The following is a 144,179-nucleotide window of genomic DNA, read 5'->3' on the forward strand; positions in this document are numbered from 1 at the left end:
AGGACAAAGCTGTGTCATTGCGGAGGGATGCAAACGAGCCGCTGATTACAGAGCACAATTAAGAGACATCGCGCCGGTCCCCGCAGGCTGGTGCGTCTCAACCTTCCGTGCTCCAAAGGTCAGACGGAGCGAGCACAGTGGGAAGCTGGATCCCTGTCACCGGGAAGCTCATTGCAAGCGGGGTCTCGTCTTTTGGGGAAGGCACGCAGAAACATTGAGATTTAATTGCAAGCGGCAAACCAGAATGCCAACGAGATGACAGCAAGCTGGTCCTCTGCAAGCACATGAGCTTCAGTCACTAGCTCAAGCCAGAAAAAAAAAATAAAAAAAAAATCAACATTATGAGCTTGGGAAGTGATAAACTCCTGTGCAAGGATATAAGGATGTTCCTTAGCTGAAAGTGTGACTTGCATATATTCGTTGTCTTTGAGAGTCAGTGTGATGTGGCTTTCACTTACACCACATATATAGCACTTTTCTGCTGAGTTTTACAACACTGGAGTTTGGAGAAGCAAAGCTCCACATGAATTTTCACATCTCTGCAATTTAGGCATGTCCTTCCATATTTTGGATTCCCATCTGAAACAGAGGCTTACAAGATTACAGCCCTCTGTGAGCAAACCCAAAGGGAATAACAGCAAGCACAGTGTGAACACACAGCCCAAGTCCTTTCCCATCCCTGCTCCGAGCTGGTACCACAGGGATAAAGGCAGGCTGATGCTACAGACCTCATGGGCTAAGGTTTGTCTCTGTAAATAAAACTGCTGCTATTTTTTCTTTGAACAACCTTTAGCAGCTTGATCCTGCCTCTGGGAATGATATTTCCTTTACGGGAACACAGTTGAAGGATAATTCACACAGATTCACTAAGAGCCAAGGAAAGCTTCCAGAGAGAGCAGACCCTGAGCCTGCCCCGGGAGGTGAGTGCCACTCGCTTTGATCTGCAAACCCTCACAATTTTGCTCCATTTCTGCAAACTTCAAAAATTCAAAGTTTCTGTGAACTCCAAATGCCAGGATGCAACCTTGCTAAATTTGTTGTATGTGGACTATTCAAGGAATAAACTTGTAAATAAAGTTTGTCTTTTTCCCTATGTCTTCAAGGGATTTGATGGAGTGTCTGCTGATATTTGGGGCAGCTGTTGCCAGAGGCTTACAACTGCAGAGTAACCCCCAAACCCAATGAGAAGTTCTGGGTTTGCACAGTCTGATCACAGAGAGGCAGACTGACACTCTTAAAAAATATTTCTGCTCAGACTCTCCCTTCTGTCTCAGAGGAATTAAGTATTTTCCAATGAGGCTGAATTTCCCTTTTTGTGATGCCTTCACTAGAGAGGCACCATTCTCCCAGGCTCCAGAGACAAAAGATTAAAAAAATCTTTCATGTCTAATTTCAGTTTAACTTCTGTTATGACTCCCTGTCTCTGGCTCTATACCAGGATTTCCTCTGCCTTCTGAAGCAAGAGTAAACTCAAGTATTAAACAAAAACTTCTATTTAAAAAGAAAACAATTGAACTTTTCATATATAAATCTACACATTTGTTCTATAAATTTAAACTTGATTTATCTCTAACAGCTCTATCAAAAAAAACCCATGCTGAATAAAACTGAGGACTTTTCCCATTTTGCTGACAACAAATTCAAAACAAGAGACAACTGTGCACAGACAATGTGTGAGTCACAGCAGATGAAGAGTTAATATAGAAAAGCTGATTTCCTGATCATTTTCTGTGCCTGAGTTCTCATGTTTCAATATCTGTATTGTGCTATGATTTCAGAGAGATCACAAAGCCCTTGCAGACACCAGTCCCTGTGTCACAGGCAGGCTGAGACACCCCGTGCCCCCAACAGCACAGAGAGCGTTACAAAGTCAGCCCTCAGATCTAACAGGGAGAGGAGAGGACACAAAACAAAAAGGGAGACAATTCAGACAGAAAAGATAAGCTGAGGACACAGCACAGCCTTGATCTGTAGCTGATCTCATGCCCTCAGCACTGCTGGAAGCTCTGGCTGGAGCACAGCAGACTCACATAGCCCAGTCCCAGTTTCATTTACTCAGGAATGAAAGGCACTGCTGGCAGAGGCTGCACACACAGCCAAGAGCTCAGGAGCAGGTTAAAGCCAGCTGAGGTACCTCAGGTGGCAGACACAGCCCCTTACACACGCTCAGATCTGGAGGCTGAGCTGCTTCCAGCCATGGCAAGAGCTCTCCATGCCTTGCCAGGGATTTGGGCACAAAAGCAGCAGAGCAGGGAGGGAAGGATCTGCTGAAGTGGCCAGTGAGATCTGCAGCCACCATCAGACACTGCAGCTGCAGTGCTGCTAAGTCTGTGAAAGGAGGTATGAAATCTTACCCAGTTAGCTCATTCTGAAAGCTGCAAATATCACTGTTTGTGCATGAATCATCACAATATACTCCTGCTATATTTTTTTCTGTTTTTAAATAATCTTTCATGTACCTAGGATCAGAAATACAGAGAGAGAAGTTTAAAATACTGGAGCAGAAGACTGGAGAAACTTGTCCTCTTTGTTCTTGCCAGAACAATGTTCCAAATTCCCCAGGAAACACACTGCCTTATAAAGTGTAAGCTCTATTTTCAAATGAGCTTAAAGCCCCACCAGGGCTCACCAGGCACACATATGCTCCCAGACACAGAGCCACAGAACACCAGCAGAAACTCCTCAAAGATTTCCAGCATCATTTTTCCTCATGGCATTTTATGCAAAGCCCACAGCCCATTTCTGTGTGGAACCCCATTCTCACCCTCATCCACAACATGGCAATGCTGGCTTAAAATCCAGCAGAATCCACAGGACAACAGCCCAACCTGTTCTCCTGCAGGGCACAAGCCTGGTGCTGTTCCATAAATCACCTTTTTGGTTTAGGGAACAACAATCCAGAGCCAAGGCCCCAGCAGAAAGGGCATTTCAGGTGCTGAAGATGGGGATATGACATTAAAAAAGGAGTAACTTTTGGCTGTATAATTATAAACTGCATCATTATGCATGTGCACCACCAAAGGAGAGGACAAACTGAGGTCACCCAGGGAACTTTGATGCTGGCATTTCTTCACCTCCAAGTGTCTGACTTTGCAGCTTTAATAATATTCTTGTCATGAAGGGGTTTTGTTTAATTTATATATAGATTATGGGTTGCTGTCTACTGGCAGACACCCACAGTATTGGCTGGATGCAGTTTAAACAGCAAACCTTCCCTCTGCTGGAAACACCTGTTTTAGCCAGAAGAGCATTTCATTGCAGGTGTTACACTCTGAATGAAATAGGAAGTTATTTTGATTCTGTGATCTGCCCAGGGATGACAGCATCCTTTAATGTACCCATCAAAAGTTACTAAACTTTGGATTGAACATGGAATGGGGAATGGCGCATATGACCTTTATTTTAAATTACCCTCACAGACTTTTAATGGGTTTCCCAAAAGTTATTGTTATTAACATGAATATTACAGGAATAAAATCAGCCCCTTACAGTCAGTTATCACAGTGCTTAAACAAAACTGATATCTGCATACAGCCTGCTGAGGTATCAAGAACTCTGTTGTTCCTAAAGGAAGACTTAGATGGAGACAAATCCATTGCCTGGTTGAGATAAGGGTAAAGATATCACCAGATGTAATCAATGTTTTTAACCAGGACAGAATTTGAGAGCGTGTCCTGTGGTTAAACAGGCAGAAGCTGATCTCCTGCATGTGCCATGCCTGGCTGGAGTGTGCTGGGTGCTGGCTGTGAGGTGCAGGACACGCTGTGAACCTGCAGCTGTGACCCTGAGCTCCTGCAGCCACACACCAGGACTGGTGTCACATTTACAGCTGAGGCTCGCCAGCAACACAAGGGAACAAATTCCTAAGCCACCGTGGACTGTGGTTTTTTGAAGATGTCCTCTGTTAATTTTAATTTCTAAATCAGGTGTGAATAAACTGTTTGGTCATCCAGAAAGAAGAACAAAATCTCAGTCACATCCAACTCTGTTAGTTTGCTGTTCACCTTTCTTTGGTGCTTCCCCCCACTCAGATCACTGTTCCAGTGGGTCTCACATCTGCTGTGCATATTTAATTTTTCAGTCACTACCAGAAAAACTGCAGTAGTGGGTCTGGGAAAGGTGCAATGCACACAGCAGGGATCAGCAGTTCCCTAAGGATGTCCCCTTGCAGAATGTCCAGTCCTGGTCCAAGCAAGTTCCACACAAGTGTTTGTGCTTTGGCCTTTTCTGGGGAGAAAGGGGTGAGTTTTGATGGTGTGCAGAATTTTTTTGTAACAGCCTCCCACTTCTCATGGTCCCTGTGAAGAGTTATCAGAGCCCTGAGTGCCCTCTGAGGGGCCACTACTCCTCTTTACTCCAATTAATGTGCTAAATGCCACCTCGTGAGCTACGGTACCAATTACAGAAATCAATGTAGAACTAAGTTACTAAGCATGTGAAATTGGCTACAAATAGCAAAGGCATTCTTCCAGGGAAGATTCACATTTTTTTCTATCATGCCATAGTTTTCAGCCATTATTGTCATTTCTTAAGTATAATTATATATAGTTGGTACTAAACTGAGTTTACAACCTGTTGTAACTCCATGCTGTCATCTATTTTTCTGCCCCAGCAAACCTAACTGCCAATAACAGGAAAAATCCACCCCATTTACAAAGAGAAAATCATTATACTTGATTCTACACAAATAGCAACTCAAATACCATAAATTTTAATGCTGGGCATTGCAAAAGGCACTTAGCTCTGTACTACGCTGCCTCTGCTGATTCAGGATATGCAATAACTGCGCAGTACAAGTCACTAAAGACTCCAAAAGCTACTGGAAATGGAGCATGTCTGGACCTGTGGAGCACCATGCCAATACTGTGTTATCCAGCTTTTCACCTGGCAGCTGGCCAAACCCAATGAAACTAATTAGCATGAGATGTTTTTTTACAAATGGAAAGGCTGCAGTTAGAGACAGTCCAAGTGCTGAGCTCTGTGCAAATGGCACTGCCAGTTATTTTTCTGGTGGAGAAAAGGGCAATTTGCTCACTCCAACAGAGGAAGCCACAGTTGTTCTCTGGATCTGCTGCTCCTGGGAGACGGCAGCAGAGAGGACCTATCACTGCTATGATAAAGATGATTCCCTTGCTGTGCTGTATTGAAATACTTGCAGATCCCATTCCATTATATACAAATTTTAGTTGCTTTCTGCTGATCACATTTTTTTCACACATCCTTCAATCTGCCACTGCTACAGAGTTTCATCCAGTCAGGTCCAACATGCAGACACAATTTCCTGTTACAGAGAATCCCACAGACTCCTTCAAGCCACACCAACGTGGAAGCTTTCTGAAAATCATCTACTCCCTGCCAGAGCTTTCGGATTTCACACCAGAGAAGATCCTATGGCTCACGGTCTCGCTGCCACTTGTTTTTGGCATGTGGCAGGAGGTCACTAGCCTGACACAGAGCTCCTGGCACAGAGCAGAAGCACAAAAAAAGCTGCTAAAGCAGTTCTGGTGCCCCCAGCTGTCACACCCAGAACTGGCTGCCACCAGTACCACAGCACATCCCAGTCTCACATCTAGGATTCTGTTGGCACTGAAAAAGTACTGTTGATATTTACCCTGATCCTCTGAAAAATTAGTGGGAAATGAAAAACCAACAAACAAGAATCTTTGCTCAAGATGGCAAAACCAGGAAGATTATTTGATCAGGAGAATAAATCTGTCTCCTTCATAGGCAGTGATATTTGGGATGGTACTGAGCAGTGATTTTCAGTTCCAGAAATTTTCTTTCTGGTCTGTGCCTGAATCCAGCCACGTGTTCCTGAACCTCCTCGCTTTGAGCTGGGCCACAGCTCCCCACACATATCCATAGCCTGTGGCTTTTGGGCAGAACACATTTGCTGCTGCTGGAAGGTTTGGTGCACCGAGTCTATCAAGTTCTTTATATTATTGGAGAATATTTACTGGCAGGTGCCAGTGCAAGGCAGTTTCCCACTCCTTTTCCTTCAGCTGCTGCTCCCATCCTAATGGATCCTTCCCAGAGCCCTCCTGGGAATCCATCAGACCGATCCTCTCCTGCCAAGACCAGCCCAGGAAACAGTGGCTGATAAAAGGCAAGAGGCATCACACCAAGTTAATGGCTCATTAATGGCAATGTTTAGCACAAGACAGACACCAAAGGTCCTTCTCGAATGAGGGGATCTGTGTCTGACAATGACTGCAGGAAGAGCAAAAATAGCACAGTGTAAGGAAGGACACACAGCAAGGCTCCCAGGGATGCTTCTGCCCAAGAAGGAATCTTTCCCTGGGAGTCTACACAAGCCATTCTTTGTCTCATCTGCTGCTCCATTTCCTCTGCTCTGTGCAGGTCACAAGAAGTCAGCTGAGAATGTGCAGGTACAATGGAGCACCACTTTCAATCCCCAGCCTCCAAAGCATGGCAGGCACCACGCTGCCATGGACACCTTCAGAGCAGGGCACTCGGACCAGGATCTGCCACTTCTGGGAAGTTTGAAGGGCATTCCCTCCCTTCCTCCCAAAGAAGGCTGCCTGAGCAGATGACTGCACCATTTTGGAGCACTTTTCCCACTGCTGCGGGCACCTCTGCAGGCTGTGAGCTCTCAGTCCAGAACTTCCACCAAAGTCAAACGCATTTTGAAACACAGTGACTCTGCAGCCTTGGCCGAGGATTTCAGCTGCATTCCCCAAGCGTTATGCTCACCGTGCTAAAAAGCACCTGCAAAGCAGTTCTTTCTGATATTTACTTTGTAAAATTAAAGAACAGGGAGGGAAAAAAAATAGAAATCAGTATCTTTCTGCTACTCCCTAGTTTGCATAAGCAGTCAATGGTAAATGTCAAATGCCAGCAGTGCATTAGTAAAGGATCACACTGAAAAATTCTGTCTTCAAGGCCAGAGCCCAAGCCCCAAAACTGCTCTACAGTTTCACACACAACATTCTACATCAGGAGCATGTACACTAATGCCTAATTTAGCCATCACAACTCCAGGAGTGTGGGAGTCAGAGAGACTCCAACAGCACATATGTAGAGGGTTCTCTCTAAGCTGAATTTTAGGAAGTGCTCCCCTGCTTCAGACAGCTCTGCCCAGGTTCAAAGGAAGGAACATGGAATATTGTGAGATCCGAGCTCATTAGAGGAGCAGGTGGGGATGTCTGCAGCTGAATAAGCAGGTTGCTTTGGGAATAACATGAAACAGATGTCCTGTCTTTGCACTCCTTGAACGTTTTCTGCAAATAAATTGCAAGTTCAGGGTTTAAGGCTGAGTCTGTCATTTATCTCTTTAGCAACTCCTCTTCTGTTTTCTTCTGCCTGTTTTCTTTCAGGGTAGAAAATCTCTTCTGTAATAAGAAGACTTTAGAAGCTAGAGAGCAAAATCTGCTTTTTGATTGAGCAGGGAAAATGAAGGACTCCCTGCTAGATGAGTTTACTAATAATTTCAAGCAGAGAATACTGGGAGATGCTCTGCACATAGTCCAGGACAGACACATGTAAACAACATCAAAGCTCACTGAAGAAAAACTATCAACTAGGTTTTATTAAGGGCTTTTTTCCTTCAAGATATTTCCCCAAAAATATTTATTGCTCAGGCTGGGGAGGAAGCTGGGTTTTTACATATATTAAGTATAGGCTGCAAACTGTTATTGCAGCAGAGCAGTGCATTTACTCATATCAAATGTCTGAAAGAGATGAGGGACACTGGTTCTGACCCCATATCCAGGTCCTGGGAAACAGTCAGTCTGGGCTAGAACCATATTTTCCAAGAAATTACCTAAATTTCTTTAAGCACACGTTAAAGAGGCTTGATTCCCCTTCATTCAGGCCCATTTTGCTTTGAAAGAGCAAAGCACACAGCATTTCACACACAGCAGTGTCCTGGGCTGGCTGTTTGGAGACACCCCCAGCCTCAACCAGAACACAGCTATTGATCATCACTAAGTCCGGATCCCTTCCCACCTGGAAGGTCTCACTGAGATCCATTCAGGTTTGGAACCAGCCCCATTGGTCAAGACCCATATTTAACATATTTAAAAAACATTACACAGATAATGTGCAAGGGACTGAAACAGGCAACAAACCTCTAACTCTTACTGGCACAAAAAATGGGACGTACAGGTCCACTGCCTTACCCCACAGCAATGTGTCTCTTCTGCCTGTGCTGCTGGGATAACCTTTCCTGCGTGCAGTGCTCTTAATCAGGTGCCTAACTCAAAACTGCGCAAAAGAAACTTCCAAAAACCTGCACAGAGGATTAGCTCAAGTCTCAAGCAAAGAGGCAATAATTCACCCACTCCATCAGTACTACCAGAAGCTAATGTAAAATAAATTCCATGGGAGTTTCCAAAAATGTCAGATGACAATAATACCTTAGTGAGGCAGAGCATATTTTATGCATCCTGTTCATTAGCTGAAAAGCCTGTCTGCATGACTGTTTTTTCTCATTTGAATTAATCACACTGTATATTAAGAAGAGACCCGCTGAGCTCTTTAATACATAAAGTATTTAAAAGATGTTATTAAAAAAGTTATTTTGGAATATTGCAATTAAACATCTATGTGTACACTTGCATTTATTGCTTCTCTTCCTGTCGAGAAAGAGAGACACGAGCATTTCCACAGCCAGAGCTTTGGAGCCATGACAGGGATGTTTACAGGGAAGTAACAGTATTGCAGTATTATCCTTGTGAAAGCTACACATCTTCCAACACAGGTTTGGCACAAGTAGATTTGTCAAAATATTTCATACTAAGTTCATAGAGTACCTCAACTTTGTTCTACACCCCAGTTCCAAACCCAGGAACCCAGAAAATCCAAGCTCAGCCTAGTCCATCAGCAGTGCCAACAACCTCCAACTGATGCTGTGCATGGAAGCCCCTCTATGTGCAGCATCTCAGTCTGAAGCCTTAAGTAATTTAAAAAGCCCTTTGCAAGGCAACAAACCCATCTGTCCACCAATGTACATCCCCTTATGTGCATTGCTGTACCTAAAAGGAACTTCAACTTTTTGCTTTGGCCTTTACAGGCAGACAATTTTTCTAGCTTGAGAGTCTCTTCCAACTGATACAGTAAGTGCAGCCACTGCCAGTTTATCCCCATTTACCCTGGCATCAGGCAGCTCTTCTCCCTTCCTGATGCTCACCCTTAAACTACTTATAGGCAACAGCCTAAAGCATCCAGCCAGCCCCTAAAGTGAGGCTTGGGCACTGATTTTTGTGTACAAGACCAGCATAATTTCTGCATGTGGGGCTATCACCCTGCTACCACGATTAAAAACAGGAGAATAGCAAAGTATGAATTCCCCAGCCCTAACAAATCTCATGAAATTTGTGAATCACAGCAGCAAACAGGTCTCACTCAGACCCCTGTGGACAGTGTTGGTAAAGGTTGACACAAGGGCAGCAGTTCCAAGAGCTCAATGGATCAAGTGGCATCCCCAGCAGAACTTTTCTTCATTCACTATCAGAGCATTTTTAGAGTCACCACATAACCCTGCCCACCCTTCCCCACAGGGATAAGGGTATCAAGTCATTCGTCAGCAGAATATTGTCACATTTTACAATATCGCCCTAAAGTACACCAGCTCTCAACAGGACAGTGCTGGAGGTTATTGATTTTGAACCACTGACACAGCAGACAGCATCCCCCCAGCAGGAGAGATGCCCAAGGTCAACTGCCTTCTTAAAATACACATTTGGCTACAGGAGTTTCATTAAGTTCAATAAACCATCAGGTATTGACTGGCAGCACTATTTATAAATAATCAGCCTGTGCAGTGCTGACCCCTTTTTTATTTAATGAAATTTGCTTCCTCTTGTCAGTGTCAGGTATTTTGAGTCGGCAAAACATTGTGACCTCTCCTACGCTAAAAATGAAACTGTGTATGAAGACTGTCATAAAAGCCCAACACCAGCTCCCGGAAATAGCATGTATCTATTTAGGTAACATAAACAAGATGTCAAGTCTTTAGGAGCGTGAGCTGTTGAAGCAAGCACCAAACCCTCCCTAGACATTTGCACGCCACAGACAGGGAGTGAGGGAGTTCTTTCATTCAGCCTTCATTAAATAAATAACGTATTATGCATGAGCAAAATTCCTGTTATTGCAGCAGTAACAACAACTCATCCTGAATGAAGACATCCAGGAATTAAAGAGCTTGCTCTTTCTGCATTTCCTAAGGGGAGAGAATTCCCTAAAGGCAGGATTTCTTGTAGAGGAGCTGTGATGTCCCACAGCACTGCAGGCCCAGCCAGGCTGGGACTCAGCAAAGCCTCTCTTCTCCGAGCTCCAGTGCAGGACCTGTGTGTGCTCGAGTCCCCACACTCCCTTGGTTCAGCATTGCTTCCTCCTCCTTAGCCCAGAACTGGCAGGAGCTTTACCCACCACAGGCTGGCAAAATCTCATTTTGAGTTAATGGTCCTTTATTTCCCAATGGAATTTCCTTACTCCTATTCTTTGTACCACAGTGGCAGAAGTAGGGATCCCTTTTCCCCTTCCCGAGGTAGTTTGTTCACCTGGCCTTTAAATTCTCCTGCACCATCCACAAGGCAGGTAGGGGTGGGGAATCACACGAAAAAAACCCAGGAAACGTAAGCTCATCCCTTCAGGCCATTCTATATTTAGCAGTCCCCTGGTGTGCTGCTATGTTTCCAATTGCTGTTGTCAGAACAGATGCAGGAGAGGGAGCTGCTGTTTTACAGAACATCCCCTCCTACCCAGGTGTGAAGTGCGGGACGTCACCCGACCCGGAGCAGGCTCTGCCAGGGTCAAACACAGCACCCAGACTCTCCCTTCCCCAAGTCCCAGCCTTGCTGTATTCTCACTGGAAGCCGCCTGGGATTGTTTCACACCCATCCCGCTCTCACAGCAAGGGGCGCACTCCTGGTGTGTGTGTGTGTGTACACGCCGATAGCCACTACACTGCATGGGGACACTGATCTGCCAGCGAGCAGCGTTCCGTGACACCGCACTGTAACGTACAGGGGGGATGGAGAGATAAGGAGTTATTACAAGGCAGGATAAAAGCCCTTCAGTTGATCTGTATCGATTTGATTTTTGCCATACATCATCCCATCCCGCTGCTGGGCAGGGGGGGGCACGGCTCAGCCGAGCCTGCAGAGTCCGGCGTGTACCCGTGGAGCGGAGGGAAAGCCGCCGGCATCCTTGAGTGGTTACAAATTACAGACCTCTCACCAGGGGACCGGGCTGGAGCCAGGATCCAGTTTTTAAAGTGCCAAAGCCAAGTACAGCTAAATTACACTCTCAGCTGCTTTGCCAAACAGCTGCTGTGGCAGACACAGACTCCAGCAGGGCCGTGCCCGGAGCCACCGCGCACATCCACGCACAGCGCCCCAGGCACGGAGGGGCCCGGCTGATCCCGACTGCTCCCTGGCTGATCCCGACTGCTCCCTGGCTGCCTCACTTGGCCCAGCTTCAGCCCTGCCCACACGCAGCAGCCGAAATCCCCTTGGGGGACAAGAGCTGCACCGCGGGAGTGCTGAGGGAGAGCTCCCGCACACTCAGCAGCCACAGCGCCGCCTTTGGAGCTCCCTTTCTTTCCAATCTGGCTGACCCAGGAGCAACTGTGAGAGACCGAACAGCTCCCACCCCTCCCTGCTGGCCGGAAAGCAGCAGATTATTGGAAAGCAGGAATTCTTCTCAACCTTGTTAGCATTTACCAAGCGTCATTTCAACCCTAACATTATAGGTGTTTAATAGGGCCATACTGAAAGTCTTTGAACCTTGCAATCAATACGGCTGAGCCGCTGCACAAAATTTACCATTGATCTGTGTTTCCCTACATTAAACACGTTGGTTTTACAAGCTTTGAAGATAGGCTCGCTTAAAATTGTTTAACAACCTGTGGCTGCATCATCAGCTCTAAATGGCCACGCAGCACAGGCTGCAGGCTAAGCCACTGGTCAGCGATTTCTTGCCCTATTTGGCACACGTTGTTGGTCACTTGGAGACCACACAATCCTCAGGTGGACTAAGCCATACAGATTTGCAGCGGTAATAACGTGCACACCCAGCAAATTTATCATTAAATCCGCTTTCTGGCTTCTCTTCCTTGATTCACTGAGTTTAGAGTGAAACACAAAACCTTGATTCCTGCTACACCAGGATGGCTGAGAGAATCTATCAAGCCCTTCGTCCACAGGCAATGCTCTGCATGGCATAAATTATGAGGGTTGATGGCAAACCATCACTCTGCTACCACTACTAACACACAGTGTTACTTATCTTCTAGACAAGTGTAATATTTTAGTGAAAATGGGTTTATGTACTAGTATTTCCTCATTTCTATGGCCTTGCCTCACCAGCCTCTACATTTTCACTTCCACAGTCAACAGCTAGTAATGGAGAAAAATATTGTACATTCATTACAGAGGAAAACAAAAAACAATTCCACATCCATTATACCCTTATGCTCTGGTTAAAGGTTACATTTTCCTCTTCATTCCAGTCACCTGCAATTTATTAAGCCCTTCGCCAGGGTAAAATTCACGGCAATTATTGGAGTAGGTAAAAATCTATTTGCACAAACAGCTGATATATAGCACAAACCACCAGATAAAAACCAGCATTCTTGAAAATTAAAACACACACACACATATATATATATATCTTTAAAGCATATCAGTAGGGAGGAACTTTGTCACCTACCATGTGCAGACAGCCTGGGGCCTCCTTGCTCCTCCTGCCATCCGGGAGCTGCTCCTGGAAGCGCTGCTCAGGTCCTTTGGAAATGGCTGCTCGTGGTTGCTGTGCCAGTCCTGCACCGCACCCGCTGCACTGCTCCCCTTCAGAGGGGAGCTCCTGTTTGGCACTGGGAGGTTCTGAGTCAGGCCACATTTACAGCCCAAAATAAAGTTGCTCCCCCATTCACCAGGCAAATTACTGGACATGGCAAAAACAGAAAACATTTTTGCACTGGTGCTCCACACGACAGACCAAAATCTCCTGGATGCCACTACAGAGGTGTTACACTTGAGCAATTACTCATTCCCTGCCAACAAATGGGAAACCTCTTTTGGTTGCCAGGAGGGAGACACACACACACACACAAACATTGAGGTTTGGAGGTCTGCACTGCCCAGAATGATCAAAACCACCTCTGCAGCACATCCCAGGGAAGTTCACAGCACCCACAACAGTGAAGGCACTCAGAGAATTCTCCTTTGTGTGTTATTTCTCTCCCTCATCCATGGCTTTGCTTTGGGCCATGCCGACAGCAGAGGCTGGGAAGTGGAATGCTGGACTTGGAGAGAAAGTATCACACGAGGCAATGTTTATTGTCACTGTCTGCAGGAGAAATGCCGTTTCTCTGACACACTGACATTCCTACACAAAACAAACACTCCTACGGGATAAAAGGAGTGGGGAGCTGCTCCAGCCACAGCCCAGCATGACTCCACAAGGCCCAGCAGCCTCTGCCAACTTGCCTGGCACAGCCACAAAACCAACTCCAGACCCAAGGCAGGAAAGGAGAAGAACTGAAATCAGCTCTCAGCCACAAAGTTTTACTCCTCTGAGCATCGACAAAACCCAGATGGTCTTTTCTTTGAGTGAAGACCATTTTGCACCTGGAAAACTCCAGTTGGGAAGAGAAACCAGAAGGCAAAGGGAATCTGCTCACGCAAGCACTTTGCTTTGCAAGCAGAGCTGTACCCCTCTAATCAGCAGCAAATGTTCCTGTGCACAGCAGGAATATGTACAAACCAAACCTGTCTCTCGAAGAGATAAAGGCATTCCTTCATGTCAATAAATGTTTCACACGGATGTAAACAAAAAACCCCAAACAGACACCTGTTGGAAGGTTTAAAATTGAGGGAAAATGTGTTTTTAAGAATGGTGTTAACGAGGCTGTTTGGGATCTACCCAATCTTTCTTTTCTGAAATTATTTGAGGGACTAGGGCTGAAGTCAGCAGCAGATTGGAGAGACCTTCCCTCAGGAGCAGAGCTCAAACAGCAGGACTTTTCTGTGCAGTGTTCCCAAGCAAAGACCACCAAGCATTCCCAGTGCCTTCCAGTAGTACCACAGCAAATAAAACCACTTACCAATATAAACACTAAGCTAAGTGTTTAACAAACAAAACAAAATAAGCCTGCTTTTCAGGCCCAGGCTCCACAAACCCAGAGTAAACCCCATACACAGTTTCCCCTCTCTACCAACTTGCAAGGCAAAATTGATTTTTAAACCTTTTTAATTTGCGACAATTTCCATGTAATTTATCCACTCCTCAGGAAATCACAACAGACACACCAAAACAAGAATAGAAAATGCATCATTTTGAGGATATTTTCCAGTAATTTATACCCATGAAATCCCAGTTAACAGGATAGGGTCTGTAAAGCAGCAATACAAGCATGAAAGGATTTGGGCCTTTTTTTAAGTGAATGTCTGGTAAATCAGCATTAGTTTTCTGGTAGGTTGGAATATTGTACAGATCACACAAGTAATTGAAAACAGAATAAAAACTTGGGTTTGTGTGCAGTTATAGTTCAGCACTGCAGTCATTTTTGCTGCCCTTTGGACATCTTTATGTATCTGAAAAGAATGAAAACTCACAGGACACATCTGAGAGTTACTTTGGTTACACAGCTCTCTTCTAATACTATCCCTTAATTTATATAATTTCAGCTCCTCTTGTTCAGGCCACTGGAATGCTGAGGCTAGTAAGACATGAAATAGCAACTAGAAATGTGGTTAATAGGCAGTTTAGCCCAAAACCTTTTTGGGAGCATATTTAATTACTCCTAGGGAAGAAGAAGAAAATAGTCTGCCTAATATTGCCTCCCCAGCCAAGCAAATAGCACAGGGTAATTAGACTAAACATCTTTCCCTCTTGCAATTGTTCTGATTTATGGACTGTTTGTATATTTTCTATGATGATAGAAAACTAAAATGCAGCAAATATGACTTAGAACCCATTTTTTATAACATGCATTCAGAAAGTTTTCCTCAGAGTGTGACATGAACAGCTCCCGAGTTACCCACAGGCACAGGTGGAGGCACAAATTATTTATGTAGATTCCATCCAGCCCAAGAAAAATTCTCTCCCTCTATGACACAAAGGACTAGAAATCTCCAAATTCCTTTTTTTTTTTTTCTTTTTCCCCCCTCCAGACTCTCCCAGATCAGTATTTTCTGTATTTACAGCAAGTACCTGTGCTGGGGATGAAGCCCGGTCCTGGCGGCGCTGTGAGGGGAGAGCGGAGCCATGAGGGAAGATGGCGGAGATGGGGCTGTGAGGGAAAAATGGAACTGAGGAGACAGAGAGAGAGTTGTGAGGGGAGAGTGGAGCCATGAGGGAAGATGGCGGAGATGGGGCTGTGAGGGAAAAATGGAACTGAGGAGACAGAGAGAGAGTTGTGAGGGGAGAATGGGGCCGTGAGGGAAGATGGTGGAGATGGGGCTGTGAGGGAACAATGGAACTGAGAAGACAGAGAGAGGAGTTGTGAGGGGAGAGTGGGGCCATGAGGGAAGATGGTGGAGATGGAGCTGTGAAGGCAGAGAAGGGAGTTGCGAGGGGAGAATAGGGCCATGGGGGAAAAGCTGGAGCTGTGAGGAGAGAGAGAGGATTTATGAAGGGAGAGGGGAGATGGCAGAGACAGGGCCATGAGGGGAGAGAGTTGTGAGGGGAGAACGGGGCCGTGAGGGAAAAAAGGGAGCTGTGAGGAGAGAGAATTTATGAGGGGAGAGAGGGGAGTTGTGAGGGGAGATGGCAGAGACAGGAGTGTGAGGGGAGAATGGGGCCGTGAGGGAAAACGGCAGAGATGGGGCTGTGAGGGAAAAACGGAGCTGTGAGGAGAAAGAGAAGAGTTGTGAGGGGAAATGGGAGCAAGAGGGGAGTTGAGGAGAGAATGAGGCCGTGAGGGGAAAATGGGCTGTGAGGAGACAAGGGGGAGTTATGAGGGGAGCTGTGAGGGGAGAGACAGGGGAGTTGTGAGGGGGAGATGGTGGAGATGAGGCTGTGAGGGGAGAGAGGGGAGTTGTGAGGGGAGATGGCAGAGATGGGGCTGTGAGGGGAGAGAGGGGAGTTGTGAGGGGAGATGGCGGAGATGGGGCTGTGAGGGGAGAGAGGGGAGTTGTGAGGAGAATTGTGAGGGAAGATGGTGCCATGAGGGGGGAACGAGGAGTTGTGAGGGGGAGATGGTGGAGATGAGGCTGTGAGGGGAGAGAGGGGAGTTGTGAGGGGAGATGGCAGAGATGGGGCTGTGAGGGGAGCTGTGAGGGAAGATGGGGCCGTGAGGGGGAAAGAGGAGTTGTGAGGGGAGAGAGAGAAGAGCCGTGAGGGGAGATGAGGCTCCGAGGGGCTCTGAGGAAGCACGAAGGGCTCCGAGGGGCTCTGAGGAAGCACGAAGGGCTCCGAGGGGCTCTGAGGAAGCACGAAGGGCTCCGAGGGGCTCTGAGGAAGCACGAAGGGCTCCGAGGGGCTCTGAGGAAGCACGAAGGGCTCCGAGGGGCTCTGAGGAAGCACGAAGGGCTCCGAGGGGCTCTGAGGAAGCACGAAGGGCTCCGAGGGGCTCTGAGGAAGCACGAAGGGCTCCGAGGGGCTCTGAGGAAGCACGAAGGGCTCCGAGGAGCCGTGAGGGGGGTGCTGCTCCCGCCATCCCGGCTGCATCATGTGAAAAACGCCCCTGTAACAACCAGCCCCAGGGAGCTGAGGGGACAGAAACACCCCAACAACCCCTGCCCCGATCCCTGCAAGTGGATCCTGGGACAAGGCAGCACCAAAGCCCTCGGTGCCTTCCTCAATCAGGCGAGGACATTTCCAACTGAGACCTCAGCAGCAATTCATTAATCGAGATCAAGATAAAACCTTATCAGCGCTAGTCTGGGCACTAATCACTGGCTGCCTCTTCTCTCCATTGTTCCTTTTCCCTGCTAAGGTAGGGATGTTAGCAGGGAAAAGTCAAGCCCGCTGTCACATGGAGCTATCCTCTGAGAAAAAAGAAGGCAGCTTCAAAAGAGCCGAGGGAAGCAGCTGGGAAAGCCTCAAGTTGTCTATTTTTCATTTATTTGTATTTTTTTAACCAACCGCTCCTTTTTACACCTGAAAATGTCTCCAAAGTGCCTTTAGAGCAGCACGTTTATTGCTCTCTGCTGGCACATACCTGCCTTCCCATCCAGCTCAGTTTTCCATCAGCGCTCACATAAACATTTTCCTGGACACAGTGAAGTTATTACTTAACATAAGCACATATGGATTATGGATGCTCTGTATGGATATTCCTGCAGTTTCCATTCTGTCAGGGTTCTCCCCTATCTCTTTGGCTTTGTTTGTCCATGGTTACAAACATGGATAAGTTGCTCCAAGACAATCCACCCGTACTGGAACAGGTTTTAGTTTAGGAAATTAAAATCTCCAGTCCATGTTTAGCAGCATAAAGTGAGAGTACCCAAGTAGCACATCCAACCCCCAAAATACTCAGTGCAAAACTCTGAGATCTCTAGTGAGAAGCCAAAGAGATGCTGCAAAACAGCCACAACAGGCTTAAAAATAAAAACCAAAAGGAAGTGTGAAAATCATGCCAAAAAGCCAAGGGAAAAAACCCCACACTGTTTTAACATCAGAACATACAAGAATGCTCACAAGGAAGGTTTTAAAATTATTTTCATCATTTGTTGTGATTGAAGAAAAGGCCTTATTCATGACATCACTCATCTTGCACCTAATTGCATGCACATGTTGGGGCTCCAGCCTGAAGCAATGGGTTAATTCTCCAATTATTTCACAGGATTAGAACTACTTTTTTTCCCCCCCAGGAAATGTAGTGTTATTGTGAAGCCCATCAAGACATGCTATTTCATAATTAACACTAAATAAAAAGTGAATTCTCTCCTTTGTCTAAATAGTTTGCTTTGGCTCAGCTAGGAGCAGCAATTAGCAGGACAGCCTCCCTGAACACATTTGATCTGCTACAGGGTTTCCTGCTGCGGATCAGAGGAACAAACCTGATTTCACACAATCCATGGGGTTTATATTGGCTGGATGTGCTGTAATTAAAACGATCTTATCTTTTTTTTTTTTTCCCCCCAAGGGCTTTGTTTATCTGCTTGTGCTTTCTCACAGAGAGGCATGCACGTACCTAATTTAGCAGTGCTGTTGATTTACACTTCTGCTCTTTACCAGCTCCCTTTGTAGCACTCACCGTTTGTAGTTTGGTGCAGAAACTGGGACCTGTTGTCACTGGTGTTATAGGTCTGTTTTATTAGCAGGAGCAGAGGAACAGTTCCCATGGAAACATTTCCATGTTTCATGGTGTGCTTTTCCTGGGATTCTCAAGGTTGGGTACGGTGGGCTCTGGGCCTTCCTAAATGGGAGCATGCAGCAGCTTGGACTTTCCCTTCAGCAGGGGGAGGAAAATACTGTATTTTTAGATTGTGTATTTCCTCTTGTATTAAGTCTAATGCCAGTGAAAACAGAGCACCTCAATAGCCCCACACCATTGATTGATGCTCAGGCCAACTCCCACTGCTCTGCCAACAAACCGGATCCTATTTGGAAATGCCACCTCCAAACCCAGGAGAACATTTTCCTTTCACTCTGACCTTTACACTTCAGCATTTAATAGAGCTCAGCACACTGGCCAGAGCCAGGATGGCCCTTCATCACCCCAGGGACTTCCCAAGCTTCCTGAAAAAATGCCCCAAACACACCATCAAACCCCTCCTGCTCCACAGTGGAGGTGTTCAAGGTTGGGAGCACCATTGCTCTCAGGCCAGCCCCTGGCATTTACCAAGAGTGATGATAAAAACAAAAATGAAATCACCTGTGAAAGAATTAAAACACCTTTCTCTCTCAGTGTTTGCCACACACAGGTGAGCTCATTGCAAATAGATTGTCCCACCTAAACACAGCACGAGATTCACCTGCAGCAGCCTGGCAGGCCAGGTCCCCATCCCCCTTGCCTTTGTCCTCTTCCTTTCCAGAAGCTGGCAATGAGCTGCCAGCATTATTTTTTAATTTTACTTTTTTTTATCTGCAGACTTAAATATTTTTTAAAATCTGCTTCAATTTATACACAGTAATGGGGGGAAAAAAATCCAAAGAAACTTTAAACTTCAGGGCCACAGCCAGTGCTTTGAAGAGATCACTATAACAAGTTCTTATTCAAGAGGAGAGTACTTAGCATGTTCTAACAAACACATTAAATAATTCAGTATTTAGTAGTTCTTTTTGAAGCAGGTGTTTAGGAAGCTGTTTCAGACAGAAGCATGTGATGCAGTCCCTGGGGTCCTCCCCACAAGCTGGAGAGCCACTAATTCTTGGACTAGACTGGAGCTCCCCAGAGCCTGATTCCAGAAAAGCCCTCGTATCAATATATCACAGGACACTGTGGTTTCACTTATTTCTCATCATCCCCATCAATATTTCTCATTTTTTTTATTACTCACACAGAACTGTCTGATCTTTCATAGTAAAGAAAGATTCAAGTAAGTTTTGGGTCTCTGGTCTGTGTTATCTTAAGCTTTTAAAACACTCATATTTTTATTTCTGTAAGAGTATTCAAAAGTTCATTTTCCTTCACACTACCACCTCTGTATTCCTTGATCCTCACCAATCCCACGTAGTCTTGCTAAGCCTTCCCCTCCTCTGACCTGCCACACATTGAAAATCTCAACCATGCCATGCTATTTCTGGGATTAAGAAAACAAACAGGAGGAGTCTGGAGCCACCAAGCAGGAGGGGAAGGAGCTTTTTCTTTAAGAAAAGAGTAATTCCAAGCAAAATTATTTGCTCATTCCTCCTTTGGCAGTTCCCCTTCACTCCTGGTATTGCACACATCAGTCCTGAGCTGCCAGCTATGGCAAACACCACCTCACAATCCACTCCTGGGCCCAATTGCACGTGCTAGAAAGCACCATGACCACAAAGCAGCCTAGAAAATCCCTGTTTGCTGCTTGATTAATTAATGCAGAGCCTCTGTTTACTCCTTCCAGGCAGAGCTGCTATCGAGTCAGCTGTTCTTACCTTGGGCATCTTGGATGACCAGAGTTGCAGTTTGGTGCTGCTTTGGGGACACTCATGGCTGATTCACCTGAGCCTGGAAAACACAAGTGTGGAGATGGAGATTTTGGTATTCCATACCCAGCAGCTGCACTTGCTGGCCCATTCTGCTCAAAATGAAAGACAGTCTCATCAAGATTTTTTTCCACTTAAAAGTGGAAGGGGGAAAAAAAGGCTCCGGCATTTTCTTCTGCATCAAAGTGGTGAGATCAGTATAAAGAATTCAAACCACCCTGGGACTTATTTCAAAAACACTTGGGGAATTAAACAAACCAGTGCTGGTACTTGTTGGGGAGGCAACACAGAGAGCCTGGGGGGAATTTGGTGTTTGAGAGGTTTGGGTAGCACAAAGGAGTGCAGGGCCAGGCACTGTCCCCAGGCCACAGAAGCTGTTTGGGCTGGCTCTGATCAAAACATTAAAAAGGGCACTCTGGCTTCATGCCACGTTCATAAACATGTCCATCAACTGCAGCCTTTGGGGAACAGGCTCTACTGAAACCACTCACTTGCTGAAAACAAAGTGCCATTCTTTACCTTCTAACCCTTCAGCAAAGCAGCTTTTCTGCAGTACAGAAGGTAAAATCCACTCCATACATCCACTACACAAGTGCTATTTAAAATTCACTCGCACAGTGAATTTATAGCTCATTCAGATCCTGGGAAAGGCTCCGTAACAACACGTGCAAATCTCCAACCAAAGCAGAACTCTGCTAAAAGCAACTGCACAAAGAGTCCACAAGGCTTGGCACAGTCACATTCCGCTGAAAAACAGCTTAACCACAGGGGCAGGGAGCACGACAGAGGAGCTGAAGGTCCCCAAGCACTACAGAAATTTTTATTCATTAGCACAGAGGCATTTCAGCAGGCTACAGACCCTCACAAGAGCACTGACCCCCTTCTCCACACTGCCTGCTTTCTCCTCTTAGGAAGGTGCATTTTAAAGAGTTCCCATGGGATTTATTAGCTTAAAGATATTGATTGTACTAAGTATCTCTTCTCTCCAGAAAATTTAGTGGAAGTTCTGTGCTCTGCAGCAAGAGGCAGCCCCGTCCCCCAGCCCACACAAGGCCATGCTGGGGCAGGGATGTGGTGGCACGCACGGCCACCAACACACTGTAGGACACTGCCAGCCTCCCTCAGCCCCACCAGCACCCCTTACCTGAACAAGAAGATTCCAGGAGCTCCACGTTCTCCTGTCCTCACCTCAAGACTGCTCTGTGAGGAGGGCAGGAAGAAAGAACCAGCACAGAACACGGCACAGCTGAGGAATAAACGATTTGCACCTGGTCACAACCCCCTGCACGTTACCCACAGCTATTCCTCGTTTAGAAGAAAACAGAGAAGCGACTTCACATCGCTGGGAGTTTTTAAAGACACCTGGCAAGGAAATGAAGAAAAATGCACAGCGTGCAGCTAATTTCTCAGGCAAGCAGGAAACATTTCCAAGGGCTCGTGCCTGTAAGCCCAAGCAGCTCAGAGCTTCAGTCAGTAAAGGAGAGCAAACAAGGGTGGGATTCTATAATTTATTACCGTTGCTAAGATGAACACAATACTTGATACCCCATCGTATGCAGAACTGTAAAAAAATAGCTTTAATACAGTATCAAAATTTACACAAGTGTAGTGTCAAAAGACCAGTGTCCCTCGCTTGGCCCCTGCACATCCAGAGTGCAGGCACAAGTACAGGTGTTACAGCTGTTCATACATACAGAGAGATAGGAATACAACAATTGAAATTGAACTCTGCAAACAATATAGGGCAGAAAACAACATGGGAAGAGAACAGAGAGCTGTCTGGGCTGGGGGTACAGCAGAAGCCACGCAGGAGGGCAATGGTTCAGAACAGAAGGCTGGATTCTGCATTTCCAACTCAAGGAGAAGCAGTGAATGGGAGTTTTGCTCAGGAAATCAACGCTGGATCAGAGGCCTTACATTGAATGGTACCAAGTGAAAATAACAACAGAAACCAACAGAATTACTGCTGCAAATTAACACACTTTTTCTGGAGACAGATAGCAGATTTACATCATACTCCTATATAACAAAAGATTGTACAGCAACCGAGCTACATTTCACTGCAAATAGCCCACGGATACAGTCCAAGCTCAGAAAAACAGAGGTTCTGACTTTGGCTCAAATCTTAGTAACCAAGAACAAACCAGAAACCCAGGAATTGTTGCATTCCTATTTTTTTTTTTAATTAATTTTTATTAATCTTTTTGATACTCAGCTATGGTAAAAAGTTAAGCAACAGCATTCAGTCACAAGCCTGTTGCACATTCATACATGAAACTATCATTGCTTTAAGATATACACAAAATATCTATCGTTGTAATTCAATACACACAACTAGGATCATACACAGAGATAAAAATAAACTAAGCACATCTAGGGCGCCGGCTGGTCAAATCTCAGGCAATCTGAACAAGAGCTTTCTGCCTCATAATAATGAAAGACATGCTCTGAGGATAATAAAACCTTTTTCTTTGAAAGAACACTACAGTGTGGCAAGAAAAGCTTTTTTATAATGCAGTGCAATCCTTTAGATCCTTGTAGGCTCTTGTTAAACAAGCCAGCGTGTCTCTAAATTAAACAGTAGAAATTAGCATCGTGACAATTGGAAAATACTTTCCAAAATAAATTCTGATAGAAATCCTGACTTGAGACCTGTAATAGTGATGCCTAAGTATTTTGTTTATTAAAGGGCCGTTCATGAAACACCTTACACCTCTTCAGAAGATGTGCACCAAAGCGAATCGAAAAGAAAGCTATCTTGACTTTCATTTAGAAAGAAATTGTGGATCACTACAAGTACTGTAGTTATGCTACACTACCGGCTGGTTAGGACTTTATGGTCTTTTAGCACCTCCAAAGGCAGGTATTCTACCAAAGCAAAGAAATCACCTGGAAATCGCCTAAGCACCATTAACAGATCCTTTACAGACTGAAGTGGGAGTTACTAAGAAGCGACTTTCTCAAACCTGCGGAGACCAAAGGCACAGTTTATCAGTGTCTCTCCAGTCTGCTGAAAAACCTCTCTTCAATCCAATGGAAAACTCGTTCAGACCTATCAGAGATTCACTGTAACTAACCAAAATAAAACTTATTTCGCCTAACGCCTGCAGAATCCCAAATATCTTTTGGTTAGGATGGCAATACCTCAGTGCTTCTAAGGGTGGAGTGTTGCAGTGAGGGTGCAGCGCTTCATTAGCCGGGATATTGGAACAGCAGGACTGGGGGACACTGCCACACGGCCACACCCCTGTGCAGAACGTCCCTCCTTTCCAGCAGTCTCTTGCAGTGCAGACCCCCCGTCCTCAGCTGGGAATTGCAGCGGACACAGGCGGTTCTTCCCCTCTCCTGGGCAGTTCAGTCCGTGCTCTTCAGAGAGAGGACGTGCTCAGGGCCTCTTACATAGGTCCTTTGTACTGATTTCCTGACAAGTGCTGTCTAATTCCAGGGCACGACCCTGCAGCATCTCCAAGTTTCCTCCACACAACCTAGAGGGAGGGATGGAAAGAGAGCTCATTATCCCCAGTTCGGGAGCAGCCGCGTTCCCATGGACATGCACCTGGAATGGCACGGCTCGGCACACACACCATGCAGCACAGCCAGGACACAGGCCAGGGACACACAACAGGAGCAGAGACTGTCTCTCGAGGGACACAACATTCCCTCTGAACACAGAAAGCACATGCTGCCAGCTACAAATGATTAGAAACAGGGACACATGAACTGGCACGTACAGCACTGGGGTATTTTATGCTTCACACACAGGACTCAGGGTGTTTGCAGACCTCAACAGAAACTCTGCCCAACTATTTCCCCAACCACACCTCTTGCAGAATGTGATTCAGAAGCACCAAGATCCATCCAAAGGTGTCTGAAACGTCTCCAGTTTAAAAACCACAGAGCAGTTCTCTATTTCAAAGGATTTACTTGTTCTCTTCAAATCAAGCAAGGCGTTATTTACTCCACTAGTTCCTGCTTGAGGTCAGAGGAATTGTGCCTGCACTCACTGTGCTACACTCTGCTTAACACCCATGCTCCAGTACTGGAATTAAAAAGCAGAGAAGTGACACCCCCAACATTCAGGGAAGTCTTTGATAATGATTTATAGAAAGGTTGATGTATGAGCACAAGAACAGTAGCTTGTGTCATGTCCTCAGGCCTCTCAGGGACCATTATAGACAAGAATGGTGATTCCTATCAATTGTATCACAATTTCAGATTTTTCCTTTTTGTAACTGCTACTAAATCACCCACTAATCTCTAGGCCACCAGCAATATGACTGTCAAGAAAGGTAAAAGCTGTTTTCCATTGTCATCATTGATTATTTGTATTTTACCAGTGCCTAAAGTCCAGCAGTGAATAGACTCTGCATTACCTGGCACTGAAAGACAAAGGAGCTGGATCCTGGGAAGCTGACATCCTGAAAAGGTAGTTCCAATAGCTGATGAGCACAGGCAGAACAAACTCAAGGTCTTACTGTGATTCTGTGCAAGAGATGGGAAAATAACCCCCTTTCTGTGAGCCTTTTCTGTAGAAAACCTGAGTGCAAGCATGAAAACCAGAAATACTTTGGACTGGAAGCACCATGGCTACAGTGTTAAAGCCCAGGGCTGAACAAAGTCAAGTCTTTAAAGGGAACTGTCTTGAATTCCAATGGGTGGGCATGACCCAAACCCTGCAAACATGACCAAAATCTTGCAGCCAGAAATCCCAAGTCACTGTCATAAAAAATGTGTGTGCTTTAGGCATGTTTGCTGTGCAGTGAAACACTGCAGAGGTGAGAGCATGAAAAATGGGGGTTCACAGTCACCTCTCAAATTGGGTGTCTGTGGCACATCCAGGCTGGATCTGACTATTCTTTCCAGCCTCTGGTTCCTGGTTTTCCTAACTTAATGCTAGCAAAGAGGAAGATCTCCTGGACAGCTTTTGTGAGAAAGCACATTGCACCTATCCATGACTTTCAACAATTTTTTCTTGTCAATAGATATTAAGACAATATTTACCATGCAGCTAATGCTGACACAGTAATAAACTAGGAGGTGACTCTTCCCACAGTCCTTTATTTCCAGCTGAATGAGTGACCCCTGATTGCTGGGAAGGGACAAACCCATACAAGAGAGCCCATGTCCTAAGCACAAGTGACAAGTTGGGGTCAAAATGTCACTCAAAATCATTCCAAATTCCAGCAGAAACCTCAGCTAAAGGACAGCTGTGAGGATCACAAGATTCCTTTTTAGCTTACATCCAATGCAGCAGAGCTCCAGGATTCAGAAATGTCCCTGGAAGCCAAGTGAGAGCCATTACATCTGCTGGCAGCATTCTGAGCTTGTGGGACCCCATGAGCAGAAGGAAATACTCATGGAAATCTCAGCTCCCTGAGCCCTCCTGCCCAGCTACACCCCTAATCCCAACTGGTGTACCCCACTTTCCCTCAGCCTCCCTTCCCAAGAGAATTGCAAACAAAATTTCCCAGTAACCTGAGTAAAATCCTGAATAACAGCCCTCCAGCCATTCCTGTGCTTTGGAATTACCCCCCTGCTCACTGATACACCAAGAACTACCCCTCAACCTGCTGCCACATGTGGCTACATCCTCAAAAGGCACCACAAGCTGATAAATACAAAGCAAAACCATTCCCAAATACATTGGTGATGAGGAGGCACCAATTCCATATGCACATCCTGAGGAGAGAATTCCCACCTCCTTTCTCTTAATAAAATACCAGCACCATCATATCCCACCACAAAATTCCTACAGCATGAATTACACATCCATATTTGCATTTTGCCATATTTTGGTAGCAGATTGCATTTTGGTACCAGTCAACACCATGCATCAAAATTCTGGAGCTCAAAGCGGAACTTGTCATCGTTCCACTGTTTTCACAGGCAAAATGATGCCATAGCAAATGTTTCCTGTGAAACACCCACAGTGCATCAGGCTGCAGCTAAACACTGAGTTTCAGCCTGGCAAAGACTGCAAGGAGAATGCAAAAGAAATATTATAATTAGTTTATCACAAATACACTGTGCTTTTAACGTGGACTGGGTGGGTGTAAGAGAAAACAAAACCAGAAAGGAAATAAGCAACTATTTAAAAAGTATAATAATATATCAAGAGTCAAATCAGGCACGGATTATGAAAGTCAGAGGAACAGGGAGCATTTCAATGCCAGCAGCAGAGCTTTGAATGGCTGGGGAACAAAGGGACAAGGTGGGATACAAGTGTCTATTTGAGATTTACACAAATGAAGTGATTATGTCAAGTTGAGCATTTTAGGAGTGGCATTACTCACATCACAAGAATTTTTATGGATTACAATTAAATATATATGACTTACAAACTGGGGTTTTATTAATAAGCTGCATAAGAATATCACAGGCAGGAAAATACAAAAGGGCCATTGTTCAGGTGGGGAAACTGAGGCTGCCAGGTTTCATCACACTTGCCAAGTTTTATTCTTATGAAGGATAAATTCAGGTCAGCTGAGTCACACAGTACTTTATTCCAGATATATTATACACATAGATTTTTCTGATCAATACTAACCCACATGTTAACACTACAGTGCTCCTAATGAAACAGTAATTGCATTACAGAAACAGTAATTGACTTAATTTCCATATAAAATCTTCAAGGGCGTACTGTCAGCATTTAAACAAAGATTACTCTGCATCTTCAGGTGTTTCCAGGCTCGCTATAGAATATGAAGTTAAACACCTGAAACTTACCCTGCACATTTTTCCAGCTGTCTCAGTGCAAAGTCAATCTGGTGGAGCACCACCAGCAGTTTGGTTGGGTACAAGTGGCCCAGGCATGAGGACACACACGTGGCAAATTCTTCTTCCAACCATCCTGTCTGGCAGAGCAGGTCATGGCAGAGCCTTGGCCAACCAGCTGCAAGGCAAAGCTCTGCTCTTGTTCCCCGTTTCTACACCAGAAGGAGATTCTATACCATTTTAAAAATGTTTTTTCATTTTTTTCAAGGCCAGGAAAACAACAGCACTATTTTAATAACTCCCTCCTCTGTTTTCTAATGGAAATGTCCCTTCAAAACACATTTCTGCTCTTTGGGTTTCTTGCTGTGCACGAGTGGGTTGCACTAACAATGAGGTTTTATAACGGAGACTATTTCTTTGTTGCAGGAATTCCAAGTTGCCAAATTTGTACAGAAAAGCACACTCCTGGTGCTGGCTTGTTCTTCCTCCCGTACCTGATTCTGCAGAGTGATGATGCAAGGGGCAGCTGAGCATTCCCCAGAAAGGTGGGACCAAACCCACCCTGGGAAACAGCAGGGTCTGCTCCCTGACTGGGGATGTCTGTGAGCTGCCAGCTCACTCTCCATTTGGATACAACACTTCATTCATATCAATTGCTGCAGTACCTTCTTGTGAACTTACAGCTCAGCTTTCACATCATATTGAACTAAACTCTGTGTATTTCTTATCAATCCATTTCAGCAAGCAAAGCATCAGCTGTTGCTCCAATATTTCACTTACACAGACCAGCTGTTATTATAGGTTGTCAAAAGCACCTTGTTAAATGCTCTCTTCAGGGAAGAGCCTTTGCCAAGGGGGATTTTAAGAGAATTACAAACTGCTTTTTTCCATAATGACACATGATCTCTTCACAGAATTACCCAGCATAGCTTCATTTTCTAGGCAGCAGCAGGTGAAATACATGGAGGGTGCAGAGAGGGCCTGGAGAGCTCTGAAGCACGCTCAGGGCTGGAGGCCACCGCAGAGGGGACCTGGCAGTGAGGGCATGGGGAGAGGGGCTGGGGCCCTCTGGGCTGCCTCTCCCCTCTGGATGCCTGAAAACAGGCGAGGTGGCTGCAGGGAAGAGCTGCTGTGCCCAGGTTGTGTTACAGGAAGGGATCTGATTGCTGTAATTTGTGCTCTCTTCTCTTGCATAAACCCATTTCCTCAGGCTGCACCGAGGAGAAGCCAATGTCACCCAGCCTGAGGGACATAATCACCCTGTGCAGGAACTCGGATGTCCAGGCAAGTCAACAGCACTGCTGAGCTCAAAACCAGAGCAAATGTCTACACAAGTCCCTTCCAGAAGGAAGGCAAAGCTCCCCCTCCAAGTAATGTCCCTGCAACCCCTGTATAGGTGGGGAAAAGCACCCCATTAACCTAAAGCAGGTTAGAAATGAGTGCAGCACAGGAGAGAAGAGGGGCCCAAAGCCCCAGACAGCCAGGACTGAGCCAGCCCTGGCAGAGAGGAATGCACAGTCCTCCCTCTGCTCAGCTCTCCCTCGGTTCTGTTCCCCTCCAGAGGAACACAGACACCACTGGTGCTGCAGTGGGACACTGAACTCGGCCACTTGTTGTCACACATCACCCCATAAACCTTGGATCTTGTCACACTTTCTAAGTTTCTTTAATTGCAACAGTTTCACTGCTGACAGAAGGGAGAACTTGAAACTTTACCCCTCTGATTACTTGTGTCAACAGCTGGGTATCAATGCCACACAGGCCTTTGCGGTCCAGCCCCGACTTCAGGGTGAAACACTTCTGATCCCAAGGGAGTTTCAACATTGACCTTGGGATTGTGGTCTTTGCTATTTTTAACACCAATATTCTGTGTGCCTTGGCTTTATCTCCGCACTAAAATCTTTCTCTCTGCACAGGTTACAGGAATCCCTTGTATTCCACTGGAGCACAAACATGCATACTCAATGAAAGACTTCCTTATCCAGCAAAACACCACTCCCAGCTTCAAAGAAAAACTCCAAATGTAACGTGGAGAGCAGCTCCAGCTGGAATCCACACGGCTGTGAGGGCTGGAGCCTGCCCAGGAAACACACAGTCCACAGATGCAATGAGTGACACACGAAAACAACCGCACTGGTGACGGTAACATCCCGGCGGTGCCCACGGGGATGTTGCCAGGACAATACACACGTGTTGAGGGACAGACAGGACGTTTTGCATGGACTGTACCAGAGGAGCAGCGTTACCTTCAGAGCATTTACCACTGAGTCAGACTGCTGAGAGGCTGAGCCATGTCCACTGACGTTGGCTGGCTCGTTTGCAGAGCAGTGACTCCCCTCCGCCCCTCCTGGCATCCTAATGGCATCCTTCGCAAAAAATTAAACACTATTTAATACACAAAAGCCTTGGTCACTGATTAAAACAGATGTCAGTTATTTATTGCTCTTTTGCAAAAGGCTGAGAAGCGCTGAAGGCGTGTGTGACTCCAAAGCCCCCCTTAAGAGTGTCTCCCTGGAAAAATCAGGACACAGGAACAAAATTTCTTACGTGTGTACATTGCCCTGCAGAAGCACTACAAAGTTTAGAGAGATAATTTCAACCTCAGAGGAAGGTTTTCACAAGGTCTAATTTTATCTCCGTAATTCTGGAGATCACTCCATCGACAGAATTCCCGTTTTTGCATGTTGCTGTGAGGTTTGCAGCACGAACTGCAGCTGACCAGGGCTGCCAGCTCATTCCTTCCCTGCCTCCAGCTCTTCCAGGCAAGGGCACGGCCCCCTTGACCTGAGAGATGTCAACTTGTCCCCAGCAGTGACAACCTCGGGGGCTTTGTCCTCCCAGTGGACACCTGGAAGGGCTCTTCAGGACACTGCCAAAAAAAATGCAAGCTACCTAAACTCTTCCAGCCCAGTCACCTCAAACTTTGCAGGATGTAAAGAATCTCCTGGAGTGAGGTAACCTGAGCAAGCAGGAGGCTCTGGAGGAGTGCTAAAAATACCCCTGCTGCATCTGTGGGCAGCAATGTGAGCGCTGCAGCTGCAGGGACCTCTCCAGCCCCGCTCCCGAGCTGCTCCCGACCTGCCCTGCTCTTCCCTTTCATTCCTCATGCAGAACTTTGTGTAAAAAAAAATTAAAATATTGAGAAAAATAAAGAAGCAAAACATTTCAAAGACCGAGGGATGGAAATTTCCTCCCTTAGAGAGTAACAAACACCATAGGAAACATTAAGAAATAATGTAGCCGTAATTCCTGCTGGAATGTGTGGGAAATGCATTTCTGAAGGAAAAATAATGACAGTGGAAAGAGCCTCTGATGAGGATCGGTGCCCCACGTGCAGTCATTTGCCCTGCTGAGCAAGCACACAGCACAGTGCAGAGTTTCTGGGGGTGTCTCTAATCTAAACAATAGGAAAGATGAAGGTGGGTGTGGGAGAAAAAAGGGCACAGAGCAAAGACACGAGGCTGAACTTTGCAGATCAAGCCTGCCTGAAAATTCATTGGAAAGTAACCCAGTCCAAGCAAGTTCCTAATGCTCTTGGGATATGCTAAGGCTGCTGTGAGCAGTGCCAAGGGGCAGAGAGAACCCTCCCAGCCACCCAACACATCAGCTCGATCCCCACAGTCACCTGCACAACTGGACCTCACATATTAAAAAAACCAAAACCTTAAAAAAATGAAATATGTTTAAAAAAACCCCAAACAAACCCACAACAAAACACCCCAGAATGAAACCCATGGAAAAGGTACTTTTAAAGATACATTTACTGAATGTGAAACCTCATTTCATACACGACCTTGTCCTCCTGCCGAGCACAGGATCCATGGAATCCATTCGAGTGGGTGCTAATGGATCTCGGGGCTGTGCAGGGCAATCCTCCCCAGCAATGACCACTTTGCTGTGAGGGGTTTTAGGACTTATTTTGCTTTGGGAAGGATTTATGGATCTGTTAGTGACTGGCCAGACTTAATGCTGTACTCTGAGAAAGGAAATGAAAGTTGAAGGAAAAGGGGTAATAAAGCAGATTGTAACAAGTCTGGGTTAGGATAAATTCAGTCTGTCAGTTTTGGAAGTTTTATCAGTAGAAGTATTCTGTTTCTTTACTAACTCCAGGGGCAGCAAAGATTTTAGTCAGTTTTGAATAGAAAATAGAAATATTGCCATTAAAATGCTGAGAAAATGAGTAAGGACTACTGAAGACAATAAAATCCATTCCTCCTGCAAGTGATGCTGCTCTCAGAGTTCAAGCCCTCCTCCAGGCAGTTGTGCTCCTCTTCCCTGCCATATGTAGCAGATTTTTGTCTCCTTTCATGAGAACGAGAAACTTGTGAACACACTGCTGCAAGCAGCCAGCACATGTTGGTAGGAGACTGAAAATTAGTATTTCCCCTGTGGACATCCTTCTCCTTCCTCCCTCTGCCCTTGATAAGAGACTTTTTCAGCTTTTCTCAAAAAAAGTAAGACAGATTTTACAGCCCTGAAGGCCCTTCCCCAGCTCAGGGATTTCTCATGTCGGGTGAGGCCACTCCACTGAGGGAGTAAAGCTTCTGCCTCCGTCAGAGGAAGCTGATTCCAGGGGATGATGGGGATGCCCAGCCCGAGCATGGGCCCTGTGAGCTGGAGACACTCCAGCACTGCTGTTAGGAGCTCCTGAGGCAGTGAAGCAAAGCAGGAGGAAAAGGCACTTGGCCAAAGCGGGGGTGTCTGAACACACGGGGCGTTGAATTGAGAGCCTCTGGCAGAGCTGCTGCTTCTTCCCATGGAGAGCATGGACCTGCTTCAACTTCCACCAAAATCTGGCCTTGGTGTCCTTGCACTGAGCCCCTGACACTGCCCAGCCCAGAGTACAACTGGGTCCTGAGCAGGACCTTGAGAATGGGAAGAGAAATCTGCTCTTTCCTCCTCTTCCCCAGCTCCACACATGCATCCAACCACTGGAAGCCGTGCTCCGTGTGACTGATCCTTTCATTTCTTATCCACTAACAAACTGTGTTAGTGGATCCAAATGGGACAGGAGGGATGAAATCATAGCTCTGTAGTGCTGCAATCTCTATAAACTTTAAACATCTGGAGTAATCCGCTGCATAATACCAGCACCTGAGAAATAATTCACTTTTTTTGATCATCCCCACACAACCAGCCTTCCCTAGTGGCCCTGGCCAGCCCTTGTGCCCGAGTACAGCAGTGGGCACTGAATCTAAAGGGATCTAACTCTTCTGCGTCTGAAGGGATCTCTGTGCAGGTCATCCTGCTGCAGGGAGCAGGTAAAACCCACTCTATATCCTGTGCATGGCTTCACACAAAGATAAGAATCTCTGAATGCACAGATCCATTTGCTGTTAGAAGTAAATCTCCAAAATATCTGATGCCAAAACGTGACTCTAGTGAATAAAAAGAACAGGAAATCTGACTCAGCCCTGTAATATCACCTAACAAAAAGCCCATATGAATGGAAATTTTGCATTTCACTCAGACTAACTGCAAAATGTTACTACTCAGGCCATTTTCCCACAGTGCCAGAGGCAAACCCTGCACTGTACCCCGGTCAGGGTCAGAATAAAGATCCCTGTGTAGAGCAGGGTATTCTGTGATGGAGAGAATTAATCATGAATTTTCTACTGAAGTCAGTACAAAGCTTAATTTTTTCAGTCTGTATTGTTACTAAGGACAATCATGAATGGAAGCCACTGCAGTGTCCAGCTCAGTCCGTGGGAGTCCACGGCCCCTCCAGAGGAGCCTGGCACGCAGGGAGAGCCAGGAAGGGAAAAGCATCCCATGGCTGCCCCAAGGACACTCACAGTCACCTCATCCAAACTCCCAAGAGAGCAGGATTTTCCTGCCTGCTGGGCACTGCTCTGTTCATCCACCATCCAAGCTCTACCTCATTCTGCAGCAGCCTCTTATCCCAGAGGCAGTGATTTACTGGGGAGCAGATCCTTCCTGCTGGGTAGCTGCCATGCCACTTCAATCACTACCTGATTTTCAAAGCTTTTTTCCCTGATTTCCCCAGCCTTCAATTTCCCTGTACAGCTCAAAGCAAACACAGTCTGTGTTTGTCAGCTTGTTTCAAACAGGCAGGAGAAGGGAAAACCAGAAAGCAATAACTGCAGCTTGTTGCTCTGCTGGATTAATAACACACTGAAGAAAACAGTGACATTTTTTTAGGGAACATTCCTGTCAATTAAAATACACAATCTTCAAATGCTGCAGTTTTTTGCCTATCCTCAAAGACCCCAGCAGAAACCTTTGCAGGATATTGCTGCCAACATCCACACACTCTCACAGTGGGTTGGAGGCACACTCAGAGTTCTGAGTGGCCAAAACCATTGCTGGCTGCACCCCCTCAGAAGCTGCCATCTCCAGCAGGCCCTTCAGAAACCTCTCTTGATAATGAACAGGCAAGAGAAAAAGGTTCTGGGCTGTGGCAGTTCCAAACCTTGCGGGCCACACATGTAAAATCCAGAAGATTCCATGGAGTCTACTAGAAAATCCTGAGGACAAAGAAATTCCAGACTTTCAGAGTTATAACTGGAAAAAAGCACTACCTGTCCTCTGAGAACTGCAACTCTCTGCACACCAAGATTTTCCTGAATTTGTGTCTTTGTGACATGAAGTTCATGAGCTCTTGTCTTCCAGCCCTCCCCTGTCAAGCACAATGAGACAAAGACTCTGCCCAGAACCTCAGCTGCTGGAACTGGAGGCCTTCATTAATGGCCTGTTAATTTACACTGGGGGTGGGAGCATATGAAAGAACAGGGTGGGTGGATGCTCTTGATTCACTTTCTTTCAGCAAATATTTGATTACATGATTAGGAAATATCAGTTTGTTCAATGGTTTTTAATTACATTTTGGTCGAAGGATTCCCTATTCTACATGCTAAGGAAGGGAGGAGACAAACACTATGGGTCTGTGAGTGACACAGATTTTAGGAAGAAACCACTAACCAAACAGTTCCCATCTTCTAATTAAATTTATAATTAAAAAATGTCATCAAGAGGTAAAATAAAAACCACAGATCTTAGTGAAAGGTTTTTGAAAGATTTGGAAAGGGGTTGAAATAAAATGAGATAATCTAATGGAAGGGGGAAGAAAGAAGGAAATAGAAATGTTGGAAGAGCTTAAAAATAAAGTAATGTGTGCCTAAGAGTCACACCTGCCATTTCCCAGTTTAACATACCAGGACTGGAATGGACTAACAAGGATGCAACCCCCCAAAAAAGGGCCTGAAGCAACAGTGCAAGTGAAGGAAATACAGCAAAAAGAGATGGAAAAGGACCAAAAGGAAAGGCAAGAATGAGGAAACAGAGGCAGCAGAGCCCAGGGGAGAGGGAGCAGAAGGGCTCCAGCTCAGCCCAGCTCTGGAGCAGGCTCCTGGTCCTGTGCTGAGGGAGCCAGGAGCTCACTCCCTGCATCCCAACTGCACTTTGTCTGCAGCATCCTGGCAATGCTTCCCCTCCCCTTCACTGAAAGGGAAAGCTGAATTACAAGGACAAAGAGCTGGAAGGGGAAAAGTCTCCTCCTCCCGTGAAACAAATAAGAACTGAAGCAATTTAAATTGGGTGACTTGCCAACTTTGTCTTTTGCAAATGCATTCACTGTCATGATATGACAGATGTCCACATTCCCAGAGCATTTCAGCTGAGCTGATCAGCCCTGAAATACCACCCCTACAGAAACTCAGGGATATCTCCAGCTAATTGACGTGTGGATGCCGGATCCTGATCCGGCTTTCCCCGGCATAAGGCACGGGGAGCAGTCACGCACCACGGCAGGTCTGGGAGGACACTCATCTGTCCAGGCCTCTGAAGTTACTCACTGACACAACAGGGCTGTCTCAGCTGCAACTGGCATCCAAATCCAATCTCTGATCCCTACGTATTTTATTAATTATCTTCATTACAACAGCATGGCTGTTACATCCTGGTGTAGTGGACTGGTGTGACAAGAGCGGCAGGGGAAGATTTAGGGGTTTAGTAATGGGGAGGCTTTAGGGATGGCTCCCTAAAAGCTCAGTGCAGATGAGTTACACATTTAAGAAGGAGGAAACAATGCCCTGTCCACCCTGCGCTGCTGATGGAGAGGAGATAGAGAAAATCAGGAGTAAAGCTGAGCCAGGAAGAAGGAAGGGATGAGGGGAAGGTGTTTTAAGATTTAGTTTCTATTTCCCATTATCCTACTCTGATTAGAGTGGTAATGAATTAATTTAATTTCTCCAGGCCAAGCCTGTTCTGCCCATGACAATAACTGGGGAGTGATCTGTCCCTGTCCTTATCTCAACCCCTGAGCCTTCTGCTGTGTTTCCTCCCCCTGCCCAGCTGTGGAAGGGAGTGATGGAGCAGCTTTGGTGGGCACGTAGCCTCCAGCCAGGGCCAACACACTGTGTGTGGTTAGAGCACTGCTGATGCTGCAGTTTCCCTTTTCAACATCAGCTGCACAGCCCAGTCCCCAGTGGTTCTGCAGCTCCATGTGCATTTTGAGTCAGCAGAAGGCACTGCCAGAGCCCATGTGCTGCTCCTGCCCCAGCCCCACGGGGAGCTACTGTGGTCTGAAGTCCATCCAGCAAACCAGAAAGGTTTGTGCTCAAGCCCTGCAGCCCCCAGGCCCTGCTGTCACACAGCTTTGCTCACAGGAGCGTTTTGAGGAGCACCAGTGCAAGCTGCTCACCCCTGGGCCCAGCCACAGCCAGCACAGTCTGGCATTCCTAACAGAAGACCCAGCTGCACGTCAGAAATCTTGGAAATTGTCTGCTTTTTTACTCCAAAGTCCTGTTTGTGGCCAGAAAGTGAAAGGGTCTGGATCATATCTTGTTATTGGAGAGAAGGAAAACAGAACAACAACAACAAAAGAACAGCTCTCACCAAACCTGCAACCTACGGCTCCTTGTAACTCTGAAACCCCCTCCTATGCTCTGAACCACCTTCTCAACCCCTGTGCAGCACAGCAAGAGACATTGACAGGCTTAAGTGAACATTCTGATTTTTATACCTTTTCTATTACCTGATCAAACTAAAATATTGACTCAGTGGTGGTACTGCAATTCCCCTGACAAAGCAGCCTTTTGGTACAGCAGAGTGAGCTGAAACTCAGGTTTCATTTGAACAGTGATGGCAGCACTTAAAACCATTTGCTTTGAAAATGCTTTTGCCACTAAATATTAATAAAACCTTTACATTAGAGGTCTGTGGGGTTTTGAAAAGAAAACTAATACATACAGAGGGAGACAAGAAAAGCAAAAGAAATTGGAAAAGAACCACATCTAAGTGACAGAGGAACAGAATGATTTGTCTGGAGAGGTGTCGACAAATGTGTCAGTGCATTTCCATGAGTGACACAAAAGCAGAAAAGGGGAGAAGAAAGGATATTGAAAGCAGAGAGGAAAAAGAAGAAAAGTGTGGCAGGAGGAGAGGGAAAAACGCCTGAGACAAGGCCAGGGCTCCTCAGCAGAGACAGCAGAGATGTCACACTCACGACTGTAATCCTCAATTCCCAAACCCTCCCAGTGCTCCAGCACCCCATCAGGGAGGGGCTATCCAAAAAGCAAAAGGCATCTCTCACTGAGGCACTCCTGAAATTTTAAGGCAGGACACTGTAACTGAGAAAGAGCTGTGCCAAAAACCTTCATCACTTGCAGAGCTTGTTGTAGATTTTCAGTTTATTTGTCAAAAGCGCTTGGCTTGGCTTCATGCCCAATAAACTCCCATTCCTCCCATTAAACAGAATCAAACCAGTGCCAGGAGTTGATGCATTTCCATCCTGCATCCTTGTCTTTGTGACAGGGCCTGATCAGCTCTGAGGTGAGCACGTTCTAGGTGGGACCCCCAGGAATAACAAACCCCCAAAACAATCTCAGGCACACGTAACAGCGAGGTGATGAGTGCAGAGTTAGAATAAACTCGGTGTCTATTCTTCCTTCCTCTCCCCAAAGCCATGACTTCAACCAGGAGGAAGAGTAAAATATGCCTGGAAATGTGAACTCTTGCCACTCATTAAGCCTTAGAATGAAATACCCAGGGAGAAGAGATTTTTCAGGACTCTACCACAGATCCTTTTGCCAACAAAACCATACATAAAACAAACTGACCTGGCTATTTGAAAACAAAAAGTAGTTTCCAGGCTTGCTCACCTTGCTCTTCCCCTTCAAAACCCTACCCTCAGCACATTTGGTTGCAATGGTTTTTGCACCAGCTACAGGCTTAGGGCTGTTTCCACAGGCACTGTTCTCTGGTTGGGCACCCCAGCCGAGGTGTTTTCACTGAATTCAGTGAAAGAACTTCTCTTTGGTAAGATTTGGGAATGATTTTTGTGGGTTCTGCCTCAGTGCCTCAAACCCAGACCAATCAAACACAAATCACACGGACACTTCTGAAGATTTGGCCCATGAAGAATGTTCTGCACAATTGATCTCCCAGTGTTGTTCCAGACCCAAGACAAATCACACATTTGTGTATTTTTGGATGGGTTTGTTAACATTTGCCCTGAAAGACATTCTTGAAAAGAAAATACTATTTGTTATCACTGAGGATCAACCTTTGTCTTTCCTACTGAAAACTGTTTCTGTGTTAATCAGCAGACATTTCTTGTTGTCCTTCTTTTCCAGATCCAAAAATTAGGGTAGAGAGAAGCAAAGTGCCCAAGATCACCAAGCACTGAGCTGCAGAGGCCCTTCCAACTGTCATAGGAAAGGTGAGAGGAAAAGCCACCACACTTCACTTCAAATCTGCCTTAGGAAAAGGGCAATAAATCTGAGCCAGTGGATTTTACTTCTTACTACATCACTGTTACCTTGGATTTTACAGTCAAACAATGGTACTAAGTCCAACAAAAAGCGTTTTTCTTTGTCAGACCAATGACTAGTGTTCAATGTAAACAAAATCCAACTTCTTTTCTTTTCCAGTGGGTAACTTCATTTGAAGACCTGAGATTTTTCAAAGGATTATTTAATGAAATATAATAGAGATATGTTCTAGTAAGTATGTGCATATATGACAATTACAAGTGTCTTTGATTCATTTGTACCAGACTTTAAATTTTTTCATTCTTAGAAACATGTTAGGATAACCTTTAACATCATATTTGCTTATTTATTCAATTGAATTTCAGTCTTGCATTAATGTAGCTAATATATTCCTTGAAGTATTAAAAAGAATATAACCCAATTATTACTTAAAATGTTTGAATTTTTAGAGCAAAATATTTTGGTTAACTCTAAAAAGTAGTCAATATTTTAACAAGAACCTCTTGGAATAAAACCAGAATGCAAAGGGTCAGGTCACTGTGATTCCCAACCCGTTAATTAATTAATTAATTAATTAGAAGTAGCGGCTTCCAGGAAATTTTTCTTAACAAAGTATCAAAGCCTGCAAAGGAAAAAAAATTAATGAAAGCATTGTCCCAGCCTTAAATGAATCCCCTCCTGAAACACAGCAAGATGAGCAAACAGATGTGAGAGCCTTTGGTTATCTGAGTGTTGCCAGGCAGGAAGGGGCTGCTGGTCCCTCTGCAGCCCGGGCACTCCCGCGGGGCTGTCACCCACCTGGGGCAGCATGCGATTTTCCTCCTCCAGCTGTCTTACTCTGGCCTCCAGCTGCCTAACATAGGACAAGGTTGATTCTAAAAAATCAAACAGAAAAAAACTCGTATTATCCACAGAGATCTGCTTGTGTTTACCAGTGCCAGAGCCTGCGCCACATTCTCACTTGTACTCACAGCAGATTGCCTCTCTCAAATATCCACGGAACATCCCACTCTGCTCCTCCCAGAGCACAGCAAACAACACTGATCCTGCAATCCATCAATTCCTTGTTGCTTGTGATTCTGAGCCGCTGCACCCTAAGGTGGTCCCTCGTCAGACCCAAGGGATGTCACAGAAAGACAACACAGCTTGAGTTCTTCCAACCCACGCCCCATTGGAAACGCTCCTGACGGGCGATGCCTTTCCCCGCGGGTCAGCCCTGAGAGCCCAGGGAGAGCAGACGGTGCCGTGCGGGCAGCCGGGGTCAGAGGGGTCCCTCGCACAGTCCCAGGGCTCTGGGGCACTCACGGTGGCCCCTGGGCTCCAGCCCCACGGCTGGGGCTGGGCTGGGCAGCAGCTGTGTGTCCCCAGGGCCTGGGAGGCAGTGCCAGCCGGGGCACAGCGCAGCTCACGGCCCCGTTTCCTCTGCCCCACACACCAGGGACACGCTCCCACTGCCCTGCTCTGCCCCCAGAACCACACAAAGAGCAAACCCTGCTTGCTCTGCTCACCAGGCACTCACAGAGCTCCACAAGGGCAACCTTTGGTGCTTTGTGAAGAGCGTGAGTCACTCCCAGGCTGCTCCCAAGGACTCGACAGAAGAGGAGATCCCTGATCCAGCACTAAAAGCACCCATGAGCTTTTACCATCACACATCTCTTGGGTCACACTGAATTGCTGCTCTTAAAGTCCTGGACCTAAGAGAGAGACGTGTCTAGGAATGCAACACTCAAGTGTAAGAAAAAAAGTGCACAAAAGCTGCTGTGATTCTTGCACCTCCTTGTATGTAGGTGGAATTCTGCATGGACTCGTTCCTGACTCAGTGATCCACTGAACTTCCTCTGAGATGTCGATCCCCATCACACATTTGTACTCACACCGCCATGTAATTAGCAAAATTGATGATTGATGGTATGGAATCCACGGGTATTGGGGCAGCTCTGATGGCTGATAGAGCCCTGTAAAGCTGCATTGACAAGGCAATTGTTCGCTGGTTTCAATTGACAGATGAATTTAGACATTAATTTCCTCTGATATCTCATCTCTACTGCAGCCTGCCCGTAAAATAAGGAGAAAAAGGTGTCACTTACTGCTCTTACAAGCCTGCAATAGGTTAAAATATGCATGGGAATTTACACAACATGAAGACAACACACAGTAATTTGTCAAAGATGATTAATACCCAGCCAGGCACTGGATTAAAAATAGCCTTGTGCAATAAAAGAGGAAGAGGTAATGTGAGGTTCTGCGCGCTCTGCTGCGTGAGGATTTTCATAGTTAGTGATGGGTGCATCTCTGGAGAGCCGCTGAGCCCGGCTCAGATGAGCACTTAGGAGATGAACAGCTCATTCAATTAACTCCCTATGACAGGGGCCCTCCCACCAAATCAGCTCCTTCCCAGCACAGGCACTCCTGGGAGGAGCTGTGAGCTCCTCACCATCACGGCTCCCAGCACACCCCAAGCCTTCCCTCTGTTGTTTTCAACCTGAGATGATTCCTGAGCACCCATCTGCTCCCAGGGGCTGCTCCCTCTGGCACTGGCCAGCTCTGAATTCCCTGGTTACAAGTTCTCTGCTGTGCCAGCGTGGGTTTGGACTGCATGCTCAAGCCCAACTTCCCAGCCGTGCCCACCAGTTCCCTCCATGTGAGCTCTGCTCTGGATTCCCTTCAGCTCCAGGCCTTCTGTGATTTCCTGGCTGAGCATTCATTTTCTCCTCAGACAACACATGTCTACCTCTGAGTTTTATTCCTTCACTTGTCTGTTGGGAGTCCAGAGCAGAGAGTTCTGCTGCTTCAAATGACACAACTCTGCCTCAGTTCTCAACTTCCCGAAGCTGGTTCCCACCAGCTGAGGATTTGTTCTGGAATCTCTGTGCCTCTTAACCCTTCTAAAGCGTGAAACTGTTATTTAATTCTCTTCTTGTACTCTGATTAAAAGGGAAAATTAGGTCATCTACCAAAGGCTTGAGCAAGCAAATCCTAATGTATGTGAGTCTTCTTGACACATAGACTAGACATATATATATTTCAGGATCTGTTAATATATTTATGCTGGAATATTATGAGCTTAGAGAAAAAATGAGCAGAAAAGTCAGTCAAGGACATAGGAGACAGAGAAATTGAAATTCATTAAGTGAAACACTGTCACCAAACTTTAAAAAAACCCAACCAAACAAAAGGTGAACCTAAAAATGTTTATGAGAAGATCTCCATCTCTTCTGCTCGGGAACAACCCATGCAAACAGGACAGTCCTTACTGCCAGTTTCAGCCTCTTGGTTACATGATTTCCACTCCTTCCCATCTTCCTTTCTGAGGCATTGCTAAGGGTGTAACAATTTGGAAAAATTCCCATTCTCAGGAATGGGTTACCACCAAATGAGCTTCCTGTGCTCTTATTGAGAACGTGATCAACATGCGGTGCTTCATTCCAGGGCTGAAATAAAACTATTTTCTGAACTATCAGAGAAACAGAAATATCTTGCTCTTAGGGAAATTCTGTGACAATTCACCCTCTCTCCACATCTGTCACTCTAACATGCTGTAAGAGAACGTCAATATTTACGTAGCTGATCTCTTTTTCTTTTGACATCCACACTCTTGAAGCAAGGAGATATTTTGGGGTTATGTCAAACTTTATCAGACACTTATGTTGCTGCCAAAGGCATATTTGTGCATTGGCTTTATCCATTTTAATATGACTGTGCCTGGTCTCACTCAAGCAAGGAATTCATAATATCCTTTAAGCCAGATTATCCTCTGCTGTTTTAGAATGGGTGAGGATGCCATGTTAAATTCTGATATTCTCTTTTTTCTTTCTGGGTTTGGGTTTTTTGGTGTGGGTTTTTTTTTTTTTTTTGGTTTTTTGTTTGTTTTGGTTTTGTTTTTGGAGGCTCACAACTCACAGGCAGATGTGGGACTGCATTGGAGAACATCTTGAAGTCTGAGATCCTCTTCACACTTTTCAGATCCCTGGAAAAGGGATGAGAGCCCCACAGAAGGCAAAAACCCAGAGGTTCAACCCACTTTTCTACTTGTTCATAGGAGTTGGAGTAACAAGCCCAATACAGCAGGTGGAAGAGATTTTATCCAACAGGAGTATTTGAGGGAAAGACAAAATGGGAGACCCAAGAGCTGGACAGAAGGCTGCTCTGAGGCAGCCTCTGGCCAGATAATGGAAAAACATCATTTTGTGATAATGTAAAATTCACCTGGATTCTGTTACCAGCAACTCTTCCTGCTTTGGTATTCCTGTTCCTAAAGGAGGTTTGCAGAATCCCATATTTTTAAACACTGAGGGTATAAATGAGGGAAACTGCCAGCAATTTACCCAGGCAAGGAACTCAGCAGGTTTGGTGTAGGGTTTGCCACACAGTTGGATGTGTGGCAGCAAGAGTTTGGTTCAGGTATATCCAAATTTGACAAACCCCATTTGTTATGGTGCTCTTCCAGAATCACAGAATTAACTAGGTTGGAAAAGACCTTTGAGATTCCTGCACTGTGCTGGCAGGAATTTAGTAACTGCATATCAAATCAGATTTTGGTCATTCAAATCCACACCCAGCAGGCTGCAGTGACAAGTAAATAATCTTTCAGTAAATGGGAAATGAAAACCAAGGTTGTGCAAGGGGTACTCTGAACCCTCCTGTGACTACCTGGCAGCTCCACACATTTAGGAACAGGTTTCTCTGCTAACTGATTCAGTGCAGAGCAGATTCCATAACATGCAAACCATCTCCCTGTCCTAGAATTCCTAGTCATCTGATTTCATTCCCTCAATATTAATATTCATGACTGAGACATGCTATCACTGCAATCCATCCCCTTTCAGCTACCTTGTTTGGATATAAAAAAAATAAAACGGCACTGTTGGATTTACTCTCTGCAATTTACACCCCCTGCACTCAGTGCTGGCACTTTCAGCGTCCACCTCCCCAGGGCAGGACCAGAGGACCTCTCAAGGTCATTTTTAGCCCTGTCTCCTGTGATTTTCTATTAGGGCAGCACATCTTACATAACATCTCTTACTGAAGAAGTGCTGGACAACTTCTTATTAGAGTGCAGCCGAATTCCCCCGCAACGCAGCGATGCTGGGATTAGTGCTATCATGTAGAAAGAAAGACAGCTGCCCAAGGCAGGATTTTATTAAGCTCACCACAATGTTGAGGAGCTATTTATGACAAAGGCACATATTCTGAGGAGGTTTTGGGACAGTGAGCACCGTGGCACCAAGACAGGTTTGCATTTCTCAGTCTTGCTCTTGTCTGAAATTCTCCCGCCCCAAGCTCAGATTCCTCGTGATCATGGATCCAGCAATTCTTGACTTCTCCCAGTAATTAAAAATATAATTAACTAAGCTGAGCTAATTCACCAAGTGTGTCAAAACTGAATCCCAGCAAAGGGAAAAGCTGGCACATGCTGGTTCAAACATCCAGGATGCAGTGGCAGCCCTGACACTTCTCAGGCATCGTGTGCCGTGTTTCCCCTTTTCAGCACACATTACACACAGACAGGTGCTAATTACCTTATCTCTGTAATCAGAGAATTTTATTCAGATTTCACACCAAAATGGTGTGTTATCTCAGGTGCAGCAGCTTTTAGTCCCAGATTAACTATTTATTAGCAGAAAGCATACTCTCCTTATCCGAAGGCAGCCCTTGCCATGCCTTTAACAATTCAGTGGTGGGGTCTGACTCAGATTCCAAGGTGTTTTATTTGCCTGGATTTGGTACCGCTGTGGATCAGGCAGTTTAGTGAGCAGGTCTGGGCTGACTGTGCACACACATCCCTGTGCTGAGGCTCTCCCAAGGTTTTCCTTCTTCCTGAGGTCACCAATACCCCAGGTCACCCAAATGCTGCCTGTGACACAACTTGCTAGAAATGTATTGTTGGCTTCCACTTAAGAACATTACTGATTTAGGCTGGAGGTTTTGTTGCACGTTTAGCTTTAGGTGCAACAAAATTTCCAGTTGAATTCATCTGGGAAAAAAATAAGATAAAAAAAAAAGGAAAAAAAAAAAGGTTTAAAAACCTTGCATGGAAAGGAAAGGATTCAACTATAGGAGCACCTAAAAATGATCTCAGATGTCAGTTGAGGTAAGGCTCTTGCTAACAGCTGGATAACACTGTCACACTAATGGGCTGCTGAAACACTAACCTTGCTTTGTTTGGGGTTTTTTGGTGCTAGAGGTGACAACAGCAAGACTTTCCTTGCTGGCCTGTTTGATACCCCGTTAGCTCCCCTTCTGCCTGTGCTAAATGCATTTGGCACGTTATTGATGGAAACAGAGAAAATCAAAGCCATTATGCTGTTGCTGAAGCCTTTCCTGCTGGCTGTCAGCTTGTTCAGTATTGACTGGCTGTGGTTTATGATCGGTAAAATCTTTATTGGTTCCATTTACTCAACCACTGGGGTTTGTCCCCATGCCACTGGGCTCATCAGGAGCGTCCCCAAGAGCAGGCACAGCCTCTGGACTGGAAACACAGCAGAAGGAAAGGGGGATGGATGTCCAGCAGGATCCTGCATGGAATCAAATGGAAGGCTGGAAAGGGCATTAGCTGAGGGCAGCTTTGCTTAGGGAAGGAAGGGAGAGATGAAGCACTCATTCCTCTCTCCAACCCAGTGCCCTCAGCTCCCTCCTTCCCTAAGCCAGGCTATTCTCAGGCTCGGCTTTTCCAGCTTTCCCCCTGATTTCACACAGGAATCTCAATTTTACACCGGTGCCTCCTGGTCACATGGAACTGCAAACCTGTGGCCACTGAGAAACCACTGAATCCACAGAGCCACCTCCAGCTTCTCCCAGCTCTGCTCTGTTGAATAAACATTTACAGGACAAAATGAAAAAATACTATAAATGAAAACTAATGAAATGAAAAATAAATCTTCTTAGCAACAGCGATATTTGTGCAAAAACCAGAGGGTCAGACTCACTGAGACATCAAATACATGCACCAAGGGTCACTCACAATCCCCACAAACCCCCACAGATGCTCACAGCCACTTTTCTTAGCACAATAAATTATATTTCACAGGCTCCAATCATCAGATGTTGAAAAGACATGATTTAGAAAAGTTAGTTTAGGTGAGAATTTTACTATTGGTACAGCAATTTCAAGTTAATAATACATTGGCTTCCACCTGGCAAACTGCAGCTTGGGCCAAGCTTGAAAACTACATCTCCAGGAATTCTGAATCAGACCAAACCTCTCAATCATTTTTATGCTCATCTAGTGCCTCGTTAGGAGGCAGTTATCCAACCTGTAAACTCCTCTTTTATGGGTTACTGTTTGTGTGACTCAATCCCAAATTCAAACCATGTTCCTGAGAGTGCAGAAATAGAAACTCTCACATTACTGAGGCCACTGAACCATTGAACGTTTTCTTGCTACAACTACAAAAGAGATGCCAAAACTCACAACAAAGATCCAAAGCCACGTGAATATGTGGGGGAACAGCCAACCCACAGCTCTTCCTCCTCCCTGTGCGAGTGAAACCAACTGTCCTTCTGCTGGCTTTATATTCTGGGTTTATTTCTGGGTAAATTTGGATGGAGAAGCAGCAGGGCCACTCTCTCAGGCTGTTTCCAGCTCCTTGTCTCACTTCTGGTCCTGCTGGTGCTTCATTCCCTGCAACAGGAGCGTCCTGTGTGAGCTGTGGTGTGCACACAGCATCCAAAGCCTCCTGTAAACACAGCAGGAAAAACTACAAAACCACTAAGGGAAAAAGCATCAGGATGTGCACAATTATCCATCTCTAGGAGGAGCCACGGGGAGCACTGCCATGAGCAGGCAAGGGCAGAAGCTGGGGAACTGCCAGAGGAAGCCAGGCCAACCTGGGCAAACTCAGTGGAGATTTAAAATTATCAGAACAAAAGGGGGTTTTGGATTAATCTCTCTACACTGAGTGATTAAGATGTAGGACAGGCTATTAAATGCAGTAAAAGATGTTACAAGATTAAATATGTCCTGGGGACTGAAACCACCCTGTTGCTTCCAGAGCCCATTAAGGAGCCATGGTACAGTAATGCCTGCCTGTCCCTCCTGAGCTGGGCACGTTTAAAGCAGGAAAGATGAGCATTTTGTAAAATTACTGCACCAGCAATCTCAGCCCAGAACCTCATTCCAAGGAAAAATTAGCTCTATCCATTTCAGCTGGCAGCTACACAATAGCAGAGGAAAAGGCTGTTGGTACAGTCTCCATCTCCTCTGTAAGACTCTTTTGGAATGATTGGGGAAGGGATAATGACAAGAAATATTCAAATGCCAAGGTATTTAAAATCTATCAGTGCAAGCATGTCGCTCTCTAGGGACTCACATCTCCTGGGCTGCTCCCTCCCCAGCTGGAGCATCCATGCAAAGCCCCAAGAGGGACCTCAGAGATCAGGAACCAGTCTAAGTGTCCTTGAAATCATCACTCAACTACTTCAGCACTTAGGAAAACTCTGCAGATGTCTCCTGCATGTTCCTGATAGCCCAAACATCCTGACTTTAGGGGCAGAAAGATTCCTGTGCCAGAGCAGAGCAGACATCACCCAACAGAGGATCCTGCCCCAGCTTCAGCTCATTATTTCCCTCATTTCTGAAGATCTGCATGTCTGATCAGTATCTCTGTGCTCCTGATATGATGCTGGGATTATGGGATTATTCCAGAGAGACTCCCAGCAGCCAGGGCAGAGGGGACCCAAACCCTGCCATGTTACACTTCTAGGCTTCCAAGCTCTCCCAGGGATGGGGTTTAGGCACCTTTTATCCACATGGTGAGATTCTGTCTATCCTAAACCCACATTCCCCTGCCTTGCTGAGATTTCTGTGGCTGCATCCTACACTGTTTCAGCTGGGTCTGGGAACTAATCAGACTGTGCTTTATTTTGTGAAGGTGCACAGATACAAACCCTCATCATGGACTGATGCAGAGCAACACTTGTGAGAAGCATAAACCATAGGAGCCTGTGTTTTGTCAGGAGGACAAATACTCCTATGGTTTGTTCCTTTTCAGGGGAAGCCAAATGCTCCACATGAACATCTTGCTGGTTTCTCAGTGCCTTTTCAGCCTTATTTCACTGCAATCAATGTATACCCCTGTTGGGTTAATACGATGCTGATTAAAACACTCATAATTTAAAAGTAATCTCAACACATGTAACAAGCTCAGCACGTATTACTGAGAGCTGTGCTAAGCACATTTACCTGCTATAAAGCTGCTGAATTAATGATTTATAGTGATTTACCCCCAGACATGGCAAATGGAGCCCCTTGTCCTCTCCTTTGCTGCTGGTTGTGGATTTGCAATGTCTTTGTAGCAAAACCAGCTGAGCTTTCCCAAGTCAGCACATTCCACAGCAGCTGTCCATTCCCTGGGCTGCACCTGAGACTTCTCCAGAGATCCTGCAGATCCCAGCACAGCAGATGTGGCAGCTCCTCCACTGAGGGAACTGCTCCTCAGTGTTAGTGAAGCTGATCCTTGGGCTTTAAATGTTGTGAGCATCTTCCTGACCAAAGAGGTTGAGGAAGTGCTTTCACTTTACTGTGCTTCCAAGACTCAAATATCTCTCTGTGCAGCCCTAACTAAAGGATTTTAATTGCCTTGCATGGAATGGTCTGTCCATCCTCGTGGAAGTGTGTCCATCCAAGCCATCCACCCAGCACAGCCATTCCCAGATCCACGTGCCCCTCGAGCTGTGCCTCAAACACAGGAATTGGTGCCACTGCTGTTGGCTGCCCCAGCACCTTCTCCTTTTATGTTCTGAGCACCATTTCATCCAACAGGGATAAAATCAGCCAAATGCAGGAAGTGTTCTAGAACCTGAAAATGGCAAATTGGCAGTTGCAATAATTCCTCAGGGTTCTAAATCATCTGCATCCATTTGCAGGGCTGTAGTGCTGTGTTGACATCCAGACACAGCTGGGATGACTCAGGGAGAGCAGTCCAACTTGAGAGCTCTCCCAGCTGCTTATCTTCCTCATCAGAACAAAACAAACGTTTTAAACAAGGTCTCCTCTGTTTATTTCCTGGTTACTTCGCTAATGGGAAAGCAATTTACGCATTTCCTCTCCCCAAACATACAAATAATCGTGCAGGCTTTTGGTTCCAAGGGCTGCTGGAAGCGGTTGTGTCCTTCTCGCTGAGGTTTACGCGGAGCAATCCGTGACTAATCCTCTGCCCCCGGCACGAGGAGCTCGCCAGGGCCCCTTCTTGCCCCTCCTGAACCACACAACACAGGCTGAGAGATGAGTCAGACTCAAAAATCAAGTGCATGTGTTTGTGTGGACATGTGCACGTGAGGGAAGGGTCTTCCCATGAATTACCTGCCCTCAAATTACCAGGATTTCATTCTGGCCTCTCTGAAAGCTTCTTTTATACAAGGAGGAAGAATTTGCCCCATCAGCAGGTAAAAAGCTACAAGAGACACGAGAGCATTTCCCAGGCAGGTGGTACAGTCCCATTTATCATCTCTGATTAATACTACTGATGAAACTAAAATATAGTAATGTTGTGAAATAGAATAAATTCTAGAAAACTAAAAAAAACCATCATTTTTCCCTACCAGCAGCTGCAAAGTAGAACTGAATCTCCTGAGATTTTTTTTAGAATGAAGACAAAAAGAATTATTCCCAGGGTTCTGGGCATAAAATACAGATGTGACTGTAACTACAAACTGCAGGGAAACTCCCAGTAAAACAGTTGGGGGGGGTGGATTATAAATCCCATTATATTACATATGTGTGACCACAGCAAGTCGTGTTAGAGACACAAGCAAAGCCTGCCTACTGCTTTATTACAGAGGGATCAGCTCAGATTCTGCACTGCTGTGGGCAAGGGAGGTAAAAGCAGTGTATAAATGAGCTGTCAGGGCAGCTGCTGGAGCAAAATGCAGACAGCATCCCAAAATTTCTGGAGAAAATTGAGATATATAGACAGCCTCAGAGGTTTAAGGCTAGAAAAATGCTATTAAAACAAAGCAGTCTGGCTTCCTGCCCTGCAGAGACAAAGGAATTTTGATAATAATTCCAGGAATGCCTGGTTTCCTTTTCGCTGCTGGAAGTGGATATGGTCAAAAGAAGTTTTTGGGCTTTTTCCTGTAAAGGAAATCTTGGCAGAAACAATTGGATCAAAATTAAATTTATGAATGAGGTTTTTTTTGTGTGACTTAGGACACGAACATAAGATCTGTAGCAATAAATTATTGCAGGAGGGTGATATATTTCATGGCTTTTGTGAGTCTAACAACCAGTTCCAATCCATGTGCACTATTTCCTGCCATTCCTCATGGTCACCTACGGAAAGAGCAGGAGAAAACCTGTATCAATTACCCTCTGTCACTTTGTTTACAGCACACTGAGCACAAGAAGGAAACCCATCTGCCCCAGCTGGAAAACCACAGAACATCCCACAGTGTTTCCTGCATCCACTGCTCTACACGAGGCTGGAATTGCTTCCATGGCACTGAGATTTGTCCTGCTACAGTTGTAAAAAACCTCCCTAAATCTTGCACAGAAGATGACCCCCAGCAGCCCCTCAGTGTTTCCCAGTGTTTCCAAGCAATCCTGGCCTCACCAAGGGTACAGAAAACTGCCCCCAGCTCCAAACCTCACAGAAGCTTCCAGTCCTAGAGAAGTAACAGAATAACAGAACACGGAATTGGAGACTGAAAGGAATCTCCTTTCCTGCTGTTCTTCCTGGAGCAGTGATTACAGCACACCGACCCCAGAAAGAGTTGACACAGAGCAGTGCCTTCCTGGAAAAGTGCCAGCAGCTCAGGAAAATTATAGGCTTGCTCTTCCTGTAGCATAAACACATTTCAAGGAGGTTCCCTGAAAAACAACGGTGGCAGCAGCTCCTCTGGCAGAGCAGCCACTGAGAGCTCCACACTTCCTACCCAGCCTGCTCTTCCCAAGGGAAAGGGAATTTCTGGGACAGCTGAAATAATCCTTTCTTGGGCACTCAGGTCCCACTTCTGGTGGGAACCGAACTCTTCCAGCAGGGGCAAGTCCCACCATTCCTCACCAGCCAAACTGTGACTGAGTGGAGTGAGAAGTAATGGGAACTGCTCCATTTGCTGTGCTGAGCTTGGGGTTGGCTTGGGGTTTGGTTTGGTTGGAACTTTTTTTGTCCCACTGTTACAAATAGGCAGAAGGCAGAAAAGGCATTTAACACATCTCCAGCCCATATCGCAGGAAGCAGTAGAGAGTTTTCCCACCTCAGTCTCCTCCTGCTCCCACAGCTGTTTGCTCAAAGACAATATTGCCAGGTTTCATTTTCACTTTTTGGTAAGGGAACGCTTGCAGAGGCAGCTGACACAGCTGGCTGAGTTCTGCTGAGAGCATTTGCTCTGTGCTGCTCAGGGCCTGGCTCCACTGTCAGCACCCAGGGACAATTTACACTGGGCAGGACAGCAAGAGAAGCGATCCCAGTGCAGAACACATGGGGTGAGGAGGGGTTAGAAAGCCATGGCTTTTTCCTGCTTTTACTCAAATCCTGCCTTTAATCAGTGACCCAAGGACTCTACAAGGGTTATACCCACACTCCCAGGAACACTCACTCCAAGGGATGCTTCCCATCATCAGAGAAAAAGCAACAACAGCACCAAACCAGGCTCACCCAGGTGGATGACTTTGGCAGCCCTTTTTGGTGGAAACCCTAAAAGGACTGAGAGCTGCCTGGCCAACATTTTAATGAGCCATCATTTCCACCTGAACATCAGGAGCTTTATTTAAAAGCCATCAAGCCTTGTGGCAACTTCCAGATTTGCTTGCTGATTACTGTCCTTACTGAGGACATTTTATACTTTGATAAAAATCCTTCTCCTTGAGTTAAACATGAACACACAAGTTACTGCTCTGTCTTAGAATATGAGATTAAAGGGTCAGATCTCTAAAGGACTGGAACTTTTAGTAAGAGACAGATTAATGGATAGACTCACACCTGGATTGGAAGCTTTTGGAAGGGAAAAACAGGGTGGCAGAGTCAAAGAAAGGAAATTTGACCTCAGTTTGAACTAACAAGCGAGACAAATCTCCTCTTGTGGAAGTCAGAGGAATGCAGACCTGTTTGGGAAAGTAAAATCAGAGGAAGTGAGCAAGAATCAGCAATCTTATTTTCAGAAAAACATCTTTACTGCCTCATTCTTAACACAAACACAATGTTTCTTGTGTGGCAGTAAAGAATTCCTTGTAAAGAAGTGGTTTTTTTCTTGCCATCCATTACATCCAAAGTCTGCAATCCCCTGAGCATCAAGCATTTGCCACTGGACACGGTAAATGTTGGCAGTGGCCAATTTTGTTTCAGTGTAATTGTTCACTGTGTCATGTCAATTCCTACTTTGTTCTCCTGGTTCTTGCCAAAGCCCAGATAACATCCCCTGCTGGGGCCACCAAACCAATTTCCTTCACAGAACCACAGAACACTCTGACTTGGAGCAACAGAGAACACTTCAGAACAGCAAAGGAAATACATGAAAATTAATTGAAAATGGTTTTTTGTTGAAAGCTCTTCCCATGCAACTGCCTCAGTTCAGAATTCCCAGGTGTCCAGACCCTCCCTGTGTCACAGGGATTTCCTGGGAACAGGACATCCCATCATAGACACAAATTACTTCAAGATCCAAATCGGTTTTCCTAATCTTTAATCAGAGACACTTCACTCTTCAATATTTAACACACTGACCTAGGACTAATGCAGGACACTTGTGACTTGAGTATCAATTTTTAAAGTGCTTCTGAAGCCTCAAGAGGCTTTTCCCACTAAAATTCAGCCCATGCTTAACCTATTTACATAGTCTTTCATCTTCTTGTTGTAAGGATATTCAATCAAATCTGCTGAGTCAGATAAACCTCATTACAGGAAAAAGGATATTTGTCCTTTGGATTCAGGCTTGGAAACCACAAGTTTTCACAAATTCTGTAGTAAGTGCTGATATATTCTGGGGAAACATCTTTGTGAGTTATTATTTGCTGCCTGGTAAGCATATCTGAGGAAATTTTACATCACAAAAAAGCTTTCCCATGCTGTAAAAAGATAATTTCCCATTCTGTACATCGCAACTTCTCAAATTAAATTCCTTTCCCCGTTTAAACACCCAATCCAACTCATCCAGCCTACAGTTCATTTAGGGTACTGAGCAGATCACATGTCGAGCCAAAGTCACTTTGATCCTAGAAAAGAAGTAGACTGTTGAATCAGCAGTGTCATCCACTAGATTAAATTTGCCACTAATCCAATCAGACCCAGCACTTACTTTGCCCTACATGTTAAGCACCCCCTCCCAGTCTATTAAGGGCAGCGCATTTCATTAAATGGTGCCGGTTCATAATTCCCAGTTCACATCTCAGCACAAATGAAAAGGCAGTTTAAATTCCACTTGCCCTCGCTGATGTGTATCTGTGTGAGCGCTGCCTTGCCCAGCCTGGCTGGGTGCAGTGCCACGAACATTTCCCTTTGCACAGGGCAGTGAAATGGCTCAGAAAGCTTTGGAGGTGATGGATGTGGGGATGTGGGAGCAGCAGGAGAGCGCGTGAGCAGCAGCCGATGCTCTGAACGCAGCACAGGGGTGAGAGCCCTGCTCTGTGACTCCTGGCCTGAGGGAGGTGCAGAGTAGGATATTGATATAGTGTGGATATTTGCATTTTGTGTGTATATGGACACATTTGCTTCCAGCTGGGCACGGGTTCAGCTGCATCCCCTGCTCTCTGTGCCAGTGCTGCTGTAACCTGGGGGCACCAAGCTCCAGGGGTTTCCGTATCAGCCAAGTGAAATCCCCAGAGCAGGGACTGAAACCGGTCCCTGTAAAGAGTGTTTACAGCTTTACCCTGCTGTAAACACTGTGAGCTTCCCACAGCTGCTGGGGCAGCTCTCCCAGGACAATCCCCTTCCCTCCCCAGCAGCCTGGGACTGATATTCTGGGCTGGTGTGTCTGTTCATCCTGCTGGAAGTCAGCCCCAAACACCAACCTTTACCTGCTCACTGTGCACTTCCCATTTCTCACCAGGAATTGCCTCTCACCTGCTGCTCCAGACTTCGAGAGGCCTTAAACCCTCCTCACCCAGAGCTGTCTCCCAGAGCACAGGGAATGAATCAACTTCTCACTATAATTAATTCCTCCTGGCCCTGGGAACCACAATACAAAAGTTAATCAAGCAGAAGAGAAATTAAGGATGTTGTTACTCAGAACACCCAAGTTTTACAAGTATTATTTCTTGACTGTGAGATTATTTCCCATCTGCCATTCATGTGTTGAAGCTCCTCTGTGAAAGCACTGCAGAAAAATAATGTTTATTTCTAATGTCACCTTTGAGGAGCCTCATACCAAGTTTAAGCTCAGTTAGCTCACACCTCTCTAAATTGAAAATCTGTTGAACGAAAGATGAATATGACTGAATTGCACTTTTCATAATGCCATAGCACATAATCAAAGGTAGGATTGCTGTCCTCAGCAGAATTCTCTCTAGAAAAAAATCTGTTTCATTGTAACAGGACAGGTTAATTACTTTTTGCTCCCCAATAAAATTACTTTTATATAGTTTTGGTTATTACATTAGAACAAATGATGCATGGACAATTTTAAACATGATTTCTCTCTCCATGAAGACAATCAATTAGCAAACTCCCAAGTCCTTTTGCAGTTTTTAGTCTGGGTTTATTGAAATTCTCTTCAGATTTTACCACATTCTCATTACTCTCTTTGCCTGATAATTTCTGAGACTGGGAATTAATAAATAAGTAATTAACTTCCTTACATCTTCATATCACCCATGAACATGAACTATTACTGTGAACACTTAGAGATGTGCCAACAAAAACACCTGAAAGCCCACAGACAGCAGTGAGAGTGGACATCTGCCTCCAGGTCCTCAAAATGTTGCTCCTCTCTCCTTGTCAAACACATCTCTTACATCTGACATGTTTATCAGCTGGATAAATATGCACATTGTTAAATTTCACACTCAGAAGCATCACTTTGACCCTGGGGCACACATTCACATTGTATATTTTTGCAGCTGGAGGACCCAAAGAAGAGAAATATGCTTTGAAAAACAGCCAGGTCGAGGCCATATGAAAGAAGATTTAACATTAAGATTTATTTAAGCAAAACAACTTTTTAAAATAATGAAAACCCCCTCAAAAAATAACATTCCAATGAAGTTAGAGCCTGTTGCAAAGAAAGGTGAGGGGACAAGTTTGAAAGGAGTGCAAAAGTCCATTGTCAAGGGCGTCATTTAGGGCCTTTTTCAAGGGGTTAGAATTCCCACAGAAACATCTTGAATGTTAATTAATCCAGCATGAGAAGGGGCTGTCCTTGGCCATAAGGTGGATTGTCACTCCTGTTGTTTGTCTGATCTGTCACTGCTACTTGTGGCATTTTGACTGTTGTTCTGCATCCCCTTTGCAGCCAGCCAGGGATTCAAGGGCTGCTTCTTTCCACGGGGATTTTCAGCAATTGTCCCCCACATTTTTATTCCTAACTGGCCTGTTTTGTTACAGGAGCAAATTGTAACCCTTCCAAATGCTCCTTTCAAAATGGGAATTGCCCATATTTATTCCTGGAGTCTGTCCCATCTCCAGAAAGGAAATGTCTAATTACTCAGTTCATTTCAGAGATTATTCACTCACTCATTTAGCTCCAGGGGAAGTGAGTACTCATGGCATTTTCTTTTAAAGGCTTCTGATTCTGATTGTGTCACCAATGTAATGAACATTATGATATGAATGACCATGACATATATTTTTCCTAATAAACCAGTTCAAGCAAGGTTCCCATCCTAAAGAGCCACAAAGGGAAGCTGTATGGATAAGATGATTATTATGCAGGGGATGACTGAAATTTTGATTATTTACTTGAATTAATCAATGCAAGCAGGTGTGAAGGGAAGCAATTTTTTCCTAAAAATGCAGGAAAAGCTTTGTATTCTTTATTCTCTCTCTGGCTCGTGTGTCAGAAAATTATAAAAGCTTTCTAGTTTCTCTTTTAGAAAAATAAAAAGCCAACACATTAAAGCTGCTTTATGTTACAGGATCTGTGAAATCAGTGCCTGATACGATGGATGCTGCCCCAACACCATCCTGGACGTGCTGGCAGTGGGGAATTTGGTCACAGCTGCCACAAAGTGTGGAACAATCTGCAAACAGCCTTGCCCACAGCCCCTGAGCCTCTGGCAAACAGGAGCTCAGCAGAGCACAGCTCTGGTCTCCCACCCTTGGAACAGAAAGAGGGTTCTGAAGAGAGACATAAAATGCCCATCACGGTGGCTCTGCACCCACAGGCACCTCTGGGCTCAAGGTGGCTTTGAAACAGATTTAGACACCTTGAGCAGGATCTGAGTGGAACTCAGGGTGCCAGATCCAAACTGTGCTCTTTGCTGCACTGCCTGGGGTTCTCTGGATAGAGAGAAGGCTGAGGAGGGAATTCACTGGCACAGAGAATGGCACAGGGCAGCCCTGCTGCAGCACAGCCACTGCTGCTCTCTGTGGTTCCTCCCACGTCAGCCCAGGGAAAGCACAACAATCTGATTTCCACTCCTACATTTATCTAGGTACACTTATTAGCATTTTCACATGACTGCTGCATTAAGAATTGCTCCAGGCACCATGAAAGAAACTCTGGCTTGAGTCAAGAAGCAGAAGAGCCTGGCAGAAGGGACAGGACACACGTTGTCACTGGCATCAGCAAACATGAGAGCTGCTCTTGGGCTGAGGCTGGTAAATCACAGGAGCTCTCCAGGGCTCTTTCCTCCTCCAGAGCCAACCCACCCAGCACAAATTGCCTCAAATGCAATATACAGTGACCACACCACCAGGATAAATTCCCTAGGAAGGAGCCCTCTGCATCCAGCCAAACCTGGACAGCCCAGACTTGGCTTCCAGTAACCCTCCCACTTCTGTAAGGATTATCTTAATGGGGGTATTTGTGGTGTAAATGCTGTTTACAGACACTGTAAATGCTGATAGTGATTTGTTGTACATTAAGTTATGGGTCTGATTTTCAAAGTGCCAGCTTGGTTCCCATTAAAGCCATAAAGAAAAATCTCCCTTGATTTCAGAAGAGTCAAATGGAAACTCAAGACTTTTCAAAACTCTTAATTGTATAGAGATGCAAAACATCACTGAAACAAAATAAGCCTAGAGAAACTGAAACTACTCAAAAAACTCTACAAGTTTACATCAAGCGAAATTCTGCAGTTTGCAGGTATTTCACATCAAAGCTATAACAGGTGTGAAAACCAAAAGGAGCAAGAGAGAGAGAGTTAATTGAGATCCATGATTTCTTAAATGCTGATATAATGCAGAATGACTGAGTCTTAACCTTGCCCTGAAGTATAAGACACGACAGTACAACATTTCTCACAGAAGTATCTCTGTCTTGTGGCAGCAGCAGGTAAAATTAAAATTGCATGAATATTTAAGAAGATATTAATAGGTACCTTAAATAAACTATGTGTCGTGAAAATAGCATCACAGACATATAAAACCTTTAACTGAAAGTGTGGTAAAGCACTTGCAGGAAGTAATTTTTATTTTCATAAGAGTCTAGAACAGTAGCTGAACACACATTCAGAGCTGGCATCAAAGGAACAAAGGTTTAGCTGTGGAACCCAATATCCTCAATAAATCCCAGTTTATTTCAGAAGTATCTCCATGATGCTAGCACACATTCCTCAGCACCCAGAGGTTTAGAAACACCCAAGGAGACAACCCAAAACCCAAAAATCCCTGTCAGCACTTCTAAGAGCTGAAATCAGCAGCTGCAATTTCCATGGAACCAACAGGACTTCCTTGTCCTCAAGGCAAAGAGTAACAGACTCTAATAAACAATTGTTCCTAAAATAACTCCTACAAAGGTATCAGCTAAATCAGGGGCTCTTAAAATGCAGAGAGGCTTTTTCTGATTCAGGTATTTGGGTGCAAATCCCACAAGGCAAATTGCAGCTCCCCTGCCAGGACACCAGAGACCTCCCACAGCAGCTCTCCCCTCAAAACAAATTGTTCAACGTGGAGTTAGAAACCTCCAGAAATAGAACTTTGAGATTAGAATTTTCACATTCCCTTGGCTAAGGTGTTGCTCTAAAAAGAAACTGCTGAAGAGAGATCTGAGTGAATTAAAAATTCAGGGCAGGTAAGTTCCATGTGCAATGTCTGTGTATTTAAGAAACCCGTTTATCCCATGCATTTATATTTCTCCCTGAGCTTCCTTTTCATGAAATTGTATTTAGAATTAATAGGATTTAGAATTATATTTAGAATAACACAGTCAACACTGTACAGCTGTGTCCATCTTTTTAAGATGCTTTATAAACCAATTTTCCCAAAGATTTCTCAGCAATCTGAGCTAGATATGGATTTTTTTCTCCCATTTCGCAATTCTACAGATATTTGGATTTTAAAAAAATGTTTAAACAAAATGAAGCTTAAAAAAATACCTGCTAATGACAACCATTTGCTTAATGGCAGCTGTTCAGCCAGTGCAGCAGGAGACTGCTTACATCTGCCAAAAGAAACCATTTGTAAAATACAGTCTTGTAAATCACCACACATAAATCCATGGAAAATCAATGCCCATGGTTTCTATTAGGAAGTAGCAATGAATTATTCCTCATCCAAGAAGGAAAATAAGATGCCTTTTATTTTTTTATTTTTTTTTTCTTTCTTTCCACCTCCAAAATTTTGAAGGCCAGATCCAAATCTTTCATCAGTGAACTGCTCAGTAACTCCTGTGGGCTTCGGGTGACACCGTTCGCCTGTCCTTAATCTTGTCAACAAATTCCATTGTATCCTTCGGAGAAAATCCTGCCGTTGTTTTAAGTATGTCTAATCCATAAGGACAAAGCTTTAATGAGTTTCTAAATTTGTATCTTAAGAAGTAAAATAAAATAAAATTACAAAAACCCCCGTGACCTAGAATCCGTTCCAGAGCTTCGCTCCGCGGTGAGGTCTCAAGATGGGATTTATCCCACATCCATGAGAAAGAGGCACAAAGCAGGAAAGTTTCCAGTGTTTCTGAGATGGTTTTCATATCCCTCAGAAGACACCAAAGGGGTCACACTCTGCACATCCCCTGCCACTGGGGAGGTGGAACCTCACCTCCCTGCAGGTGTGTGTGTGTGTGTGTGTCTGGCAGCACGACACCATTTCTACATGACAGACAGCATTTCAGTAAAAATGAGGAGTCCAATAACTGAGAGGTGGAGGAGGCTCCTGGGAACAGCAAGAGATTTCTCCATTCTCACTGTCCATCCCTTAGGTGGTTTAATAAAAGGCAGGATATTGAGCGTGGCAAAATGAAAGAGAGAAAATTCATAACAACTCCTTGTGTTCCACAGAGTTTGTTTATAATTCGGCAGTTGTGTAATTTAAAAGAATTGAGCAGCACTTCCCATGCAGACTTTATCAACCTGAGAGCAATAACATCCTTGCCTGTTACCTGGGGTTTATTACACTTCCAGCAAAATGACAGATGAAACACCAACCTTTCACCTGCTTCTAGTCAAGAATTTAAATTCCTTCAGAATTTAAAAATCCACACCCTGCAGGAAGCTGCAAGGCAAAATTGTTTATTTGGTCCCTTTTAATTTAATTTTTCATTTCAATCTATTCACTTAGGTAAATTAAGGCTGGTAAGCAGGCAGGGGAGTGGAAGACGAGTGAGTGTAAGAATAGATGGGATTGTACATCTATTATATCTATTGTACATCTATGTATATCTATATAAGATATTTCACATCTTCCTTTACGGTCCTGTGGTCTCTTTCCTCCTGATCCTGGTGCATTTAAGGAAGGAATGACTTTGCTGTCATCCACAGGCACAGGTGGAGGGCTCCTCCACCAGTGTGTATGAAATGTTTCATATTTTATTTCTACTCAACCTCTTCCCTGACTGCTCAGCCACATTTTCACAGAGAGCTATGTGCATATCTTTAGAATGCAATATGTGTGCTGTTATGTCTGCACATCTAGCCCAAACATATTTCTACTTGCAAATTCCCTTAATTATAACCATCCTCTGTGCTAAAATAAGGCACAGTGTTTAAAATGCCAGCGTGCTCAGGGTGAGCTCACACCACTGCAAGTCAAACCACGCACACAACCTGTAGCTACACCGTGAACACAGGCAGGTTCTGCACAGAGGGATCCCCTCCAAACAAGCACAGCTCTGTGCCTGATCTACTTAAAAATTACAATTGCTGGGGTAGGATTTGAGAGTGAAATGAAGCTTCAGTATAAAAGGGTAAAGACAGATTTTAAATGGTCAATTCAAGCTGATGTTGCAGCGCACAGGAGTTGGCACACTGAGCTGCTCCATCACTCATGAGTTCCTAATAGCCACATTTCAGTCTTTTTTTCTATCATGAATAGCTTCTAAGTATCACATTTTATTTATATGTTCAAACAATATTTCATTGCTTTTGAATTTCCTGCTAGTGCATTTCACAGAGCATCCCCAAACATCTTCTAGAAGTAAAATAAAGCCTCAATCTGTCTTTTGCAGTTACTCATTGTTTACATATTTTCACTTTTTCCCCTGCTTCTCCTCAGAGATTAAAGTCTTTTCCAGTTATCCCTCACCAATTAATTCTTTTTCTGTCCCCAAGGAGGAGATGACCAGAGCTTCACTTATTATTAACAATGAAGCTTATACAAAACACATACATTTGTATTCAGGTTGTATTTAGGTTAATTGATATCAAATTCTAGAACTGGAATTGGAAGTCATATTTGGAATGGGACTAATTTATAATATTCAAGTAAGTTGATCTCAAATAAGTTTGTTTTGCTGTGGGATGCATCTTGAGTAAGTTTGTTTTCCCAAGCATGACTCACTTCTAAAGCAAACACCATCCAGAGTGTGGTTTTACTCCCAGAGACATTTGAATCTTTTGCTAAAAAATTGACAGGAGGACAAATACTTGAGACCTCCTCTGAGGAGAACCTCTGGTCAACCACTGCTTTAACTGGGGTTTTCTTCCTGATCTCACTCACACCTTGCTTGTGAATTCTGTGGATGCTCCCTTTGTTCACTTTTAAATGTCACTCTCTTTTCATGTCCAAACCATTTTTTTAAAGCCAGATTTTCTTAGCTGGTAAAAGGGAATTTGAGAAGGCATAGCAGCAGTCTAACATTTTCAGCTCCAGTCCTGCACTGTGTCAATTTAATCTCATCACTTGCCTGAAAGTTCTTTCATTCTCCTTGTTTTGGAACCTACAGACATATGGCAGTAGTTGTCTAGAGGCAGAAAGAAGTGACACGTGGCGTGAGCTGAGAGCCAGCTAAGGAAAATTAACAGGCAGAATGTGAGGGCTCTCACTGGAGGCAACAGAGTTAAATATAGAATTAAAGTGTCCCAAATACAACAGCAGTGCTTTCCACAGGGGTGCATGTGCTATAAATACCTGGGTTTCTGGTGGCACACTCCAGGTGAGGAGCAGGATTCCTCCCCAGCTGAAATGCCAGTGCTTCTCACTGAAGCCCACAGGAAACAAGAGCAGGAGCAGCCGGCAGCAGGGGACCAGCAGCTCCCACTCATCTGCAAGGTCAATACTCCAATACTCTGTTGACAACAAAAAGCACTTTCTCTTTCTGGATGAACTTGCAGGTATTTATTTCCCTGGCTGCTCTTTCACTGGTTCAGCAAGAGCCCAGGGAACAGGGCTGGGGGACCTGCTCCTGCACTCAGTGAAGAGCAAAATGCACAGAGATGAAATTCGAGGAAAGGGGATCTTGTCTGCACAGATATGAAGGGATTTCCTTCCTTTCTTTAAATGAAATTATTCCAAACTCAGAGGAAGGACCACCTCACGGTCAGGGTTTGTACAAGCCCACGTACCTGTTAGACATATTTCCAGGTGCAAATCAAATGCAGAGCAATCCAGATCCTCTTGTAAATCACGGGTGTTTAACCCCATGTGCATCACACCCTCAGCTGTTTGACGTTAACACAGAACTGCTCTGCCCACCCAGACCCCTCCAGAGTCCAAGCTGCAGCTCAGAGAGGCTCAAACAGAAGCAAAGCTCCCAGCCCACCGGATGGAAAATGATGGATATCCTGTTTTAACTGATGTCTCTTCATGAGACTTTTCCTTCTTCTTCCCAGGAAATATTGAAAAATCTGTTGTCTTTTGATAAGCTTTAGTTTTAAGCCTTTAAAGAACAAAAGGGAAAATTAGTGGGGTTAATGTCTGAGCACAATAAAGATAACTGCTGGTAAAATCCCTGTAAAAGTGAAATACAGCTTATTCTGCTTGCAGCTTAACATGCAGCTTGCATTTCTTCCTAGAGCTTCAGCAAAGGCCAGGAGACAGACTATTTATCAGAAAACCATCAAGCTGGAATTTCACATCAGGCTAAGAGATCCCAGCTGAGCTGTTTACTTCTAAATAAAAGAACCCACAAAGTATGGTATGGAGCTTGAATTCCTTCACTTGGAGCTCCAAAGCTGAATGGTCAGACCCAGAAAACTCCCTCCACAGTTTAATTCATCTCATTTTTGAAGCTCTGCTGCACCTGGTAGCCAGATCCACTGTGTAGAGCACAGCTTTAGCCAAATCCATATCATGAATTGTATAAAATATACTGCCTGAGCTTACCAGGTATTTTATTAAGTAGCAAAGTCAGGATATGGAAGGAAGATGGAAAAGAAAAACTTCTGCATCACTTTTGTGGCCACTATCCCAATCTTTGCAGCTTTCAGAAGAGCTGTCCTTATTTGATATCATGTATGAAATGCCCTGAAGATCTGAAAACAGAGCCCAGCTCTCCATCGGTCAGAAGCCCTTTGCATTATGCCACCTTAAATTAGTTAAGGATTTGGCATCTCATCATTCCATTTTTACACTTTTATCTGGTGATTTGGAACACCCACACAAACCATTTCCCATTCCCTGTGGCTGCAGGGGGATGCTTGCACAGAATCACGTTCACAAGGTCCCTCTCCAGTAAGAGAGAAGGAAAAAGAAAGGAGGAACTTCATTTCCACAGCTCTATGGTCAGGAGTCATTTTCTTCCCTTCTCATTACAGCCTCTTTGCATTTGTTAAAACTCTTTTAGGGAGAAAAAAGAAAGAAAGTGAAAGGAACAAGATGCATTAAGGTGCATAAACAGCTAAATAAAAAATCTTTGTATTCCAGCTGTTACTAAATCAGATTAAACCAGCTCCTGCAGTCAGACCCCCCCTCTTACTGAGGAAAGAAGTGAAGAAATGGCTGAGAAAAGAACTGGCCTCAAGAAAAGCATCATTATTATTTCCTTTCATCTTCAAAACTTTAAACATATTCAGTCTCCCTTGATTTCATCAAGATGCTGCCTAGGCAAGTAAAAATAGTGTCAGCAGCGAGACTGCTTGCACTGAACATATTCCCGGGCAGTTCCTGGGACGTATCACTGCTGACAGACATGCAGAGCATCACTGCAGCTCAGCTCAGGCTGTGGCACATGCAGAGCATCACTGCAGCTCAGCTCAGGCTGTGGCACATGCAGAGCATCACTGCAGCTCAGCTCAGGCTGTGGCACATGCAGAGCATCACTGCAGCTCAGCTCAGGCTGTGGCACATGCAGAGCATCACTGCAGCTCAGCTCAGGCTGTGGCACAGGAGGCTGCAGCAGCAGCTGCTGTTTTGTGGGATGGGTGTCTCTCCCCAGGAACCCGCAGCCGGCTCCTCCATGGGAGGATGGGACTGGTGAGCAGAGCGCTCCTCTCCCACTCCAGCACAGAACTCCCAGGGCCTGCACACTCAGCACAACTCAGAGCAACCCTGCCAGGAATTCAGAGCTCTGCTGTTCTGCAACCTCTATTTTCCCTTTCAAACAGTTACTATTTATGTGTTCTACCGGACAAAAACACCCTCAGCACATCCCCGTGCTTCCTGCCTTTCTCCCCTTTTCTTGGCTCTGCTACAACATCTCCAAAACTTGACACCAAACCTGCTTATTGTTTTAAGCACTCATTGCATTAAGTGTAAGGAATACTGCCTAGAAACTATACAGTGTCCTTTTTCCTGTCCTCCTGTCCTTCAGAGACTTCTTGTTCCTGCTGATACTGCCCACCTGCAGTTGGGGGGGAAGGACTTCAGTTTGCTTTCTCTAAGGAAAAGAATATTCAAAAAATAAGAAACAAACCACACCATTAAACAAATTGCCTTATCATTAGTCAGGCAAACTTTTGTTTCATTCATGTATAAGAGTTTAATTTCTGTTCCCTCTGGATTAAAACCAAACCTTCCACCACAGCAGGTACAGAGGGACTACAACTTCACACACTCACAGAGCTGGTTCAAATTTGTTCTGGATTTCCAGTGTAAGACATTCATTCCTTCTCCATTTTTTTTTTTTTGCCATTTTTTTGCCTTTTAACCAGTAAAAAGCTAAATTGAGGCATGCAGTGCAAAGTGGGCATGTAATACCAAGTGCAATATATCCCCAGGGAGGCATCAAATCCAAATTCTGCCCTGGGACACGAGGATAAAGCTTCTGCAAGTGTATCAGAAAGAGAGAGAGAACTTTGTCAAGATTTAATCAAGATCACAAAGCTCAAGTAATCTGAATTTCCAGAACCAGAAGCTGGAATGATACCTGTGGCTTTAGGAACAGTCAATTTCCTTTCCCTGCTTTTAAAGGCATCTAAACTAGGCTATGAATCATTCAGTGTTTTCTGTCCCAGAGTTTTATCCTGTTTCAAGATCATCTCTTGTTCCTCGCTGACAATACTCAGCTTTTTAGAAGTTTGAATTCTACTAATTAATTATATTCCAAAACTTAGCATTTTTGATGCACATTTTGTTCTTGAAAACGGTTTCACCATTTTTCCTATCCTGAGGAACTATTTTTGTTTGCTAAATATCCAGGGAAGAGACACTGTAGCAGCACTGAAGCACGCAGCATCTCTCTGACATAAAAATGATGCCCAGCCTGCCAAGTGTTTGATCTGTCACATCTCACACTTCCTGAAAAAGAGAAGCTTGATCATCATCCATCAGGACTTTGCTAGAGTGACCATGAGTTCCTGTCTCAAGGATGGTTACAAACTGTGGGGTCTCTTCTGACTGCACCCATAAGGGATTTTAAACTTACAGTGAGGTTCAGAGTGATGCTAATTTTCCCCTTTACTCATAATAATAGAAAGGTTTATTATTTCTGTAGACAAGAAAGGGAGGAGCACACCATGGAGACAGAAGAGAAACCGAATGAGCATTTGCAAAAGAAATCAGTAAAATGTGTTTTACCACTGAAAGCAAAGCCAAGGCTGAGAAGTGCTGGAAGTTCATGCCTTGAGCACCTGGAATGATAAGGCATCACCTCTAGGAGATGTGGGAAGCCTCTTCCAGAGGAACAGCAAACAGGGCTCAGTTTGGGCAGGTTTGTTCTGTCCTGCCCAGGCAGGAGCACACAGCACCAGCCCAGCCACATGAGGATCATTTCAGAGAGCTACAAAGAACCCACAGAGCTCTGGCTGCCGAGGAAGACAAACATATTTTTGACCCCAGGTACATTTCTCCAATACAAAAAGATTTTTTCCATAGCACAAGTTTGATGACTTCACATTCCAGACATCAATAATTTGAAAGCACTCTTCTATGACTACCAGGAGCACAAAGCTTAGTCCTTGAAAACAAGCCCATGTCTCCTACAGCATTCATTCATTTTTCACAATTTTTCCAGGGGTGAAGTCTGAGTGCCAAGAGCCCTTTAAGGAAACTCATAGCCACAGTTGTTTGTCAGACAGCCTGGCCAGATTTAGGGATGAAAACCCAAACATGGATCATTCTGATGGATCCAAGATGACAGATAACAAAACAGGGAGATGTTGAAAGAATATGATGATTGATTTTTACCAAACAGACTATTCCCTGGATTGTTGCACTGCAGGGCTTGGTGTCTGTAATGGATAGAGGGGTTGTGAGCAGCTCCGAGTCTGAGGAACGCTGATATTTACTTAAAAATGAAGGCCAAAAAACTGGATTATGGATCATAAAATTCTTTAGCAATGAAGTTTCTTAAGATGTGTAGGGAAGCACAAGGGAAACAGAATTTCCAAGAGAGAAAACAGGTCAGAGAAGAGAGATTTGTCCACAGAATGGAATTATTCTTCTTGACATAGTCCTTCCCCATTCCCACCCTCAGCAGGCATTTTTGACTGTAATTAAATCTATTTTATCTACCAAACCACCAGCAGAGTGGCAGAGACAAGGGGTAAAGAGATGGTGTAAGGATGGTTGTGATAAAGAGAATAAATAAATTCTAATAAAAGGTGCTGTGATGAGAGATTTGAACACAAATCAGCTTCAGGACTCCAAGGAGAGGGGGACACAGGGGCTGTGTTTGCTTGGAGCACATGGCAGCACAGCACAGCAGCTCCTGACAAAAAGTGAATGATAATTCCAGCACCAATGTTTGCAGAGAGCCTTGGAAAAACTTTCAAGCTCTTGGTCTTTGGTATTTCAAAGAGCAAGTAGAAAGAATCTCAGCTTAATATTTCAACCTTTATCCCCACGGTATTTATGACTGACTCAAAAGATAATGGTTTTTCCATCACAAGCACACCTGTGTTCTTCCCAGAGGTTAAAAACCCAGGTAACGATCCAGACTGACCCTGCTCAGCTTTCAGATGCTGAGAAGAGCCTGGCTTGCAAAAGTACAGCTTCTTTCCTTTTAAATAAATAAAGGATTAAATGAAACACGGAGCCTTTGCTTTTGTCAGCTCAGTGGCTGCTGAGCCCTCGTGTCACCCCGGACCTGCACAGGAGCCCGAGCCTAAAGGAGGATTATGAAACAACCTCTCACAAAGCAAAGTCATCCTCTCACCTCAGCTCTGTAGGGCAAGGACCAAAACTGCTTAAGGACCTATAAAATTCCACCTAAGTCCAACATTTAGCTGCTGTGGAGGCTGTCAGAGCACATATCCTACGTGGCCTAACTGCCTGCATTTCGGAAGCAGGGCTGACGCTGATGGTTCCAGCAGCAGACATGAGCAGCCCTGGAGGATGATGTTGCTGAGCTGAGCTGCTCTTTGCTCCAGCAGGGCTCTGGCTGAGCTGCTCACCTCCAGCACCCAGCAGCAGCTCAGCTTCTACACCCAACATTGCCAAAATGAGACCTCCAGGCCAGGCTAGTACATAAATCTATACTATTACAGAGCTCTGAGTGTAAGGAACCAACTGGGGGAGCAGCACAGGTTTTTTCAAATCCCCACAGTGCAAGAGGCAGACCCAAGGCTTGCTTGCATCAGAAGAAACCCCAAAACTCTGTGTTGTGGGGTGCTTGTGCTCCAGAGAGACAATCATAGCATATTTCATCATTTTCCTTGCCTCTAACACACTTCTCCATCTCCTGCTCCTGGATTCTCCTCTCTGTTTTCTAGTGCTCATCCTCTGTCTGAGCAGGTTTTTCTCCCCAGAAGTTAGAGGGTAGAAGCAACTACAAGACTGGGAGCTGAAAATTCCCGTGGCTGAGCGAGCCCTGCTGTGGTGATTTCCCTGTGAGCTGAGTCCCAGTGCCTGGGGCTCCAAACTGAGGGCTGTGAGCTGGGATCAGCCCAGGGGCTGCAGTGGGAAGGAAGGACCACGCACAGAGGGATCATCCATACACTGGAGCTTCACTCAATCCCCTGAGAGCTTTACAGAGTAAAACCAGTTATTTGATAAAGAACCAGAATAAAGGGAGTTATAAACATCTTCTGCAACACAAACTGATGCTACATTAGGTTTGTAAAATATCTCGTGGGGAAAAGGGGGGGTGTTCTAAAATGCGCAACCTTAAAATCTCTCATAGTTAATTTCTGAGTTTGTTTTTTTCTTTTAAATTATGTTTATCAATCATACAAGATTCCAGGGGGTAAAAACAATGAATAATCCACTCAAAATTAATTCTGCACACTGGTTCTACAGTTTTGAAGGTAATAAATCATCAATCACCAGCACAGGACCACAATATCTATTTCATGCACGAAGCAGCACTTTATCATGGCAAATTTAGCTGTGTCTCATTAAACTGACTGCAGTCTCTGGCCAGCCAGTAAAACCTGAATAGGTTTTCACATTATATTCCTCAGAGCTCCAAATAAATCACAAAGTTTCAGCCTCATGTATCTATGTGATCTTTAGAAAATGAATTAACCATTGCCACTACTGAACAGTGTGGAGTTAGTCTGAGAAGCAAAATTTCAAGGAGAATCTTTCCACAGCCTCCATGGCTCCATAACAATCCCATTAGAGACTTAAAAGCTAATTTAGTCTCCATGCAGGGAAGTGGATTTTGTTTGTTTATTTGTGGTGGTTTTTGTTTGGGTTGGGGATTTTTGGAGTGTCAGTGAATTAGTCTGTACCAAGAGAAAATCACAGTCACAGACAAACGAGGTGGCACATCCCATTCCTCCAGAAATCAATGGCAATATTCTTGCAAGAGGATCAAACTGTGTATGATCAATTCCTCATTCAAATTCATTTCTTCTTCCCACTAAAAATGAAATTAAAGCCAAATCCCTCTGTCCCTTCTCCCTGTGGTTCACTGGTCCCACTTTTTCACCTCTGTTAATGCTCTAAAAGATGTTCTACATGTGGCCAACTGTGCCAAGGTTTTATTCCAGCCCCATGTGTTTCCTTCACTGCATTCTTCACTCATTTCTTCACTGCAAAAGATTTTTCATATTTTAGTTACGGTGGGAAGCAAAGACTTAAGGGAGGCGTTGACTATTAAACGCGAAACATATGTTCCTATGAAAATAAAATCAAGATAATCATGGTGTGAATGGTTCCTTGCAGCAAGATAAACGACCTCTCTCCTTCTGATATTCCATTTTTCATCAAAATGGGGTTGAACAGGCTGGGAACTCTGCTTTGGAGCTACCCCTGTGATCTGCTGACTTACAGCACACCAAGTGTTGAAAGGTCAGTTGTTGCTCCTGGCAATCCTAATTCTTATTCCTGCTTCCAGGACTCCACTCCTGGCAGAAAACAGGCTCAGCAATCCTAGTTCAGTATCTCCTTGATTCTACTTCAGATCTCTCTCCTGCATGTGTAGGAAATAACCTAGGCTGTAAGTGTATATGGATTTTTCTTTTTTACATCTTTAGTGAAGGGGTGACTGAAAAAGCATAAGCTCTTTTTACTCAAGATATTTAAACACTAGAACATCTCATGCTAGGATACATTCCATAAATTATTTACCCTCAAGATTCTGGGCAGCAGAACTTCATTCAAAGGTTCCACAATCCTGTGCTTCACTCTCTCCACAGTTTAACACCACGCCTCTCCATCCAGTTCCACTTTCCAGTGAAATGCTTTAAGAAATTCCTTGGTTAAAGAGGAAAAAAGCTCCAAACCACACCCAAGATCACACAGGAAGTTTTAATTATCAGCAACTAAAATCTGCATTTCCTCAAGGAGAAGAGCCTCAGCCTACCATTATCTATTCAGCAAACACCGCTGGCCCTCAGCTGTCACCAGAATGATGTCAAAAGGAAACAGGCAAAACCCAATTCCAATCTCCAGAAATACAATCACAGATTGTCACTTAGCCTGAGTGCAAGTCCCACACAATTCCTCCTTGAAGCACCAGGCAGAGGTGGGTGTGCAGCAAGGACGGCTCCCAGACTTCCAGAACATTCATTTGTGGCAGAGCAGGGCTGATTTCCTGCCCCCAGTACAGTAAAGGACTGGCAACACTTGTATTCATTCTGTTTTCTCCCTTACCGTGGTATCTCAGAGAGACTGTACATTTGAATATTGAGCTTATTTGTACAGCTACAGAACAAGCTCTGTGTCACCCCCAGTAACATCCTACACTGACCTGGCCCTTGGATACAGATATGGAATTTCCCACCACAAGCTTCACATCCAACCTGGAACCTTGTACAGGTGCATGGAGGGAATGGGGTGTGGTGCCAGGGAATGAATGCAGCCCACAGCTACATAATTCCCTCCAAAGCACATGTTACCTTACAGTGAAATTTGAAATGTAAAAACCCTCCCTGATAAACGTTTTGACTCTTCACAAACACCCTGGGAGGGATGGAGGGATGGAGGGATGGAGGGATGGAGGGATGGAGGGATGGAGGGATGGAGGGATGGAGGGATGGAGGGATGGAGGGCAGTTCCCCAGTAGCTGCACATGATCCCTGTTTTCAAACCAGAAAGGCAATTTCATAGTAGCCTGTGCAATTAAAACCAAACCCATTTCTTTCCTGAGTAACCTTCCAGGAAAGCTTTCTATCCCACAGTATTTTTGATTCATGTTAAATTTATCAGAATTACCATTTAGACAAAGGAGAGATTAAAGGTACTTCAGGCTATAGCTAGAAACAGTCCAAAGCATAAAAAAATTATTCAGTAAACCTTTCAAACCTTCTACCTTTGTAAGGCTATGTTACTAAGTTCCTTGACAACACTGAAAACAAAATAAAAAACCCTCTAAACTCATGTTGGATCAGAAATTTTCACTTTAACACATTAGTTATAAGGTGCATTTACCTGTGTAATGTAGGATTAAATAACTACTGAGCAATTCATGGCAGCCTTAGTAACTGAAGTTAATTCACTGCTTTTACTTTAATTAATCTGATCCCATAATAGGTGTACAGATGGATAGTCCTATTTGTGCAGCTGACTGAGCATTTTCTACTTGAATTAAAATGAGGCACGTGGTCCCCTAAATGAGCTGCTCCCCTGTATGGCCACATGATCAACCATCAGATTCTTACAGATTCACTTCACCTGGGATCATCTTCCAAGCCCCAAAGCACAGGCCTGTAGGAACTTCTTAGTGCCACAGATTTCAAACAGCTGCTAGGCATGGACTGACAAGGGGAGCCAGAAGGAATTCCTAGATCCTTGTCTCACTCTAAATAATAAATCACCCACTATCAAAAATAAATCAAGGAAAAGAACTAGAACTGTAGGTTTAAATCTCACAATAGACTTTCAGTTGGTTTTCCAATGTAATTGCTTTTCCACCAGCAATAATAATCAAAGGACTCATAGTAATGACTTGCACAAATCTTTAAGATTAATTTAGTAAAAGCAGATAGAAAGAATATTTTGTTTTCTCTTTTTTTAATAGGAAAGCTCAGATTCAGCAGCAGGGTTCAACTAACACAGACTATTGACTGATACTGTGGCAGCAGTCATTTGAAAAATTAAACACTCCTAATGAAAGATTTCTGCCTTCCAGCACATGGGGGAAGAATCCTGCTTCATAGAGAACTCTGGTAGTAGAGGAGAGGCCACACAAAAAGAAATTCACTTTTGTAGACCATCAGCTGCCAGGACTGCTGAAGCTCCATTCCCACTCATGAGGAAAGACTGGCAGGAGCTTCTCCAATGTTCAAAACACCCAAAGCCACGGGGAGCTCAGAGATGCTACAGAAACACAAATGCTGAGCAGTCCCTGGGAGCTGGTGAGGACCAGCAGCACCACGATGGGCACTCCACCATGGCTGGCACTGTGACAAATGTCCTGTTTTCCACTTTGTTCCATCCTGTCAGCAGAATGAGGTGGGCAGGAGACCAAACTGAAACCTGTGACTGACTGAAAAACTACAGTCATTAACAAAACCCTCCAGTCATATTCAGCACCCACAAACAAGTGATAGACAAGTGATCATTGCCTACAGCTTTTCTGACCATTTCAAACTATGAGCTCTGGTTATCCTGCAATCTAATTCTGCTGTCCCACACCTTCATTTTAGGGACTGTTCAAAAACAGGGCAAATTCACCATGATCCAACTTTAAGTAGCTGGATTATGACATTTTTCCTTGCCCAGAGTCCTTCACTTTACAACCTATGTTAGATATAGCTCTGAATCTGTCTGACCTCATCCACTTTCTTCTCAAAAAAACCCTCAGAAACTCTTTCCTTAGCAACTCGATTGTCTGCACTCAGCAGGGTGCGACTCCAAACCTCCAGCATCAAACACAGCCTGCTCTCATTACAGCTCCAAAATCTATCTCCACATCTGAGTGATGTTTCCCTAGAGATGGCAATCAGTCCTGAGCCCGATTGCAGGAGAAAGGAGATCCTGTTCAGTCCATCCTTCTCCTGCCTTTCCGCTTCCAGCAATTGTGCATTTGCTGCTCCATCTGTGATCCCGTAGGGGGAGAGAGCTCTGCCCCCCAGGCATGGCTGGCCCAGCTCCTCCTCTCCTGGAGATGTTTCATCCCTGCAGCATTTTCCAAGGTACCTGCCTTGTGAGGAGCTCCAGCCTTGGCTCAGCATGTCCAAGGCAGCAGAGACGGAGCTTGGCACGCTGCCCCTGGAATGATTTCCCAGTGCTGTGTAAGAAGAGTTTTAGATCTGCATCATTCCTGAGATATGTATCTTTATACATTTCTAAATAGGTTTATTTAACAGGCCAATTAGCCTCTCACTAATCATCTCTCATGCTGGGTAAGAGTCTAGCAATGTAGACAAAAATATACAGAATATTCCGGTTATTCCGCTCCTCTGACTCTCCTGGCTGTGCCACACTCAGGAGCGTTTCCAGTCTCCCTTCATTGTACACAGATGAATGTGCTGCTGGTTTACATTTTTTAATGCATGCTCCTGACTCAAGCTTCCCATGGCTCAGGCAGAAGGAACACCATCACTTGGGAAGCCTGTTCACCAGGCTGAACACAAACAGAGGTGTAACCAGCTCCCATGTGAGGGTTCTGGACACTGAATTTGAGCATTCCAGGTCTACTGACTGCCAGTGATAGCCCAAGAGTTCAGCTTAAAAATAAAATTACTGCTTTGACCCTTTCAAAATACCTGGGATGTGTTTCAGTGTACAATTTTATTTTCTTTCTATTTCTTACTACTCTCTTTGAATTTCTAACTACTTACTGCTCATTTATCTTATTCAGGGTTCAGAGTTTAATTTCTTGATCCATTAAAAGTTTGCAATTATAAAAACGTGAAAATCCCATTAAGTAGCTATAAAACCAGTTAGATACAGTAGGAATGTTTTTACAGGAGAAAATTATATGGCTCTGCAGAAATTTTTACAAGCAAAGATATTTAGACAAGTGCTACCTCAGAAGCAGCACCATATGTTCCTGTACTTCAGCATGAAAGAAAAAAATGTCTGCAAAATGAAACACAATGAATTTTTTCCAAAAGTTACTGCCACAAGAATTTAAAAAGATACACTTATTTCAAGTACCAAATAATCAGAGCAATGGAATTAGGAAGGAGATAATTAAAAGACTAACTAAATCATGCTCAGGACACACAAGCTGGTGTTTGCTCTGGTTTGTAATTAAGATGAAAACAGTAGCAGCACTAATATCTCTTTAATCTCTGCCCAGGTCTGAAACACGAGGCTGTGCTCAGAGCACTTTCTGGCTGAGAAGGGCCATGAGGGACTGGCAGCCTGCTCCTGCTGTAACTGCAGGAACTTTGTGCTCCCAAGGGTTGTTGCTGTCCTGTCAGAGCATCTCCCGGGCTGGGAATGTCTGGGCTGTGATCCCAGGATGTCAAATCCCAGCTCCCCACGGGGTGCAGAGCACTGGGGAGCTCTGGAGCCTCCTCTGAGCCCTGAGCAGGGCCATTCACAACCCCTGCTGCAGTGACCTTGCACAGGAAATCTCCAGCTTTTGGCAGCCAGGGACAACCTTCCCCCAGTGCTGCCTTGAACACAGCCCCGGCTTCACAGGACTTTAAACAAACATTTCATCCTGCAGCGTTTGACAGAGAGCAGCAGCCACCTACCTGCTAGGTCAGAGTCTGCTGGCACTGAGCCAGAACAGCTCCAAATCCCCAGTTCCCCCCTTCCACATCTGCCAAGTCACAGATGTTCAGCCTGAGCCTCACCATGGAGATTTAGATCTGCTAAGCCCCACTTCCCCCCCTCCCTGGCACACTCACAACATGCCACACTGTTGATGGATGCTGAGGGCCAGATGACCATCTTTGCCAAAACACTGTGTTCTCTCTTTTTTTAAGCTCAAGAATGTTAATTTTCAAATTTTATTCTGATGGAAGATGAATGCTCCTTTGGACTGTACCAGTTAGCAGCCTGAAATTCCCAGCAGAGAGCTGACCATGCCTCTGCTTGGTACCAGCATCTTCATTTCCCAAATCAAGACAACTACAGTTCCTCAACTACTCTGTAACAGTAAAAACAGGCCACGAGAAACAGGACAGAAAACAGAGCTTCCTCTAGTAAAGCTATCACAGCCCTTCAGATGTGGATCCATTGTAAATCACTTTGTGTGCCAGGACACCTTGAAGCAGCCCTGTAAATGCAAAAGGTACATTAACAGCTTCTAGTTGGACTGTTGCACATACAAAAGAGAATTAAAAATAGCTTTGTTTCCCACTAGCCCAATTCAGGAAGTTCAGGAAGGAAGGAAACATTGCTTAAAAGTTGATTTTGAAAGGAAACACATTGAAAAGGTTTGTCTCAAGCTGATTGTTTATAAAGGTGTTTTCTAGGCATGTGAGTAACTCCAGCCCCAGTTTTTACACCATGCTGAAAACAAACTATTCTAAGAAGAAAGCTGTTAGAAAACTGGCATGACACAATGGAATAATCAGCAGCAAAACCTCAGGAAACCTGCAGTAGTTGGTGGCTGATTAATCCTGTCTTGTCTTTTGTTTAGCTCATGGTTCTTAATACCCAGGTGACGATGACAATATTTGTGTGGCTGGTAAATTGTTTCCAGAAGTATTGATAAGAGATGCAAGAGGGAACCAGGCACCATTGACAAGTGTGGGCAGTTCCTCAGGGTAACAGCACACCCACAGCTCTTTATACACAACAAGGTCTTGTCTTCATAAAGACATTTTTTCTGACTGGGGAGCGTTCACACGCGTTAATCCATGTTCCACACATCGATGCTCCCCCAGCCCACACACAGGAGCTCTCCAGGGCCAGAACTCTGTGAGTGAATCCAGCCAGGCTCTCTGGGCAGAGCTGCTTTCTCTCCTCAGTCACACAAGGCTGCTCCCAGACCCCCTGTAGGCTCAAACTCCAGCGTTACAAGTTGGGGCACAGCCAGGACTTCCCAATGGCTTTCCACAGCAAGCAAGGGAGCAAAGGAAAACAGCAACATCCTCCTCTTCCCTGGGTTCCCCTGTTCCACCTCTGGAGTCACACACTTGCTCTGGACCTTTCAGAAGCTCTCAGGACCCCTTGGAACTCAGAAAGCTTCTGCAGCACAAACCAGAGCAGAAGGTTTTGGGCCTGAAAAGGACAGACATACTGCAAAGGCCGTTTCCAGAAGAGGCATAAATGTTGTTAATCTGATTACCAATATGTTACAGATCTTCAGTCTTTCCCTCTGATGATGAATTCAGCACACAACACCAAGATTGTAGGTACAATCTCCATACAGGCCATTTTCTAAAGAGTTGGACATGATCTTTGTGGCTCCCTTCCAACTCAGAATAAACTGTGAATCTCTGAAAATAGATGTCACCGATCATTTATTTTGCCAGCTTTCAGATCTTACACATAATACTTGTGTTTGGGCTTTTCAGCATTTGGCTTTGTGCTAAGAGGGAGAAGTTTTCTGCACAACATATACATAAAGACACATGCTCACAAAACAAGATGCAAGGTCTGATTACCCCTAGAGTTGTCCCCAAAATCCCACAACTCCACAGAGTCAGCTTCCAGCCCAGCTGACTGGTTTGCTATGAGGGCACTCCTTCCATGGTGTGGAGAATAAACACAGATGGAGCTGGACATGGACAGATCCACAGGTGACAAAGCCAGCATCACACCAAGCCAAGGTCTACAGCCTCATCCACCCCTGGTTCTCCACAGATCTGAGCTGGCTCAAGCCCTCAGTTTGAAGCTGAATCCTGAATTTAGATTGCTGAAGGGATGGTGCTCAGAAACAGAACTGCACCTGCAATGGGTGGGGCAAAGAGCCACTTGTGATTTACACCATTAAAACAGACAAATGTGTGTTTGATGAAATTTATCTCTGTGTTTGTCTCAGATGTCTCTGGGTGTTTGCTGCTGAGACTCCTGGAGCAGTGAAGAAACTCCCAAAGAACTCTTCCCACTGTGTTGCCACAGCTACGATGGGACACAAATTTGGGCCCCACATCAGTAGTTCCATGAGCTGAGATGCAAATCAAGCAGCTGGTTCAGGCAGCAGCCATCTCTCTCCACACCTGATGGGCAAAGCCACAGGCCAGCAGCCTCAGTGTTTGGCATGAAAAGGCTCCTGGTTCCCTGGGGAACAGCATTTCCTAATAAACAAAATGCAAACACTACCTGGAATTTTCTCATTCCAGGGAGTAAAAACCTATTAGTAACTTTTATCTTTCACTACAGATTCTTTCCCAAGATTTTCCAGAGCCTGCTTGCTTCCTGTGCATCATGATGTGTTTCTGAGCAGCACTGCACAAACAAATAAATCAAAATCTAACTGGGGAGGTTTAAAAGGTTAAAAGCACTTAAGTGTTAAATTTGAGAAAAAGCATCACCTGACTGGATCTTTGCAGCCAAGATCCTGTTTCCCCTGCAACAAGGACAAGGAATATCCAAAGAATCTTACATTAAGGGACATGCAGGATTAATATCTAACACTGACTGACTGAAAAATACATGTGCTAAGTGCAGCTCCACTAAGCACAAGGCAGACACAGCCAAGGTTTGCTACATTTAAACTACAGATCTTTTCAGTGATAAATTCAACAGTAGTTTGCTCTTAACACCAACAGAAATACTTTCTCAATCATTCTTCAGCAATCCCCATTTTCCAAAGTGATGCTGGAATAAACTCTCGGGTTTTTTAGTTTAAAAAAATAAAATAAAAACACATGAAACAGGAAAGGTGGAATAGAATATGTTTCCCACTCCAGTGCCTGAAGGACACACTTCCAGGTGGCAGCTGATAAGTAAATACTCTTGAATTTGCATTGCTGTAGAAAGTGGGTCACACAAGTCCCTTTGTGCTACATCTCCTTTTGGAGTTCTCCAGCCACCTTTTCAGGATTCCACGGATACAACTGGCTGTACTTGTGATATTGCAATCGATACAAGGTGTCAACCCCATCCAACTCATTCTTGACTAATCCAGGATGATGGAGTGACTTGACAGCACAAAACTCTGGGATCCGTGCTTCCAAGACAGTCTGATCAGTCATTTCCATGCTTTTGGCCAATCCAGCAATTCAGGCTGAATAGAACATTCCAATACACTCAAAAGTTTAAAAAAACTTTTGATTATGTTCATGAAAAAGCTAAAACACATAAATCCCAATTCCCTCATGCTGAAATTAGGATTTTTTTTTAGATAAAAACTCAGGATCTTTTGTCCTCATAGTTCTCTAAAACATTTGCTATGGTTTTAAGTGCTCACAATGCAGCATTCAGCAGGATGGCCAGGAGTGTAGGCCAGGCATCGAGTGCTACAACAGAAATGAATAAACCAATGTTCTTAGCACCTGTAGCTGGAGGAGACACAGATTTGGTATCTTCTGCTGTTCAGTTAGCACTGAAGAGCCTTTGGTCTCAGTGGTTGGAGAGCTGGGTAGGAAAATATCGTTGCTGGAATGCTTTCTTGTCATGTTTTCTTTATGGACTTAGTGACACTGCAAAAATCTAAAATTCAAAATTTAACTTCAGGTTACATAAATTCTAAATTGGACCCAAGCAAACAAGATGAATGACAGTGACAGACCAGTGACTTCATTCAGAGCACTGCATGAAGATGGATATTTAAGCATCTTGTTCTGTCTGGGCATCCCATTTCAGCAGAAGTCGGGTATTAACAAGGAGTGAAGTGCTCAAATCCTTAGAAAGATCTGAGTCAATTTGCAGGTTCTGCCTCACAGCATTTGTGTGCTTGTGCTTGATATATTCATCTGCCTCCAGTGGAATGTTCTTCTTGTTTCTCATAATCCAACACTATTTTTAGAGATTCATCTTAATGTCCTCAGCAATGTTTGCAGACCACAAAACTCATAAGATGGATTTTGAACATCATTAAAGTTTGTCCACTGTAAACCAAAACCAGAGTCAGGAGCCAAGAGGGGATGTGGGTCAGGAATCAATGATTTTCTCCAGGCTTATCTGCACTTGGCCTAAGTGGGAGCTGATCACAGAGTGATGAATCAGCCTTGTACCCTTTGTAGAAAGCACAGATATTTTTCTTTGAATCCAAGTCACAGGTACAGGCTCCACAGTTGATCAAGGCAAATTTTCACAGCTCGCAGGAGCTTAAAGAGATGCAGCGAAAGAAATCGAGTGAGTTTTGAGGTCAAACACTTGAAGGAGCTATCTCACTACTGATCAGATTAGAGATGTTTAATATTACAGGCATAAAGGCTCTGGAATAATTTGTGTAACCTTGAGGAAGTACCAAAATGGAGACCTTTAGGAGACATTCCATATTGTTTGTTACCACATGGCTCACTGGGCTTTTTCAGCTACGACACATCTTTTACTCTTGCCAGTGCTTGAACACTGCTTTCACTGGCCCAAATAATCATTTGATTTATTAAATGGACTTTTACAAACCAGTGAAGATCACATGAATCATGCAAATAAAAACTAAGGGTAGAAGAAGCACGTTCTTGCTGAACTACACAGGTCCAGAGCTGCTGGCTTTTTCACTCCCCATGAATGTTACAGAAACAAATGCAAATATGCCAGAAATTTTATAGTAGAAATGACGAGTAGAACTATTTGTTATTCACAGCCGTCACAGAACTGTTCATCTTTTAAGACAGCCTAGCTCAAGATAGCAGCTTTCCCATTCACAATCAATAAATTTGCACACACTTCCATGCTGCATACCAAATGCTCATGGACACAGATCACAGTCCTGACCCTCCTCTGTGTGCCTTGTGGAATTAAAAGCACTTAAAAAATAAATGTACAGAGTAATATCATTACTGCTTATTTTTTTAAGACAGCTTTAATTTCAGCCCTTCCCCCGCCATGTTATACTTGTGTAACTCATTCCCTCTCAAACAGATTATTGTACTGCTTTCTGCATTAAGCAGAATTCAAAGCCATGTTTCAGTCCTGGCTGATTCTCTTCAAGAGACCACCCTTTAACCAGTGAAGAAGCAAAGGCAGACAAGATTTACATCAAGATCATGACTTGAAGATAATTCTCAGTGCTCCCTCAGTAACTATATATCTCTGCACATGACAATATGACCCAAGATAAGCTGTGCTTCAGTTTACTAATTAAGACATAACTTACTAGCTCAGAAGCCAATGAATTTTCATTGCCAGAGTCATTTTCTTATGTACACATGGCTTTATTATAGCTCATTAAATACCCTGTAATTTGGAATGCCTCGCTGTCCCTTATTCCTGTCAACATCCCTGCACTTTGTGTGTGGCAGTACAAAATCTGAATCCCACACTACACTGCCTGCTTTCCTCCCTAACTCTTAACCCATTCAGCTCCAACCCCTGCTCTGCCTGCACAAGTCTCCATTGTTAAGTTCTTAATAAAATTTAAAAATTAAAAAAACATTAATGGATGAACAGAAGAGACAGGATATTCTGACTGGCAAACATAATACATACTACAAGGCTGAATGTCTTAAACAAGCAGCACTCACAAAAATTATTGTAATATACTGACCTGCATTGTAAATGACTGATTGCAAAGTGCCACAGTTCAGAGAATTTTACAATTTAATCACCAATATTTCTAAACCCATATTTTACTGCTCTAAACTCACAACACTAACTCCAAAAGCTGTGTGAAGAACTGATACATGAGGTCCTGAGCTCAGGTTAAAGGTACTCCCTCTACACAACGACTCAGACAAGGCTTTAATGTGAGGATTTGCTGTTCTGGCACTAAGAAAAATAAAATAACACACAGATGTGCCCACTTATTTCAGGCATAGGACACTAACAGCCGTGCAAACTCCTGAGAAGCTCTCTAAGGTAAAGGCTAATGGCTCACACCTTGACACAGTCACCATGAAAAAGAAATAAGCTTCTCTACTGTTTTCTTAACGCACCAAAACAAACTCCCACTCACTAGCCAGAAAAGACATTGTTTCTCATAAATGCCCAATGAAATGAAAACAGAAGGAAGATCGGTACACCAGCTCCATCCCACGTGTACCAGCAGCAGTCAGGGGGTGGGAGCAGGCGCTGGCTCGCAGGGTGTTTGTGGGGACACCATCGCTGTGAGTGCTCTGCAGCCCTTCCCTGCCGGAGCTCCGGGTCAGGGAACTTCCAGCAGCCACTCCGGACACGGGAGGTGGCCACACGTCTGCATCCCGGTGAAAGCCTCGGCAAGGACGGGCACTGCTCACGGGGCTGCAGGGAATCACTGTGGGACCAGTTCCCAAATCCCGGGCAGCACCGGCTGCCTCCCACCCCATTAACACCCCTCTCCCGGACCAACAGGGACCTTGCTCCCAGAGGAGATGGCTTAAAGGTAACGTCTCCATTCGCTACTCTGCCTCTCGCTTCCATCAAAGAAGGGCTGAATTAGCACTAAATCCTCACTGCAAAACAGACTCGCCTGTGGAGCGGGATATGCAGCCTCAGGGAGAAAGGAAAAGACATAAAACTTGGAAGCAGTGACTTTCCAGGAGGTGCTGGGGTGTTCTCAGCCTTGCAGCTGAGTTCCCCTGCACATCCCACAGCAGCAAACAGCAACCCCTGTCCCCAGCAGCTGCCTCTGCCCTGCACAGGAATCGGTGCTGAAGGTCCAGACAATCGTGTGAAACCAGGCCACCCTCCAGAAGCAGAGGCATCTCTCTGCCATTAACATTTCAAGGGTTTTGCTGGAAGGAGGATCCACTGCACACTAAAACATTCAAATTCAAAGGAGTTTTGTCAGTGAAGTTAAGGACGTGGAATTGTTAAGCCTCTCTCAGAAGTCCTGCAGCATGGGTTCCTAGTAAATTCACTGTTTTGATACTACAAAACACATTTTCAACATGATAAATCAGTCTGCAAAAAACCGAGCTGGGTAATAAATGCAGCATGCTGTAGTCACATCCATATTCACATCTCATGCCCCAGTTCTCTTGCAGTGTGCAATAGCTAGAAACAATTTACAAGTTTGACATCAAACCTACGGAGTCCAATTGAAGGACTCTGACTGGCAAAGCTTCAGAGCTCCACACTTGAAAATTAAACACCTGAAATAAACACGACGTCACTTCAGACCGTCATGGAAAAAATTCTACTGATCCTTGTAGCCTTTGGTTACTCTGAAAAGTAAAAAATGCTGCCTCAGGCTCCCAGATGAGCAGTCGTGGGTGCCAGCAGGACAGCTCAAATCACACAGAGTGCTGAGCAGTGCCATTAATGACAGGCAGATTATTTGCATTTCAGCTTTAAGAAACATAATGTGTAAACAAACATACATGGAAACACGGTGTGATCCCACTCTTCAGCTGGCAAGGGAGAGCTGCTTGCACAAAGAGGGTACCAGTTAACTCACTTACATTGTTGTGAGTTTTTTCTCTCTGGAGTCATACTGCAGTTTCCCCTTTTTACTCAGTGCAGTGTTTTCTAATTTAAGTTTCCTTCTCACAAGTGCATTTATAAGAGAAAGTATCTAAAATGCGTGCTGAGTCTGTGTTTAGCCTACAAACACCTTCACTCAAGGAGAGGTGATGCTGCATTTGTTCTGTAAGAGCCCTCGCACCTTGAGCAGTACAGGAGGTGTTAGTCAGCAGTTTGACTTCTCTTCATTAATAACCTCAGCAGGAAGCGAGAAACACACATGAAAGCCTTTGGATACCTTCCTTTCACACAAAAGTCAAAGCTCAGAGTAAAACAAAGGACTTCTCAAAATAGAAAGTTGAAAATAAATCACTTAGATTAAAAAACCAACACTTGGACTGCAAGTGCTGAAAGCAGATGAATTTATAGAGGCACTTACACCCCAGATATCTGTGTCAGAACTAAATTGTCACATATTCTTCCAGGGTGCCTTAATGCTCTCTTCTCAATGTTTTTACTGCTGGTATTTTCTCACCTAATTTCAGCAATCTTTCTATCCTAAATACCTCTGTTCTCATTACCCAGAACATTTAGGTGTGATTACAGCAAAAAGATTGTTATCGTGTTTTATTTGGTTAAAACCTCTAGAATTAAATACATGTGCTTTCAATTAACAGGCACCGAGCCAAATTCAGCTCTCCCATCCCATTTTCTGTCACTCCAAAGGCAATGGACACTCATTTCAGAAAAATATGTAGGAGAACCATGAATAGAGGGTTTTTTTAAAGCCTTATAAATCTTATAAATGAAAGCTGACATGTCATACAAGAAAAAATACCAAGATCAAACCCTTGAGCATAGAAGATGAGAAGAATTACAAAAGGAAATGTTATCACCTCATCCTTTATTCCTTCAGCTGTGCCTGTGAGCGAGAGGCTGAGGTAACTTCCCGCATAGCTTAAAACATGCATGAAGGCCAATGATTAATGCATAAACACATCCTGCAAAGCAGCTCCAGCTGCACATCACATTTCTGATGGCATTGTAATATTATACTGCACTGCTCTGACTGCAGCTCTGGTCTGTCAGGAACCTGCAAACTCTGATCCATCCCACCTTTACCTACAGCCCCACTCTGGGAGAGCTAACGCCACCCTGCAGAATCCACTGCTGCCCTGTGGTGCTGACAAATCCAGGATCACAAATCCAGGTAAATGGCAGCTGCTAGAAGCTCCCATTTCTCCTGGAATAGCCAGCAGAATTCCTGACATGTTCACAAACATGCTTCCAATTAGGAACACCAGATCCAGGTAGAGAGTACAGCACTTTTGGAATGAGGTTTGACATGCAGAGGAAAAACTTCTCCTCTCAGACATGATTCAGAATCTAGTGCAGACCAAGGAAGATGGACAGGTTTGTACTGACTCTGGTAAATTCTGACTACATAGTTAAAATAATTTATTTTACTCCTTTAAATATCAAAACAGGTTTGTCTCTGCCATTCATCATTTAGGGTCACCAACACTTCATTCTTGCTGCTCACATGACAGCCCAAAGACCTACAATAAGTTTAGAAGTGCCCTGCAAACTCATGACAGATGTGCAAACATCTGCCAGCTAGAGATACTCCAAATTTGCAAACAAACTGGATTCCAGCAGTGATATCACCAATGTGATATAACATACTTACTGCATGACTTTGGGATCACAATCAAAATACTGTCCTTTTATTGCTCATCAGAGTTTAGGGCCTGGTTTCCAGGCCATTTCCTAAATCCCATTGTCACAATTTCAGCATTCCTTACAACAAGATCAGGATTTTTGTCACCTACAGTCAGCTGGCAGGGTGAGGTACACATAGAACATTCCAATTAAGATTTACACATTATTTTCACAACAATAACAAATTATAATGACCAGCACTTCTACCAGCTCCATATTAACTGTTCCCCACAACTTTACAGTAGCTGACAAAGTCAAAACACAAAATACCCAGAAGGATTCAGCCTTGCTATGAAGACCAAGTATTTCCCAGAAGTTAAGCCTTTACTTCATAGCAGAGCTGTCAAGAGTTTTACCAAGTTTGATCAAGGTCAGACAGATGTCAGAATTAAACCTCAAGCTTGCATCAAATTATATAAATATAAAAGAAGAGAGGTTCAACAACTTTCTGGTGAGAGAAGTTGTCAAACCAAAGAGGACTTCTCTGTAAAAGTGATTATATAAAGCACAGGGCAGGCAAAGCTCTGATTAAAGTCAATAAAGAGCCTCCCAAAGCACCAGCTGCCCTCTCCAGCACCTTGTGGCCTGAGTCCAATCTTTTGACAGCTGAAATATGCTGCACAAAGGATGCCAGTCAACTCAGGAATAAAGTAACAACTGCTTTCACTGCACTGTTAGGAATATAGTTCTCAACAAGGCTACTTGGGGAAAAAAACCCAACCAAACAGAAAGCCTACAGTGTTGGCAGCAGAAAAAACATATCTTCCTTCCCCTGTGAGTTTTAAAAATACATATTTAAAACCTTGGTTCTCCTTCCTACATTAACTGTGTTGGACTGCTGAATATCAAGGGTGCAAGAAACAAGTCTTTTTTAGGAAGTCTGGTTCCATACTTTGTGCTACTTAGAGAAGGTCAATAGCAAACACAAAGAAGTGAATGGAGAAAAATACAGCATTTAATGGAAGTTGTGCAAGACCAACTTTAATAACTTTGTGTTACACATCTTCACCTATTCGTCACACACTCACCTTATTAATCATTTTTAAATCTTTGAAAAGAGGAGTCTCTACACTTACCATGCTGGGGTTGGTCAGCCCTGTCAGAAATACACGTTTCACTGAAAACAATGTGGATTTGCCCCTGCAGAGAGGGGTTAAGTGAAGGTGTTGTGCAATTTAATCCCAACAGGTCACTGGACCAGTGTGACAAAGGCTGAGGACGGCACCCATCTCAAAGCAGATCCAACAATGGTCACTTCCATTGATGCCAACACAGCTTCTCACAGCTGCTCATGAAATGGAAACACATGAACTCCATCCAAGACAATTCGCAAAGGCAAAATCATCACTCTGTGTAGAGCTTGACTTCAAATCTAAGTGTAAAGGTCTGAGAAAAGGGTTTTCAACTAGGACACTAATTGTCTTCATAAGAACATCCCAAAGCGTAGAAAAAATAAAAGGCAGCAGGCTGTAGAAGTCCTGCTAAGTCTAAAATAAGTTATTTCTACAGCAGAGTAGGATGTCTGAACTTTGTAGCTTTCAAAATAACAAAATACTTACATTGTGACTCTCCTAAGACAATTTATTTCCACCAGTCAGGATATACAGCTCTTAAAAACTAGGCATATTTATTGGAAACCTTTCTAAAGGGCAGCAATAACAGCAAAGAACCCTCTTCTTGATCTTCCTAAATTTTTAATTTGTTATGATTAGAAATATGCAAACTCAAGACTTTGAAAAGCTTCAGGAGCTATCAGATTCATTTCTATTGAGCCTAGCCTTCATCTGGGGTCTTTTCCAAAGTTCAAGGAAAAGGATATAGGATGCCTTCAATCAATAAACAGGAAATTTTAAAATCTTTGAAGCTACAGACAAAGCAGATTAGGAAGGTAGAAATGAAACTGGAGACACTCACCTCCACTCTGCTGACTCAGATATAGACAGGGCAAGAAACATAATGCAATTCCTCTCTTATGCAAACACAAATTTACCTAGGGACAAACAGTTTACATCTACCAACCACAGAGCAGGGTCAGGGCTGAGAGCTTCTCCTTGATACCTACACCAACACTCAAAACTCACTTTTCCCCTACTTCTTTAATCTGCTCCACACCTGCTGGATGGACAGATGTGTACTCCAATTAAATCATCTGCTAAAGGAGTGACACCCGACTCATTGCCTTTCATTTCATATCAAACATCATTCCTGCTGCAGAAATAGCTGGAATAACACCAAAACTACCTTAGCAATTTTCAAAGTGAGCTTTTGCTCCAAGTATTGACCCACCATTCATTCCGTTGTACAAGCTCCTGTGGTGAGGGGAGAGCTCATCTGTCACTTGTCTCCTGAGGGTACCTTCTCTGCTGCCTCCGCTGAGGTGTTTGAGGTGCTCTGGGCTCCCTCCATAATGTTGTTTGAGATGCTCTGGGCTCGTACCCCTCACCTTGTGCAGGTGCTCTGTACTTCCACTGGGAGTGTGCTTTTGAAGGTGATCTGGGCTGCCACCGCTGTGCTTTTGGTGCTCAGGGCTACCACCAGGCCTCTGCTTTTGAAAGTGTTCAGGGCTACTACTCAAAACGTGCTTTGGGATAGTTTCTGGACTGCTGCTGCTGTGCTTTTGTTGTTCAGGTACTTTGACAATGGTTTTGTGATGCTCAGGGCTCGGCCCTTTCAGGTGATGATCAGGACTGCCAGAGCCCCTGGGCTTCTGCAGGTGCTCTGGGCTGATACTCCTGTGTTTCTGATGCTCAGGGCTTCCTTCCCCCCGAGGTTTTTGCAGGTGCTCTGGACTGGTGCTTGGGTGGTGTTTGTGATGGTCTGGGCTGTCTGTGCTGCCCGTGCTGGAAGTGCTGCTGCCATCCCCAACATCTCTGATGTACGCGCTGGTGGCAGTCAGCTGGCACAGGCTGATCTGGCTGTCGATAGAGCTCCGGCTGCCTGCTCCTCCACTCTTCTCCTCATCCAGCAACACACACAACTCCTTCAGCTCCAGGTTCTCCTTAACCACTTCTTCCTGCCTCACTTCCAGCTCCTTCAGCTTCTGCAGGTATAAGGCCACCTCCTTGTGCATGACACTGGCGCTGTACCTGCCCAGCCTCTGCCACTCGCGCGACACCCTCTTGCCCTTCTGCCGGTCGTCATCCAGGAAGCAGCAAAGGTCCCTCAGTTCCTGGTTATCTTCCTGCAGCTTCTGGTTGATGTCCTTTAAAAGAAAGATTATCATGGCAGAGGAGTGTCTAAAGGCATTGATGTTAAACTGTTACACAGGCCAGAGGACAGCACTGCTGCAAACTCATATTAAAGTATTTCAGTGAGGCATAAATAATTCCATGTGTAGATTTGGCACGAGCAAACAAAGCTGCTGTCCAGCAAAAACTGCCCTTAGCTTGGAGCTAATTTCTAACTTTTGATACAGCAGAAAAGTTTCAGGTGCTTAATTAATTTTCCTGCTAAATATCAGAGTAATTTAGCTCCCAAATTGGGCAAAGGTTGCAAGTGCTCTCATGATGATCTCGCTCCCCTGAGAAATATTCACCTGTGAGTTATTGCTAAATAAAAGTGCAAGGTACATCAGAAATTGTAAAGTCTCTTAAATAATTAATTATTAACATTTATACTCCCTATTCCCTAAAGTATAGTCACATATAAAGATGACCATTTTAGAGATTCTTAAAAATTGGGGTTTGCTGGATTTTGCTTCTGATAGGTATAAAAAGCCTGGTCACTTGACAAGGATTGCTTTAACCACTCTGAAATGAAATAATCTGCTGAAATAGATTTCCCACCCCTAACAGAACGAAGTACAGGATTCTATGCCTTTCCCTAAGTGAGGAAAGGTCTGAAGCAAATGCTCTGAAGTAAAAATGTTCAGGGTATTACTACAGCAGAATAAAAACATTTTCAGTATTTTATCCTTCTAGTTTGGACTTGTGACCATATTCATCTTTCTTCCATCATCAACATATTCATTCCTTATGGAATCTCAACTAGAGATTGGCCACAGTTGTTAAAAAGTCAGTCTTATGGAAATATCATTTTAGCAGTTTCCAAAGAAAAGGAAGCTTTTGTAACTCCAATGGGTTTGGGGGCATGAACACCTGTGTTTGTCTGATTTTTGCCTCAAAATAACTTGGAATTTGAACAATTTCAACCTGTATTTCACAACAAAAAAAAAAAAATCTCATTGTGGCTTTAAGGTGTCCTTAAAAACCTCTGCTAGTGGGAGATGTTTGAAATGATCCCACAGTGGAATAAAATAGTTGTGGAAGTCCACAATTCCTCAGTCAGGAAGCAGGAGACACCCATCCAGCTGGTCATCCTTACTCATGGAGAAGTTATTTCACACAGGACAAAGGAGGGAGATTTCCAGGCACCAACACAGGGCTCAAAGAACCTCCTTCTCCCGGATTCTTTTTGAAAGTTCCAGCTGAGGCATCTGAACAAAGGGCGGAAGTCAAACAAGACTTAAGGAGTTTGGAATTGAGAGAGGAATTTGTGACTCCTTCCTACCATCTTAAGTGTGTTTGGTCAGTTATCTAGAAGATGCAGAAATCCAGATATTGGATTTTTGCACATAACTGGGAAAAAGATACTACTGTTGTAAGTGAACTTCCATTTAAAATAAAAGTTTCAGTTTTACTCAATACTACCATGGGTGGGGTCTGTTTTACCCTCAGACACCACCAAAGGGACACACAAACCTTGCAAACACAAAATCTTGGGAGGCAGGGACTGTCTCCCCCACCAGGAGCGATTTATTTTGTGCCACACTATTATCAAAGACACTTTCTCAACAATTCTATCATTTAAAGCCATTCTACAAGTGAAGAACTCTCTTCTAATGCACTTTCCTGTAATAATTCAAAAGCCCACATTGCATCTCTGTCTCCTCTCTCCTTCCCTCCAGCCTCACCTCACTGAAGGAATTTCCTGAAAATTCTCAAAGCAGTAAGCCACAAAATGTTCTGTAGTCCTGCCTACTCTAAGGTAACTTTCTAGGTCTATAATCCACAAGGCTAGGTAATGCTCTGTAAATAGGCACACTTTCTTCCCAGCCCTCAGAACTGGCAAGGAAGCATTAGGGACTAAGCTTCTCATCCACCAAGAGTGAAATTAAGAAGGGATAAGCTATTACAGACTTGTAATACAGGCTGCAGCCTGCATGAGCACACAACTGAGAATGGTTTGATCAGAGATGTGTTGCCAGATATCTTTTTGGACAATAAATTAGGGAATGGTTCAATTCCCAAACCCGAGCTCAAGGGTTTGCCATCACGTGCCACACGCTGCACTGAATCCTGGAAATGACCGACTCTTTCCAGCAGCCTACCAGCCTGCCTGCCAGGCTAAATCATCTGAAAATAGTGACAGAAAACAGCGTGAGCTACACAAACCCTTATTCTCGTGCACTTCAGGCAGGATCATTTAACTTCGTTCAAAACCAAGGAAGTCTAACACAAAGCTGACAAGATTTCAGGGTTTTTATCAGCCCAAAAGAATACTGGGGCAGAGCATAAACCAGCTGTGTACTACAGCCTGCCGTGGAACTGGTCATCTCTTAGCCGGCCACTTAATTGACTATTAAGCGGGATCAGATGCTGTTCACCCCAGTTCTCATCCACTTTTCATGCGATTCTCGGGAGCGGCTCCTCCCAGACCATCCACCTGACGAGATTGCTCCCGATGGGACGGGCGGGGGACGCGGAGAGACCGCACAAACTTCAGGGGTCCCACCCTGCCCACCCCGCTACCTTCAAGCCGCGGATCTCGCCGAGGTGGAGCTGGAGACGGCGGTTCACCTCGCGGATGAGGTTGCTGTGGTCCAGCATCGCGCTCATCTTCTCGGCCTCGGCGCGGCGGAGGCTGCGGATCAGCTCCTCCTTGCTCCACTTGAGCAGCTCCTCGTCCGACACCTTGGACAAGTCCTCGGCCGGCGCTGCCCCGCAACTTTCCGCCGCCACTTTGGACATGGTGGCGGTCCGGCAGCCCGCGGAACTCGCGGAGCCTCCCCGCGCTCCCGGGGCCGCCCCGCCGCCGCCGCCGGGGGAAAGGGCGAGCCCGGAACCCGCGGGGTGCCCCCAGCTCCAGTGCTGGGCCGGGGGTAACGAGGGAGACCTCTTCTGGCCCCAGGCAGCGGATCCTGGAAAAAAGGAGGAAAAGGAGGAGGAAAGGGTGTGGAGGAAGCCGGGCCACAGGCTGGGGAGCAAACTTCCCCCGTCGAGAAGGAAAAAAAATAGAAAATAGAAAAAAGACCTAGACAAAATATTCCCAAGACAAGCCCGGCTCTTGCAACAGGTCAGCGGCAGCTGCGTGCGCCCGGTCCCCGCCGCAGCGCCAGGGATGCGCGGTGGCTCTCACGGTACCCGCCGCCCCCGGGCTGCGGGATGCAGGGGAGGATGCGAAGTGCCGATGCCGCGCGCCATGGTGGAGGGCAGAGCGGGCCGGTCCGGGCGGCGGAGGAGCAGGGATGAGCGGGGATGAGCGGGAAGGAGCGGGAAGGAGGGAGCGGAGCGGGCGCTGCCGGCGCCAGTGGCGGGCGCGGGGCCGCTCGCGGCTTTTCAGCGGGGCGCGCGCCACGTGCGGGCGGGGGCGGCGCGGGCTCCGCGCGGCTCGAGGGCGCCCCCTGCCGGCCAATGCCCGCCAGCGCGGCCGGGGCCATCCCGGGGCGGCGGCGGGACGGATACACCCCAGGGACGGACACACCCCAGGGACAGACACACCCGAGGGACGGACACACCCGAGGGACGGACACACCCGAGGGACGGACACACCCTAGGGACGGATACACCCTAGGGACGGACACACCCGAGGGACAGACACACCCCAGGGACAGACACAGCTGCGGCCCGGACACAGCCGCAGCAGCATCCCGGCCCTGCCGGGCCCGCGGGATGGAGGTACAAGCGCAGCCGGCCGCGCAGCAGCGCGATGGCTCCAGCGGGGCGGCCGGCGAGAGGTCACATTACATCACCGCGGGCAGCACCGCCTCGGCTCAGCGCAGCTCACAGGCACCGACAGGCTCGCACCGAACCCCAGAGCAGCTCCTTACTCCAGCTGAAGGTCTCATGCCGTGAGCTAAACCCCTCACGGGAATTAGGCTTGGGCTGCTTACACACCTTCCCTAAGAATATTCAGCCGCACTGTAGCAAGAGACTCACATTCCCCGATTTGCTTAGAGATACAAAAACTCTGCATAAATCTGCCTCGCAGATGATTTGAGAATGAAACTTGATCATCCATTCATGCTGCTTACAAAGAAAGATGAGACGACAGATCTCAGAGGCAGAGGTGGATGAACTGAAACTATTAGGTGAGTAATTGGTTGAATCCCTGTTTTTCAATCACGAAGTTCCCCCTGAACAATCCCCCTGCGGACAGAGGAGGCTGCCTCGCTTAATGGGCCCTTCCTACCTCCAGCTCTGCAATTTTAGAATTATGTAGGATTAAAGAAGATTTCTGGTTCTTGAGGGGAAAATTGAAGTAGTTAATGCCAGCACTGGCAGATCACGAGGTTGCACATGCAGCTGCAGAACCTGTCCCATGTCGCTGTCCCAGCCGGCTCCCGTGGCATTTTCCTGCCAATGCCAGAGGACCAGACCAACGATTATTTTCTGCTCTCAGCCCTATTTAAAAGTTGCAAGGAGAATGGATAAATCAAACACTGATTCTTTGTTCTTACTGCTAATCCTCTCCTTGAACTACCAGCTGTACTTGACCACAATAGAAGTTCTGCTCCTATCCATCGTGGGCAACACTTGGACTTTTCACCACAAAAGTTCTCCATGTTTTCCCTTCCCAATTATCATGAAGAGCTGTTCTTTCAGCTGATCCATTTTCCATGTACCTTCAGCCTCCCAGGCACCTGCCAGACACTCTGGTTCCATCCAGGATGGGTGCTGCCATGGGAATGGCACTTGAGCTGCTCCCACAGGTCCAGCCTGCTGCTCAGGATCCTCTGCCCCTGTTCCAAGGAATACCTGTGCCACAGGAGGGTGGAATGTTGGCTCAGCTGCAGGAGGAACCCCAAAGCCCACCACTGTCAACAGGAGCTCCAAGCAAGCACAGAGCTTTGCCAGCATGAAATCCCATTTCCTGAGCAGTGACAAATATTGTGTGAAAATTTTATTTTCTTTGCAAACTCTATCACTCTCTTAAATCCTCAGTTTTTTTTTTTATTTTTTTTTTACCACTGCAAAGAATAAAGCTCGAGATAAAAGCATCTGACCAGCCACAGCAAAAATACAGTAAGAGGCCATGAAAAGGAGCTGTCATCTTTTATGCCCAAATATATTTAATTTTAATGCAACTGAAAAAGAACAGCTTGGCAGCAACAAATAAAGGCTTTTCTAATTCAGAAGTGTATGAGTTAAAATGTCACATGATGAAGGATTTTTAGAATTAATTAATTTAATCCAATTAATTTCCATCCATGAAATAAACAGTTAACTGAAAAAATTTCCAAAAACATTTTAATCCAAAAGCTTAAGGGAAGAGTGTCCACTTGCCTCAACGTTAGCAGCGTTTCTCTGGAGCAGCATTTCACAGCTTTTGATCACGAGGAGCCACGGAAAGCACGGATCTGAGATGAACAGCTCCGGGGAACACCGTGTTCCCCACAAATGCGCCTCCACATTTGTGTCTTGAGGAGGCTCAGCGTTATTGCACAGGCACCAGTGAGATGGGGGAATTCAGCAAGTAGGGACCTTGGAAATAGCTGAAACTTCAAAAGTCTGCGACAAATGTAGCTCTAATAACGGAAGCAAAAACGTATCAAGTGAAACTAATCTGGAACGTTTCTATACTGAGAGGATCTAATTTCACATTCACTCACGCTTGTGTAACAAGATCAAAACCAGAGTGGGAAGTGCAACATAATTACTCCCATCTCCTGGCAAGTTTAAAACTTTCCCTTTAGACAGTCCACCTCACTGCCCAAAGCACCTCCCTGCTCCTGGGCTTTACTGTCAGTGGTGAGCACCACAACTGCTCCAAAACAAACACTGATTTTCACATTAAAGTGGCATTTTTTCAGTACTCCCCTGAATAATTCTCATTCACAGCCTGAAATGGAGAGTCTGGGCAAATGAGTTTGAAGACTGCAGTGCTGGGATTGCTGCAGCCTGTGTCCAGTGGCAAGGGGGATGGCAGTCCCTGTCCATCCTTCCAGTTCCTTCACACCAGAAGCCGAATGCCAGCAGCAATGTGGATCCGCAGCCAATTAAATCTCCATAGCTGACCACGCTTTGCCAGCTCGGTAACATTTCCACTGCTGTGTCCTGCTCACCCCTGGACATGCAGATACCCAGCAATTGCTGCTGGAAATTTTCCCTGGCATATTCTCAAGGACTTGCTTTTCATTGCTGCCTGCAGACCCTCCAGTGCTTTAAGTCTCTGAGTCTCTAAGGATTATTATAACCAATAATAATTATCTGATGATTTAAAAAACTCTTGGACATTTCCAATGAGGCCCTAAAGCTGTTTGATAGCTCTCTGCCAAAAATATGTCATAGCCGAGTACTTGCCTAGCAGTCATTTTACACAAAGATGGCTAAACTGGTTTTGTTCAGAAATGAACAAAATTTCTTCCAAAAATACTTTTGAGAGGAGTTCAGACTCGAAAAATGTCATTCCCAAATTGGAAGGAAGTGGAGAGAGCTTTAAAAAATGAAAAGTTCAAGTAATTTTAGTTACAGTTGCTTCTAGATGCTCTTCCCATCAGTCATGTGTCTGTAGCTGACACTCAACACAGCATCTCCAACATCAGCTGCTCTCCTGTGCAGCCTGTTCATTCCCTGCTGGCTCATCCCCTGTCCCTGGGCAGAGCTCCACACCTTCCCATCCCTAACCTAGGAGAGAGTTCCCCTTCCTCACCCTCCCATCCTGTCCCTCCAGAGCCCCTCTCCACCATGGCAGCACCCCAGCCATGCATCTCTTGTCTACCAGTCTGGTCCATTACTCCCTCATTTGTGTCATTGCCATCAGCTCTCTCTGTCCATCCCTAGGTTAAAGTTCTCCTCAGCAGCTTTTCCAGCACATTGGCAAAAACGCTTGTCCTTCATTTGGCTGGGAGGATCCCACCTCTCCCTAAGAGCACTCAAAGAGGGTCCCACGGTGACAAAAACCAGATCCCTGCTGTCAGTGCCAGCTGTGCCAGCACTCACTGGCCACAGGATCCATTCACTCCTGCTCCAGCTCTTTCACCACCATGGGATTCACTTTCCAGCCACTCCTGTAGTCACTGTAGCAGCATAAATTAGATAATGCATTTTACAATACAATATAGATCATTTTCCTAATGGAGTCTCCAGCAGTGTTCAGAGTGTTGGTACACATGCAAGTTAATAGTCTGACACCAGGCCATCCACACAGCATTTCCTACTTCATTGCACGCCCTTCCACGGCACAAAGGATGTTATGGATAATGTCATCTAGCTAAAGCTGCCCACAAACAAAATCCTTCACTACAGACACCTTTCAAAGCATTTACAGATGGAATCCTCGTCCTTTGCTCCTGACCTGACCACAGGTAAAAGTAAATAGCCAACTTGGAGCAAACCTAACCAGGCAACATGCACTTTTCTCATCTCAGAAATACTTTGAGAGAGAAAGAAGTTAATCTATTTCCAACAAGGAGAAAACGTAAAAGAAATCTAGAAAAAAAAAGTTTTCAAATTAATAGTCTGAAGAGTGGGGAGTAAGCTCAGCTTGAATTAGTCATTCAGCTTTTTAAAATTTCAGAAGTTGCATCTTAAACCCCTTTAATTAATTACTTGTGGTAAATACTTTCTATTTATTCTCTAAGAAAACTAACTACATAAAAACTTTTTTCTTCTTGAAATTGTTGAGAAGTTACCTCCGTATTTCAAAATTCAGAAATTCTCACAAAGCAAAGTTTTCTGTGAACTTCTTCCTGCTGCCACCTACACCTTCCTTATGGTCCAGTGACCATGCAAATGTGTGGTAAGCTGGATCAGCTTCGTGAGGCAGTGAAAAACTAAAGTTAAAATCTACCACTTATGAATAATAGCTGGTTTTCCCAGGGATGACTGCACTGATCTGGCTCACAGGAGCTCTATGGGATGCAAGGGAGGCAGAAGGAACACACAAGGCCAGGGATGGAGAAGGAGCAAGTCCATCCCCGCTAACAGAAACCTGCATTTGGAGCAGACTAAACAGATGCTGACGCAGGACAGCCACCAAAGATGCCCCAGAGGAGAGGAGTGGAGAGCAAAGAGCTCGTCCTGCTTGAGCTTAGGCAGTGCCTGTGGCTCAGCCAGACTTGCAGCTTTGACTTGGAACCTGTAATAGAATGAAAACTCCTGGAAGGTCTCACGTAGGCACTTTGCCTTTTATTTCAGTTGCAGATTTGTGTGTCCCTCTTCCAGGACAAACCCAGGATCCCCAAGCCACGGATTACTCACAGGAGGTGAGTAAGGAAAAGGCTTTTTCCTGAGCCAGGGAAAGATACTGCCACTCAAACTGACAGGGAAATTGGTTCTGGAGGGGTTGGCCCATGCTCCTGAACCTGCCTGTTCATCTCAGTGAGGTTCATGTAAATGAACATGCTTTATAACTGCCCAAGGTTAAACAAGTGGGCTGATGGCTGATCCTTAGAGACAACATCAAATATGGAAACAGGCACCTTTCCAACTCAGCAGAAAACATTCCTGAGACAGTAACTTAAAGGCATCCATAGATGTTAGAGGGAAATCGTTAATTATAACATTTTTATGGGCTTGATTTTATCGTGGAGGGCTTGGCAACTTTTCTGCAGAGCTGACAGTTTGTTCTGGCTGGAATCCAACACAGACACATAATCAGAGCATCTGTGGGGTTGTTTTAATTGTGCTCCCATTCTTCACTTGGGTAACACTGGACTTTGCTTCCTGTTCATACTTGATCAGTGAGTTAATAAGGGGCCAGATGCTTATTTGCTTATTGTTGATGGAAATAAAGTACATGCCCATATGGTGGGAGTGAGACAAGGTGCATCATCCTTTGTTTTCCCAGCCCCAGAAGAATGGCAAATACTGGCCCAGTATCCACAGACATGAAGATAGAGACCTTCTGTCCTCCTCTAAGACATCAATAGAGCTTTAGGCATCTATAACATACTTAGTAAGCACAAGCATTGGAATGAGATTAAGGCATTATTGATACTTGTTAATAAAACCTTTTTACAAAAAGTGATTACTCACTGCATTTTTTATAAAGCTGTGTGTGCTTAAGTAAAACCAATCTACAACAGGACAGAACTCCAATGGTTTCTAACATTGTTTTTCATTTAGAATCATCTTAATTTCGCAAAAAACATTTAAATCAGTCACCCATCCACTCACTCTGGCTGACTCATGGTTATGTGATGGCCTTTTGTATCCAGCTCCTTCCTTGGTAGGGCAGGATTTTGTAATTTACAACACATCTCCTAAAATTCCAGGTTTTGCCTGCAGTATGGTGGGCTCTGTTGTGAAGTCACTGGTTATTTATTCACCACTTTATCACAGAGACACCAGTGGTCAAAAGTCAATTTCTCCCTGTGTCTTGCTGCTTTAGTGACAACTTCCACAGTGCAGCTCAGTGGGAAACAATTCCAGGGACTTCCAAATTATCCAAACTTCCCATCCCAAGATTTCCACATCTTTACTAGGATTACCTATTTACAGAGAAGCAAAATTAGATTCTTTTGAAGATTTCCCTGGAGACACTTCAAATACCAGACTGGTTTAAAAACACAAACAAAACCATTCATCCAGCCAAGCATGAGTCCTTGAGTACACAATTGGGAACCAAGTAATGAAAGCAAAGCCTAAAGCCAAGGAATGCCCTAGGGAGACATTTGCACATCAGTCCACATCAGTCTCATGTCCCCACTGCAAGCCCAAGTCCATCCCAGCACTTCCCAAAGCCAGTGGCCAGGTCACAGCATCTGGAATTCTGCTTTCCACAATGTCCCTCCTTGTTTGGGCTCCAGAGCCAGGACAGCAGCTCAGGCACAGCTCATTTCCTGACAAGTTAACCTGCAGTGCTGTCCTGCCAGCCCTAACCCAGGCTTCATCTGAGGGATGCTGAGCTCTGCACAGCTCCTGCTGCAAGAAAGAATTCCAAGACAAAAGCCCTTCAACTTTTAGATAATAAAAAGCAGCAGGAGTAACACAGCCTCTCCAGCAGATGTGGCTGTGATAACATTCATTTCCTTTATAACAGTTGCAGCTCAGATAATTCCCATTTCCTTAACCCTATTCTTTAAAACTGGGCTGGTTGTTTTTTTTCCATTCCTTTTTAATTAAAAAACAAACAAACAAAAGGAAAAGAACAGAAGAAAAACCCAACAGCAACAACAACAAAACCCTCCAATGTTTGGGCTTCTATGAAGCGAAGCATTCAGAGCTTATCTAACGGAACATGGCACTTCCTATTGAGTGCATTCCCTGTGCTGCTCCAGCAGTTTAGAAATGACTGCAATACTTCTTAGGGTTTATATCTCACATCTGAGCAAACCCTGGCTCTCCAGCTCACTGGCAATTCCCTCCAGGGCTCTGGTGGAACGTGGCAATAACACAGGCGAAGGAGCCGGCGCTCAGAGCCCTTTGGGCTCATTCACAGTGTCAGTGAGAGGGCCCAGTGAACACAGAGTCTGAGCAGGACATGAGACACCTTCTGCCATTTTATTTTTTTTAATTGCTATCTACAGATTAGTTTTGATGAGAAAAACAAGAAAAGTTGCCCAAAAAAAGGAGAGTTAATGGTATGGCAGTAGAACTATCACAATGCCTAGTGGAGTTCTAAGTTTTAGCTGGAATTAAAGCCCAGCTGGATCTAAAGTAATTGCCTTCACATCAGTTGGAAACTACAGGACTGTGGAAGGAAGCTGCCTGCTAATAGATAAACTGTTCACTTGCTCCAGCCCTGTGCAGACACCACTGGCTCCAGAAATTAATTACCAACTCTGACAATGCCATTCAGGACAGAATTAAGAGTGCAATTTATTATCCACACTGAGCCTCACTTATTTATTTGCACTGCAATAGCATCCGAGACCCCCAGACATGGAGTGGGATCCCTCGGAGCTGGGGCTATAGAACCCCAAAAGGAGAGGACTGTCCTCAACATAGTCCATAAAAAGACAATGATCCTAGAATTTACAGGATACACCTTTAGACCTCGGGTTCCTTCAAAGGAAAGAGGCAGAATTAGTTAAATCTGGGTGTCCCATTTAACATGTGGGCATTTCTCACTGCAAAGCTGCACTGACATTAAACTGAGGAAGGAGCAAACCACAGCTTTAGTGTCAGTTTAACAAACAGAAATCAACTGAAGATTTACCATCATGTCATGCAGCAAGGCTTTGAAGTTCTTCACTGGTTTGGGGCCACTGAAATATGCACCTACATATCAATGTATGCAGTGCCCCTCTTGGAAGGAAGGTACACAGTAATTGGGAAGGCAGCTTATGAGGTTATTGAATGAACAACAATCCCCACAGATCACCTTCCTCTGCAACTTTCATCTCCAGGAACAAACTCGTTAGTTATTCTGCTGATTCCTCTCAGCAGGAAAAATCCATTAAATATTTAATTAGGCTGTGTTCAATATATTAGGTAAGTGAACTGCTCTATCTAGTGCTAACTTAACGTTACATGCTGTATCGTTACAACACCGTGCTGCAATGATATGCACATTACTGGAGATTTGGGTCTATTAGCTTATGAACAGGAACAGCAAAACAAAAAGGAACACCCAAATCAGGATTTCTATTCTAGGCATCCTCCTTTGAGCTATTATTACTTAATCAATTCCAGAGGAGATGCATGAACTCAGGAAATTGGGCATTGCAGTGAGGGGGTTTTTGGCTTGTTTAAGTGGAGCAGGAATTCATCAGCAGAGAAAATCCCTGTGTATGGCTTGACACAGGCATGACACACCAGAGTGGACATTCTAAACTGAATAAAACAGAGCTTAAACAGACAGAGAGCAACTTAGCGATTCCAACAAATAAGATTCAATCTAGGTAAAGCACAAACCATTCCTTGAGAACAGCCAGCAAAATCCTGCTGACCTCAGTCACTACCCAGCAATTTGGGATGACACACAGCATAATGTTTGGAATACACAGGGAGAGTAAAGAGAATCTCAGTGCTGTAAATTTTGTCACAGCTGAGGTATGAAAAATGCCAAGGGCAAGTGGTTCTGAAAATAAACTGATAGGATCCAGTTGAAACAATTGTTTCCAACAAGGAAATATTAGACACCAGAAACCCCAACCCCCAATCTTCAGGGGATGAGCATTTTCTGTTTGTAGCATTAGATAAACATTGAGCACAAAGATCTTTGCACAGCAAACTCTTGCAGCTTCGGCAGCACATGAAATAAAGGAGGATCCAACCCAGAAGTCAGATTCCCTAGGCTGACTCAGCCCATGTTCTTCAAGGCTAAAGAACAGGCTGTAACTTCCTAATATCTGTGGACAGGGACAATTGGGTTCAGTCCTGAAGGACTGAATATGATGCCACTACCAAAGACCCCAGAACTGACTAACAGAAAGTTTTGTTTACAAAAGGAAACAAACTTCACTAACTTTTAATAGGAATTCACTGCTGTGGAGGCAGAGACCAGTTAGGTATTTTCAAATTTGTCCCAAGACTCACTGGCTCCAAAACATGGCTTTCCATTATTTGCAGAGTCCTGGATTCATAACCGGCACAATTACCTCTTATCAGCCTTGATCCTCATCTCTTTCTAAAAGCAGAATGACATTTAGACAAAGAAAATGACAGAAACAAAATTAGAAGAGGGAAATAGCTAACAAAACATAATTAGGAAAAAAAAATCACATTGCCTACTCTTTTCTCTTGTCAACTGAAATCCTCAGTTGCAGCAATCCAAGTGGTACTTCCTTATGTTGCCAAAAATACAAAGATGTTAAAGAGAATTTTGCAAGTCAGCCATGTGTCAGAAAATCCCAGCTGACCGAACTTTGATAAATGTCTTTTAAAAAAGAGCAAATGTGTTTGTATTCTTTTTTCCATTATAATGCCTTTTTTATTTGGGTGGGAGATTTTTTAACAGTGGTTCATATAAGCATTAAAATCAAAACATTTGGGAAAAATGCAGAACACAGAGCCCTGTTGCAAACAGCCACGGGAAGATGTGCAGCTGAGAAATTACTTTTGGAAATAAAGCAGGTTCTGGAACTAGACCATCTTCAACTTTACACAAACCCAGAATATCCCTGATCCATCACAGGGGCGGGGGGAAGCAGTTTGGACCAAGTTGAAAGGAAAACCTCCCAGAAGTTTTCTTCCAAGAGGATCAGATGTTGAATGCTTCCCTCAAAAGTAGCTATTTATAAATAAATAAATAGGGCAGAATAGAAACAGTTATTTTCCATACAACCTTCCAAAGCTCAGACAAGAACGAAGGACAAAGTCAGAGGGTTTCATCATGATTACAGACATAGAAAGAAAAGAGAACAAACTACAACCAGATCCTGTTAAAGATACTATTGCTTTAAAGACAACTCCTCTTCTTCAAAGGGTGACAGAAACGTGCTGGTCCCACAGGGAGATTGAGAATCTTCCCATTTTGTGCTATAATCTTCTTATTTCTCATTTTCCAGGGACATAAATCACTGCTCAGCCCTGTGACACATCCCTCTGTAGCAATAGCATCACTGGGCTGGGCTGAGCCCTAAACAAGGAGCCAGTTTGGGGGAGAGGGAAGCCATCAGATGCAATGCTCATGTAGGACAAACCTAAGCAGATTTCTGTATCAATCTGCATAAACAAGGCAGTCTCCTGATTTGTATGGATGGGCACTGCAGCTGCTCTCTTTGCCAGGATTCTGAGGACAGCCTCTGCTACGAAATCATCTTCACCCAGTTTACATCTCAATAATCCACTTAAAATGTACAAGAACTAATTAAACTTAGTGGATAATGATAGTAACAATAGTCCATAGTAATTTCTAGCATTTTCTATCTTTAATGCGCTTTATAGGCATTAACTAATTAATGGATAACATGAATTATAAAAATCAATGCTTGGGCATAGCATATGATTAGAATTAACATTTTAATTGCTCTCCTTCTCTGACCACTACATTTACAAAACGCTTCTCACATCTTTGCATGTGTGCGTAATAATTAGAAGGGATCACAGCTGTACAACTTATCACAAAGTAATTATCGAGTTTCAGAGCTGTCCTGTACAGTCAGTGAGAACTCACATCTGCTCTCCTATTGTCCCTGAAATTCTGCCTTTTTAGCTATTTCCACAGATCCGTGTTGCTGTAATCTCTTTTTCCTTAAGCTTTGCTCATGCACAGGGGGTACTGTGAAGTTCCTGCAGCTACTGGAGCGTTCACACCCAGACAGAAAAGCTGCATTTGGGAAGTTCCAGGGACCAAATCCCATTGCTTCTTCCCACATGGCAAATACCCCCACCAGATACCTGGTGAGTGCAGCCCTCACTGACTCACCTCAAAAATCACCTCCAGTGCTAAAAGCAGAGCAGTGCAGAGCTCTCCACGGGCCAACTGTTCTGGATCTGCTTCACAGGACATTTCTTTTAGCCAGAGCCTCCCGATTGCGCCACAGCAGATTAAATGAAATGCAAGTGTATCTGTGCAGGGGCCAGAAGTGGAAGTCTCCCACTAGGAGGAATTGAGGCTTTCAGAGACACAAAACAAAGACACATTTTGGCAACTTGTCTTCCCCTGCTGCCAATTTAAACCTTACAGTTTAAAATGACTTCCTTTCAACATCTGTTGTTTTTGTGGCAAATGGGTTGACCTCTGTGAGAAGGGAAAAGTTCCTTCTGGGTTTCTTTGCAGGCCACTGGTCTGCAGGGAAGTCCGTGTCTGGATAACTCACAATTGTTAGATTTTCTCCAACAGTTTTTGAGGGTTTTCAGGTACTAAAACCAACCCAAACTAACAATCCCCAAAGCCACGAGGACCCACACACATTAGCTACCACACACAGCCTGCAATAAACAAACCTCCCGCAGCTGACAGGGTGAATGCATTTGCCTTTTCTCCAAAACACCAATTTGCAGCTTTTTCCCTGCTGGTGCCTTCCTCCCACTGCCCTTTCCATCTGCAGAGACTTGCAGTTTGTCCTCCTGCTGTTCCACGCACCTTTTTAATGAAAATTAATTAATGTTGCAGCATTTTCCCTGCTAGTTGTGTGGGCTGAGCCTGCCTTTGCTCTGCTGTTCTCTGCCTTTATGGACCAATGCAAGCTGCCCAGCCAGAGTTCCCCTCGGGAATCTCTTTTTCTCACACATCCCCACACAGCTGTCGAGTGTTACATGTGTGGAGGGCCAAAAGCACTTCTCCAGTCTGACATAGTTACCTCTTTCAAATGACTTCTCTGCTCCTAACTCTTTAGGTGGCTGTAGCAATCTCTGAGCAGCTGGTTCCTGTTCCAATTCCCCTTTTTTTTGGTGCTGGTTCCATGTTTCCAGTCAATGCAATCAATAGCTCACTTCTCATGTTCCCCCGATTACATAAATAAATATAGATCCAGTGCTCCCAGTGCTCAGGTTGAGGTGACAAAGGGGAGCACAGCAGTGAAAGCCAACAGCAATCACTCAAACCTTGCTGAATAAAGTTCTTACGAATAATTCAATTATCAGCTTCCTTTTCCCATTTAAATTCATTAAAAGCCCATAAACTTCTAACAGGAAAGGCCAGCACTGATTTTAATCTTGCTCATTACCTCTCCTGCTTCTGACTAATAGGGCTGCAAATATTCATTCTCGTGTTAATTATTTTTTATAATGTTATTATTCTTTAAAATGGAGTCTTTCTTTAATTTAGACAGAAGCTGGCGGGTGAGGTCTATATAGTGAATTTTCCAGCTCATTGGATTTTACTTTCAGCCATGAAAAAAACTGTGCAACTATGAAGAGAAGTTTCAATCTGATCACTTCATAAAAGTGTTTCTGGACACTGTGGATGAAAGAACTGTGCTAATAAAGTTTTCTGGATCCTGAATGGAAATTCTCGTTGGAATTCTCATGAACAGGACAGTCCTAAACCCTTACTAGTAACTGTGGGGAATATTTCACAATTTTATAACAGCATTAGTGAGTCAAACAGGTTGAAACTGGAAAAAACCTCCAGGGCCATTTCTGCCACATGAGCCAGAGCTGTGAAGCTGAAACATTTGGTAGCCACAATGTAGGAATCAGATTCAATGATTGAATTTTCCAAGCAACCAGAAGCTGGGAGGGTTCCAGGTGCTCTGACATGGAGCCCGTCCCAGGAATCCCCCTGAATCCATCCCTGTGTGCAGCAAGCTCTGCTGCCACTGTAGCTCTGTGACCTCCAAAGAGGATAATAAGGGAAATCCACCCAATTTCTACAGCACAGGAAAATGTTTTTGGAAGAACAGCAATGAGTCCCATCTCAGGAGGCTTGGGAGAGCTGGAGAGGGATATTGCTCTGAGCCTAGGAGATGATTTTAGACAAGATCCAGGCACTGGCCCAGAGCACAAGGAAATTTCCACTGCTATTGGTACTGTATATCATTGAGATAAATAAAGGCTTTCCTAAGCTATCCCCTCCCCAATGCCTTTCAGAAGTACTGCAGTCACAAAAACCAGCAAAAACTTGAAGACTGCAGGAAATGCAAAGTATTTCTCATCTATAAAAATGTTCTAAAGCAAAGAGGTATCATACAGAGCAATATTTCATAAGAAATTACAGTCTCATAGCTCTGCTTTTTGCTTTTCCATTTAGCACTCCTACCCACCTGCTCTCCCACCCACACACCCCCAGCATTATTAATGCTTATGAAAGGGCATAAAGTTTTCATAATAAAGAAGGGTTTTGTCCATTATCTAGAGAATAATGTGGTTCATTCCATATGCTCCCTTGGGGAAAAATAACATTTTGGTCTGATCTAACTAGATGCTCTCTCTTGGGACAATACAACCTGATTTTCTTTTGGATTTATAAGAGTACCAAACAGTTCTGCCTGGAGACAGTGCTTTTCATTGAGGGAGTGTCAGGTGTGATGCTTGTTACACCTCATCATCTCATACCATGTGTTGTTATGTGTAGAACAAGATGCATCTTTGATCCCAAAAGCTGATTCTGTGTTTTTTATCTCATTACTGAAAATGAGATTGCTAATGCTCGGGTTTTTGTACATAAAATCTACTTCAAGGATATGCTTTGTTGCCATTTATTGTTTGCTTCTGGAAAGCTCTTGATCAGACAGAAATTTGGTGATGTCACTAAATCATCCACTTGCAAAACAACCTAAATAAGCATTTGCTTGTGCTAAGGTTAAGGCCAGACTACAAATTTGAAAGTCAGTGGTGGAGCCAGGGATTTCAGCTGACACTGCTTTAATATCTACAGTCTTAATGTTAAGGTAAAAAACAGCAGGAGCAGTCCAGGCAGGAATGTTTTGGCAGAAGGGAGAAGCAGCTCTCAAGGCAGCCCAGTGCCCTCTAAATGCAAACCGAAGTTTGGATGTGCCTGTGGCAGCGAGGTGACACCAGCACAGAACAGGGAAGCTCTGGTACAGATGTCACACTGTGAAAATGGTGGTCACCTTCAGCATCACCTAAAGCCTCCAAGCAATTATCAAGGGTAACCAGCCCTCTGGTATTCCACTTTATAGTGATTTAGAATAGAAGAAGCCAAGCAGGAGTAACCACTTGTGTCAAGGCTTGTCATAGCCCTCAGCAAGCATCTAGCAGGGAGGGGACAGTCCCCTAAATATCACTCCCCCAGCTGAAATAACCAGTTCCATAGCAGCCTCGTCTGTCCATGAGAAGTACTGCATGGGAAGTAGGGAAACAGCAGTGGAGTGACTCCAGTCAGCTCAGTGAACTGTGTGGATTTGTTATTTAGTGAACATCACTTGGATGGGATAAACAAACAAACCAACCCCTGGACCTATTCATTGAAATTTTCAAAAATCATTAATATGAGCACTAAAATTGCAGAAATTAGACATAAAGCATCAGATAAAACATAATTGTACTGAGGAGCCAAGAGCTACCTTCCTCTCTGGCTTTTATATAGGTGCATCAAATACAGCTTAAATAAAATTGCTCTGTACCTGTCTTTGATAAGAAATGCTGTCCCAGACTTGTCTTCCTCAGCTTTTGCCACCCATCCAGATGCACCCACACGGAGTCGGTCACTCCAAGTGCTCCATGGGGCAGTGTGGATCTGAGAGGATGGCTCAGCTCTCCAGGACCCTGTGGATGCATCCCCAGCACACAGACCCGGGCTGAGGGCTGCCTGCTCCAGGCCAGCTGTGCCCACCGGGTACACAGGGCACATCCAGGCCTTTGTGGCCGTGTGTTCCCCTCAGAGAGGGCTGGAACAACGAGTGACTTCCAGCACCACAAACCAGAGACCAAGGCTGTGAGCCACACTCCCTGTGTGTGCTAATGGAGAACAGGGTGCCTTAGAAGAAATCCCTGCTGACATTAATTCAGTCAGAGACAGTGAAAGATGACAGGACATCTCCGCTGAGGGGGAATCTCCGCTGAGGGGGAATCTCCCCAGAGCACAGAGAAAGTTTCCTCTGGGGCCGAAAGCTTGGCTCCCCCTGAAGAAACTTAAAAATAAGGCGGGATAAATGTGGGTGATATATAACACGGCATGTAGACATCGCGCACAGTTCAAAATACCTTCAGCCTGCCGGGCGGTTCCCTCCTCAAGCAAATCCCCTCAGGACTCCCGCCGGGGTCCCACAGACGGAAAGCGGCGGGAAAGCGGCGGGAAGGGCACCGCGGCCGGCAGGTGGCGCCCGCACACAGGCGGTGCCTCAGCGCGCCGGCCCGAGTGGACACTGGCACGTCTGAAGCACACACCGATTATTCACTTATAGAAATATGGACATCGGCACTCCCCCGGCCGCCTGAGATCCCCTCCTGTTTGATCTCCACAGAAAAAGGGGCTTCACGCCAGGCCGTGGTTCTTAGCGGCCCTTTGGAGCATCCCACGCCTCCAAGCCTGTGCCTGCCGCCAGCTTCCTCTGCCGGCACTGGCTAAGAGGCAATGGCACCACAGAAAGCGATTCCAGAGAAATTGCCTTTGCCTCTCCCGAGGAAGGCCCACGCCTTTTGTGGCTCACAGAAAGAGCCAATTCCACGGGTTTTGGGGTCATTCCCAAGAATCTCCCCCCATTTTACAAGGCTTCCCCTCACAGACCCCATACATAGTATTTTGTACCGCTGGTCACTTTGAGGTTACCCATTGAAGGAGTTCCTTAATGTACGAATACAGTATTTAAAGTATCGTTTGACAGAGGAAGGAAGCTCAGGCATGGCTTACAGGCAGATGAAAATCAGACAGAACAGGATTCCTTTGCTTTAGCTACACATCATTCCCTCAGCACCACCACGAGCCGATGCTATCACGCTGTCAGACAGAAATCCCTGCGAATATGAGCTCAGAAATTGGAGGTGAATTGTCTCAGTGACAGGAACCATGGCTAAGGACAGAAATCCTGATCCTCCACTGCTGCTCTGGACCATTCCTGTGAAAACTGCCACCTGATCTCCCTGCCTCACTCTCTACTCTCGCATACAAGTCAGGAAAGTCTGTGCAAGTCAAATGAAATCAAAATAAAAACCAAAAGCTGAGCAATTTGCTTTTACTGCGCTGTAGTGTACATAAAGGTGACTGCACGGTAACTCACGGTTACAGCTCTCAAACTGTGATAAAATAAAACCAAGGGACATTTCCCAAAAGGACCACAGTCAATCCGGCTGCAGCTCACAAGCTTGAGAGCAGCTGATAAAATAAGCACTAAGAAAGGCAGAATTTGAGTGATGTAGCCACCTCCAAAAGCATTTGTTCCTGGATATGTATCTGGGAGGCATCTTTCTCCCCCAGTGCATCACCTTCCTCACAGGAAGGCAGGAGGAAAATACTCCCCACCTTAGAGCACTGTATTTTACTAAGAACAGAACCTGGATTTCTATAAGATTGGACAATTCCCTCTCATGAGTGATGCCATCTTACACTCTCTGCTCCGTGATCTGTGCCAGAATCTGCTGGCAAAGGGACCCCACAGGCTTCTTCCTGCTTGTGGAGCTGAATAAGTTCATTAGGCTTACAAGGGAGAGCAACCTCAAATAAAGTGCACACATCACAGTGCCCTGCTTTAATTAAAATATATTATCACCAAACAGCTGCCACCCAAAGCACTGCCCACACATCCCTCTGTTAACAAGGCTTCATTTTCTGTCAAAACTTCGCAGGTGAGGTATTTCCTTGGTGGGTTTGAGGTTTATTTTTTGGGACGGGCATAAGAGGCTACACCATGTGGAACTGGGTCTAATAAGTTTCTGGATGTGTTTCAGAAAGAACTTGAAATAACAAAGTTTTCAAGATAATAATTGGAAAAGATGCATATCTTTCAGTGACTTGATGACATTTCTGCAATCAAGATTTTGCAAAATACCATACAAGCACTCACCATCTTTTCTGCTATTTCCCATTTCTGTAGCTGATGGCAACATCTAAAATCTAAAAGATTTACACCTCGGAAAGAAATATAAGCATCTAATTATACAAGTTTTTCTCCAGGAGAGGGAAAAAATGTCAGTCCTGTGCTGAACTTTTAATTTTGCCAGACCTCAAGTAATGAACATTTGCCACAGGTGTTTCAACACTGCTCTGCCCACTAAGTGTTCCAGAATATATGATCCAGGCTTTCTTCTGACAGCTAACTAATTCATTCTCAGAGAGAATCAGCTTTCCAAAGGTGAGGAAAAATTATTTATGCAATCATTTTTTGTCACAGCAAGCACAGCTTTAAAGGAAATAAAAATTTTATTTGGAATATGATAAAAAAAAAGGCATTTCAGCAAGCAGGATTGAGCTGGCTCATGTCTCTTCTGCGAGGAAAAATATGTGGTTTTTTTTTTTTACTTTGTTCTATTACCTGTGATATAGAGGGTTTAGATTTAAGGTTATCTTTTTTATGTCCATTTTTATCACCAACCTTTCCAATGATCTTGTTCATTCTGGCTGCAGAAACTGGGGCACATAATGTTTTGCCATTTGCAACCCATTACAGAATGTTGTTCCAATGACTTGCAATTGAGTGCAATATAAAGCTGTTTATAAGGCAGTCACTTGAGTACAGAGTTTAACATAACTAAAAGATATGGAAGAAAGAAAGGAAAAGAAATGCTCCCAGAGCCATCGTATTTTTATTTGCTCATAAAACTATTTTGGAACTTTAATATTCAAGCGTAAATTTAAGCCAAATTAAAGCGTTGAAATGTTTACTGAGAGTCGTATTTTAGGAACGAGTAACTTCAAAAGTATTAAGAAAACAAAAACTGGGATCTGAAGGCATACCTCTGCTCAGGACAGCAAAACTCAAACAGGATGGTTTAGCTGGAAAACAGTGTGTTCACTCAAAGGGAGAAGTCATGAATAACCCTCTTATGAAGGTGCTTCACATGCACAGATCCCATCAAACACAAGAGGCTGAGAGACACGTCCAAGCCCCTTTGAACATCAGGAAAAATTCTAAATCAAATGTACATTTCCTTACATGGGGCAGGTCTTTGGGAGGTAAAAATAGTTGAGCTTTGCTAATTTAAGTCCAGGACTTGAAAGTGTTTTGCAAATAGTCTGGGCTCAGCACTGCTCCTGGGAGATGAAGGTGTTGTTGTGTCCTTTTTATAGAGACTGTGCAGGAAGTGGATTTTTGCTCTCAACCACGAGGTAGAAACAATTTTGAAGCACATCTGCCCCTTAATGGAGTTTTAGGTCAGCTGCTGCTGCTGGAAGGCTGAAGCATTAGTCTGATTCAGCACAGGAATTTCTGCACTCCCAAAACTGAGGGAAGAGAGGCTAAAGGCCATCACAAAGGCTGGGTAGCAAATTCTGCTCTGAGTGAGCGCTGTGTGCTCACCCCTGATCCAAAAGGAAAATCCTCTTCTCGTGGAGCTGTGTATGAGCAACCAGGAGCAGATGCTGAGGGGCCAGCACAGGACCCCAGCCCAGATTATTCCAGGCAGAGGCTGGAATAATCTCAATGGAGATCATTATTATAATCTCAAATGGAGAACCATTGCCCTGCTGGAGCAGCCCTTTGGGGCAGGATCACAGGCTGAGCTGTCTGGGAGGGGACAGCCATTCCCCCGAGGAGCTCTGTGGTGGCATTTGGCAGTTTCACTGCTTTCCACATCTTCTGCTGGTTTGCATTACTGCAAAAAGGCAGCATAAAGTGGAAAAAGCACATGTTTTCAGAGTTCTGACAGTTTATACAGTGTGCCATGCAAGACAGCCCAACTGTTTTCCTTTTCTGAAAAAAGTTTCCCTTGAGCAAGCCTTAATTCCCCGTTCCAAACTGACTGGCAATTAGGAGTAGATGAGCACTCCACGCTCCATCTCAATACAGTTACAACTATTTAAAACCCAATTAATTTCTTTCTAACTTTCCCATCAAGCTGTAAAGTTCCAGTTGGCAAGGATTTTTACTTTGATTTTGAATTCCTGCTTGGAAGATTAACTGAAAATGGATTTGGCTTGAACAGCTGCACCGAACATATTTTGTTTTATTTTGTTGCCATCTCAAATAACAATACTTAGCACTCTTCATCTTCAAAGCATTATACAAACATTGAGTCACATCCCCTCACAACAATCTCGTGACATCACCTTCTGTGAATAAAATCATTCTCATTGCAAAGAGCTGGAGAAGCAGCAAGAAATCCACAATTTGTGCGGGGTCACAGGAAGAGCCCTTGGCTGAGGCAGACAAAGGAGCCGGGGGCTCACAGGCCTCGCTTTATTAACCTCCACTTCTGCAGAGGTGGGGCTGCTTTGGGGTGGAGTTTTCTTCTCTTTTTGTATTTTTCCAGCTCTGTTCATCTCAGGATGACAGCCATGGTAGCCAGTTGTGCATGTAGCAGCTCTCAGGAGCTCTACGAGCCTGCTCTGCCACCTGAAGCCGAGCACGCACGGCTGGGTCCCGGGTAGGGAGTTCCCTTTTCCCTCACAGAATAAATGGAATTTTGGGCACTGTCCTATGCAAGTGTGTCTCTGCCCTCGAGTCACTGAGGCCCGTGGATCTGGCTACATCCAGCAGGGGAGGAAGATGATCTTTCTCTTCAGCCACGCTCAAGCCTGACCAAGCTGGGATCTCTGAAGAGTTCCCTGTCTGTGGGGGGAAGCAGTGCCAGGGCCAGCACTTAATCCCCAAGTGCTGTTTACTCAAGGCTCACACACTGCACACGTGGCTGATGGGCCTAATTTAGGAACCTCAGGTCGCTCTGAACTCGCTGGAGAAAGGTGCCTCCATTCAGGGGGGAACTCAGAGACCTTCATTTAGGCTCTGCTGACGACAGAGAGCGCCTGTGCTCCTAAATTAGACATCTAAATCAGTAGTCTGTGCGAAGCAAAGTCGTGTGAATACATCCCTATAAATACACACTCTCTGCAGTGCCAGCTCCCAGAAAGTGAGTAAACGTCAGACATGTTGAGCACTGAGTTGTCAGGGCTTCTTCTCCTGAAGAAAACTGACAAAACCCTCCCATGCTATTTGTGGTCCTTTGCACGTCTTGCTTTGTTTCCCTCCTTATTTGGCTTCTTCCTAAATATCTGAAGAGACTTTTCAAACTGAAAGAATTGGATTATTTCCTACAAAACTACAACATTATCTAGAGAGCCCCTTTCCAAAGCATTCCCAGGCACAAGCAAGGGAACTGCTCCTCCTGAGGCATGACAGGTATGTGGTGACAAAATCTAGGTTTTGCTGAATTTTTGCCTTTGTGAGGTCAAACACCCTTGTTTGTAGACTGGGAGGCACAGGAAAGAACTGGCATCAGGAGGCTCAGTCATTCCCAGGCCCACCACTCCTGAACAGCAGCTTCTAACAAATTATTTCACCTTCATCCTGCTATGAGATACCCTCCATCTCAGCAAGCACTGCCGGGTGCTTCCTCTATTAATTCCTAATGCCAGTTTTTGAGTGCAAACTGCCCACAGAATTCCCAAAACCAGCTGAGTTGTTACTGCCTCGAGTGCAGGAAAATCCAGACAGGAAGAGGGTCCTTCAAGTAAGAAAGGTGGAGCCAGTGGACCTGAATGCAGAAGGACTAATGGAATTGTCCAGAATCTCACTAAATGTGAGGGCACCCTTGCCACTCTTCTCAGCATAATCTTTTTCTGGTATCTCAAACTAAAAGAAAACAATCACAAATAAACTCAGCAGTGATATGCAGCTTTCCAGGTAGCAAGTCTGACTCCAGAGGTGAATCCTGTGGCAGCACTGACCTAGCTCATGTCTTCTGCAGCACTTTCTGGCATTTTAAGTTCCCTACAGGGAGCCATTATGGCCTTTCTCTCACTGGGGTAGTTGGAACACATAAAGAGACCAAGAGCACATAAAAAACCACACAAGGATAGAAGGAGGATGCAGCTGAAAGAATTTTAAGAACTTTCTCTATGTAACAACCCCCAACTGATGGCTTTTGTTTTATTCTGGATCCCCTTTGTTCCTTCTGAGACCCAGGGACTGAAATGAACACATTGTACTCACTGCAATGAACCAGGTGTGTAAAGTAATCATTTCCCCATATTTATCATCCATCTCTACACATTCTGGTTGCAGAATGGCAAAACACTGCACAATAATCTCTACAATGAAAGAAGCAGGAACAAAATCTTGTGCTGTTCCTCCCCGGCATGCTCACGTGCAGTGAATTAAACGGCACAGAAGGATGAGTTTAAAATTGATATTTCTCATTGTGCCATGATGCCACTAAAGTTTACAGGGTAACAACACTGGCAGCTGAATCAGGTTCCCACTAGGATTTCAACAAGAGACATGTAAAACTTTACATGAAGCACTACTGAAGTTTCAGGCACTGTGTCACACCAGAGCAGAGTTTTATATAAAATTCACTTCACAAGAGCATCACTTTTTTCAGGAATAATGAAGTGATGAGCTGTGGAACGAAAAGGAAGAAAGGTAACCAGATACCAAAGGCCTGTATGTATTTATTACTTCAAAGTGAAAACACAGTGCACACTGGAAGGGGGAAAGGTTCAGTAAAAGCAGTTTCAGCAGAGGAATTTAAAATTGTTCACATATTCCTTGGAAAGAATCCACGGCACTTTCATCTGGTAAGAGTGGTGCTGTGTTAGAAGTTGTGTCATCTGCAAGAGCAAGAAAATAATAATCCAGCTAACACTTGATTCTGAACCAGAACTTGTCCAAGAGCAAACAAAGCAGCATGAGAAGAAGAGGAGAAAAAATAAACCCTGACCAGTCCAGGGTTGAGAGGAAGTTTTGTAAACTGTAACAGCACAGATCCCTTCTCCTAAGAAACAGCTTTTATTCCAAATAGCTCCTGAAAAGCACTTTTATGAAAATTCCATTGCTAAAAAAATAAACAAGGAGGCAAAATGACCACCATAAATATAAAAATAAAGAGTAAAAATACACATGTGTATGTAATGTATATATGTATATAAATATAAATATAGACAGAGAATGAAATGTTCTCAGTTAAGTCTGAGACACCATACCAAGAAAATGTGATGTTCTTGCCAACTATGGACAGAAAAAGCCCAGCAATTGTGGCCATTAAAGATTTATAGGAGATTCCTGTAAAAAGCAAGAGGCAAAACCCCAGAAGTCACCAAAGCCATTTCATTCGACAGGCCAACTTAATTAATTTGTTCAGTTTGCTTCTCTTCCATGCAAGGGTGTAAACTCAGGGTGGGAAGCAGGAGGCTAGAGGTGATGGGAATGAAGCTCATTAGGAAGCAATAAAGAAGGAAGAGACACCAGAAAATGAATGTTAGTTCATTGGGAGAATTTTAAAAAATGCCATTTGTCTTCATGACACGGAGGCAGAGAGCTCAGCGGGCCCGTGCACAGGGTGGGTTTGCAGGGACCTCTGGCTCCTGCTGCCCTCTGACCTCAGTGTTCAATCAAGGCAACACTGAGCTGTGCACGGGGCCACCTTGGAGTATCCGGTGAGTAGAGTTCCCAAAGATCACAAGCCCAACCCAGAGTCAAAAGAGACACCTAATACACCTGACACAGGATTTCAGCAGACTGCACATTACCTGTGCCAGTGCTGAGAATTGAAACTCCAAGCTCATACACAACTTGACCCCTTGCCCAGCCTCACCTGACACGTCACACACAGAGCTCCCTCCTGCTCCTTGCCTGTGTGACATGTGTGGATATTAATCTCTGAAGGAGCATTCCATACTTCCATGCTAGAGTGGAGTTAAATGCCCTTGAACTGGGACCATTTATCCAGGCAAAAATTTTCCTTCTGCACAGAAACTCATTTCCTATGAGCAGGAATTCAGGGGAAGGCCAGCCCCCCAGATATTGAGCCAGCAGTCTTCTGGAGGAATCTCCATGCACTACATCCCATTAATAAGTCAGGCTCAATTATTTTATATCAAAACAATATCTTAGCTTTAATGAGTGCAACTGCCAATACAGAGAGACCCATGTTATGAATTGCTATTTTCTCCTTCCCAGCACTTTCTAATTTCCTGCTAAGGAGGCAGCGGAATGGGGTCATTAATCTGAATTAGGAATACCCTGAACCTGCTCGGCACTTTATCTGCTAACATTTTCTGGCACAGCAGTATCGGATGGGAATCTGTATGTGAGACAACAGGGGGAGGTGAGAAATGTAGGTGCTGCTTTTAAATAACCTCAGGAGAGGTGTATTTTTACTAGTAAACTCTTAAATGTAAAAGCAGCGCAGGGTTCTCTGTCTTGAAGCATCACAGGAAATGTGTAGAGCAGACAGCAGATAACATGTTCTTTAAATTAACTAGCAGGGGGACTTTTCTACTTTACCTTCAAATTAAATACTGGAATGTTATTGAAAATACACCGATGAATGAGATCACAAAAGAAATAGAAATATAAGGTATTAAAATAGAAAAAGTACAATTAATAACAATGCTCAGAACATTAATGAGAACACTGCTCCATTTATAATGCAACTTCCCTCACCTGGGAGCCCAAAGGCCCTGACAAAAGACAGGACATGCTGGGGCTGTGCTTCTCAAGCAGAATTGCACAGAGACACAAACATGACATAGCCCAAGGGGTCCAATATCTGAAAACACTACACACTCGAGCCTTGCTTTCTTTTCTGTTATTATTTTTTATGAGACTAAAATAGAAAGTGCAAGCTGTAGTCACGGAGTGCATTCCCATTGTGTGTGTGGCACAGGACAGACTCAGACCAACAAAAATACACGGCCAGGACTGAAACCTCAGCTCTGCCCAGACCCAGCTGCCAGCTGCTTTACAAAGGAATGCACCTCCCTCAAAATAACTTTCCACAAATGGATAATCCCTGCAAAGTCAGTGGGAGTTTTCCACAGGATTTAAAGCGCTCATGGAAAGGAGAATTTCCAGCAGCCAGCCCAAGACCCGATGAGATTGTAAGCGAGGTCTCCCGAGTTTCCAGGGCTCCTCTGGCAGGGCCAGTCCTAAATCAGAGAACAGATTCACAAAGGCCACAGCAGGAATGGTGAATATTTGTCACCTGGGACTCAACATCCTCAACAGCAGCAGCACCATGGGAAGCTTTGGCTGAAGGCACGGAAGAAATGCTGCACACACATCTAACCCAGCAGAAAACAGCCAATTCTCACTACAAATTACTCAGTAATTATTCTCCAGTCCCTCTACATATTTGAGAAGCCAAAAAAATTAAAAGCCAGTAGTAAAACTTTTCCCCCCACATATTTCTTTGGTAAAATCCTAATTTTCTCCTGCCTATGACTGTTCTACTAAGCCAAAATCCCTTCAGCATTTAGTTCTACGTAGAACTAGGTGATCTTTCCTCTGTCCCAAACCTCTGGCTCCCAGGGTGGCACATTTATTGTCAGGGTTGGATAACATGATAAGCAGTTATATCTCATAGCAGAAACATTTTTCATCTCTGTGAACCTCGTTGCTAAATGTGCACCTAGGCAGACTAGAACTTAGAGCCAAGGAAGTTTTTTAAGGCAGAAGACAAAGCTTTTCAGTTGCTCATATTGTTCATATTTCTGTGCTTGCTATTTGTTGGCCGTGTCTCGATGTTTCTCAAGGAGGAGGCAGTCAGCTCATTTCAGCCTCTTCTCAGCCTGCTGACATGACAGAGAAGAGGGAGAAAAGCTAATGCTGTGCTCCTGAAGCTGACAGGTATCAAGAAATAGATTTGAAAGTTTGAGGCTAAGATCTCTCCAGTTTTTGTACAACAGATTCTTCCCCAAATGAGCAGCGCTGTGGTGTCCCCCTCCCTCATCCTTGCACAGCACACAGCAAGAGAACACGAGATGAAATGTTCGTGCTGGAAACAAGATGAGCATTGACAGATGAGCTGATTTCTTCCCTTATTTGATGTAAAGAAGTTTTACAAGAACATCAGAGTTTTCTCTTCCATGCAAACAGATTTTAAAAAAAAATTGCAACATACAGACTACAGAACTAATTTATTTTTTTACTTCTGTTTAAATGTGACACTCTCAGCAGAGAGGAGGGAGCTGGAGAAAATACAAACTGCTTGTATAGCTTCCTATCATTCCCAGTCCTGCTACCTTTGTCCCATCTCTCTTTCTTGTTACCAGGACATAGGAATTCCCACATAGGATATAAATCCCTGATTTAAAAAGACATTTTGTGCTGGAAAAAAAAAAATACTACAGAGGGCAATGGGCTGGGAGCTCCTGTCTTGATTGATTTAATTTATCTTTTAAGTGTATATACTGGTAGAAGAGCTAAAAAGAGTAGCCTTTAAAAGTGTGGGTGTACCCAGAAGGAACCTGTCTGCTGCTTGTTCAGCTCTGACTTCCTTTAATTCCAGAGAAAGAGCTGCAAACTGCAGAGCTGCTGACCTGTGGCTTGACAACTGCTTTAGGACCAGGAAACCACTTGCTCTACACCGGACAGGCACTGGTTTGCTTTATTTTTTTTTCTCTTTTTTTTCCCCTTTGACTATAAAAAAAATTTATTACATTTTGGCAAACAAGAGTGCAGGAATTGCTGGTCAGCAGTCCTGCTGCCTCAGCATCCTGCCTTTGCCAGCAGCTTTCAGGAAACCCATCTCTTTTTTGGGCAAACTCTACCAGTTCCTGTTGTCCCAGGGCCCACCCAGACACTCCCTCGAGGCTGTGTCCCCCTGGTTGAGCACATCAAACAGCCCTTCCTTAACTTTGGAGATGCTCCATCAGCCTCCTTTATTGCACACTACCAACCTTTGAGGAATGGCATCGTTTCTCAAGGAAAACCTCATGATTTTCCACTGACATTCCACCCCTGTAAAATCCTTCTGTCCTATAAGTGGGTCACAACACATTAAAAATAATGAATTCTATCCCCAAATTAATTCCTTGTCCTGTTTGAGTTGTGACACAAACAGGTAAATCCTAAACTCTATTTCCAAATCCCTGTAAAGCTGAAATATTCTAACACTCTTTTTTTCTCTCCTTCCACTGCCATCCAGTTTTTCCAAAGGAAACAGAGCAGCTCTTTTCATGAGCTTTTTGAGAATTTTGGAGGCTAACACTCAGCCATGCAGCAATTCCTAGAAAAAGGAAAGCAGAACAACTGAACATTTGAACTCCCACAAATAACCTCCACGATGATTTTCCACATGACCCAGAAGAATTATTTTTAGAACCAGAAAAGTAGCTTTATTCTCTATTTCCACTTAGTGCTTGCAATGTTGGAAAGGACATTCAGTAAGGATGAGTATTATTATTTCTCCGTGATGTGGATTCCCTTGGAAAAGCAGTAATTCCTAGAAGTACCAGCCATGATGAAGACAGGCTGTTCTAAGCACAGTGTAATTCATGGTGAGAGCTTCTCCCTCCTGGGGATTTTCAACCAAAGCAGGCAAAACAGAGCAAATAAAAGATGAGGAGTTTGTTTTGGAGGGCAGGAGCCTCCCCAGCTCTGTTTTGGTGCAGTTTTGTGTGAGCTGGGACAAGCCAACAGCCCCTCTTCACTTCAGACTCCATCTCTAGGCAGAAATGTCTCCACTAACTTGCCACGAATTGAAAGGTTTCAGTAATAGCTCTCAACTGCCCTTTTCCACCTCAGACCCAACAGGCACCTTCCCTCCATCCCTGACTTCTGCTTTCCACTCTCCAGGGCTGGGGGCACCAGGTGCCACTGGGTGGGCACAGAAGAGGCTCAGCTGTACAAACCAGACTGTCCCGTTTCCAGTTTGGCACCCCTGTGGCTTCACAGCCCACAAAATGTAAGGTTATTTCCACAGCATCCCTGCTCTCATCATTTCTCAGTGAATACATGTTGTTCACAAGCCCAGCAAACACAAAATGCTCGTGCCCACCTGGCAGGACCCCCAAAAGCCTGGCTCCCACTGACCCCTCAGGGAGTGCAGTGCTGAGGGGAGGCACAGAATGTGCTCCCTTGCACCATGGAGTGACATTTCCCACACAAATTTACGTCTGATTTGCCAATCTCTTACTTATTCTACAGCCTGAGGACGAGCAGCAGCCAATGCCAAAAGCTGTGTAAGCAGATTTTTCTGTACAAATTACACAGAACTTTCATTTGCATGGCACAGGAAATGAAGCCATAAATTCTATTTGCTGTAAAATAGAATTACATACATCATATTACAGACCAACACAAACTCTGATGAACTCAACTAAAATGCATCTCAACAAATGGTTGTGGAGGAGCTGAGCTCTGTTTGAAATCCAGGAAAATTAAGGAGATGCATCAGTTGGTTAAAATAGAATTGGGATTCAGCACAGTTCCCAACACAGGTGAGAACCAGGACCTGGTTCATGTCTGGCTTCTTCCTTAATATTAAAAGTCCATCAAAACCTCTCAGCATTTACATTCCTATTTGTCTAATTAAACTGGTCTATGCAAACAGTTTTGTACTGGACAATGCTGCAGAGAAAAAAACCTCAGCTTGGGAAAAGCTTCTCTTCAAAGATTTCCCATCTGCAGTGTCTCGCTCCTGCAATATCCAGTTGAGACATCAATAACAACATGGATACAAGTTCAGACTGAAAACTGGAGGGATTTCTAAGGTGAAAAAATCTTCCATGAGAATAATCCCTTTTCAGGAACCACAGAAAAGCTGCTGTGAGAACCATACAATTTATGGTGAATCAAAAGAAGAAATTCCAATGACAGAATTTATAATTTAGGAATTTTGTACAGTGATTTTCATTTTCTGGTCTCATAGAAACCCTTGAAATTTTGTATGTGTCATCTGTTAGTTATTTCTCAACATGTGACACACTATGCTGCCTATTTGAAGGAAGTTTTATTAATTTGCATGTTGTTAAGAGGCGGCTGTGCCTCCTCACCCAGCTCCAGAGGCCTCTCCTGGTGGGATCCTCAGCCATCAGAGCCTTGCTCTGGACACAAAGTTCTTACCTTTTTGGGGGACAGGCCATGAGTCTCCTCCTTCCAATGAGGACCACATAAGGATGAATTTGTAGTTTGCTGCTCTTTCAGTCTGCAAATCTAACAAAACAATTCAATCTGCTTTTTTTGTTTGAATAGCAAAGATCATCATCATCATCATCACCAAGAAATCAGAATAGAGAGAAGACTTTTTTTCCACCCCCCCCAGATTTTGTTCCTTTTTGTCCCTCAATGAATGAAAACTCTGATGCTACAGAGGCCAGGAGAAATTTAGCCATAATTCAACAATCACAGCCACATCTCCACGAGTGTGCAGGGTCAGTGTGCCAAGCTTTGTTTGCTTAGGTGGCTCCCATCATTATCTGATTTCTTTCCCTCCGTGGGTCATGGCTGTGCTGAGAAGCACGTTCCATTTATACAAATAGCATTTCAGTTCTTTAATTAAAATGCAGCATAATCACAAACAATTGAACAGCCATCACCGAGGCACAAGGCAGAACAGCTTGTCACACACAAGCCACAGAATTAAGGCTGGAGACAATTTTCATTTGTTTCCTTATTAAGGAACATAAATGAAGCCTTATATTATTTGAAGATGCTTAGAGAATATAGGTATGAGCACTTGGTGGGTTAATCACTTCCAGACAGGAGACTATTGGTAATTTCTTTAATTACAGTACAACTAATCAAACACAGAAAACTCAAAAGAATTGGCCGGTTCCTATGGATTAGACTGCAGGGGTCCCATCTAATTTCAGCGACTTAACCCACGATTTCCAGTAATGTATTTCTACTCCAGCTCCAGAACAAAAACCAAAGCTGCATAGCAGATGGTGAGGTTACCATACCAGTTTCTGTATTTTTATTTAATACAGCCACAGCTGAGGTTTGGTGGGAAGAGAACATGAACAATCAAGAGAACTGATCGGATGCAGCTCTTGGCTATGGAGTCAGGATAATCAGGTTAAACTCTCTGCAAAAAGCTAAGTTCATAAACCCATAAAAGTCACCTAATTGCAACCTTTGTTCAAAAGAGCAAATACAACTGTTAAAGCAAATGCAAGTGTATAAACTGCTGCCTTTGTCTGCTTTACTGTTTTAGACTGGAATTTTTCTTTATATTGCAACTTAATTACATTTATTTAAGGGGTTTCAATGTATTAAATGATTTACTGGCATTACCTTAAAATTTTCCTGAATTACCTAATTTTCTATTTATTTTTAACATGTATTTTTCATATTTTTAAAAGCTTTTTATAAAATTAAGACATTTATATTTGGCTGATTCTGACATAAAATTAGAATGAGCCCAGTGAGTCAGAAATCAGCTCTTGCTAGAAAAGACCTAAAGAATCTTAAATGTATTCACAGTGACACATGGAATAATAATTATTTTCACATGGGCTGTGATGGAGAAGGTAATAGAGTATATTACAATGCATGAAAATAATAACCTGTATTTAATCCAACATATGGTTTTCATGAAAGATGAACTTTAACTACAGACTAAGCAGAGAGGAAAAAAAAGGAAGGCCAGTGAGTTAACACAGGGACAGACAATTTACTACCTTAATGCTAATAGAGAAGGGAAAATATCTTTCTGGCAGAGTCTATTCACATAAAAATGAAAAGATAAATTTCAGGGAAATTCCCTTCATCAAATACAGCAGTTGGAAAGAATGTAAGTGCAATCCTTTGCTTCCCCATCTTAAAACAGAAAGGGATTGCCCAAAGAGTTTGAGGCACCTCTGGATTTTCACAGCTGATTTCAAATATGCACTTCTGCATCTTAATTCTCCAGAGAGCCTGGTATCCTTCTGCTAAATCTCATTTATAGTCCAGCCAATTCTCACCTTGAATTTTCTAGGAGCCCTCTGACCTCAGGTGCACACAGTTAATTCTTCCTGGTAATTTATCTTATCCTGCTTTCCAGCTAATTCAATTACTGCTTGATTAGTGACACAAGACAAAGGAGAAAATAAACCTGGCCTATCATGAACCAACAGAGCCAGGGAATTCACCTGCAGGTTTCCATGAGAGGCCTCTTCAGCAGGCCCCAGTGACATGAAGGATGAGCAGGGGATCCCTGTGCCACTCCACGGGACGGGTCACACACCACTGTGTTCACTTGAGCTGGTCCTGCTCAGCACTGGGTCGCTGCTACGGGATCTGGGCTCCTTCCTCTCTGGAGACTCGTGCAATTTCCCTGAATTCAGCTCCCAAATTAAAAAATAATAAGAATGACTTGGTTATCTCAACAGGAAAATCAAGGCACCGGTGCCTTGGTGAAGGATTGGAGTGGTGTAAGTCACAGAGCTAACTGGGAAATGTGCTTATCCCAGAAATGCTGGTTTTGAGTTATCCAGGGAAGGATGCAGCCCTGCATCCCAATGCAGGCTGCTCTCTGTGCAGCAAAGCCCAGAAGTAATGAATGATTTGCTGCACGTGCCTTCACAAGGAGCTTTGCTGACTACGGGAAGTTTTAATCAAATACTCAGAGGGTTCCCCAAACGCTGGAGTGGATACTCCAGCACTCTGTTCCTCCTCCTACCTGCTCACTCAGCAGGGTTTGCTCCCTGTGCTCTGAAAACACTTCCCTTTGCTTTGGCTCCAGCCAGAGAGGATATGAGAGGGAAGTGGAAGGCAAATTCTGCTGGTCCCAGAGCTCCAGGGAGTTCTCCTGCTGTAGTTTGTGAAAGGACACTGTTAACAGCCCTGCTTTAACAGCCCTGCTTTAACAGCCCTGCTTTAACAGCCCTGCTCAGCCACCGCTCCAGAGCTGCTCTCAAGTCTGTGCAGATGGGAAAATATTTTCCTCCAGCTGGAAGAGGATTTCTCCTCCAGAAAACCCCACTGAGTGACAGAACCGAGCGCTGCTGCATCATGAGATGTGACACTGCACCTTGTGAGGGAAAACTGGCCGAGGTTAATGGGCTGCTGTGGGGCTCTACTGGGATAAATGGAGTTTTACCACACAAAACAGAGGCTATGAAGAATATTTGAAAAGGCATAATTTCCCACCACGTCAAATTGCTGCCCAAAAGTAGAGTTTTTAGTATCCATCTAACTGGCCTTTTAACAGCAGAAAGAGAATATTGTTATCTCCAGAGCAATGCTCCAAAAGGTGATTTCATGTAAAGAGTAGCAGGGAAAGCTGATGAACCCAACAAAAATAAACATTCCCTGAGGATGAAGATGTTTCTGCTGGCACAGATGGGTTACAGCAAAAACCAGTTACAGCCAGAACAGAGATTCATCAAAATTATTTCAGTGTTTGCCACATGGTACCCCAGCAGCCTCAGACATTTCAGGGATCTAAGAAGTGTCACCTCGTGTCATGCCCAGGCTCATATAAATATTCTGCTGGTGATAAACTCCAGAACCAGACAAATCTCCTTTGAGGAGACTCGAGATCCAGAGTATGTTTCAAATGTAAAATTTTACACCCTCCCTCAAGAAACTCAAGCAGCAATTCAGGATCTTCCCAGTTCCACTGTTTTATTCTCCAGTGTTAACATATGCTTGGCTTGAAAACGGACTGCTTTAATCAAGGCTTATTTGGCTATTGTACTTTTGGAATTATGAGATCACCAAAGGACCCAGCTTAGGATAATGATAGTGAATAGAAGGACTTTGGCTTAACAGGGAAGTATAAATTATGTCTAAAGAGGATACATCCACCTTGTGCCAGCTGTTAAGCACTGCTCCCACAGACGTTTCATACATACAAACTTCTCAAATCCCATCTTTTCATTAAAAAATGACCATAAAAATTCAGATGCTCAGCTGAAGATGACTGCTTCAGTCATCCAGTGCCACAGATATCTTTTTCTTATTTCATTTAAGGTTTTGAAGCATGTTTTGGAGCAGTGTCCTCTTTGGTGAGCACACTGGAGCTGATGCTGTAGTGTTTACACAGTGGGTGTTAGATGGAGGCACTGGGTGTTGAGCTGCTGCTGCTGCCACGTCCCTGCTGGGTGCAGGGGTAGAACCGCCCTGCTGCTGGAGGCAAAACCACAACCAAACAGCTCCAAGCAAGGAAAAATTATTTGTTTTCCCTTGATCCACAGGAAGAGGAAGAGCTCACAGCCAGTGACAGACTCCTCAGTGCCTGCTTGCTGCCGTGGGGCACGGCAGGATTGGGGACAGCCCTGACACCCCCAGTGCTGCTGGGCAGGGATCTCCCAGCACCCCATGTGCTGTCCCTGCCCTCCAGGATGCTCTGCAGTGGGAAAGGATCTCCCAACACCCCATATCCTTTCCCTGCCCTCCAGGATGCTCTGCAGTGGGATCTCCCAGTTCCCCATATCCTTTCCCTGCCCTCCAGGATGCTCTGCAGCCCCTCTGCAGGTAGATGGCACCTCCAGGAACTCAGCCACCGCTGGGAGGAAATTTGTTGAAGGTGCAGCATTTCCGAGCAAACGCTCATTCACGGCTCTCCCTGGAACAAGGCTTCCAGTATAGCTGTGGTCAGAATCTGCTCCAAAGGAAGCTGTGCTTATTTATATTCTGGAGACAGATTTGAGCCTTTAGTATCTTGTTTTCCATACTCACTTTAACAAAGCATGCCTTTTCCAGGCCTTGCTAATGAGCCTAGCATACTTAGGGAAAAAATGTAAAATATACAAACAAACTCACTGTCAGATGGGTTTTTCCAAGACCTGGCCTGAAACTCAGAGAAATAAGAAATAAATGCTATGTCCCTCCAAATATCTTACAAACTCTGACGAAGAAAAAAACCCCAACCTTGATTTTTCGGCCAAATCTCCCAGCTGCTTTTGCAATTCATAACAGGTCTGGCCGAAGAGTTGGTTCATTTTTATAAATCCAGTTCCTTTTCACAAAAAATGTTACTTTAACAACATCCAAATCCTGATTATTTCATGCTTAAAACCAAACTTTGTTGAAAGACAGTGCCTTTCCCTGCACTTTCACCCAACATACATAAAAGCACTTCTAAACCTCTTTTGGAGAGTGTGCCCCTTCCAAAACCAATGCTGCTACTCAGGGATTAGGATGGGTGAATTTGAGAAAAAAAAAATCATAAATCAAGATGAAAAGATAGCATCTAAACTCCTGGAGATCAGTAAACCATCAAAACATGCATGACACTAAATCTTCAAATAAGTATTGTAATTTCTGACATCTGATGAACTTTTCCTTAAGGACAACACAACAGATCTTGGCCAGGGGCTCTCCAATGCCACAGCACACAGGAAACACTGTTATCCCTCAAATAAATTATTCACTGAATTTTGCTTAATGAAAATTTAGGAAACAAAAAATCACACCAGCACTAGCAGGTTCTTTGAAGAAGTTTCCTGCCAAGGTCAAAAAGCAGCCACCTGAAATGGGCTAAAGCAGCCAGGGATTCAGAAGGAAATTCAGCTTTCTCAGAGCAAGTTCTCTTGGTGTGGAGGGAAGCACTTGCTGTGTGTCCTGAGCACATCCTCGCTCTGCTGCTGAGCCCCAGCCACTTTGCTGTTCCCTCATGTCACGTTAGACACGAAGCCAGCTCAATGACCAAACCTGCAGAAACTCAAGGGAAACCAAAGGCTGTGCTGTACAAACCTGACATATGGCACACCAGGAGATGGTTTGGACCCAGTTCTTGGCCACCAAGAACTCACAGGCACCCAAAGGGTGACACAGCAGCAACCTGGAGCTTGAATCTCCTTTCCTCAGAAGTCAGTCCTGTAGGACTTCAGAGAGCAGGGCTCCAAACCCTAATAGGGATTTTGAGAATTCCAGAGTTTGCTGCTCCAAAAACACACAGTTCGACCAGTCTGCTGTCAGAGCGATTCCTACTAAAACAAACATTTAACATGTGCAAATACTAAAAGATGAATTTCCTGTTTGAACAGTCAGCACAACAGAACATTGCCAAAGGAATCATTGCAACATCTGTCAACGTAACCAACCAAATTCCAGCCAGAAAACAGGACAACCATGATCTGTCATCGAGAGACAGAACCAATGCCCCAGCACAGCCTCCCTATACCAAATTCCACATGGAGACAAAGGATGAGCAAGACGGGGTGCGAGGAAGCGTTGTTGTGATCTCTTACCCTTTCCCTCCTACCCAAAAAAGCCAATAGTCAGCTCTGGAGGGGAAGCCCCTTTGGCACTTAGGAAAGGAGCCATCCTCTGGGCAGTGACAAGTTTGAGACAGTTCTGTTCTCCCCAAAAAATCACTTGCTTATGACCATGGAGCTGCTCCCCTCAATAACAGAGACACAAGCCTGGCCAAACCTCCACAGCAGCCATGTAAAGGCATTGCAGTGATGGCAATGACAAGTCATTAATATTGACATGAAATGATGCTTTAAGTTGTTTTTTTAATAAATATTTCCAAGATCTTTGCTCATTTTCTAAGCAATCACACATTCCTCATCACTCACAGTGAATTGCTGATAACAAAATGGTTTCATTTCAGTTTGAAAGGAAGAGGTGGTGCTGCTGACAGCCCATTGCACAGGTGTGTCCCAGCATTTCCTTCCTGCATGGACTCACTGAAAGCTTCTGGATGTGCAGTGGGACACTCCCATCCATGACAGGTGTCACTGTATCAGTAGAAATGATGCTGATGTGGCTGTGGGGGTTTTAACCTTTTCAGGAGCCAGAAATTCCTCTACAGCCTGACTCCCTGAAAAGTTATTACACTTGTGTGCAGAAAGGTAAATGTTATCAATTTTGCTTTTAAAATTATGTAGGAAAAGCAGAGGGAGCCAAATTAATGCAGTCTGTTTTGTCCAGGTGGTTAAAGAATCCTCCAGTGCCAAAGGGGTGGTTTCTGGCCACAAGTGGCCAAGGAAAAATTTCCTTTGTGAACTTGCTGCCAGTGGAAAGCTGGTGGAGACTTCTCTGAACCACCTCTTACTATCGTGGCACATGGAAAATGCCAGGGAAAAAGAAAAGAAAGAAGAAAAAAGGAAGAAAAAACGAGTGTAGCAGAGCAGTTTCTGTTATCTCAACAGAAGGTGCCAGTGAAAAGCTGCAGGAGCAGCTGATTTCCCAGTGTTCCCTATCAGGATACCTGCACAGAGCACACAGGGAGAAAGGATCTGCTGCCACCCCAGCCAGCCCACATGCCTGCCATTTGGAAATGTCAACGGGGCCCTTCATTTCCAAACCCCTTCTTCCTGTTTCTATTTTAAAATAAAAGGAACCACTCAGAACTTGCAGAAGAAGGCCCAGCCCTAAAGCTCTCCGGGCTCGGGGCATCTGAAGCAGCGGTGGAAAATGAGCTTGCAAGTGCTTGCTGCTGCTCTTTGTAACTCTGTTAACAAAATTTGGAATTTTGTTTTAAAATAAAGAAAGTGGAAGGGGAGTGGGGGGAAAAGCACAATTGGCACAGCTCAAGTCAGACACCTGAGTCAATACATCAAACATTTCCAGTGTGATACCCTGTTTCCAGCTCACTTCCATACACTGTGGATGGGAGCTTCCCTCGTTTCCTTTGGGATACCCCCCCAGACATAATTCAGCTCATTATCAAGAAGCTCCTCTAAATACCCAAGCTCAGTATTCTTTTTTCATTCATTTTATCATACCAATATCTTGATTTATGCTTTCCTCCTTGTTCTAAATCATTCCTTTATTACTTGGGTATATTAACACTCTCCCTCTCAGTGATAATCAGTTACATTCAGAAAAACTCAAGATGAACTCAATTAATTAATAACAAAAATTTGTAAATCGCTGCCATACTCTCTAATTAGCCACTTCCCACTCCTGCACAACAGCAAACGCTGTCTTGAGAGTTTGGACTCAATTATTTGACCCAAAGTTTGGAGGATGAGGACCCAACTGCATCTTTAAACACACAGAGCAGTTTCCTGAAGTGAGGCCACGCAGTTTGAAGCAGTTAAATCCAGCTGGCTGCACGATCCATACAGCTGTGCCTTCCCTCAGCTCTTAAATAAAATATTAGGGTGTGTTTCTATTGTTTGTTGGCTGTCATCAGCCCATCTTTCAGCTGACGGGGGTTAAAGGCTATGTAGATTCCTGGGACAGCTGTTTGGTAATTGTCACAGGCAGTTACTTGGTAACCCAGGAACAGCAATCTCAGGAGGTGGATTCTTGGTTGCTAAGCGATAAATTCAGGTAAAATAACCTCTTCCTGGATTTTATTGCAACTACAGGCTCCAACTGTATAGTCCTGTGCTTCTTCTTTTTTTTTTTTTTTTTTCCCCTTTCTTCTCAGGGATGGAATTTAAAATTATTGCTGAATAACTTTTCTGGGATCTCATACAGCATTCAGCATGGGTTAAATGAGGTGGCACCGTATTCTACTGCTATTTAAAAGGATAAATCCACAACTGCAGCCTGTGCTGCTCATTTGCTGGGTGCAGAAGAAAGATTTACACAACAACAAGCTGAGCAAAACAGAGAAAGGGGCAGGTGCTGCTCCAAAAAGGATTTGCTGTTCTTATTTCCCTTTCTGGGGGTAGGATTTTTTTTTATTTATTTATTTTTAAGAGACTGCAACGTGCAGGTTTGAGCTGAGCCAGATGCTTTTGTGCCTAAGGCTCGCTGAGCAAAGCACTGCAGCCCTCACTGCCCTTGGCAGCATCGTAGGGGTCAAACTCCCACATGGACACAAAGTCCTTCAGCAGTTTCCCCATGTGTGTGTCACGAGCAGGAGCTCAAACAGAACCCTGGCTCTGGACTCAGCTCTCAGTGCTCTGTAATTTCTTCACGTGCGAAACAGATACTGGCAAGACTTATTCTTCTGCATGGCAACCTTATTTATGAAAGCCTTAGAGGGTGAAATCCTCAATCTTCAATTTTCAACAAAGGTATTTTTATTGGTTGCTACCTTATCATTACCATTGAGCAATTCTCATGTCCAAATTACAACGAATCAACACACGCCTTCCCCCAGAGGAGATGTGCAAACAGAATTTGGCTGAGTTGGCTGCACTAACCCCATCCTGCTGTGGTCAGGGCTGGGCTCCTGGATGCACAAGGAAGGTTCAGCACTGGCTCCAGGCTGGGAGCCAGGTGGAGCTTCCCAAAGGATCTGTGTGTCAGGCAGCAGCAGCAGCACCCACCAAGGTGCCAGCCCAGCTCCCTTGTCAGGAGCCCCTGACCACAAAGAAAATTCCATCCTAATTCCTCTAACATCCCATCTTCCTCTCCCTGTGCATCCAAAGGAGCCTGTTGGTCCCTGCCCTGGGATCCTGCTGTCTGTGCCACCTCATTTCCCAAACACACCAGAAGGACTTGGCAGAATTCTCTTTTGTTCTTTTCTAAGGGAAGAAATCAAAGGTGTCCCTGTATCCAGACCCTGGTACAATAACCTGAGCTCTGGGAACAATTCTGCTCTAAAGAGTGGTTGAGCTGACATCAGGAACCTTCAGGGAGGATTTCTGCAGCCAGTTCTACAAAATCCCAGTGACCAAGAGCAATTCTTGCCTCACTGACAGGAACTTTACCATGAAGAAGTGAGCTCCTCGAGCCACACTAAAATCCTAAGGACATCCCAGCTAGCTGAGGAGCCCTCCTGTTTTATTAATAAAATCAAAACCAGAAAATTGGTTTGGATGAGAAACACACTGACATGTAACAAACCCTTTTGTCACAAAGATCACAGAACTGTTCCCCTTTCAATCACTACAAAAATTACTGTTAAGGAGAAAGAAGATCTGGGACGTGTATACACAAAACCAGGAGAAAAAATTATGGTTTTCAGTGAGACAAAAGACACATTTTTCAGAGATACTGTATTTCTGGTGAAGGAAGAAGCCCATTTGCTGATGTTTGCCTTCATACCTGAGGAAAATGGCTCACTCCAGGATGAGCCAAGGTTTTGATCCTTGCAGGCTGCTCAGGGAAAAGCTGACAGAGTGGTTGAGCCCTGGTTCTCAACTGAAGGGCCAGTGGAAGTTGTGCTTTCCCCTCCTTTATGTGCCATATGGCAAATGCAGGAGTCTGGCTGGGATTTCTTATTGATAATTTTAGCTTGATGCTCAATTTCTGCAGCCCCAAGAACACAAAAGCTCTAAAGCTGCATTGTTGTTTAAGGCATTAGGTTTGCATGCAAGCAGATAGAAAATACCACCTGCTCTGGAAAAAGTCAGGTAAAATGACACACAGAGTTAATATTCAGTGAAAGGATGGGGTTTAAAGACAGTGGAAGTCCAAGGAAGAATGAGCTGTGGCTTTCAAACACACAGAAACAAAATCCAGTAGCTGGGGATGGGTCACATTTCACATTACAGACTTTAAAGGACATACACATTTCCATATATCTCATTTAAAGGTATGAAAATCAGCTCAGATTAAATATAATAATGCTCTATACCCATCTATAAACCACTCATGCTAACCCATTTCATTGCTTCTTCAAAACAGGGGAAAGCAACTGTATCCAAATAAAGAGGCAAATGTCTGTTTCTGTGTGAGGTGAGGCTGATGCAGCCCCTATGGAATCAATGAAAACATTCCTGTTGACTCCAGTGTGCTTTGGATCCGGCTCCTCCTAAGGGAGAGTCTTATACCAGGGAATTTCCTATTGCAGGACATCTCAGATTCTGTCTCAGAACTGTCTTTCTGTTCCTCAAAAATACTTTTTCAAGGAAACAAGGTGCCATCTTTTGTGAGATATTTTCAGGCAGCTTTGAATGCTGAGCAAAATTACTTTAATACAGAAATCTCACTGATAAATGATAATTAAACATGTTTTGAAATGCTACAAAGACCTGTCTCAAGAATTAAGCATAATATTTTATCTGTGTTATGCAGAAAGGAAATAATTGTCCGTTTTTCCACAGCATATATATCATCCTGTGTCTAAGAGTCATTGCTTTCCTTAAAATGACATTATTTTCATTATTTTTTTTATCCTTTTTTTTTTTAATGCTTCAGATGATAATTAAACTTTTAATAATTAAGCAATGCCTTCCTGAGAATGGCCAGGCCCTGTTTTTGTTTCCTTATTCCCCTGCTGCTTAGGCAGTATCCCTACCTAAAGCAGCAGGAATTAAACAAGCCACGACTTTTTGGGACCCAGGCAAACAGAGAGTAGAACAGAGAAGGCAAAGATTTTTAACTCACACAAACCTTAAAACAGCACCCTCCTTGCTTGTCATTTTTGTCCCTTGACAAGATCTCCAGGAAAAAAAAAAAATAAAAAACAAATTTTTGCATTTTCAGGCTCACAAAAACCATGGGTTCTCCAGCAACGAGGCAAGGGAAAAAATCAATACTTGCCATGTACCATGTAACCAATAGAATAAGGGCAATGATTTATGTATGGATGGATGCAGACTGAATCAGCTGGGGCCTCAAACACAGGCACAGAGAGAAGGAGCGAGAGAGAAAGAGAGGTGTGGGGGTGAGCTGGACTGCAGTGATTATTCCTCCACTATGGCCAGATTTTTTTTTTCTGCAGCAATAATCCCCCTCCCTGGAGCTGCAGGATGTGCAGGAAGGACCAGCAATGTGTGGAATATATGCTGGAGCAGCTTTTCTCTTTTTGCCTCAGGATAATGATGCTGTGTTGAATATTGAGGTACAGTAAAAAAGGAAGAGCGATACATGGGCTGCAGTCCTTCAGGCTTCCAGCTACCTCCACCCTAATAAAGAGCAGCCCAGTGGGGCAACAAGAAATAGTTTAAAGAGTCAAATTATCAACAGGATAAAAATGTACCATCACTGCTTCATGACAAGGAAAAGCAGGAAGGGCTCACTGAAGAGAACTACTTATACCCCAGGAGTTTCTGCTGAGAATAGAGTTTTGTAAATTGGATTACCAGGGACACAGCACCATAAGGTATTTAATGACTGTGGTAACTTTTAGGATATCTAATTCTGCTGTTGCTTTAGAAACAAAAGCATCATGCTAAAGATTTACTTGTCTGTTTGTGTGATGTAGGCTAGCAATAAACACTTATCCAAACTATATTCAGTGCTTTATTGCTGTACTGTTAATAAATAGCTTGTAGATGACTTTAAAGTGAGAGTAATTTGCTGCAGAAATGTCATACTATTTTATTAAAAATACCTCCTGTGTAGTTTGTGCCAAGTGCTAAAATAATCCATAAACATTCCTGTGATTCCTCAGAATTCAGGCTGTATTTACATTTTGCAGAATCAGATGTTCGTTCAGGACTCTCAATATCTTAGTTTGCCATGAGGTAATCTTGTTGTAATTAATATTTCTGCCACAATTACCGCTGATGACTGAATCAATTCTCTTTTCTTTCTATAACATTTAGACAACATTGAGCCCTTGGTATTTTCAGTCTGTTTCTTGAAAGGCAAAATATTTCAGATAATGCTATAGAACAATAGGAGGCCACCAGTTACATACACCAGTTAGGCAATGTTAGATCAATTAAAGCTTTAAGAATTGGGGGATGTTTGAAAGCCTTGAATTTTATAGGTGTCTGGGAATTGATCAGGTCAGAAGAGAACAGAAATAATTTCCATTCTGCCTTCCCACACCATATTATGACAATCTGCTCCCAAGATTAATCACCGGCTACGAAACAATTGTGTTTTATGGCGAAAATATCAATTCATATAGGGACAAAATTTAGTTTAAGCATAAATAGGTTTTTGTTTTCTAAAGAATGAGGTTGCATGTCACCAGACTTTGCACTTGAATTATAAAAACTCCGAGTATTTTGCTTTGCTATTACCTACCTCTACTGTGCTCAGCATAGCAGAGCATACACCTGTATGGGCATAGCAAAAAAGCAGGAAAATAAGAGCCTGAAAACAAGAGTTGGTATTTGATTTCCCAGTCAGCTGACAATGGCAGACAACAATAAATTTCAGAGAATGAAAGTATGAAACGCTTTCTAAAGCAGAATAAGTATAAACAGCTCATTTTTAATTCAGTTAGAAAATCCTTCTGGTGGCAAACACTCAACAACAGTAAGAACCATCTAATTATCTGTTCCTAGATCCCTCATCCCCCTCTTTCTATTCATCCCACAGATTAGAATCTTGATAAATTTCAACATTTTAGAATGATGTTAGGATACAATGGACAAAGATGCAGCCCATGAGCCAAACAAAGCACAACAGAACATGACCCACAAGAGGAGACACCTTAGCAGTAACTTGTGATGTAGGGATGAAATGATGAGCACAATTCAAGGGGAATTTTCCAACTGCCCAAAGTCCTGCAACAGAGCAGGCTATGGAGAGCCTTACCTTGGAGCAAGAATTGTAATTCTCCTCCTGCTTTCTCTCTCTCAATGAACAGAACAGAAACTCCACAGATGATGATGATGATGATGATGGACTTCCTTGAGTTTAGTTCTGGGCTTCAGCCATGAGGCCATGGACCTTTGGAGGTGGCGAGGGAGCAGCATGGAAAGCTGGGCAGCAGCCCCAGGGAGGATGTGAAGGGCCAGAGGAACAGGTCCCAGCTCTCCACAGCACCAGGGCCAGGTGAGTTCCACCAAACAATGCTTTGGAGGCAGGGATGTGGCAATTTGTGTTGAAAATGAATGAAATTTGTGTTGAAAATGAATGAAAGCATTTTCCTTTCTCCTGGCCCTGCGCTGCTTTGATAACTGGAAGCACAAGGTTGTGCAGTTCAAATAGCTGAGCAAAGCCTCTTTTGGTGTTTGAATAGAGCAGCAGAGCTCATCTGAGAGCAGCAACACACAGGTCCACGTTTCCTAAACAAAAGGAGAGGTGTGCTGGCACTCCTGCAGTCCTGCACTGCTCTCTCTCAGCTCAAAGGTTCTGAGTGGCAAAGGAACTTCAGAAATGGAGCCAGAGTTTTATAATGAGGGAAAGATTACAGAAATTATTGAATCTGCAATACAGAAAATGATCCCAATGTTTCACATGTACCAATAAGTGTCTGTTTCTATCCAGCACACGATGTTCTCTTTGCAAATCACCATTTGAAAAGACACTGAAGTTGAGGAGAGCACGGTGAAATCCACAGCTGAATTTTTAAAAGCTGACATATAAAACACCAGAGGAAAAAAAATCTTATTTATCATTTTAAAAGGAAAATATTTTAATCTGATGTTTACTGCAACTCACTTCCTTAGCATGAGTTCAGCTTTTATGAGGAGAAATACACACTTGGGCTTGCTCCTATTTACACTAATGGTGAGATTATCAGTAAAACTAAATTATTCTTGCTGACATCTTCTTATCATTTTTAATATTTGTGTTTTGGAGACAACAGAAAAGAAAGAAGAAGGTGTGTGACTTTAACTTGTTTGTAATTTTTAATTCATTTTCTATATGAGGAAATATGCATATACAACTGTGTGTTAATTTGTTTTCAAGTGAGCCTGCAGAAATTTCTCATTTCTCTAAAAGCAGCAGGATAATTTAAAATTATTTAAGGATGCACCTATAGAAACACATTTACAACTTTTTCTGACATTAAAGTATTGCAGTTTGTCCCATGAATAAGGAAATGTCACAGAGTGTCACAGGTTGAAATGCCTCACTGTGCTCTAAAAACTGGGATACTGTGGAGCAGCAACATCTGGATTTTTGATGTCTTTGTAGATTTTTGTCTTGCTGTGGTCAAAGGACCATCGATATTTGTTGGAAACTGCTCAAATACTTCTGCAAAGTGCAGCACTGTCAGCTCCAACTAAAGCTAGCTCCTGGGGAAATGAACAGCCCGAGATCCTGCCTAACACAAAGCAGAGGGAATTTAACAGAAATGCAACGTCTGCAAGGTGTCAAATTTAATATACAGTAAAAGGGGAAAAAATCAACCCAAAAGCATTGTAGGCCCTGATTTTGGAAGTGCTTGGATCACAAAAGCAGCGCCCACTCTGAAAACAACACAGTGTTCTCCAGGCAGGGCCTCAGTGCTGGGAAAAAAAAATCCAAAGGGAAAACTGAGCCTTGATATTTGCCATATAACAAGCCCCAAATATTGGTGTATCAATGCCTCCTGAGCAGTTGGAGAGCTGGCAGTGATCATTTGCAATTACTGTAATTACATTCATTCTTTGCTATCATTTCCCGTTCTTACAGTGCACAACATCTGATTCTTTTATCTCATGCAAACCACCCCAGCTCTGTCAACAGCTCCTGAATTTTTAAACAGCTACCTTTCCCTCCCCTCTTTTATTCTGCCCAAAATTTTCTGACCCCAGATCCTAAGATAGAACAACTTCCACGGATTAACCAGTTCTATAGCAGTCACCTAATAAAACACTATTAATTATAATAGATTTTTGTTTCTTCTTCCAATGATATTTCCATGGCAACATTTTCAGGTTCTATTGTTGATGGTGTTCTCCATTCCCAGAGCGGGTTAACCACGGGGCAGGAAGGGCAGGCTGTTGGTCAGCCTTTATTTTCTCTGGTCCTTCAGCAAAGGTTAGTTGAGGTCACCAGAAGCCAAAGGGTAATTACTTTTCCTCAACAGGGTTAAAGTCACACAGATTGCTATTGAGACAACTGTATGGATGACCTTCAGGATTTTATGTTCAATCTTCCTTTCTTTCAGCAGAGCAAATGTTAATAAGGAAGCAGAGAGGGTAAGAGCCCGGTGAGCTGGACACTCTGCAGCTCCACACTCTGCACTTCTGCTCCCAACTGCTTGAGCAGTTTTGAACAGAAATAGCTTTAGGTGAGCCCAGACCAAAATAGGTTGCACAGTAATTAGGTGTGAAAGCTATCAATAGCCAAAAAAGGACCTGCTCTGGGATTTCTCTAGTCAATTAACAATATTCCAACTCAAATTAGAAATTTTTAGGAGAGCCAGCACCCCCATATTCTGTTTCAGTGGCCTCCATTTCATCATTAATGTCACTTCCTTCACTCAAAAGAATGAGCTGGAATTGCAGGCTTTAACTGGGCAAGATTTTAGTGCTCAGTGTCTCGGGCCTGGTCCCTTCTTCCATGGAATAGCCGGCAAGGTGGGGATGGAGGAGAGACAGCAGCTCTGAGCTGAACTGCAGGGAAAGCCAGGGAGATGGTTTGGGTAAATGGGGGCTTTACATGGATTTGGGGAAGGAAAATGGGCTGGTAGCACAGCAGCATGCTAGATAAAGTGGAAATGCACTCCCACTGTGAACCTGCCAGCAACAGAGCTGCAGTCCATATAAAATCGCGATGTGTGAGTGTAAATCCAGCTGGGTCTCAGGCTGCTGACAGGCACAGGGGGCGCCTGGAGCACCGGGAGCCAGCGTGTCCCTGCTCCAGCCCCTGCAGCAGCACTCCCAGCCAGCCACTGCTCTGCTCCTTCCCCTGCCACAAACTGAACGTCCCCTGGGGCTCCCCGGGCACCACTGATCTCCTTACCAAAACTAACAGCCCTGGGTTACTTCTGGTGGTACGCCTTAAAGTAAATATTGCAGCAGTGAAAGTCAATAATCCAAAGCAAGGGGAAAAAGAAGGGGAGGGTGTTGTCTTTCTCAACCTTAGTTTCAGTTTTCTGTTGTCTGGCTTCTCTTCTCAAGCTCAATGTTGACAAAATAAAATAAATAAATAATGCAAGGATCAGGTCCTGATCATTAAAATATCCATTATGAGTCAGGGAAGTGCAACTCAGCTTCTTGATTGATGCATTACGGCGTAAGCTCAGCACAAGTTATAAATAATCCCAATGCTGATAGATGACAAATGGAAGATTTGGTAATCAATCAATTCAAATGGGGCTAAATGGAAGAATAATGCATCATTTATACTTGGCTGTGTTGTACAGTATGTAAATTATTGAGCACTTGCTATAGCACTGTCACATCAGAGAGCTGGTGGACAAACATGCTCATAAAACACAATTATCAGACTCTGTTTAAGCACCTGTGGGACACAGCCAAAGGGCCACAGAAACTTTCTTCTCTCCAGCCTGAACAAGGGCAGATCTGCCTGCTCAGAAGTTTCCCTTTTCCCAGGGAAACTGCTGTCTTCAGAGTTCAAATACCAATTCCCAAAGAGAAATCACATTAACCAGCGTTGCAGACAAGATCAAATTTAGGGTAAGTGCATCATGGGACCATCCCCCAAGAAACAGCTCCAGACACAGGAATCCAAGAGCTACAGTTTCAGATACAATGTAATGTAAGAGAATCAAACTCGCTGTGCTAGGAAAAGCTGTTTTAAAGGCTCTCAAGCCTAATTCCTTTATGAGATGACCCTATATAGCAAGCACACGGTTACAATTTGTTCTGAACTTGCAGTCTTACACCTCACTAAATGAATTAAGATGCTACATTTGTTGGAAAGGGAAATTTCACTAGGAAGTGTGTCAGCCCCAGTCAGCAAAAAGCACAGATAAGCAATGCCCAGGGGCCACTCACACCACGCTGCTTCTACCTAAACCACAGAATCGTGCCATGGTTTGGGCTGGGAGGCATCTTCAAGTGGATCCAGTTCCACCCTCTGCCATGGGTGGAACCAATGGAATAGCAGAAGTTCTGCTGTCCCATCTGTTTTGGGAAAATTGGGCTTTCAGGAGAACTTAAAAACATCCAGGGCAAAGCTAAAAGATCCAAGGAAGCCCCAAGGAAATTCAGAGAGCTGGATTAATCTGCTTCCTTAGGACTTGTAAAGAATGACAAGAACAACAAAGTGCTGATATTGGCACATCAGAGGGCCAAGGAACATTTATCCACTGCTTTTTTTATTATATTTAGAATATATTTCATCCAATTTCATTCTTGTGACTTTCTTAGAACCAAATGCAGACTTTCTGATTGCTATCAAATCATTAAAAGCCACAGTGATATGATACACCTAACAAGCATTTTTATAGATTTAAAGCCAGAAATAGCACACCCTATGACTAAAAAGAAATTATAGCTTCTTCTTACTTGAGTAAATCTATGGTAGGGTAGCCCAATTACTAATGATTTGTAAATGGTCATTTGGAAACACTTTGTATCTGCAAACCCTGACTGGAAATGGTGCAGACTTGGAGAGGTCCAACTGCACAGGCATTTGGTCACTTTGGAATCTTCCTCTCAGGGTCTTTTTGTGGTTTTGTAATGAACAGACACTGAAAAACAGACTCTGAAAACCACCAAGGCTTCAAAATCATGCTCTCATCTCTGAAGTACAGCCTGCCTTGGTCACTCTGTGTTTGTGCCCATGGAGCTCTAAAATGATAGGGGGTTTTGGTGAAGAGAACAATTGGAAACCTCCAATATTTTTTAATATTGGAGCTGTTTGCTGATGTTTGGTCCATTTCCTTCAGTTTTCTTATAATTCCAAGTCTCAGGATTAGCCATACAAAGATAAGCATTTTCCATCTGTAGTGTAGAGCTGATACTTTTAACCTGGGCTTTTAAAAAGTTGATGGTGCTTGAAGCAAAAAACCCCTAGGAGACCTATCTTGGAGCTGGCAGGAAACCTGTGGCACCCCAAGTATCACAAAGGAAAGGTAATGAGGTTTCCCAGATGATAAAAGTGGAAAGTGTGCAAATGCAACAAGCTGGCAAGTTCACTTTATCTCAGAACTGCACAATCTTACCTAATTTCCCTTTTCATGGTAAAACTAGTAAGAAATTACAGTGTTCCTCCACCAATCCCTCCTCATCCCTTCAGGCCTGTCCCAAAAGCCAGGTGAGAGCTGTAATGTCCAGACTGGGTAACTCTCTCTTGCAAGGGAGAAAGACATCAGTGTTACTCTAAATCATCTTTTCCACTTTGTCCCTTGTGCCATAAGGGCAGGTGGGCTGTGGGATCAGTGTTTCTTTGGATGTCACATGTGGGAAAAGCACATCCCTGGCACAGCATTTATCTGTTCACCCGTGACAAGTCCTCCCTTCCACGCTGTGACCCTCTGCATCTTGATTTTCTGTCAGCTTTTAAACCCCAGCTAATTAGAAGATTCACTACACCTTATGATTCCTGACTTTCACAGTTTCTAATTAGTCTCTGTAGCAGTCTGTTACCTAAATGAATTGTGATATTCCACTTGGTGTGTTAAATGAGAATCACCAACAAACATTCCATTTTCTCCTTAGTACTATTTACCTCCCAGTGAAGTCATTTAGTTCTCAGGACAGAATGTTTTAACTTCCACATTCAAATGAAGAAAGGTGGAAGGAAAAAAAAAAAGAAAAAGCAGGTTGAATATTAACTCCAATTCTCTTTTCCAAAAGGATCCCTCAGATTAGGAGTCCTAATGGGGAAGATCTGTTAGCTAAGGTAGAGCTGAAGGTCTGCACACAGGGAGAGGCCAGGGCAGGTTCTGGGGACAGCTCCCATCCCCAGCCCGTGTGCGGAGCTCGGCTCCGTCCTGCGCCGCAGCAGCTGCGGAGCCACCAGGCAGAGCGCTCCGAGAGGTAAGAGATGAACCTAAATCTAAAGAGGATTATCCCTAAATTCAGAGTGAGTTCCCCCCAGAGGGAGGCTGGAGAATGAGGTGTAGGATGCTGAGGGCTGGTTTCCATGGCAGGGGCTGAGTGCCGTGCACCCAGCGGCTCCAGAGCTCTTCCATCCCCATGGGGTTGTCCAGCAGAAGCTCTGATCCCTAAGTGACCTCTGGAGCTGCTCAGTCAGCACTGCTGGACACCGACAAAAGCTTTGAACGCTCTCTGCTTTGGGAAAAACCCCAAAGTTCTGCCTATTGTTCCCACTGACCCTTCTGAGAGAGACAGCACCAACAGCTTGGGCAGGCTGATGTTCTTTAGCAACTGAAACCTGAGCAGCAAATCATAAATATTATTTCTCTCCATCTTCATCCAGTGCAGCAGAAAGGCTGAGCTTACTTTTCAATTTCCAGTTTCAAGATCAACACAGTTTTATCCTCCCTATGCCATTTATTGCATTATAAAAACTTCTTTCAGTCTGATGCAGGTTGCATCATGTGATGCAGCCCAGGCACAGCACAGCTCCTAATTTTGGGACACAATATTAAAAACCCTTCACTGGCTGCTGCACAACACCTGTAAAGAGGTTTTTAAAAATACCAAATTCTCTGTATAACCAGAGAGTCACCGGTCTGAAGATCCAGGAGACTCTAAAGCAAGTATTTTATTACAGTTTCTTCTTGAATAACAATATTTCTGCCAAAATCAGTAATTTTAGGCACGACCTAACAACTAAATCATATCAGAATATCTGAAGTGTCTCACTGAATTTGCTTAGGGCAGTTCACACCACCCAGGCTCAGAGGACTGAATCCACCCCAGCTCTTTGTGCCATGCTTTATGCATTTCTGCCTCCATTTCTACATTTATATTTATACATTTATACATTTCTGTCTACAAAATGCATTTGTGCAAAACCAGCAGGTTTCTCTGAACATTTTGGCTCACACACACCCCCAAAATGCCCTTTCCAGGGACAATTGGGCATTTGAAAGCTGCTTAAAGTGCACCACAATTTTAATGGCACTTTGTGGAAATCTCTTGTTATTTATATTTGTGATGGGGAAGATTTATCCTAATATCCACTACCAATCATTTGTCAAATCATTATTTTAGGAAAGCAAACTAGCAAGATGCAAAAGAACAACTGAAACAAATTTCTCAATTGAAATGAATTTCAGAAAAGCATAAAAAGGCTTTTAGACTTTTTGCCTATCACTTTTTATTCATTACTCTGCTACAGTTGCTGCCCTTGCCCACAACAATGGAAGAATCAGAAAATGAGTTGTGATCTTCATCCTGTGGATCCCAAAATGTTCCTATCCCTGCAAAAAAAGTAATTTGCTGATTCCACAGAGCTGGAAAGAACCTTGCCTGTTTTAGTGTCCATCAGGTTTTTATCAGCACTAAACATTTTACAGGAAAGATTTCCAAAACAACATTTTCCATGAGCAGGATGAAGTGATTGTATTTAATAACTGCTTTACCAAAAGCTTCCCCTGCTCCATTAATTTAGTTGCCAGTCTGTGCTCCAGCAGCAGACAAAGAGTTAATGTCAAAATACATCTTCTGATACCCTGATTGCCTTTCCCCATCCATTGTTTTCAAACTTCTTTTGAATGGTCAGAAATTTTCTGCTTGAATAAACTCTCAACAGAAAAGAGAACTGGAGCAAACAGAAAAATGAGTAAAATAAAACCAAACTCTGTGGGCAACATAGAAAGGAGACCTGGTTATAAAATCACCAATCTTTAGCAGCAACATTTATTGTGAAAGTAAGGTAATTTTAAAAATGTAAATTTTACTCCTTGAAGCAAAATTATATAATGGTGACGACATTCTGAACACTATCATAAACCTGGTAAATTTATCATTGGATGGGTTGATACTCAGAGCAAAAATTAATTTTTAAAAATGCTTCTCAAAGAGTTATTTTTAAAATAACAAATCCCTACTTTCATTTTGCAGTCTAAAGCTTTCCTTCAGACTGAAATTCAGGCAAACACTACTAAAAGTTACTTGTCACAAGAGCTTCCAATTCCAACTGTTTTGCTTGCTCTTAGCATTCTCATTTTACTGTCAGGAGCAAAAACTCTGCTCTTATAAAAAGCAAGAGCAGCGTTTCAGTTATGGTTATCTATTGATTCAGTTACACTTGAATTGATCTCAAATTGTTTCAAGCAACTGTTCTGCACCCAAAACACCACATGAACCACAGAAACCAGATCAATAGATTTCAAGTGAAATAATTGTTTTCCTTTGTAAGACCCCATTACTCCTTGAATGCAGAACTGTTTGATTGACCTCCAGGAAAGCAGCAGATGTGAATAAGCCAAGCACCTCAGGCCTTATCGGTTAAAGCGAGGCCTTGGAAATGACATGGAAGCTCAGAGCTGTGGGAAAGGCACAGCTGGAAAAGCAGCAAACCTGGGTTTGATAACAGGAGAGCAGTGGGACACGCAGGGAAAAACCAGACTTTGGGAGTTAGTAATATTTCACTAGTCAAGGAAATAATTCAAGGATTCTCCAGTGATTGGTTTGATTTACACAGTATTGGTATTAGTGAGATTTTGGTCCAGTTTTGTGAAATTTCACACCACTGTGCCACTGAAGTAATTTTTTCCCAGTTCCTTATTAAATAATTGTAAGGCTTTGTGAAGACAATCATTTCCAGATTACCAACTTCCAGTGCAGCAGCTGAGGAAATCAGGGGCAGCACCTGAATTCCGCTGGCAGGGTAAGATTTATACCAGATTAACAATTCAGTGGTGTGCCTGAAGTGAGATTTGATTTCTTTTAATAATACTGAAAACCAACTGAATGCTGAGATTAGAGTTTAGAATGTTTTTCTAAGGAATCTTGGTTGGCTCCTTGCAGGTATTAGACCCGGTCTGAGCTTTACCCTTTTACGAGAGCAATTAACTGCAAACACCTTGTCATAAACATCCCAAAAGGTCAAAGAGATTGCAACAATTTTGCTAAAGAGATAAATGGTCAAATAAAACATTGAATTGTTAATTCCCAGGTGACAAAAAGCTGCATGAGTCAGATCAATAGAAAGACATACAGAACGAATTCTGGGATAAAGGGCGGATCAACCTTGAATTGTTATTAACTCGCTCCTGTTGTTTTGCTGGGGCACATCCTGTGTTCCAGCAGGTAACAGCAAATTGATGCTCCCAGAACTAAAACTGGGCAGCAGAAATTGTTGGAACAAAAAGTTCTGGAAGGATTCAGCTCTATTAACTTGGATTTTATTAAATATTGTTGGATACATACAGGCTTATTTACCAGTGAGGTAGAATGGGCTCCTGTTTGCTGCTTATTTTTAGAATATTAGGAAGTATTTCAGGCTGTTGGGAGGGCACCACCTGAAGAAGTTCCTCCTCAAAACTATTCCATTTTTGGGACCCCTCCAGAGCAGATCACAAGATTGAAAGTTATATGCAAATCAAATCATCTCAGCCTTAGTTAATTAGGGACATTTACAAGTAAAAGAGAGGCTTTTCCTAAAAAAAGACTAAGCTACTCATGGAAGAGAAAGCATGGAAAATTGTAAAATGCTATCACAAATCAGCAACCCTCATATGCAGTGGAAAATATCTACCAGTATCCATAGCAAGGAACTGAGGAACTCAAACTATTCCAAAGCATTAAACAATATATAAATATAAAATACAGTAAATAAATATAAAACACTGCAATGCCTGTAATGATCCCATTGGACACTTGAAAATGAACATTTCAAAGGTCAGGAATTTTATTTCTGCCAAATTGGATGCCAGTAATTTGTGTGAGACTGAAAGTCAAATATCAGTGTAAATTCCCCCAGTCATATGCAAATGTAATCACCCCGTGCCTCTAACAGCAGTTTTATGTCAGCCAGCATGAAAAATGTGGAGAAATCCCATCAAGCACGTTGGGCTTAGGGATATAAGTAACACAAGACATTACATGACAAACATCTGTGCTGTACAAATGCCATGAAAATATATTTTACACTGACAGCAAATTTTAAGGTGCTGTTAACTACTCATTCAATGATTTTCATAAATGAAAAGAAGCTCTCCTCTTGGAGTGCACTTCAGAAATATTTATATTTACATAAAACTCGTGGCAAATTTGAGGTGTAATTTTAGCTTTGAAAAGAGGAAAGCACATTTGTGTTTCTTTCCTGAAAAGATATTTTCACTCTGCATTCTCTAAAAACATCACTTGATATCTATAGCACAAAGCCTCAGGGCTCACTAAATTAAAGGCAGTTATGCCACTAAAATTAATGGCTCTGGGATCAGGACTGACTTAGGTTTTCCTTCAGTATTTAAAATTTAAAGAGAAGCCTAAGAGTCTTCCACAATTCTAATATAATAGTAATAAATAATACCCACTAAATAGGTCTGTGTCAAACTAGTCATTTAAGCCAATAAGTTTATGAAGCAAAAGCCTGTAGAAAATTTTTTCCTGTAGCAAAAGAGGAGAATTAGCTGGTGTAAAACTCACATCTATTTGTTAATTTTTAGTTAGTTCAGACATAATATCAGACAAGGCAGTATTTGTATCACCTGAGATACAACATAGAATAAATTTATTCTGTGTTCTGCACATCATCCTTTTTACCAACACAATCAACTGATTTAAATAACTACTTTAAATTAAAGAGAGGAAAACGAGCAGCACTTCACTGACACCTCCATCACCAGCAGTGATGCTGATGGAAAATGAATGTTATTTTATTAAAGTACATGGCACTTCCTAAACATCCATAAAATACCAGATATCCTGGAGTGACTGCTGCACTGTCTAAAGGCTTCAAAGTGCTCTCACAATTTGTTACAAATTGAATAAAGTGACATCCACAAAGTCCAGCAGTTTAACTACAAAAGCCCTTCAGATTCACACATTGAGCCTGGCAAGATGAAGTGCAACTAATTCTCGTGCACTTTTATTAATTACATCAAAAGAATGTGATTTGACCCCAGAACTGTGATCTTTTCAAGAAGAGAGAGACAACTGCTGTGAAAGCACCCAGCTGATGAGCTCGCAGCTTTCCCTGTTCCATGGAAAAGCTCCAGGTCTAGAATACACATTAAATCAGTAATATTCATCCCAAAAGGAAGCACATGGATTTAAGTGTTGCTCAGCAGGAGTGTGAACAGAAAAAGAGGCCACAGAACCACCCTGCATGGCAGCATGGCTGTGATGATGCAGCACGGTGAGAAACACATCCTTTATGCTGCCTGCAAAAAATACAGATTATTACTGAGAGAGCAATTAAAAACATCAGCTTTCACTGGACAGTTCTGGTTCTCTCTCCTTGAATCTTTTCTGCCTCCCTTGCACCCTGCCTGCATGGCCTGAAGCTCCTCAGGAAGGGGTTCCCATGGAGCTCCCCAGCAGCAGGGACAAAGAGCTCAGCTCTCGTTTGTCCCTGCCCATTGCCACAGCAAACACAGGCAAGGAGGATGAAAATGGAATCTGGACAAAAATGTACTGTACACACGATTAACTCCTAATACAGGGACAGGCACAACATCACCTTTTGTTCAAATCCTACATTCAAACCCAAAAACAAGCACAGGTACAGCTGCCCACTCAAGTCTTTAAAGCCATTTCTCCATGCAAACTGCTTTTGCCACACGCCACAACTTTTGTAACCTCTGCTTGTGCCCAAATTGTACATTTTAAATGCCCAAATTGTACATTTTAACACCTCTGCTCACAACAAGAGACCAACACCAAATTCTGAATCTCACTGATTCCCTCCCCACCTGTCAAGCACAAGTGTTTGCATGTATTAAGCAAAATTGCACGAGTATAAAATTGCAAGGACACCAGAATTGCTCATTAAAATCAAACTGCTGACCTTTTATAATGGCAATATAGGATTGCTAAAGAAACAATAAAATTGCATTGGAACTTTTTCCATCTGTGCTCACAGCCACAGATCTCTTCTGCTAAATTGACACAAATTGAAATAATGTGATGCAACTCAGCAGAGGTAGAATGTGATACAGTAAAAGGAGACCTAAGCATGTTGGTAATTAAGAGTTTCTGCTTTCTAAAATTCAGACCTCAAACAAAACTTCATGCACAATTATAGCCTGAATTTCTGTGGCTGATTACAATCATTTCAAGTGAAAACTGAGCATTGCTGACACAAATGTCCAGGTGGAGTCACAAACCCAGTTGTGAAGGCCAAACATTTCCTTCAGTTTCTAAAGCTGAGGGAGAAAAGACAAGAAAGGCTGGAAATGTCCCCCCAGGAGCGGCTGTGACACACAGGGCTGTGTCACTGCTGACACTGCAGTGTCTAACACAAAACAGCTTCAGTCCCACACTACCCTATGAAACACAGGCTGGTGCACAACAAAAATCCATGACTTGAAAGAATTTTCCACTTCTTTATTTCAAGTATTAGCAACTGCTGTGGTTCTTGGGGATCTGCTTCTCAAACAGCCACTTGTGCAGGCAGGAGAAGGCAAAACCCAGCTGCACCTTGCAGAGCAGCACAGGTGACTGCAGATCTCACACAGCCCTGGAAAATCAGGACACTGCCTTTGTTATATTCTCCTTTCCACCTGTGTTGCAATAACCTCAAACCCCTCTGTTGGCAATCTATTAAAGAGAAATAATTATTTGTGTCTCTAAAGTCCCAGAAAACTTTGACAGAGTTCAGAACAGGTGCTAATTTAGGGCTGAATATAAACTAATGAGACATAAAAATGTCCCTTTGGTAATTCTTTTCCAATGCAGCAGGGGGGCATTTCTTCTCTGCCAGCTCCTCTTATTAAATGTCCATCAATGAAAAATTTGGAATATCCTTTCAGAGTGTTCCTTTAGGAAAACAGCTGAAACCCCTGAACTGTGCATCACTTCAAAACTCCCGTTAATACCACACTTCACATAAACTCATTTTTCAAAATAATCTGCTCGGTTTGGGGGTTTAGATTTTCTTCTCACTTCCCAAGGCATATATGTTATATACTTATTTTTAAAATCTTTAAGAACATAGAATAATCTGTCCTCCTGGCCAGTGCCTGCCGAGTTTTTTTGCAAACAGCAGGATTTCTTTAATGCTTCTGATTGAATTTCCTTATTTTCTCATTTAAGGGTAGGAAAGCAACTTCTATTCCGCACCCCTCTTAGCAGATTGTGGCAAAAGAGGAGAGAGGGGGGAAAAAAACCCCTCACTAAAGCTCTGACAGATGGTACCCAGCGTTTGACTCACGCTGGGCTCAGCAGGACCTATAGTTTAGAAGGTTAGGACTGTCAAAAAGACTCTGCTTATCAAGTGAATAACAAAGTGAGGACTGCCACGCTGTTTCCTATAGAAAACTTGTATTTTCCTTCTAATTCTGGGCTATCTCTCCGGTGCTTCCAGAACTTTTTGAGGAGCAGATGCTTTTGTGTTTGAGAAATAAGTTGGGAGCTGCCATGCGGGAGCAGCCGGCGGCACAGTAGGCCTGAGCCGAGGAAGCTGTGCCCCCGTGCCGGTGGCAGCGCCGCGCTTTGGGGACCTCAGAGGGGATTTGAGAGCAGGGAGAGAACTCTTCCTCCTCTCCACTCGCCTCCTTTTGCAGTCAGTGACAAATTAATCTGCTCTTAGATTGCTGCCCCAGCCTGAGGAATCGCTTTAGCCGAGTAATTGTGGCAAACTGGGAGCAAAGGCAGAAAGGGCTGGGCGCAAGGCAGCGCTCACCAGGCTTTTCTTTTTAAGTGATTTCACATCAGGCAGCATCTATCCCAGCACAGGGTGTCTGAAGTGACTGCAAATGTTAGTGAGGCTGCAAGCAGCACTGGAGTCTGCAGAAACACAGCTGAAAGGTGAACAGCTTGTAGCCATGTTTTCTGGTAAGTCTGGACTTTTAAATTCGGGGTGGGGGGAGCTGGTAAATAACTCCTGTTATTAATCACTGCTATAGCTCTGTAAATATTCCTAATGCTTTCTTCCTGAAAATAACGTCAATTCATTTGTTGAACAAGACCATTGGTTTAGTCATAAAGTAAATTGGTACCAACAGTCAGCAGCTGCTCTTCAACAGTTAGAATTAATGAGATAGTAATTATACAGCAAAATACAAACTTATTATTGCCAACACTCAAGCCTCTGTCATTGCCTCGTTTGCTTTTTGTTCAGAACTATGAAAAATGAAATGACTTAACTGAGTTCTGAAGTTCACAGGATATAATTAATTCAATCTGAGTTCATTGCTGTGTCTGGAATCCAAGTTGCTTTATAACAGACTTAAAACTAGTTTGGTACTGAGGAGGGCAGGGGGAGGAATCAGAACTGGTTTGCAGGGAAGCAGAGTGGGGTGACTGCACTCTGATGATTAGTCTGAGTTACTCTGCTGCCAGAAAAGCTCCAGCAGAACAAGCACGTGGGCAAAAAACTTTATAATAATAATTATTATTTGATATTACATTGATCTCAAGGAAAAGCCATAACCAGTGTGATGCTCCTGAAGAATATAGCTCAGGGCATGCGGGAGGCAGGCTGTATAGCAGAAAGTTTTTACCTGGTTTGTGGATTAAAAACTTGCTTTGAGTAAGGCAATGAACAATGAGGGCAATTCTTTCATTCTTCGTTGACATTCTGGCCTGAAATGAGGCTAATTTATTTAAGTGCTAATTTATTTAAGGCTGTTCCCCTTCAAAAAAGGGAGGGGGAATAGGCTGAGTGTACAACCTGTTGCTTTTCTCCCTCCTTCTCTTGCCTCAGCTCAGTTTCTCTTCCCCAATCCAAGTATCTCTACCATCATGTAGAGATCACCACAGGAAACAGACCTGTCCAAAAACTGAGTTTGATGTAGTTTTCATGCAGTCAGGCACGAGCCCGAGCAGAGGAAGCCATCAAGCAATAGAGTTGTGAAACACGTGTGGAAATGAGCTGTGTTCTCACCCAGCACTCAGGGCACACGTGATGTTATCCCTGCAGAAGGTGCCATTCCCACACCCT

The 144,179-nt window shown here is 44.1% G+C and overlaps 1 protein-coding gene across 5 annotated transcripts; it reads right to left on the minus strand.

The window, feature by feature from the left end:
• Positions 1-21,537: 21,537 nt before the first annotated feature.
• CCDC85A (coiled-coil domain containing 85A) lies at positions 21,538-116,038 on the minus strand. 5 transcript variants are annotated; one of them, XM_058834959.1, is made up of 5 exons: positions 115,962-116,038; positions 87,316-87,704; positions 83,852-84,767; positions 38,292-38,368; positions 21,538-23,528 (listed from the first exon to the last, which is right to left on the minus strand). In XM_058834959.1, the coding sequence occupies exons 1-5, from the start codon at positions 116,008-116,010 to the stop codon at positions 23,439-23,441; spliced, it is 1,521 nt and encodes a 506-aa protein (XP_058690942.1). In that variant the 5' UTR covers positions 116,011-116,038; the 3' UTR covers positions 21,538-23,438. The 5 variants fall into 5 exon arrangements, with proteins under 5 accessions (XP_058690942.1, XP_058690939.1, XP_058690943.1 ...); XM_058834956.1 differs by lacking the exon at positions 115,962-116,038 and adding an exon at positions 89,409-89,685; XM_058834960.1 differs by lacking the exon at positions 115,962-116,038 and adding an exon at positions 87,818-87,976.
• Positions 116,039-144,179: the final 28,141 nt, after the last annotated feature.

This window comes from Poecile atricapillus, chromosome 3, assembly GCF_030490865.1.
Source record: "Poecile atricapillus isolate bPoeAtr1 chromosome 3, bPoeAtr1.hap1, whole genome shotgun sequence".
In the NCBI taxonomy this organism is placed as follows: Eukaryota; Metazoa; Chordata; class Aves; order Passeriformes; family Paridae; genus Poecile; species Poecile atricapillus.

Excerpts from the sequence above, each read along its gene's own strand:
- CCDC85A (XM_058834956.1), bottom strand. The coding sequence starts at position 89,643 with ATGCTGGCAAAGCTCTGTGCTTGCTTGGAGCTCCTGTTGACAGTGGTG. Across the intron at positions 84,768-87,315 it reads GCGAGATCCGCGGCTTGAAG|GACATCAACCAGAAGCTGCA; the intron begins GTAGCGGGGTGG and ends TTTCTTTTAAAG. Across the intron at positions 23,529-38,291 it reads AAAATCGCATGCTGCCCCAG|GTTGTGTGGAGGAAACTTGG; the intron begins GTGGGTGACAGC and ends CCCTCCCTCTAG.